We start from the raw sequence: 144,179 nt of genomic DNA, 5'->3' as shown, positions 1-144,179 counted from the left end.
ATTGACCCAGACCATTCCAGCCAGGCAGTGTCACATTTTAAGCATATGGCTTCTGAGGAGCCAATACTTTAATCATATGTATTGAAGGGGAGAATTTGGACAGGCAAATCAATAAATGTTGACCACATTTTCCATTCTCTATGGAAACTAATCTCTGTATTGCTTTACTTTATAGAAGATGAGGTTTCCAGAATTTAAAAATCTCCTGTATATAGGCCAGCTAGAAGTCATCTTAAATACTATCAAATTATGGAACCTTAGATACTTTTTACCATACTATAGGATCCTGGAATCCAGGAAAATATTCTTTTGGAAAGCCAACCTTAAGCCACACTTCCCCATACCTAAACTATTACTCTAGGTCACATCGTTCTCTTTCAACATTTTTTTTTTTTTTTTGAGGAAGATCAGCACTGAACTAACATCTGATGCCAATCCTCCTCTTTTTGCTGAGGAAGATTGGCCCTGAGCTAACATCCATGCCCATCTTCCCCAACTTTATATGGGACGCTGCCACAGCATGGCTCTACAATCAGTGCATCAGTGCGTGCCTGGGATCCAAACTGGCGAACCCTGGGCCACTGCAGCAGAGCGTGCGCACCCAACTGCTTGCGCCACCGGGCCGGCCCCAACATTTTTGTTTTTTAAACTATACTCTGCTGTCCCCTAGCCTCAAGATCCCTGGGTGTATGTTTGAAGAGTACTGTCATGTTTGTCAGTATTTAATGTAACGTTAAATAATCCTTTTATACCATTTTCCTTTTATCTGATGTTGCACAAGGCAACCCTCTGGTTCTTTTGTTGTTTTGCTTTTGGTTTTCAGGGTTACTGACAAAAAAGCATATGACAGGAATGAATTCTCTTCATTAAGAAAGGAATGATTCTACGTAGATTTGATATCTCAGAACAATTTATTTAGCATAATTTATATAAAAATGAAGTATATGCTTAAAACCCAATAACTGCTTAGATGTTGTTAAGATTGAAAGTTTTAATTTACTTCAGGATACAGAAATATCAAAATATGCCTCACTTTTTATGTGTTTCACCTTTTTTTTTCTTTTGCTTTTCCTGTATACCCTTAATGTATGTATTTTAGAAAGTATAACATCTAAAAGAACGCCCCTTCCCTCGAATTTAAGGGAATGGGCAATTTTGTTCCTAGATAATTCCGGAAACCAACAATAGCAACAACATTAACAACACCATCAAATAATTCTTTCAAAAGATTTTCTATTCCTTATTTCTAATACTGGGAAAGTCCTTATGAAGCCATGGTTACTTTTTGCTAAGAGAAATGCTTACATTTTTGAGACCAGGCTTTTGACAAACTTGTGAATTCATCACATTTCAAGAACAATGGCATACAAAGATGTGATGTTATAATTGGAAAAGAGGGTCATCATAGTTCAGCTTTGTCCAAGGGTAGTGATATAGTTAACAACGTCTGGGAGAAGCTGGGTAACTGAACAGCTTGGTGATAATAACCTATTCCCTAAAGAGTCTGTTCTGACTTAAGATTTTCAGTTATAATAATGTGTGCTGGCATGTCCTAATGAACTTGGTGAGGCATGTTCACATGGCTCAGTCTTGTCGGCTTCCCAATAGCTGATCAAAGTTGCTGAGGGGCTGGCCTAGTTTTGCTTTCTAGGCTCCCTGAATACCACTCATCAAGGCAGCATTCATCAAGCATTATGAATGGTGCATTGCTCATCTGAGCTGGTTAGAAAACAAGATGGCTGGAGCCAGTCCCTCCTCTGTGTGCTCCTACTCTGTTAGGGTTCAAGCCCATTGCAACATAGGGTGCACATGGTAGATGTGGCCTCCTTTCAAAGTGCTATTGATGTTGTTGAGACATTACCCAGTCTGCATTGATTCTGTTTCAGTGTAACCATTTAGAAGGATTAGTTCTTTGTTATCTGTTAAACATCATGTAACATGGATCAAGGATCAAAAGGAACACAATTGATGTATTAGTTTCCTAGGGCTGCCGTAATAAATTACTATTAATTTGGTGGCTTAAAATAATAAACAGAAATGTATTCTTTCACAGTTATGGGAGTTAGAAGTTCAAAATCTAGAAGTTAGAAGTTAGCAGGATTTGTTCCTCCTGGAGGCTCTGAGAGAGAATCTGTTCTGTCTCTCTCTCCTAGCTTCCAGTAGTTGCCAGCAATCCTTGTTATCCCTTCACTTGTAACTGTATCACTGCAATCTCTGCCTCCATCATTCATGGCCTTCGTTTGTGTGTGTCTCTATCTCTCTGTGTCTATCCTCTTATTACAACATCAGTGATTTGATTTAGTGCCCACCTGAATCCAGTATGTCCTCGTCTTAACTTACATCTCAATTACATCTTCCAAGACCCTATTTCCAAGTAAGGTCACATTCATAGGTACTGGGGGTTAGGACTTGAACGTATCTTTTGTAGGGGGGCACAATTCAACCCATTAGAGCTGGAATCTACTCTACAATCCTGTTTAACTTACATAACTTCTTTCTTCTCCTATTTCATCACTAAAATCCAAATCTACTTTCTCAGTAGATTTCTTCAGTAGAATTAATTATTGAATGGAACTTTTAAAGATGTTATCACCAATCAACAAAAACTATCCTGGTTAATAAAAATCAATAATACTAATTAGTTCCGACACTCTCACAAGGTAGCTAGATGAAGATATTAGGGAAAAACCATCTAAGACAATCTTTAATGGGTAACATTTGATATTTCCACTGGACGATGTTCTCAGCCATTTAATATATTGAAATTTAATTCAAGAAACAGGTCTTTGATCCCCACTAAGGGCAAACAACGGTATTAAGATCTGGGAATAATTAAACAGATAAGATGTTCATCTTGATTTCAACCTATTGATGGTACATAATAGGTAATTAATTGGTTTAGAATTATTTAAAAATAGGTGTATAATATCATGACCCAGATTAATAGTACCGCATTCCCAAACCTGTTCCTATAAGGGATAATTATCTTGGTGGCCAGTCTCTTCATATCGTTAAGCCTCTGAGATATCTCTGTCTAGGGTTAGTTTGGAAACGTCCAGTGTGGATCAGATTTTTTACTACCCCTCTTTCTTTTGCAGGTATCTTGATCTTTCATCTTTCAGCATCACCTTCCCTTAGTTACTTTCATAATTCCTTTCTTTTTATTTGAGGCACCAGATTCCCAGCCCAGTAAGTCTTGATTTCCCATAGAAAAATGCCAGTCCAATAAAAAAGAGAGATCCTTTCTGCCTTCTTACATGTATACTTGACTTTTAGCTCTTTTGCTCAGCACAGTGACATATTCTTTTTACTAGCGATGTGGCTAGTGTCCTTAAACCTAACCAGTCTGGAACTGTTATTGTGGGAGAAAAATGTGTGTGCATGTGTGTGTGTGTGGGGGGCGCGAGGAGGAATTGAAATTTCTTACTTTAAAATCCACGTTATTGACCACCTAGCATTTCATTCATGAATATGCTATGATTGAAATGATCTTTATCCTATTTTTGGACCTATATACTCTTTCCAGTTTTCTCCACTTGAGGGCATCTTTTTACTCTCATATATTGTATCAGTAAGGATTCCTGGTTGCAAACAAACAGAAAACTGTCATAGATAATATAAGAAGAAAAGTTGTTGGATGTGTAGTAGATCGAAGAGTTGACCTAATGCTTTATGGCCCTGTAGTAGTAGTATATGTCCATACCCTTGCCATGGCCTGTGTCCTTGACTTTGGGCGTGTCCATGTGACTTACTTCAACCAATGGAATGTTAGCAGACATGTTATGAGCAGAAGCTTAAAATGTGCGTGTGTGTTTGCACTTGATCTCTTACTTTTTTGGTGATCTGAGGATATACCCCAGGGAAATGCTCTTTCTTCAGCCTGCATCCTAGAATGAGACATGTGAAGTAGACCGCTTGCTCCAGGGAGCCACTGAATCACTTATTATCTCACAGCTTCTGTGGGCGAGGAATCTGGGCACAGTTTAGCTGGATGCTCTGGTTCAGGGTCTCTTGCAGGGCTGTAGTCAACGTGTTGGCTAGGGCTGCTGATATCTCAAGGTTCAAAGGGGGAAGAATCTACTTCCAAACTCACTCTTGTGGTTATTAGCGAGATTCAGTTCTCTAAGGACTGTTAGATTGAGGGCCTCAGTTCCTCAACTGTCTGTTGGCTGGAGCCTGCCCTCAGTTCCTCAGTAGGGCAGATCACAACATGGCAGCTTGCTTCATCAGAGTAAGGAAGTGAGTGAGAGTGTGAGCAAGGTGGAAGTCACAGACTTGCATAACCTAATCTTGAACGTGATATCTAATTGCTTTTGCCATTTCTGTTCATTAGAAGCAGTCAGTAGGTTTAGCCCGTACATAAGGGGGAGGAATTACACAGGCACATTAACATGAGGAGGCAGAAATCACTGGGAGCCATTGTAGAATCTTTTTACCATATATGTTTTACAGAATTGATTAGAAGACTGGAAATCAGTTTGGACATTGGTTGGAACCACAGGAGTCAAGAGGAAGAGTATTCAGATGCTATAAATGACCACTAGGCATATTTTTACTAGAATCCTGACCACTGCCGGCCATCTTGTTCCTGTTTCTGAGATATATTGATTGAAGGGGTTGTTCAACCTAAGATTCATGCAGTACAGATTTATGAGTAATTTCACTGGGTTGTTTTTCTGAATTGGGGAATGCTTATTGTTTGCCTTGGACTTCATCAGTGTAATTATTGTACATAAATAACAGGCCTAAAAATATGTTTTCAGTAGTGTATTAAATTTCTTTTGAATACCTAATGCTTTTTTTTTAAAGCATCCCCTAAATATTCCACTTACTGAATCAGTAGAGAAATCAGTCAAAGGGATTATTTGATAATGGATAGACTTACCAAATGGTTATCTTTCCAAATTTTAAACATTATATTGCAAACTTTCTTAGTACATGTTGACCCAACCATTGACTTTAATCATAGGACGTAAGAATACTAAAAATACATCCCTGTTTTGTGGTAGCAACTTAATTTCTTCTTGATAGTGAGGATCAATCACTCTAGTTGGTACAGTAGCCCTTTGATACTTTGCCTGTTGTTCCACTGGTATGGGCTCTCAAAGTGGCCAGGTAGCAGTCTTAATTTCCAGCTCAGTGGAATTATTATTTCCCCTGTGGAAGCATTTCTCCCTTGGGAACTAAGATTTCTAGAGCATCAGAGCCTAACATCACAAGAATGGGAAGCAAAATTTTTGCTAATGGATCACTAGGGGTAATATTGAGAGAAGCCTCTCCCATTTCTACCCCTTGATTCCTGTATCTGTGAATTTTGGCTGTAGAAGAAGTAGCAACATCTATTAAACACTGATTTAGAGCATATACTGTACCCTGGTGGATATTACCCCAATCTCTCAAAGTGTCATCACTTACCTGGCACTGTAACTATGTCTTCAAAAGGCTATTCAGTTTTCTATCAAGCCGTCTGCTTTAGAATGATGAAGAACGTGGTAAGACCAGTGAATTCCATGAGTATGGGTCCATTGCTATATTTTATTTGCTGTGAAATGAGTTCCTTGATCAGAAGCTATGATGTGTGGAATACCATGTTGGTGGATAGGATATTCTGTAAATCCATGGATGAAAATTTAGACAGAAGTGTTGTGGATAGGGAAGGCAAATTCATTTCAGAGTTAAATACATATTGCAGTAAGAAGAAAATGCTGCCACATCCATGTAGGAGGCCTTTCAGTGTACTCAATGTGTTGCCAGGTAGCTGGCTGATTCTCCTGGGAAATGGTGCCATAGTGGGGGCTCAGGGTTGGTCTCTATTGTTGGCCAATTGGGCACATAGCATGACTGTAGCCAGATCAGCCTTGGTGAGTGGAAATCCATATTGCTGAGCCCTTTCATAACCTCTGTCACTGCCCCCATGGCCACTTTGTTCATGAGCCCATTGGGCAGTGACAGGAGTGGCTACTGAAGGAAGCTGACTATAATCCACAGAACAGGTCATTTTATCAACCTGAGTATTAGAATTCTTATCTGCTGAGGAATCCTTTGGTAGGCATTAATATGGGACACAAATCTTCTCACTTTTTGCCCATTTTGAGAGGTCTATTCACATACTTTGTGTGTGTTATAGTTTTCTATAGCAGCTGTAACAAATTACCACAAACTTAGTGGCTTAAATGATACAAATTTATTATCTTGTTGTTCTAGAGGGTCTCACTGGGCTAAAATCAAGCTGTTGGCAAGGCTGCATTCCTTTCTGGAGGCTCCAGGGGAGAATATGTTTCCTTGCCTTTTCCAGCTTCTAGGGGCTGCTCATTTTCCTTGGCTTATAGCCCCTTCCTCCATCCTCAAAGCCAGTAATGTTGCATGTTTCTGACCATTCTTCCATAGTAATGCTCCTCTGACCTCAGCCTGGAAAGGTTCTTTGCTTTTAAGAAATTATGTGATTAGATTGAGCCCATGGAAGCCTGGACCTGCTGCAGCAGAGCCTTCTCCTGCTCTAGGCCCATCAAAACTGGCAGCTTTTTATGTCATTCTGTAAATGGGTTAGAGTCTATGCCAGCTTCCACAGTCGCATACTATGGGAGTTCAAATGATGGGTGATTATTTTAGGTTTATTAAAAAGAATCTTGAGGGGTTAAGAAGATGAGTAAATGCCCTGAAACCACATATTAGTGTATATTCATTAATTCTGTTTATGCTACATCAGTTAAGACACTTCAGTGTCTCCTTAATTTTCTTAGAATGAAATTCAAAACCCTTACCAGAGACAATGTATAGTATGGTGGTTGAGTGTAGGCAGAGTGTCTGTGTTTGAATCTCAGCTCTACCACTTACAAGCTAATGTGACCTCGGGTAACTTATTTTACCTTTCTGGCCTTGGTTTGCTCACTTCTACAGTTGGGATAATGATAGCACCTTATAGAAATGTTGTGAGGCTGAACAGAGTTTACATATGTAAAGCAATTAGAGAAACGCCTGAAAATCAGTGTGTGGTCAAAAACTAAGGCATTATTATTTCTGTGATTTATACACGATCTGGCCCACGTCTGTTTTTCTACTATCATCAAACCAACCCAAACTCCTTTCATTCATTCCAGGTATCTTTGACTTCTAGGCAGTTGTCTTTGCTGTTTCCTCTCTCTGGAATTCGCTCTCACCTGCTCTTCGCATGATTGTTATGACAGCCATGAGAACAAGCCTCAGAGATGTTCTTCGACCAGTAGTGTGACTGATTGAGGGCCTCCACTGCTGTGTTTTGAAATCTGCCACCCATTTGGCATCAAGGCCTTGCCTCTCAGGGCTGCTCCCCACCAGCAATTGAGTGTCGTGGGGATATTTGGGCAGCCCCATTCCTAGGAGACAGGGGGCCACTTTTTCTGCCGACTTTGGTTCCAGGAATCCATAGCAGCTTTGCTGAATCTTTCTTAGACTGCATGGCAGCCTAGGACTCTTCAGCCAAGCTTCTCCTCTTCACTCCTTTGCCTGGGGTCAGTCTCCAGTTATAGTTTCATGACATTCACAGCCTTCCTCTGCTTCCTCCTTTCAACACAGGCGTTTTTTCCAATAAAGTCTTTGTACCTTTAGTCTTGTCTTGGTGTCTGCTTCTCGGACTAACACAGCTGGCTTTATCTTCCTTACTGTCTGGTCAGATGTCCACTCCTACATGGCCTTCTCTGACTAACTTCACTACTGTAACCTTCTTTTCTGGTCATTATCTAGCACATCACTCTACTGTTTTATTTCCTTTATAGCAATGATCACATTGCTTAAATACTTGTTTGTTTATTCAATTAATTATTTATTGCTTATTTCCTCTACTGGAATGTAATTCTCCTTTGGGCAGAGACATGATCAGCCCCAGCATTTAGCTTCATTCCTGGTACATCATATGTGCTTAACAGATACTGTTAAATTAATGAATGGATTCTGATAGCTTTTCTAACAAGGAGCTGGGAGTTTTGAGGAAGAAAAGTATGAGTGGTAATTTGGGAAGCTGGTATATTTTGGAGGGGGGCAAGACTAAACTGGATATTATTGGGCAGCTGAAGGCAGTAAGTAGATCGATCCTGGTCTCTTGGGATAATGAGGTAAAAGAGATGATATGTTGACTGCCATACACCCCAAATTCTCTGGGACAGCTCCATTTCTGTCCTGTCAACTGTCTAAGTGCACTCACCCTTGTCAGGATATTTGTTCTAAAAAATGATGGCCAAAGTGACAAGGAAGGGGCATCAGTAGAGTCAAAGGCAAGCTTTGTTTTAGTTTACCATGGTGTTTCAGTCTGGCCCAGCCCTTCTCCCTCCCTCATGACGTGGGAAAAGGCTGGAGCTTCATTTGCTCTATTGACGGGGGCAGATCCAGAATTAGGTGTAGGGAGCAAGCTGTTGTTACGTCCTCTTCAGTGACTGTTTTAGTGGTAGCTGTGTGCACCACATTTAAAAATTTTCTGGCCTAATTTTAACCAGAAAACTACTTCTGTCTTTTTAAATTTTCCTTCTCACCTTAAATGGTGAAGCTCAACACAACAAGAAAATTAGGCATTTTGGCTTCAGAAAATGTGGGATTTAGGGTTGAGGGTGGTGGCTAATTGGTCCTGGAATTTAATTCTCATGTCTGGGCATATTGGAAGTTATATGACAACTGGCTAAAAAATGAAAAACTACTCCAGAGTGTTCAGAAATTGCGCCAGTCTTGAGGAAAGTTGACCTAAACTTAATCACAAGTTTTCTTCATGTTGGGATCTGAGGCTACAAATCACCTCAGTTTGTGGCTCTCAAGATAGATGAATTTGTGTGCTGTGAATAAACAATAATGGATCTCATTTTTGTCTTAGATTCCGCTGGTTTGATATTATTCTTTTCAGGCACATTCTCAAGGCAATAAGCCTATTAGCTACCCATTCTTTTGGCCAAAAATGACCACTTTAGTGTGTGTGTGTGTGTGTATGCACATGTGGGTACAAATGCACACAGGAATTACCACCGTTACTCTTGTTTGATATGTCTACTTAACCCAAGCCTATAAAATTTAATGAAAATACAATGAAGAGCCACATACACAAATCAAGACCAAGATATACAAACCAGAGAAAGAACTGGAACCAGACAGAGAAACGTGCTATTAGCTGAGTAATGCAATCAAAGAGAAACTATCCCTTTGCCAAGGGGTCCAGATTAGAATGGTAAAAGTGTAAGAGAAAGCAGCATTAGCCTGCCTTGACTGTAAGGGTAGAGAAAGAAAGAAAGGAAACTTGCCAAGTATTTGTGAAGTAAAAGTTCGCCTTCTTTTAAAACACAATAGCTTGTGTAATTTTGTCACATGCATCTGTTGCTCTCACCTCTTACTCTGTGCTGAAGTGCTCACCAGAGCATTCACGGGAGCAGTTCTCCCTCCCACCCCTGACACCTGCCACAGAGAATGCTGCATTATTCATCAGCGAGCTAATGGCAGGTGATGAGATCTTTTCACGCTACATCCCTCTCAGTAGGTGTTTATCACTCTGTTCACCAGCAGCCCTGCTATTACTGAGGGGCCTACACACTTGCTTGAAAGGTAATGGGAAACGTGCTCACCTTCCTGGGCTCACAAGTGCAGATGAAGGTTATCACCAGGGCAGCTGTGGAGCCCAGGGCGGGAGGAACGTGGTCACTCTAAGCGAACAGCTTAATTTTGGAAATCCATACAAATCATGTCAGAGCTGTGATAATCCATCTTCTTTAGCTTCCAGCCTTTCAGCAGTCATTGCACTGTAATAATTTCCCCGATTCACCTGTGATCTCTATAAATAACCAGGATGAGGGAGGAAAGGAGAGGAGGAAAGAGATGAGTTTGGCCTAGTGTCTGATGAGCACGCCAGTGAGGAATTTATCTCTGTCTAGTAAGCAAGATGCCGTCTTCTCCAAGGGTGGGCGGGGGTGTGGCCACACACAAGAAGCTAGCACAGGGGACAGTCCTGTGACCCCAGCTCAGTGCTCCGGTGTCATTTGAAACCAGCTTGACAGGAGAGGTAGTGGTTCTAGTGATTTATCTGAAAGCTGTGACAAAAAAATTATGGAGCAATATCACGTCAGCATGTGGGAGGAATAGAAGAAGGGGGACTATTTTATCTTCAAGTACTTAATTCCTTATGGGAGCACATGTTATCAGCGATTTCTCTGCTGTACCATATTTGCCACAATAACCGTCAATTGATTCTAACTTTTTTATTCATTTTTTTCTGGTTAAGTTTTTTTGTTAGGAGTAAGAGGACTTTGAGTTTATACTTCTGGATTACAAGGGCATTAAGTAAAAGAATCTAGGTACAAAAAAGCCATTATGGTCAAGATAACCGGGAAGGGAGGCAAACGAATTTTTGTTCTCCTACTCACTTGTGGCTGATTTCACAGTGCTTCCAGGATGGGTGCTGTTTCTTAACCCAGGGTGTCCCGGGGTCAGTTTCTCCCTTTCACGTCATAGTCAGTGTAGTGTAGTGGAGGCCAGAAGGTATGGATTTAAGGTGGAAAATGCTTGGGTTTTAATCAGAGATCAACTATTTAGTAGCTGTGGGAATTTATTTAAACTTTTTGAGGCTTACTTTTATTATTTGTGTAATGGGTATAATATCAAGTCTAGGATTACTTTGAAAACTAAATAATAACCATTTAATAAGTTCTTAGCAATTGCTAACTCCTTTCATTCTCTCTTACTTAAGGTGAATTTATCTTTCCTTTTACATGGCCAAAGTAAATGTCCTTAGATAAGTTGACAAATCTTTTTCCATGAGGTGGGTAAATTCAAACACTGTAATAAATGTTTCAAATTGGCCCTTGGTCAATGAGTTAATGGTTAAACAAAATAATATACATCCATACCATGGAATACTATTCAGCAATAAGAAGGAGCAAACTATTGAGCCAGCCCTGATGGCCTCGTGGTTAAAGTTCAGTGCTCTCACCACTTTGGTGGCTTGGGTTTGTTTCCTGGTCACAGAACCACGCCACCTATCTGTCAGTTGCCGTGCTGTGGCAGTGGCTCACATAGAAGAACTAGAAGGACTTATAACTAGAATATACAAATCATGCACTGGGACTTTGGGGAGGAAAGAAAAAAGACGAAGATTGGCAACAAATGTTAGCTCAGGGCAAATCCTTCCCTGACAAAAAAAAAAAAAAAAGGAGGAGCAAACTATTGATACACACAACAACTGGATGGATCTCCAAGGGAATTACGCTGAGAGAAAAAAGTCAGTCTCAAAAGATTACGTACTACATGATTCCATTTAGATAACACTTTTGAAATGATAACATTATAGAAATGGGAACAGATTAGTGGTTTCCAGGAGTTAGGGATGGGGGAAGAGAGAAGCCGGTAGGTAAGAATTGTTAGAAAAGGGCAACATGAAGGATCCTTGTGATGGAATGTTCTGTATCTTGACTGTGATAGTGGATCCATGAACCTACACCTGTAATAAAGTTGCATAAAACTAAATACACACACGCACGCGTGCGCACACACACACACGAAAGTAAAATTGAATAAGATCAGTGGATTATGTTAATGTTACTAGTTTGACTGTGATATTGTACTATAGTTTTACAATATGTTACCATTGTGGGGAACTGGGTAAAAGATGTGAGAGATCTCTCTGTATTTTTTCCTACAACTACATTGGCTTAAAATAAAAAGTTTAAAAAAAATGGAAGAAATGGTCTTGGCCTTGTTTTTGCCATCATAGGGATATCCGGATATAGAGATAATGATCACTCAATTGGTAATATGAGCATAATCCCCAAGAGAGTCAAATTCCTTTGGTCTGATAACTTCTGAAAAATCTCCTAAGGAAATAATGAGAGATGATGCATATACTATGTAAAAGGATTTCCATTACAGTGATGTTTAGAGCAGTGACGTGCTAACAGCAACTTAAATTTCTAACTTAGGAATGCTTATTGCATATTTATGAGATGGGATAAAAACCGTCCATTAAAATAATGTTTTAATGCACTAACCATTGACTGCATGCCACAGATGAGAGATTTTTCTTACTTTCACCATCTTCCCTTATTTTCTCTCTCTTTTTCCAATTTTTGATACTTATTTTTTGTTATATTTTTCCAATTTACATATTGTTTTGTTAATTATGTTTTATATTTTATTGGGTACCGTTGTAACTTTAAGTAATTTGCTTTATTTTTTAATCTCCCAGATTTAAGCAGTATGTCTTGAATCCTCCACTTTTTTTCCAGCTTTACTGAGGTATAATTGAAAAATAAAATAATCCCCCACTTTTTAAGATCAAAATATTTCAGCCCCTCTACTCTCCACCCCATATCTCTAAATCTGTCAGCTAAGCCATTACTTTTCCATTGTCAAGGTTTACAATGTGTATGTATAATTAAGTCTTCTATACTTTGTATCTAGGTGAATTCAGAACATTGAAAATCACTAAATAGGATTTCCAATATTATGTAAATATTTTAAGTTAGAACCAATTAGCATAATTTGATTCGTAGAGAAAGAGATGACACCCTATGCCACTAAAATCATGTTGCTTGAAGGAGAAAATTCTTCACAAGGTCAAACGAATTCTCCTCTTTGCTACTATTAGTTGCTCAAAATCCTGCCAAGTATTTTTGATTGCAGCATACATAGACCATAACTTTATTGAGAACTTTCTGTTTTACCTAGAATTTCTAATTGCCTTTGTATTCTCATGCTTTCTTTGCCATGTTACAAAATTTACCCAATTTCTTAATCATGTTGTTTATTGAATGCTGAGTTATAAACAGACTATTTTCTAGGCCTGCTTCACAGCACTTACCATGAGCTTTTTTCTAATTGTTCTCCTGGGTTCTTTTCTTTTCTTTTGTATTCTTTTTTCATTAGGCTCCAGCTTCATTCCACCATATCTCCCCGTCAGCTTTTTAAGTTCTTGTGGGAATAATCAGTTAATTAAAGTCTCAGTTAACTGGGTAAATACATACAATGGATTTATTTTTTGCTTACTAATGCTTTGTCAATGTTCCCTTTTCCACCACTAGATGGAATCTTGGAGAGCTTCCATAACCTTTTGGTGACTTATGGTTAAAAACTGTCTAGTCCAGTGTCAGATCTCATGTCTCCCCTCCTCCCCCTTTCTCCAGCAAGCCTTAGATTTTGTTGTCCTCACCTGCTCCTTATCTGACCCAGCCCTTGGAGCTGGGCTTCGGGCACTCTGGTCTGGTTCTGGGATATACCTTCTTGTCATCTCTTTTTTGGGCCCAAACTTCCGATCTCCCCCAACTTCTGTCTTGTTGTTTCAGAGAAATTATAGATGCTGAATGGCTACAAAAGGGGCTCTTGCTGATGATGCGGAAGGAATAACGGTACACTAGCCACCCCAAAGCCCATCATTTTGCAGCAGAGCGACAACCATTCATTCATTTCCTGGTATATCTGGGTCTTGAGATTCTAAATCAGGCAACAGATGATAAAGAAGAAGTAAAATCTCCTCCAACTACTGTCTACCGTCTTTTGGACTTGCAAGTCTGCTGTACTTCCACCAGTCCAGACTAGGTCAGCCCTGGGGGAAATTTAATTCACTGCTATTAGTAAGTGAAATTTCTTCTAAGATTCTGGCAGTAGTCTGAGGCTCTGTTTTAATTTTTATTTGATTATAAGATCTTTATATTTTTCTCCTTTAAAAAATATTTCAGTGGTAAGTTGAGAGAGAGAACTTTAAGGACTGCTAACCAGATTCCATTATAAAATCAGAATGTGTACACGTTTGTATATGGATATGTATAAACAGAATTTCTCAGGCAACTATACTTTGCACAAGTCTATTAGTTCTAGCTTGCACAGCTAATTTGAAGTATAATATTATTTTAATTTTTCTTCCAATGCCTTCACTCTCGATATAATAGAGCAATCATACCAACATTTTATAAATTGTACTTTGTCAAGCCTTGTTTTAGGAACAGTTAAAGGTTGGCTAAACCATATTTCTTCATTAAATTTCTCAGTGTGATGAGCTGGCATGTTTGGTTGTAGTGAATAAAGCTCTATTTTGCAAATTAAAAAGAAAGATGACAAGACATTTTGAAAAGATTAGGTAAAGGGGGATATGAATATAAGTTTATTTTAAGTATATTTAAAACATACGAAAGTTTTTTAAAGCTTTTAATATGCAGAAGCATCCCATTTTATCAAATGGTCAGATTTTTAACATCTGCTCTCCGGAAGGCAGTCCCAAACCTAGAAGCAGACAGAGAGTGGTCATCAAAACCTTTAGACATTACAACAACAATGGTTAAATTATGTCCAAGAGCTATTGCTTCAAAAGACAGGCAATTGAGAACATTTTAGAAAAAATTTCAAACTTTGTTTAAAAATTTTGGCTTTGAGAAAGATACTGATTAAGTAGCAGAGAAGGCACTAGGGGCCGTGGGGTGACATCAGGCAGATGTGGTTTGGAGTCCTGGATTCTGCCTCTTGCTAGTTGTCTGATCTTGGATAAGCTACTTATCCCTTTTAGGCCTTAGTGTTCTCATGTGCATGTTGGGCATAGTACATCCATCTCGTATGGGCTGCTCTGATTGTTAAATGAGAAAGTATAGGTAAAGATTACTATTAACTGATTGGCTATAGAAGAATAGTGACAAACACTTAATTATGCCAAATGCCCTATTCCTTAATGATATTGAATAAGTGAGGATTACGCAATAACTTCCTGAGTTTGCAAAATGTGTCTGAAAATAATAGTACTCTTCACAGAATTGGCCATGATATCAACATCCATACTTAGAAGAAACTTCAGTCAAATTTCAAAATACCTTATCAATGAGTGTTATGGAAAGAGCTTGTTAATCGCTCTATATTATGTTCAGATGAATATCTGGCCCTAGGGACATGAATAAGTCTTTAGTTTTGTGTGTCACCAATTACACAGTGGGCTGTAACAGTTTTAGGACCACCTCAGTATTTACATGCTTGAGCAAGTGCTTACAAATGAAACAGAAGACCGAATATTATGGACTATATTGTGTCATTCATACACAGTTTTGGATGGTGACATATCCTCCTTCCATTTCCCTTTGGTCTAGGTAGCTATTCTCTTTTCTGCCTTCGGTGCAGGACAGTACTTATGGGAGTCCAAGCTCCAAAACCTAGTTCTATCAAATTTGTATCTTAGCATTATAAAGTATAGCATTTATAGTACGAAAAAAATGCCCCACTATTTTCAAAGCTACTGTGACCACAAAAGAACCTGTACTTTCAGAGATCTGAAGAAAAGAGTCATAAAAGCTATTGATGTAAGGACAAATGTGTGGTCGGATCAACTCTGACAGAGGGTGTCAAGCACATACGAGATGGAGGACCAGCCAGCGAGAGCAGGATGTGCAAAGACTGGTGCAGACCCGATTTTGTTCCCAACACATTCATTAACCATCTGTATATCTTTGGGAAAGTCATAAGATTTTTGTGAGCCTCTAGCTTCTCAGCTGTAAAATGTTGAGGGTGTATGATTCTGGAGTCACAGAAACTGGGTTTAAATCCTGGCTCTTCTACTTAACTAATTGTGTGGACAAGGTATTTAAGATTTGAGCGTAAAATGTAAAATGGAGATGATAGTAGGATTTACCACTTAAGATTTTATGAGGATTAAATGAGGTAATGCATTTAAATATAAGTAAAGTACCACACATGTAATAATGCACAGTAAATGTGAGCTACTATTGTAAGTGTCTAGTTGAATCAGAGAAAAGAAAACCCCTGCGCAGATCAATACTACAGAGAAAGTTGCTTCTATACCTCAAATCCTTTTTTTCCTCTCACCATGTAGGCAGAATAATGACTTCTCCAAAATGTCCATGCCTTAATTCCAGGAATGTGTGGCTATATTGTGTTATAAGAAAAAAGGGACTTTGCAGTTGTAATTAAGGATACAGACCTTAAGAGAAGGGGATTATCCTGGATTATTTTTATGGGCACAATCAAATTACATGAGCCTTTAAAAGCAGAGAACCTTCTCTGGCTGGAAGTTGGAGATTTAGCAGAAGGAGAAGTCAGAGAATTTCCAAGCATGAGAAGGATTGGACATGCCCCTGCTGGCTCTGAGATGCAGGGCCCGTGTGCAAGAACTGTAGAGAGGCCTCTAGGAGATAAGGGCAGCCCCAGATGATAGGACTTCTGTCCTAAAACCACAAGAAGCAGAAATCTGCCAACAACTTGAATGAACTGGGAAGCAGATTCTTCCCAGAGCCTGGTGATAGAACCTGGCTGGATAACACCTTAATTTTAGCCTTTTGAAACCTGGATCAGAGAAACCAGTTGAGTCAGCTCAAACTTCTGACCTACAGAACTGTGAGATAGTGAATTTGCATAGATTTTAGCTAGTGTGTTTGTGGTAATTCATTACAGCAGTGCTAGAAAACTAACACACTACCTGGCCCTCTTAGCGTCTCCTTCCAGAGTCTGCAAAAGTTAGGTGCAATTTCAAGGATGTTTCACATGTATAATATCACCCAGAGTGGAAAGGTCTATGTAGAGACTTAGGTAATATAGATAGAAGTTTATTAGAAGGATCTGGGCAAAATTAGATGAGCAGGATATGATAGGATGAAGAGTTTTGAATAATACATTTATGAGATGAGATTTGGGAAATTTAAAAACTGAAAGTAACATTTATGACTATCAACTTTTATCCTCTGTTTTAAGATGAAGAAATTTGAAGTCGAAAGTGAATAATGAACTTGCTCAAGGTCAAATATCCAACTAACTCTTTGTCCGAGGCTAAGACTGGACTATCAAATTCTTGTGATGTCCTCTTCTCACTCTGTACACTATTCACACCTAGTGGATCCCAGTCACATGGTGGGGCATAAAATGGTAAAGTGCTGAGGGAGATGACCAGCGTGTAGACAGTATTTTCCTATTCAACCAGGAATCTTGAAGACTAGCCTCCTTCAAAACAATATATTAGGTATGAATGAAGCATAAGGCTTCATTCACTCTCCAGATACATCTTATGTATATGGAATCCTAGCATTGTTATGTTTCTCAAGCATTCTGCTTTATGTGTAAGCTAACATGGCCATAGGTAGAAGGAAGTCACTGGAGCATCAGATGAGAGATTAGGTTAGGTAACTGCCAAGATCATTTCCTGTCCTAGAATTGTTCAGAGCACTCAAGGCAGTGATTTATGTCCACTTAGAAGGACGCCATTCAGACCTTGACCGTTGTTTGAAAACAACTTCCCAGACAGCAATGCAATGATGATTCTAAAAGTTCACCATGTTTATGGTATATCATTCATGAAATCACCAAGCAGACATATCCCTGCATCATAGAACCTTCACCTAGGTTCATATAGGCAAAGTGCTATTGCCTTAAGAGGCATTTATGAGATGTATGACTGCAATGGACAACAGAGGAACTATTTTTCTCTTTGCAGTGCTGAAAATCTGGCTTTCTTTTTGTATGCTATTGAAATCCCAGTAAATGCATATATAACATGATAGTGAGTGAGATTTTTTTCTATTGCTCCAGAATTGGTGATAAGGGCTCAGAGTTGAAGAGGGTTTAACTACCCCTCATTAAATGGGAACACCAAAAACTGGGGCTGGACACCTCTCCAGGGCTTAATAGAAGCGGCATAATTTGCCCTTCTCATTCAACCATTTCCCCACCTGAAGTCAATAAGAATAAGACTGGTATATGACAAAGTACCACAGACTGGGTGGCTTCCACAACAAAAGTTTATTTTCTCATGGTTCTAGGGGCTGGAAGTCTGAGATCATGGTGTTGGCACAGTTGATTTCTTCTGAGGCCTTTCCCCTTGACCTGAAAATGGCTTTCTTCTCCTTGTGTCTTCACATTGCCTTTCCTATGTTCTTGTCTGTGTCCAAATTTCTTCTTATAAGGACATCAGTCACATTGGATTAGGGCCCGCCCAAGTGACCTCATTTTAACTTTACCTTGTTCAAGACCTTATATCCAAATACAGTCACGTTCTGAGGTACTGGGGGTTAGGACTTCAACATATGAATTTTAAGGGAACACAATTCAACTCATAACAACTGGGAAAGGAGAGAATCATTGAGGTCTGCAGTCTTGTAAGAAGTGTTGTATTCAAAGTGAAAGTGATTGTTTTCTTGTCCCATTGTGGAGAGCAAAGGAGTGAATTTTTCCTCTAAAGCCAAGAGAGGGGTCATTCATAAAAATTAGGATATATTTTTAAAAAGGGGAGGATATGGCATCTCATTCCCTCCCTGAATTCTTATAGAGCTGCATAATACGTGGAGCAGTGCACAGAAGGGAGTTCTTGGGAGAGCTTGAATGTATACTTGAGTTTTGGGGATGATTGTGAACATAGAGAACGGTTCCTTCTTGTCTAGGATTTCTGTCTGGAATTTCTGAAAGCTGAATTTTTACTGAAATACCTCACAGCAACAGTACACAAGGGATACTGAAGTAACGTCTTTAATAAAAGAGATGGGGCTCATCCCCATTTCAACTTTCTACTCTTCTTGGAGAGCTCAAAAGAGAACCGCAACTGTTAGCATGGCTACACATAACGGACTACAGAGGTTAAAGGATGGGTCAGATATCCTTGGCCTGTCCAGGTGACGTCTAGGCTAAACAAGTGGATACTCTGCTCATGGAAGGATTTGAAGGTAAACATCACTGCTGAGGCTGCTGGAGAGTTATACACAGACTATCTTAGTGGTTCTCAACCACTAACGGTGAATTCGCCCTCCAGGGGACAATTAGCAGTTTTGGCTGTAACAACCGGGAGGAGGGTGCTACTGCGTCTAGCGGGTAGAGGCCAGGGATATTGCTAAACATCCTACAATGCACAGGGAAGCCCACACAATGAAGAATTATCCAGGTTGAAATATCACTATTGGTACTGTTGAGAACCCTGATCTATGTGGAGGCCAGTACATTGGCATGGGCCCCACATTGGCATGTGCTGCCATATTGGCATGGGCCATCACCATTACATAGATCCAGACTGCATCACAGGGAGACCAGTGATACCTCCTCATTACTGATAAGTGGCTAGTTACATAAGAATATCTTTGCCTCCCTTATATCTCCTTCTCGGAGGGGAGGGAAGAGAAAGAGGTGACCAGAAGTAGGCTATATTCTTCTATTCTGCAGTTCAAGGTCATGGTAAGAAGGAAAAGTATAAAAGCAGATCATGCCCTCCTCGCTCCATTAGGCTCCTTGAGCCACTGATCCAGTTTGTGACACCAGAAGTGGTTAGCTTTCAATTGGATATGAGATTGAAATATTAACTAGACTGGGTATTTAGAAAGTGTTAAACTTGGAAATAATGATGAAAAGAAATAAAACCCTTCCTTGATTGTATCCCAATGACTTGGAACTCCCTTAATAGAAATAAACATGTAGTGTAAACAGCCTATACCTCTCCCTAGGCATGTACTCATGCCAGTCAAGACCTTGCCTTGTGATGTCACCAAAAGATGATGCATTCCATAGAGGGAGAACCAAGTATTTGCTTGACTCAATATTCTAAGGTTTAATAGAAGTGTATTATCTTACTTATTGATCTGGCCATGTGGTATACAGGGAAGAGTATTTATTTTGGAGTGAGAACATCTAGGTTCAAACCACAATTTGGCTGCTTACTGAGCTGAGAGTGTGATCTTCGTTCAGTTACATATCTTCTGTTTGAGTCCAGTTTCTGCATCTCATGGTGGATGCATCTGAGTTGTTCATAAGGTTTGTTTAGGGTTTGCTTGGGTGGGAGAGTTCAGCTCCTTATTTCTTTTTGATTTAGCAAAATGTTTTCATAATTGTAATCCGAAGGTAGCTACTATTTACTGAGTACTTTTCTATATGATTTTATTTATATAAATTTCAAAACTGAGCAAAACTAGTCTGTGGTGATAAAATTACAGCCTGCCTGGGAGAGGTCATGAAGAGGTGGTTTCTGGAACGCTTTTAATATTTTCTTTCCTGATCTGGGTGGTGGTCACAATGGTTTTCAGTTTGTGAAAATTCATTGAGCTTTACATTGGTAATTTGTGCATTTTTCTTCAAGTTGGTAATATTTCAATAAAATGTATACTTACAAATGTTTCAACACCTTCAAAATTGTCATTACCTCAAGTGCAGTTCTTGAAACCATAGTAAAAATAAGCTGTTTTTGCTTTTTTATATTTTTAAAACATGCCATATTCTTTTCTGAGTCCTGTTGAATACTGGATAGGAAATGTAATCCTAATTTAACTTATATCAAGGGACCCACAAAATGTTTTTGAGAAAAAAAATGTTTAAGTGATTTTAATAGGAAAGATAGTGACTGCAGTTAGTTTTGGGGTCATTTGACAGATTACTTTAGAAGAAATGGTAAAGTCTGAAATTGTTTTTCTCCCACCTCCTATTCCTTCCTCCCTCCATTGGGCTCTTTTCTTCTCCTCAGTGACGGAGTTATCACCCATGGGAACCTAATACTTTGCCTGTCTGCCCTGGTCCTGTCAGTAGGGCAGCCATTTTTAATCTGTTCTCTCACTGTGGGAATGAGGAACATTATAGAATGAATTTCAAACAGTGGAGATTTGATGACCGAAGAGAAGGGGATCTCTGCTTGGAAAGAGATTCCCCTTCAATCTCAAAGGAAATCTTTTATGGGAATAGCTGCACCCTCTGCTGGAGGCTGGTCAGAACTCCTACAAAAGCCCTCATACTAGTAAGTTGTCTTTTAGGAAAGGTTACTTTTGTCTAGATAAAAGGATCAAGCAAGGAAGAAAAACCTCTTCTAGATGTCCAGAAGATCAGAAGGGAAGATGGAGCGACATGAGGACCTTATGTTGTTAATAGGTGCCTTCTTCTCTTATTGTGTTCATAAACGCAATATTTACGAAAGGGAATGTTTATAACTATGCACACAGGAGGGAAGTACATTGAATTTTTTCTCAGATTGATCAAGATTCACATTGCATGCCTTTTATGTGCAAGGAATTGGGGGTACAGAATTATTAAAACAGTTCTTAGCTTCAGAATCTTAACTTCTGGGGAAAACAGACATGTTGGGCAAATGGACAGGGTGGCTAGTTTGTGCAATGGGTGATATAATGGAGGCATGAACATGTTGTAAATAAATGGCTGGTGAATAGCTTGAAAAAAATTATGGTATGTTCTGTATAATCTCATTTACGTAAAATATTTATATATATATTAATCCCACTTAAAATATTAAAATTATTTTAAAATATAAAAATCTATTTTGCATATTGGTAGCATATTGGTAGCATATTGGTATTTGATAATTAGTTCATTGTAGGATTAAGGACACGTTTTAAAATTTAATTTTCAAGAGTAAAACTTTTTTTGTCTTTTTAAGATATATGCCCATTGTAAAAAATGAATCAAGTATAAGCAAAGATGTAAAGAAGACAATGAAAAATCACCAGTAATCCATTTTCTAAATATAAAAACATGAATGAGTTGGCATATATCCTTTGAGGCTTTTTCCTAGGCGTATGCACTCCCATATAAACATATATTTGAGATCATGTTATGCTTTTTCATTTATCTCCTTTTGTCCATGTTAATATATTTTATTTATATCATTGGTTTAAAGGAAATGCACAAAGCATACTTGTTTATTTATTTTTTCAACTTTTATTGAGGTATAATTGACAAATAAAAATTGTACATATTTAAGGTGTGCAACATGATGATTTGATATACATATTATTTGCTTACTTTTTGTAAGCCGAGAGCGAGTTGAAACGGAAAGTATATTTTTTTCCTGCTTATCTTTCCTCAACCTCACTTTCACTCCCCAAAGGCAACCACTTTTATACACTGCTATTTTCACTTCCTCTTGTGATTAATTTCATAAATCTAAATATTATGCTTATATCTCTGCCCTTCCTTCTATTTTCGCTCTTGCCCTTCTACCTCCCAATTCTGGCAACTCTTTTTTGAATTTTACATGGTCATGGTGAGACATTTACCTTCCTTTCTGAAACCATGATTATTATGAGCTTTGTTTTTAGCTTTTACTGGAGGCTGAAAACCAATGCATATTATTTGTTTTTATGGCCATGTACATATTATTCACCACAAATTCAAATAAAGGTGTGGATTACATTTCCTTCTTTTTACGTCTGGTGTTATAACATTATTGTCATTTGAGAAAGAATGTTCTTACTGTCAAAGTCAAATGGATTTGCTTTTATTACAATTTTGCTGTAATTTAACATGAATCATATTTAAACAATGGCTTTTTTGGGTAGCTCTTCTTTTTCCTGTTTTTGTTTTTTTACTGACTTTTTGTAAATGAATTAATTATATTTTATTTATTGCATTTTTTTGCCCAATAGTTGTCAAATTAATAGCGATTTTTTACCATAATTTCCAAATTATCCAGCCTTGTTTTTTGCACAGATGATGATTTCTGCCCAAAGAAAACCCTGTGGAGCACATCAGCTTCTTGCTCTATCTGGGCTGGTTGCTCTTTTGATCTGCTCACAGCATCAACAGTTGGTGGCCCCAGATTGTGTCTTACGCTCCTAGGGTAGCTTCTTTCTTTTGGAATCCTACGTCTTCCCTTTTTTGGTTTCAACTTTATTTTTTGTCCATAGTACCTACTCATTTTTTTGTTGGACTAACAAATGGTGCTTGGTTCATTGACATTTGGTGTCTGCACATCCAAACATGCCTTTATTTTATCTTCATGCTTGATTGGTATTGTGTTTGACTATAGAATTTTAGGTCCCAAATTTTGTGGAACTTTGGTGCATCTTTATCTTCTAGCATTGAGCGTTGCTGATGAGGAGTATGATGCCAATCTGATCCTGTATCTACTTATCTGTTTTGCAGATGAACTGCATTTTGGTCCACACTTCTGGAAGCTACTTGAAGGCAAGAGCAGTTGTCCTGGCCAGAGATAATGGTGTCTGAATCAGGCCTGTAGGAGTGAAATGAGGAGTTGTGAGAGATGGACAATTTGGAGGTTGGATCTATGTGATTCAGTGGATCTTCTTTTGTAACACGGCTTCAATTCTCAATTCTTGCAAAGCCTAGCTGGAGCTTTTCCTTCTTCATGCACTCATGCTCAGTGAGAATTACTGAGTGCCCCGCATTCACTGAGGCATGGCACAGCTGAACCGGAGGGTGTAAAATATCCAGCTGATGTTTTCAAGGACTCGAGATCCTTCAGAGATAAAATACAATTGACCCAAGCTTTTGTCTTTTAGTTATAGTTTACATTTTGAATTCTATTATGTTTGTTTTCACCACTGAAGAGCCAGAAGATAGCTACAAGTTGCAAGTAAAGTAGGTAATGTTATTATTATTGTTATTATATTGTTATTATTATAAAATGGATGTCCACTTTTGTCTGTGAGTAACTTGAAAAATGTTTTATTGTGAATTGTAAATTGTGGCTTTGGAAACCCAATGGTAAGCCAAACTGGGAGGATGAACTACGTAAAAAGGACTGGTCATATTTTGGAGTTCATCTGTAGCTACCCAGACTAATCTTAAGAGTCTCTAGTCTATGCCAGATCTAGACTCATCCTTGTTCAAATGCAACTTTTCCCCAGGGCCTAGAGAGAGAGCTTTTGAAGATGATGGACAGATATAATTTAAAATAAATGAGGCAAATGGAGGGCAAGAATGTTTTAGGTGTTTGAGAGAAGACATGGAGAAACAATTTCTTAGCTATTAAAATCCTTCAGTGGAGGTTTGTGACATAAATAAATCAGTCTACTGAGAAGGGGGATAAAAGCTTTCTTTTGTGTAACTAGAAAAATAATAGCCCCTATCCAGGAGGACATTTTGAGCATGTCTCCTACTGACACCATGATTCTGCCGTGTTCTGAAATATTTATTGAAAGAGATTAGAATCATCAATAATTGTTACTTGATGGAGGTTTGTGGAAATACGCTCTTGCAGCTCTGAGAACCATCTGGTTCTATTCAGCTAGTTATTATCACAAATAATTAAGGTCAAAAGCACCATTGATACTTACTTTTCCACAGTGCATTAAAAATATTCTTTGTCTGAAAGCTGCTGAATCTGATACACCACTTTGGATCCTTGTAGTGCATTAGTGGGGTAAGACTTACATGACGGTACCTCTATGTGTGGATGACGTTTATGCATAGAATTAGGTGATGGCAATAGGCAGAATAACTTCAGTCTCCACATTTTAGAATTATAGATCCATAGAAGGCTGTAGGAACCAGGAAACAGATAAGTTAGTCATATGCAAGATGAATTTTATCTGAAAGGTATCTTTTTTTTCTGTGTTCTTCATGACAAGGTAGAGTCTATGGTGGGGGAGGGAGATAGGCAAGGGACAGGAAAAAGAACAAGTGGTAATGACTTTCTGCCTCCCTTGACAAAGCACTCAACACACCTGGTTGCTTTTTATCAGCCAAGCAGCTTAAGCTGGACAAACCACCATCTTTTCTGATTTTTATTCACTAATTTTTATGCTAATTATTCTCAATCCAATTTGCTTTTTTTTGTTCTTTCCATTTCTTTCTCCTTCTCTTCTCTTCATTCTCCTTTATCTTTCTCTTAGTTCTTTCATAGTGATTTGCTCATTCATTCATTCATTCAACAAGCACCTATGGAAGATACTCTCTGCATAAAGCATTATGTGATGTGGTGGATACAGAAATGGATAAATATGGCTCTAATCCTAAAGGACTTTACAGTCTAGCTTGTGAGGTTTAGAAGAAAATACTTGGAAGTTACCTTTGTCTTTTCAGTCATTTTGATACTTTGGGAGTAGAGCCCTTATGTTGTACATATGGATGCTCCTCCTTGCCCTGCCCCACGAAAATACACAGATAAAAGTGAAGTAGTAACTCTATGGGCCTGGTGTTTGTAGTGCAGCCTCTGGTCCCATCACCCTTGGTTTCTCCTTATATTCCTCTCCTGTCATTAGTAGTAAGTAAGACACCTCCATGGCATCTCCAGGTTTCCTCTATTTGAAAGCTCCTAGTTCAAAGCTATTGTTAAAAAGCTATCTATTTTTTGTTAGCGTCTTCCCATATTCGTTGGATTTATTACTATCATTATTTAAAGAAGGCAGCTAGGCTCAATGTGCAAACTGAGGGAAAAGAATAATGGCTGGAGAATTTCAATTCTGATTTTTGCAACTTTTCTCAATCATTCTTTGAGAAAGTGCAAGATGGATAATTCCCCTCAGTGCTTTCTGGATCTCTCCTGTTGAAAAAAGACATCCATTTCTGACACTTAAAAAAAAGTATCTTTTGGTGGCAAGAGACTTTAGTTCCTATTTCTGGATCCTTCTAGGCAGTCTTGGTTGCAAAGCTTCCTCAGATTTGCTGAGCGACTCCGCGAGGCCCTGGCTTAGCGGGCTCAATGCGAGCCTCTCCGGTGTTCAGCCAAGTGACTGATGATGGCACTGTTCATCATTCCAGGTCTCTCCAGAGCACAAGCAGAAAGGCACCTCATGTTCAGTTTAGAACCACAGAATCTTCATGCAGATCTATTCTGACGTGACTTCGACAGCAAAATAATTTTCAAAATGTTTTACGACCCCAGGCACCTCTAAAATAGCTTCACTTGTCACTTCTGTAGCCTCAAATCAGAATTAGACTAATATCAAGGGGGATGGCAACAGCACATTAGCCTGTCAAGCAGGAAGATCTGAACTTATGGGGAATGCAGCATGCTCTGGAGATAGAAACTGTAGAAGAAAGTGCATTTAGCTAAGTGGCATTCACGGCGAAGTTAATAGGGACTTAGAATTGGAAGAGAATTGAGAAGGGTTAAGAATTTTATAATCCTGATTTGCATGGCACCTTACAGTTTGTAATATATTCCCATATATGTTTTCTCTTTTTATCCTCATCACAGGCCTATAAATAGGGAGTTATTGTCTCCACATTAAAGAAACAGCCTCAGGCAGGTTCAAGATTTGCCCCAGACCCAGCCAGAATCATTTGCGCTCCAGGAGGTGGTTTTCACTCGCTGTGCATCCTGCACACCTAACGCATTGCCTGGTACATAGTTGGTATTTAAATAGTGGCTAAATAACTTAAACAATAGTCTCTGAGCTGGAACTTAAATCTAAGCCACTTCTATCTTGAGGCGAAGTGTTGATTGCCTTCCTGAGAGGAAAGACATAATTTAGAATCACAGCATTGCTGTGGACGTCACTGTGAAAACTCTGCTCCAGAGCAGTGGGGGACCTAATTGCTAACCTGGGCTGGGTACTGAGAAACAGAGCTGGCTGTGCGAGTGAGGCAGGGCAGGCTGTAAATGAGGTTCAAGGGGAAAGATGGGCTTGAGTTCCAGAGAGACAGGCAGCCAGGGAGAACAATCCATTCCATAGTCCAAGAACTCCAACCAGGGTCAGCCAATCTGTAAGGTTGGTATTTAGGCTACTTCTCCCCATTCTACAGATGAGGAACCTGAGGCACAGAGAAGCATTTTCACTAAAGTCACCTTGAATTGAGGACTGTTTTACTCTAAAGTGCGGGTTCTCATTCACTGCACTATTCTGCCTCTGTAGGAAACTGTATTCACCATAGTTACATGGAGATCAGCTAAAGGAAATCCAATTCATCATTTGGGATTGTTCGATATCTAGTGGGGGAGAGAGATGCCTGAGTAACACCGCACCCTGTGATTGATGCACTGAGAGGTGAGAGAGGAGCCTGCAGTGGGGATGCATGACTGAATTGAGACTAGAAGGGGAGCAGAGACCCCGGCAGGAAGAGAGCGTAGCATGAGCAACGGTAGGGAGAGAAGCCCAATGTCTGGAATGATTGGAGTGTACCATTTCAGGGTGCTGGACAGTGGATAAGAGGCGGGTCTGAAAGGGCTGCCCCAGGCTGGAATTTGGACTTGGTGGTGAAGCATAGGAAGAGCCGCTGGAGAATTCTCTGCAGGGAGTTCCTCTGAATAAATGTGCGTTTTAGAAAGCCCACTCTTCATAATTTCTTAAAAGTATTTGTGATTTTTGAAGGAGGCTTTGAAACTCTTCATTTTGCAGAACAACTATATTTCAAAGAAATATTTCTCAACTAGAATTTGTAATACCTGGAGAGACATTTAAATGCACATTAAATAGCTGTAAATGAAATAGGATAATACGTATAATTAATGTGGATAATGCTACATACATTAGGGGGTTCTCTTTATCCCTGAAAGCAAAGCCTGCAGCCCATTTTTAACCTTTCTGGCTTTAAAAATCCTGCAGGATATTAAATGCTTCAAAAGGCTGTAACAGTGTATTTGTCTACAATAGGGAAGAGGACCGCTTTCTGATCCGTGTAAATATCCCTTATTGATTTAAAAAATTCAGCCTGACAAAGTATAAAGTAGATATTTAAAATGTGCATAGTGCATGAAATTACCTCACATTACTAGTAAATGCATGCCTTGTAGCAATTATGTCACTTATGCTTACACTAATTAAGTGTTGATGTGTGAGCAGTAAGTTGCAATGATGTCGTTAACTAATGTACATAAATATTCCCTTTAAACTGTAATTGCACTTTGCCACAACGTAAAAGAAGGCAAGCTCAATTTAGGAATTATGTAGGACTGTTCTTTGAGAAAATGTTAACGAACTCCGGAAAGCGAGAGTTTGGTTCCAGAGTGCTGTTTCAATTATAAGCGGGGGAGGGGAAGCGGGGAGAGGAGTCTAATTTACAACTCTGTTGAGAACATTGACATATTCTCTTTTTTGAAACGCTGGTGATGTCCAGGCACACAGTATCAATTGCACGAGTTTTCTGAGTTGAAGGAGCCGACAAGACTTCATGCACACACTGTCCCCAGCAGAGAGACACTACACTACGTTTCTGTCACGAGAACTTAGGTGATCTCCAGGAAATTTGTGATGCTGTGTCCATTTGCTGAAGTGAAGATTTATGAGACCCAATGTTGATGTGATTTTATTTTTAACTCTAAAACTCCAAACCCTATTTGTTCCCCAGAAACTAAGGCCCAGGTAACAAGAGAGGGGACGTGTCATCCTGAATTGTTTCTGCAGCCAGAGGTAATACAGAATGGTGAGGCTTCTGTGGTTTGGAGTCAGCGAGTTGGAATTCGCTAACTGGGTATCTGAGCCCTCTGGGACACACATTCTTCTCATTTTGTGGCTGATAATGGCCCCCCTCTGAATATAGTAAGGTTATATTCTAAAAATATTCCTCCCTCTGCCAAGAACAAAAGAAAGACCAGTGCCCCTTGCAGAGCTTAAAACGAAGTTTGTTGACTCATGCTAAGAAGGAAACAGGCTAAGGCGGGGAAGGCCTGGTTGTAATTATCAGCGTCAGCATCTGGGTAACAGCAGTCAGCAGACGAACCTCAATTACTCTGGCAGCCCTGGCCCCTGCTGATGCTGGAGAGTGAACTGCATGGTACAGCGTTGGAGCTATTTTTGCTTTACTTCGGCCTCAAATTTTAGAGTTGACTTTGTCAGCTGAGGTTTTAACATTAGGTAAAATGAGAGGCCACTTTCATGCTATTGGTACGTGAAAAACATTTCCCCCCACCTTTACTGAGATACAGTTAACACATAATGTGTAAGTTTAAGGTGTGCAACATATTGATTTAATACATTTATAAATTGCAAAATGATTACCACCATAGTATTAGCTACCACCTCCATTCAGTCACATAGTTTCTTTTCTGTGGTTAGAACATTTAAGATCTACTCTCTCAGCAGCATCTGAGTATAAGATATGGTATTATTAGCTATAATCACTGTGCTATATATTAGACCCCCAAACTTATTAATCTTATAACTAGAAGTTTATATCCTTTGAGCAATATCTCCCCATATCTTGAAATTTCTTAATTTTAAGGATTTTAAGCAACATATAATCCATGCTTAGTATAATATTATCAGTGTCCAAAAAAATTACTTTTAGGTGAAATCACTCTATCAGGGTGTATTTTTAGTACCCAAGTGGTTTCATTTCCTTGGATGGATTATATTACACTTGAATCAGCCAAGGTAGACTGTTTTACCAGAATAACAAATAACCCCATAATTTTTGTGGCGTAAAACTACAAAAGTTTATTTCTTGTTCATGTTTCATGTTCATCACAGATCATTAGAAGGTTCTGTTCATTGTGATCATCGAGGGATCCAGTCTGGTAGAACAACCAGTCTCCATGTTGGAGGATAAAGAAGGCTCTGGAGGGTCTCACAAGGGTAATTAAATGCTCTAGAAGTGGTGCCTCTTTCTTCTGCTCATCCCAGTCAACTGTAAAAAAGCAAGTAAATATAATCCTACCATTTGCTGGAGAGGGAAAGAATTAAATCTTTTTGGCAAACAGCTACTACAATATTTATTTTTTTTACACTGAATTTCATCTTTGAACAAAATGACAGTCACTGTGCTGGTATTTTCTCATGCTGCCTTAACCATCAGCAAAGAAGATGGAAAGGAAGAGTCCTAGGATCAAACCACTTTATTCCCGGTTAGCTAAAACAGCCTCCAGCCCCTGTTCCTGTCTGCCACACCCACCTTAAGTGAAAAGGATGAAAAGCACAGAGGATGAATTTCATAGTCACTTTTTTGTACAATTCGAAGTTCTGCATTGAATTTTTTTTCAAGGAAATTAAAAGATACTATATCAGACAAGGAGCTTGAGTGAAATTACAAAGAGGAGTGCATTAAAAAATACCAGCAGTAAAATCTCTTCAAGAAGTAAAAATGACAGACTAAAATTTAAAAAAAAAAGTCCCCTTTAGAAAATATTAATTTGTTGCTAGAAATCTATATTGAAGTTTTATTTGAAGTTCTGCATTGAATTTTAAATCTTATGTAGCTCAGACACTTTGGGAATGTCTCTTCCTACTGTTGTTGGGCACCAGGGCAAGTAAACGGTTAGTTTTTGGATTATTTGTATCTTAGATCCATATAGATCTTCTTGTTTATCTATCTAAAGGTCTCTTCAAGTAATTCTTATAATTGTAAACAGTTGACTTTGAGATTTATTGAATGCAAAAAGAAGGAATGGATTTTACTTATTTTTTATTTTATTGAATAGATAAAATAGAAAACAAATACTTGCAGAAAGTTAATGGGGGTTAGAAAATGTGGGACTGGTATAACAACATTAGGTGGGAGATGGTTGTTCCACATGAAAGACAGCACATTCATTGTGGATTGGGTATGTTTTCAGGTCTCTCCAATAAGTAAGACCATAATTTCTTAATAGGAATCACAATTCATAAGACCCTGGCCTCACTTCTGAAAGATCAAAACTGAATTTATTTCTTGCTGGCCAAGAGGGAGGGGCAATTGGCAGTGCACCCTCTTGAGGACCGCCAAAGCAAAAGTCAGGGTTTATGAAGAGTTGGGAATAAGTATGGGGCTTGTTAGGTTAAATTTAGGTGAGACAGCATTGATTGGATAAGTAATTGATTGGATTGATTAATTAGGGCTAGTAATTAATTGGATGGAGTTTGGTAGTAGGTCTCCTGGGGGTTTGCTGACTGTGAGTGATTCCGTGCAAGGGTCAGGTGTTGCAACATGAGTGGAAAGTTCTTTTTTACGTTCTCCTAAGGGTTTAGATCTTCTTCAAAGCTCTTTTTCTTTCTCCCGTTGTATAGACTTCCATTATATAAGAAGTCTAAAGCTAAGCCTTTCCGTATTTTAGCATGTAGATAAGATTCAATATAAAATTTTTTGAGCCTGTACTATATGACAGGGACTTTGCTTTCAACTGACGTTTATCATGTGGGTCTGGTAGGGGAGTCAGGAATTGAGCACAAGTAAATATAGAAAAGAATAGTAAGAACAATGATAGAAGGCTGTATATCATAGTGGGGGCATGATGGAGACAACGCTCAATTGCACTTGTGATTTCATAACCTTGTCCTTTGGCTAAGTCTTAAAAGGTGGGCCAACATCTGTAAGGCTATTAGTCCAGGTGAGGGGATCCCAGGCAAAGGAAAGTGTATACGGAAAGGCAGGGAATTGTTTCACAGCCATTCTTTTCAGGATACCACAAGCAATTCAGTGTGCACTGTAGAGGGGTGAGTTTTTCTACTTCCTCCACCTCTCATGTTCTTTCTGGCTTTCTCAGGTCTTGCTGTGAATTGAAGTCAGGTTAGCAGAGAGGACATTTCAGAGTTCAATTCAACTTGGCAAAAGACTACACATTTTTAATATAATAACTGTGCTAATAAATTAGAAAGGTCTAATTGTCCCTAAGATATTTAACCTTGAGCCAGTGCACAAGAAGTACCTCCCATCTCCTCTGTCCCCAGGGTCAGAAGCCCCAGCTGGCTCAGAAGAAGGAATTAAATGCTGACAGCTTCTCCTGAGACCCGGAGTTAAAATAGGTGGAATGCGGGTGGAGAAAGAAAAGAATTTACAAGGATCAAGGGGCTGTGTTGAGAGGAAAAAGGGAGAGGGTACAGGATAAGTTAGGGTGGTTTAGGCCGTAGGTCTGGGTTTAAACAATAAAGGGAATTTATTGGCTTATGTAATAAACAACCCAAATGTCCAAAATGTCCTCAGGAATGAAGCTTCATTTTTCTGTAGTTCTCTGAGTATTCTGCTTTTCTCCCTACCCACATATGTATTGGGTTTGTCCTTAATCTGACTTTATGGTAGAGGCAGAGTAGCTGCCAGCAGCTCCAGGCTACAAGCTTCCTTCTTCACAACCAGGGGAAGAGACAGAATGTCTTCCCACATTCATCAAAGTCCAGAGCTTTATTATGATTGGAGCATCTAAGATTATGTGCCTGCCTCTGAAGCAATCCTAGGGGCCGGAGGAAACCTCTGTGCTGTTTGGATTAGGACCAGGTTATATACCCGTCCCTGAACTATTCCCCCTGGCAAGAGGGATACCATGGCCTTGCTTGGCTTAGACAAATCAGAGCCTTCTGGAGTCAAGCCAGTTCAAGCTTCGAAGTTGTTTCCCAGCGGGAGAAAGGAGAAATGGAAGCATTGGAGAAATATTCTCTAATAGGAAAAGATTTATTCTAGAGACACAACTACAATGTCCACTTCATGTGACCCTGTGTGATACTCCAAATTCTAGACTGAAGACCTCAGGCCTGTTGAAGGGCCTGACTTTCTTCTCGCTTAAGGCCTGGAACATAAAAGACTTAATCCTAAACCAAACAATTGCTTGTACTTGCTTCTAGACTACATCTGTTGGCTTCATGTGACAAGAGTAAGTTCTTCCAGTTATGGACTGTATCTCCCCAGCCTTTCCCTGGGGCTGGAATTACAGCCAAGTCATAGGTGATGAGAGGGGACCGTAGGAAGGAATTTAACATTTAGCTTGAATAGTTTTAGAATTAGCTTAGGAGCATTTTGAGGGGGGAAGGTTTATAATGAGGCTTACAGTTTGGAAAGACAATGCTAATTACTCAAATGGAGAAGGAATTGAACAGACAGGAATCAGAGAGGTTTGGACTGTTTAAGGCCTGAGCAGCAGCAATGGAGGTGAGAAAATTTAAGGAAGTATCTAAGGACTTAAAAAAATGAATCAGTAGTGGTGGTGACGAGAGGGTTTGGTGAGAGAGGATGAAGAGTCTGTGACGAATGGCTGCCAAGGTAATGACACCCTGTTCTGAGAGGAAAGTAGTAATTACAAAGTACTCATTTCCTGACATATACTAGGAAAGTGATGATGATTGTTTTTTCTCTTTTTCTTTGATTATGGTGGAAGTAAGTAGTGAGGGGTCATGGAATAAAGACAAGTTTGGAATGGCCTGAAACTCCAGTCCTTTTCATCTGCTGGATTCCTGACCACCAATGAATAGTAGAGGTGTATGTCTTGTTCATTCTTTTATCCCTAGATGAGGGGCCTCTGAGTAATACTGTGTCTTCCTATGTTGTTCACGTTAGCAAAGGTTCTAGTGGTTGGTGGATTTTAATATCTGAAAGATAAAGGGATACTGTTGAAAACACAGATCTCGTATTATTGAAAAATTCCAATATTCCTAACTGCTAAACCATTCTGAGTCTTGAGAGTGAACTCTGTCTAGATTAGAAACTTTAAAGGTTAATGATTGTAGAGACTGACTATCTTGCTTTTATTCCTTCATAGTTTTGAATGAGGCATGGTTGATGGAATTGAAACATAAAAATTTAGACTGAATCAGGCAGACTTGGATTTAGATGTCTCTTTGCTCAGGAAAGAATGTGAATTTCATTCCCATTGCCGACAACAGGGAAGATAAGCTGATCACTAAACAAATTTTGTGATACCTCATCACCAGGAGGTCATGTGGGTTTCCCCACCCTTGATGTGTGGTATAGCCATCAAAGTCACTGACTGTTTTTTATATGGACGATTGGAATATTGTCTGGTTGAACAAAGGTCTTTCCTTGCTTTATGGCACAAGACAGAAATACTTTGCTGAGAAGAATCATTTGGAAAAGCTTGGCATATATAATTGACCTTCTATCTCTGTTTAGTGTAATTACTATAGTGTGGGGAATAAACCTAGGTATATGAGCTGGACTGCCTGGAATATATTGTTTTTTCTGTACAGTGAAATCCCAGGGGGGTGAGAAAAAGGACTTATAAAGTAACTGTTCTCTTTACATGTGTATGTGTTGAGTGGGCTTCTACCATCAACACTATATTTTCTGCCTCAGGTTACCTGGGCCTGAGAAGACTCTACAAATCTGTTGAGTCCTAGTGGCTACACCTCTAGACCTCACTTCCTTACTAATGATGGAATAACAATACATTCTCTACCTGCCTCACAAATTTCTTATGAAGATTAACTGTTAATGTGTGATAAGAATGAAATGTCTGCAGTGCCAGACTTTGTAATTGCCTTCCTCTTGCTGTCACAATGAAGCCAAAACTACTCAGCCCGGGGAACAAGGCTTTCCATGTTCTGACTCCTGCTTTTCTCTCCAGCCCGCCTCCTTCCATCCACCCCCACTCCCTGCCCCTTCTACTCCATATACCAGATATAATGTCATTTGTATCTGCTCATGGTTCCCAAAGACACACTACTGTCTCATACTCCTGGGTGTTTTCTCATGTTGCGCTCTCTGCCTAAAATGCTTATTGTCTGGTGGCATTATAGCCACTATCCAGGTTTCTAGACCCTTCTCCCCATCGTCCTGAAACCAAGTTGGGACTCCAGGCAGTTACTGGCAGTAAGGCTGTGAGTGTTGAGGGGAAGGACGAAGACGGTTTCTGAGGCTCCCTGTTCTCCCTTGATGATGGAGATAGAAAACGTAAGGGAGTCGGCACTCTCTCTAATTTTACAGATGGTACACCTGAGTCACAAAGAATTTAAGTAACTTGTCCAAGGGGATAAAACGGGAAATGTATAGACCTGGGATTTGAACCCAGGTCTTGACCTAAGAACTAGGGTTTTTATTTTGTGCTATAGAGAGTGTGGTGGGTGACTACTTGCTTATTCATTTCCTATCCTGCTGTGCCCTTTCCTTTGCTCTAATCTAAGCAGTAAGGTTTAATCAAACTTTACTGAAGGCTTAAGGGTAACAGGAAGGACTCATATGCAGAAAATACAAGTTTAGATTAAAGTAACTATTAGAATACAAAGATGTACATTCTTTGGTGATCTCTCTCTCTCTTGTTCTCGCTCTTGCTCTTTCTCTCAAATCACTGATTCCAGGGATTCCTACCTCCTACCAGGGAAGAGTGTTACACTAGGTCACAGTATCCCGCCTTTCTTTGGGGTTCCGTATTTCCCTCATGCCCTACCTCATATCCACTTCCAAGGCAATACATCTGTTCTGGTTATTTATTGATGAGCAATAAACAACCCCAAACCACAGTTGTTTAAAATAACAACATTTTTTTACGTATTATGACTTTCAGGGTTAAAACTTTGGAGATTCTGCTCAGCTTCTGCTCCACTTTGCATTGATTAGGATCACTGGATGACATCCAGCAGGAGGTAGGACTGGTCTGGAGGGACCAAGAACACTTCCCTTGTTGCCTTGGAGAGGATAGCTGGAAGGCTGGACCTGACTCCTCCCTCCCCTTCTTCATGTAGCCTCATAAGAACCTCAAGGCCTCTCCTGTGGTCTTTTCAACAGGGCAGTCAGATCTCTTAATGACATCTTAGGGCTCGCTACTCTTGAATGTATTCTTTATGACACATGTTTGCTTTTTGACTTTTCAAAATCTAAGTAGTGAGTGTTCCAGGAGAGAGAGAGTGGAAGTTTCTAGTCTTTAAAGACCTGGCAACTGGCACATGTCACTTCTACCATATTCTAGTGGTCAGAGTTGTCAAAGAACCTGCCCAGATTCAAAGGGAAGGTTCACAGACCTCACCTCCTGATGGGGGCAGTGTCAAGTAGTTAGTGCACCTCTTCGATTGACCGTAGTAACCTTCTGCAGAAAAGCCACTCTGCTCCCCATGCAGGCAAGGAGGCAGGATGGAGCAGTATTCAGGCACCTAGGCTCTGGTGATTTTATGAGCTAGAATCCTCACCCCGCTATTACTTGCTGCATACTTTAGGGCAATTCAGCTCTCTGTGCCTCCATTTCTTCATTTTAAAAAACAGAATTAATAATGGTCCCTACCTCGTAGAGTGTGGGAAATTAATACATGTAAAGCATGTAGGACAATGCCCAGCACATAGTTGAGAGCTATAGAGATGAGCTGTTGTTAGACAGAGGCAGAGTAGTGTCATTACTCATTGTCTTAATGCCTTCATTCTTGAAGAGGGTCATGGCTGTCCTTTGCTTTACTAAATGATCCAATAACATGACATAAGCCACTCTGCTTCCCCCCAAAATTCTCACCACCCCCAACCCCCTCCATGTATGTATTCCAAAAGGGCAGCTTACTTTCTTCAAGAAAATTACTGGCAGCTTTAAAGTAGCAGATTATCTTGACCTCGAGCAATGCAGATTTCAATGTTCTTGGGACCAAACTTGGTTACAGAACCAAACCATCATAGCACTTTTTAAATTGTGTTGAAATTAACTGTTTAATCACATGTCTCCCCTATTAAACTGTGAATTACTTAAGAGCTGGAAGTTGAAACCTCACCTTTTTATTCCCAATGCTTAGCAAGATACTTAGCAATGGGTGTTCAATATATTTGTAAAATGAATGACAATATTTTCTTTATTATTCAGCCACGGTGGAGGTGGATCAGAATGACTATAGAACTCGTACTGGTGAATGAAATATTAGACTTACGTTCTTGCAAAAGATTTCTAAAAGCAAAAAAAGCAAATATGTGTCATAAAGAATATATTCAAGAGTAGTAATTAAATAATGTGTTTGTTTTGTTTATTTCTCCTTAATTTATATAGTAGGTCTTAAATCTAATTCGGATGCCAGTTTCAAATTTTCTTTTTGTTGATCCATAATAAGTAATGTCTCACGGTCCCACTGTACTTGAGCACTGCCTGAAATTATAGCTTCTCACATTTTTGTTCTAGTTTATTTTTTTATGTATCTATCATTTCTCATCACTTTCTGAAGTTTTGGGCTTTTTACCTTTCTGTCATATGGGCATTGAGTTCTGGGAATCATATTTTGTTTTCCCTCTTGGCTTTATAACTCTACCTTTTGGTTTTCCAGACGACTTCGGATTTGTACTTTCATCACTCCTTTCACAGGATGTTGACATTGCTTTTGGTTTCCAATGGCTCTCTATTGCTTATCCTCCATTCCTCAAGGATTATGTATCACATTTAGGTCATTGTTCAGTGGCCCCTGTTTCCAACTAAAATCCAGTTTCTTGAGTTAGTTGGGTCCTGGTGGACTTAAATGGAGTGCAGAATGACAATGACAGCAAATGAAGAATCACAGCCAAAGCCTTCCTAATGAAACTCCCTAAACCAACGGAGAAAAAAAAATCAACAAAGCCACTCATTGTGTTTGCTGACTACACAAAGCAAAACATTAAAAAATTAGATACAACACTCCACTATTCTTTTCCTAAGTGAATCCCCCACTTGGGTCACCACTGTAACCCTGAATAAATGCAAAAGTTGTAAAGTCATTATTACATCTTGAATCTTACTTGGTTTACTGCAAAGATTTCTTTTACTTCAAAGCACATGTGTGTTTAAAGTCCATAACTGGGATCAATCATTTTATTTGTTGGTTTAATAAAAAGTATGAAACTTATGGGTTGGCTTTTTTTTTTTTTTTAATGAAACTAGGCCATTTTCAACAAATATCTATTTGTGATTGCAGTGTAAATTGTGTTGAACATTATGGGGGATGTTAATGGTGATAAGGTCCCCCTTTTCTAAGAGCCTTTCCAAGAAAATCATAGGTATTAGATCTGAAAGGAATTTTTTGAGGTTGTTTAGTCCAATCCTCAAACTTTATGGCTAAGAAATCTAAGGTCTGAAAGGCTAAGTGACCTTGGGAAATGCATTTAACCTTTTTGAACTTCAGTTTCCTCTTCTAATAAAATGGAAATCATAAGGTTTAACTCAGAGAGTTGTGATAAGAATTAAATGTGATAATAAATGTAGAGGACAGAGCCAACTGCTGCCCTTAGTAAGTTCTCAATAAATTATACCTTCTTTTAGTATTATCGTTTGCTGTGATTTTACAAATCAGAAGTGGCAAAATGCATACAAATCCAGTTCTTTCAAGCCCATTGTATTATGTAGTTCTTCATACTATAAATGTATTATTTTTCAGTCTGGGCAAGAATTCTCTTTCAGTAAAGTCATATATATATATTTTTAGTGCCGTCCAGTAGATTCTGACTCCTAGCAACACTGTGTAGGGCAGAATGGAACCCTGCCTGGTCTTTTTGCACCATCCTCTCTTCTTTCAGCACTGTATCAGACAGTGCTCCACTGCTATTCATAGGGTTTTCATGGCCAATTTTTTTTTTTGGCGGTGGTTGGCCAGGTCCTTCTTCCTAGTCTGTCTTAGTCTGGAAGCCATGTTGAAACCTGTCCACCATGGGTGACCCTGCTGGTATTGGAAATACCATTGGCATAGCTTTCAGCATCACAGCAACATGCAGCCGCCGTAGTATGAAAACTGACAGATGCGTGGTGTGGTTCCCTGACTGAATGGTGGTAAGAGTGCTGAATCTTAACCACTAGACCACCAGGGCTAGCTTTAGGTACTTAGAGGATCTGAATTGTTATAGCTTCCTGACGAATAGTTCCCTTTATCATCGTCATCATGTAATGATTCTCTACTTAGTAAGTATAATCAATATAGCTTACACCAGTTTTCTGGTGTTTGCACAATGATGAAATTGCCTAATGTTACATTTCTCAGAACGTATCCTTGTTGTTAAGGGACTCATGACTGCATAGTCTTTACATATTTCGATCCTTCAGACTAGACCAAAGAGACAATCTGGGCTGCAAGGCTAAAGTAGAAATGTGGGATGGTGCCATACTGACAACTGGTGGTCCCTGACCTACACCTTCTGAGACTAGAACCCAGTGTGGTCCATGATCATCTTATGGGTTGAACTAAAGAAGCCCTCCTACTGAGCAGAGCATGTGCTCATTATAGGTGTGTCATGGCATTAAGTACCCTGACGACTACAAAAAAAATGGTCACATGATGAATATTTGATAAGGAAATAGTCCAGAGCAGGAGATCTGGACTCACACGGGCTGGGCGAATCCTGGCTAAGTCACCACCGTCTATGTGACCTGAACAAGGGTGTAAGGTTGAAATGTTGTTTTATCAAGTTTCTAAAAAGAAGTGAAGAAAGAACCTGCCTGCCAGGAAGGGATGTCATGCGTGCAGCATCCAGTGAGGTCAGGCTCCCCGTCCCCTCCTCAGAAGCCTTCCTGCCTAGGTGGTGACGCTGGTGGCCCAGATGGGCATGGAGAAACTGTGCCTGGCTCCAGGACTCACAGAGAAGCTGGAGGGTCCCCAGGGGAGGCAGGCCACACCCTGAGATCTGGGTGGTTCCTGGCTCGGCTTTGAGCAGGCTCTGACCTCAGGACCCTGGAGGAAGGGCTGGCGACACACACCCAGGCTCAGAGAGGCCTGCAGAGCCGATGCCCGGGTGGGTGAGCTCTGGGGATGGGCGTCCCAGTCCTGAACTGTCCCTGCATGGTGGCCCATCTGGTGCCAAATGCCTGAAATCTGCAGCAGGAAGTCCCAGGTGTTAGAAAGTCCTGCTGGGCGGTGGTTGGGGCCTCACCCCTTGCCCTTTGGCACCATCTCTTCAGGCACAGGGGTGGCACGTGTCGCTGGTGCCCCTTCTCTGTTACCTGTTCCAGAGAGATGTCACAAGTGGCAGGCTGAACAGTGCAATGTGTGCTTGTACTCCAGGGGAGTCAAAAGCTAAGGAGAAGCTCTCCAGTTTCAGACTCTATTCTGGGAATCATCTAGCGCACAACCTGCTCTATAGGGGCAATTTCCTTTGTAAGTTTCATCCTCCTTGCTGCCTCCCTTCCCCACCTGGCGCTTAACTGTTGCTGCTTGTTTTACCTACCCCGCCTGAACGCAACCACCCTGCTGATCTTGTGCTTGCCCTCCGCCCTGGTCATAGGCTGTTCCACCAGAATCCTGTGCCTTTACCAGCTGGCTTTTACATCATGCTGGGGAGGAGGTGTTGAATCCGGCAGGCCATGTGCTCCCCCCTGGGGATCCCCTTTTGGTGAGCTGGAGGGACTCTCCAAAGAAGCCCGTGCTGTCTTCACATAATTCCGTGATGTTCAGATACATGAAAACCACAAAGATCCCTCCTCCAGGGTGCAAATTTACTCTCCTGCATTCACCAACTGAGCAGGTAGTTAAGGCTATGTAGCTGGTACCATCCAGTCACCTCCTACTTCCTTGCCCAAAGGAGATTGAAGAGCCCAGAGAAGGAATGGCAAAGAAGGAGGAGGATCATGTAGAGACCAAAGGACAGGACGATGGGAATGGGGGCCCCACAGCAGTGGGGATACACCATTGAAATCTAGGGCCTCAGGGACCGAGTCCTTACTTCCCTCGAGTGCAGTACTGGGCCTCTGGACCCCCATCACCCAGAAGACAGCTTGAGTGAGAAGGCCCAGATGTCTCCAATGAGCTCCTCTGGGAAAGCCACATTGTCACCACCTCACACAGCCCTGCTGGAGATGTCCTGCCTCCTGGGAAGCCTGATCCAGATGCAGCAGTGCTCTCTGACCCAACCTCGTGCTGCTCCTGCTGCCAGAGAGGTCAACAAAGGAGGTGCTGGGTGAAGACCGTCTGCCCAGCTCTCCAGCTCACTGATGTCCAGGAAGCAGACGCAGGACGAAAGGCCTTCAGACGTCCCATCAAGGAGCTCTTCTCCACAGTCTCTCCCAGCAGTAGGCCCTGCAAATGGAGAATCGCCATGCCACTTGTGCTGGCCCTGCTGCTACCACTGCCACTGCCACCACCACTGCCACTGCCACTGCTGTGGGGCCGAGGGGAGCTGCCTCTACCTCCTAAGCTTCCTTTTACAGCTGTTGCCAAAAACCCGGGCACCTTGGAGAAGAACACTGAGTGTTAGCGGAACAAGATCTTGGAGGATCAAACGGGGGTCGTGGCAGACTGCAGTGCCACTCAGCCTGCCCCTTCCCTCTCCCCACCTGCCTCGGAGACTGCAGACTCCCTGCCCCTGGGCACTCACACTGTGCAGGTCCCTGCTCCTCTCACCAACTTGGCTGACCTGTCTGCCAGACCCCCGATCCTGTCTGTCCCTCCACCTTCCTCAACCCCAAATATTGATCAGGACACAAGACACACAGTCTCGAACTCTCCTCCTCCTGCTGTTCCTGCTGATTCTCTTCCTCCTTTTAGTTCCAGTCCTGTTTTGGGAATTCCACTGAATGAGAATGGAGGCCCTTTTCACTCATCAGAGCTACAGCATCTCCTATTTCTGGCCTCCCCACACCTCCCAGCACCTCAGCTTTCTCCTTCTAGCTGCCCTCCTGCCAAAAAGAATCCCTGACACCCACGTGTGTGGATTCCCCCCCCCTTTTTTTAATACCCACTCCTCTTCTGGTCCCCTCCATCAGGACCCCTGTTTTCACCAGCCAGCCCACCCCTTCTGTGGCAGTCCCCTCCACCATCACAGCCAGGGCATCTGCAGGTCTGACCTCCCAGCCTACTTTAGAGCCTGGTGTCATTGACATGGACACCACTCTCCCTTCCCAGGCAAGCGTTTTCAGATCTCCCCCAGGCTCCAGTGTGAGATCTCTCCCATTTTCCCAAGTTCACTGCAGTGTGGAGCAGAGGCGCCCTGCAAAGGTACCAGTCTCCACTAGCCCATCTTCATTGATGGTCCCCTTCCCCACCCCAATTTTTAACTATCCTTTTGGCCCCCAAACTGACCTTCAGCCCACATGTGGAATGCTGATGGGCAGCAACAGAGAGCCCCTCTCCCCAGTGCTCCTGTTCTCACCAGCCTACCCCTCGTGGCCCCTGCAGTCACCTACACTCCAGCAGGCAGCACCTCTGCAAACTTCAAGCCTGCCTTTGACACCGATGCTATGGATCCCACACCTCTTTCCCAGCCTGTCATCTTCCAGTCTCCCCCAGTCTCCAGGGAAAACCATTTCCCATTTTACATGGCGCTTCCGGGTTCTGAGACCACACGCCCCAGTGGCAGCACTGCCTCAGCCCACGTCTCCACCTGTTTACCTGCAGTTAGCCAGCAGACAGTCCGCAATTTCCAACCCTCTCTCTGACCCAGGAATCACCTTTCAGCCCACATTTGGGGCCTATGATGGGCGGCAGCCTAACAACTGTTTCCTGGTGGGAAAACTGGTAGCCCCAGTACAGGCTGTGGGTCTCACCTCTCCTGCAGCCCAGCCACCCAGAGGCAGCATAATGCAACCAGGTTTTGCTGGTTTGACATTGCCAGCTTCTGCATCTGACACCACTGTCAACACCCAGCTGACTTTCGGTGACATCCCAGGTGTTCTCCCCGTTGACACATCTACTGCTACTGCCTTTGGAGTAGCCACCAGGATGCCCAGCACTGGGGACAGTAGGTCACTGTTTGCCAGTCCCACTCTAGGGCCGCTTGTGTTTCTGGGACCTGCAGCCCCTATGGAGGGTGGGAACTTTGGCCTCTGTGTGTCTACCCTAGGCCCCACTCAGTCACAGGCATCCAGAGCACTCAACTTTGGGGCAGGACTGAGGCGGCACCCAGCACCACTTCTGGTCCTCCTTTTGGTCAGATAACCTGGGAGCCATGTGGCCACAGCATGGCTTCTGCAGTAGGAGGGACAAGCACCATCCCAGAGTTTGGACACATTTCTGGTTCCACCTGTCCTGGGACCTACCTCTCCAGGGCACAGGTGATGCAGTGATGGGAGGGGATAACATCACTCCTATATTGGAAGCCCTAGTATTCCCACTTTCCATCAGTGCACCTGAGGCCCACCTGGCCATAGGAAACCTCCTAGACTTGGAAGAGCCATGGAGAAGAAATGTCTGTCAAGAGACATGTCTGTTTCCACCTTCCATCACAGCACCTGGGGCTCACCTGGCCACACCACATCCATTGTAGGGGCAAGTGCCAGCACCAGCCCTGTGTTTGGACACACATCTAGTTCCACCTTCATTCCAAGCACAGGGGCCCACCTGTCCAGAATCTAGGTGGTACGATGGGTGAGGACAACATCATTCCCACAACTGAGGACCCAGTATTCCCACTTTCTATCAGCACGGCTGGGGCCCTTGTGGCCAAACCACAGGTGGTGCAGTCGGAGGGAACAACATCTCCCCTGTGATGGGAGGCCCCTGTATCACCACCTGCCATCAGGACACTTGGAGCCCATCTATCCAGAGCACAGGTGGTACGATAGGGACAGCACCATATGTTTTTAGAGAGAAACCTCTACCCTCAGTCAAAACATCTGCTTGCCCCACCCACCCACCCACCCAGTCAGGGTCCCCCTCTGCCTTTGGAGGAGCAGCACTGTGTTTGAAGTCTCCTGGTCAGAGCAACTCAGGGCACAGTAAGCGGTAGCCTTGCCTCTGGGGCACCCTCATCACCAGCCAGGGCTTCATAGGAGCCACCAGCCAACTCCTTTCTTCTATCAAGAATCTCAACAAACAAGGAGCAGATCTTCCTCTGAAAACTGTGTGTAACCAAGGAGGGACTTTGCTTCACTGGAAAGGGGCTCAGTTCCTTTAAGTGAAACCACCTGCTCTCTTCCGACAGCAGCCAGAGGACCACACCTTGGTGGGGGGTATGTGTCTTGTGTGTATTGATGTGTAGTGTGAGGGGATGTTGCTTGTGTATGTGTGTGGGGTGTGTGTGTATGTATGTGTGGAGTGTGTGTGTGTTGGAGGGTGAGAGGCACACGAGCCCAGTTCAGAACTACCCCAGACTTGAGAAGTTCCAGCGTGAAGAACAGAAGAGAGCTGCATGTAGGATCAACCGTGCCATCCCTGGGTGACTGTTAACGTGGCCGACCCGAGCTCTGGGCCAGTTTTCTCTAGTTTGGAAATGGGCACGATGCCCACTGCTGTTTGTAGCAGCTTCGTCTCGCCCTACCCATTTTCCTCAGTGGGCCTTTATCTTTCCCAGATTATGCGTATATTTATATTTCTATATAAACCTTGTCCTATTAATCTGCCTCTGCTCGTGTGTCTTTGCTCTTGGGTTCAGCTGTGGAGGAAGTATTGACATATACGAGTGGTAACATGTTGAGCCAGACTTAATTATGCAAATTTCCTGTGCCTGGTGACTGGGACGTGGAAGCAGCCACACTCGATGACGGCATGTGCTGACCCCTGACATCTGGGTGTTGAGTGTGAGGGGCGACACTCCAGGAGGAAGAAGGTCCAGAGGAGGCAGAGACGGGGGCACTCAGCCGTGCCTCTTCCCTCTATGCTGCTCTCTCCTCTCCCACCGCCCTGACCTCCCTGGAGGCTAGAGAATCCCTGATGTGGGACAGAACACCACACTTTATGACTTTAGTTTTTAAAATGTTTAAATGTCTTTTTTGTGCATCTTTGTATTTAATTTAGACTTAGACTGGTCATCCTCACACATTCCCACTCCACCCAGAGAGGGCGGATTTGGCATCCAGGTTCTTGCATCTGGAGGAACAAAGGAAGAAAGAGCTCATGCCTACTCTGTAATTATTGAAAATTTAAGTTTACTTAGAATTTATGATGCTGCTTAAAAATATCAGAAAAGATCCTCTTTAGTAACCAGCCTGGCTCTAATCTAAACTGCTAAAGTATCAGATCACGAGAGTCACAGCTACACCCAGTTCTGGCTGACGCTCGAGTTTTGCTGGGTCTCCACTAGACGTAATGAAGGCAACATTCCTGACTCGGTGGAGCCTCCATCCTAGTTGGAGGGGAGAAAAGAAACAACAAGCATATGTATGTGATCTGGTAGGTCAGCCAGTAAGCAATGCTATGGAGAATAATGCAGCAGATGGAGGATGGAGATTGTGGGCAGAGAGAGGCAGGGCTTTCGAGTTAAGCAGTGGACAGGACAAGCCTCCCCTGGAAGGTGAGATTTGAACAGTCTAGGGTAGGCGACTGAGTCAGATGTCTGAGGGAAAAGCATTCCAGATCACAGGAATAGTTACTGCAAAGGCTCAGAGGAAGGATGCCTGGTGCCTCAGGGAGCAGTCAGTAAACTCACGTGGATGGAATAGAGTCAGTAAGTGGGAGGACGGGAGGAGAGGAGGACAGAGAAGATGTGGGTTCAATTCCGTTTGTTGGTTTTGTGATCACAAACAGTTGATTCAACCTTCAAGTGTCTCCGTGAACTCCTAAGGCCTGTTTATATCACAAGATTTTTGGAAGGATAAAATAAAATAATGTAGGAAAACGACTTATATGCCATTGTTACTATTCTGTACATAAGGATTGATGTATAGATAGATAGATAGATAGATAGATAGATAGATAGAGTTATGGACTGAATTTTTGTGCCCCCCCAAATTCATATGTTGAAGCCCTAACCACCCCCCACCCCCCGCCATGTACAATGGTATTTGGAGGTGGGGCCTTTGGGAGGTGATTGGGTTTAGAAGAGGTCATGAGGCTGAGCTGCTATGATGGGGTTAGTGCTGTTATAAGAAGAGAAAGAGACACTAGAGCTTTCTCTCTCCACCCTGTGAGCACACAGCAAGAAGGCAGCCATCTACAAGCTAGAGAAAGGACTCTCAGCAGGAACTGAGTCTGCCTTGATCTTGGACTTCCAGCCTCCAGAACTGTGAGACATAAATGTTTGTTGTTTAAGCCCGCCAGTCTATGATATTTTGTTATAGCAGCCTGAGCAGACTAGTACAGACTGGTAGGTAGATAGGTAGATAGATGATAGAGAGATACATAGATACATAGATGATGGATGGAGATAGAGCGTATACATAAATATGTATGTTTGATGAGTTCCTGCAGCAATAGTGCTTTGATTGTCTTCATTAGGCAATTCAAATAGAAGATCCTTATTTGAAAGGGAACATAAAAGTGCTTACTTTTATGAAGTAAACACATGGAGAAATATGATAACTGCGCCTAACCACGCACAGCACTGAGCCTAGTGCCACGCTGATGAGATGAGCCCTGTATGAACACAGATCGCCATCCCAGAGAGGCTGCCGGACTCCTCCAGGCACCTGTCACCTGAGCACTTCCTCTAAGTCTTGTATCACAGTCCAGAGATCAAAGCCTCTGCTCCCTGGCTTAGAGAATCGCCTACCCTCTGCAGTCAGAACTGCCTCTCAGAAGCAGGGCTGGAACCCAGTTTGCTTCTAATAGTCCCGCCTCCTCTCTCCGCCATGCCTGCAATATTACCAGGGACAGATTCTAAAAATTCATATTTCTTTACTTTTTTTTTTAAAAAAAGATCATGCTAAAAATAATGATCCTGACAAGGCAAACATTTAACAAATGTGTGAGAGATGTAAAGATGATTTTAAATTACGTATTTTGATGCACTTACACAGTTGAAACTATTTCTAAATAAATAGAAATATTCTTTGATTTTTTATGAAAATAATACGTGAATCTGATTACTCGAATAATACTGAAATTCAACCCTTCTCACCCCAGTTCTCCTCTCCAGAGACAGTTTTCGCTGCTTTGATGACACTCCCATAATCCTAAACATGGTACTGATCGTGCTGCATCACGACAGGTCCATTCAGACAACATCTTTACCACCTAACATGCGGGGGAGGATAAACTCCCACTCCCACTACTTCTCCTCCCTCTTCCTTCCCAATATGTCATGTTCATTTCATTAATTTGCAGCTTGTCTCTTGTAACGTCATGTAAATTCACTCCCTTTAGTGATGAGGGAAGCGGCAGCACAGCGACTAAAAACACTGGTTCTGGAGACGGACCACCTGGCTTGGAATCCTTGTTCTTCAGTTTCTTAGCTCTACATCCCTGAGTAATTTACATAACCTTCCTGTGCCTCTGTTTCCCCACCTGTAAACCAGGGAAAAGCCAGCCCTGGTGGTCTAGTGGTTAAGATGCACACGGCTCAGCATCATTTCCCTGTCAGGGAACCACACCACCTGTCTATTGGTTGTCATACTGTGGTGGCTGCATGTTGCTGTGATGCTGAGAGCTGTGCCACTGGTATTTCAGATACCAGCAGGGTCACCCATGATGGACAGGCTTCAGCGGAGCTTCCAGACTAAGACAGACTAGGAAGAAGGACCTGGTCACCCACTGATGAAAAAAAAATTGGCCATGAAAACCCTATGAACAGCAGTGGACTACTGTCTGGTACAGCACCAGAAGTTGAGAGGATGGTGCAAAAAGACCGGGCAGGGTTCCGCTCTGCTGTACGCAGGGTTGCCAGGAGTTGGAATCGACTTAGCAGCACTAACAACAACAAAAAGTCATAGTTAGAAATAGGTGTTAATTGTCAGATTGCCATTCATTTTCACCAAATCACAACAGAAACAAAAAACAACATTTCAAACAAAAACGCCCCAAAACTTTTTTGTGTGCACTGCTTAAATGCAGCCTTAAGTTAAAAGTTCAATTTTTTTTTTTTAAATTTAAGACTTTCTCATATAGACACAGATTAAATGTCACCCATTTGTTCTACTAAGCATCCCAAATGCTACAAGATTTGCTCCAGATTGTGATTCCTATTAGATCTTTTGCACTTTCATTTCTTACCAGTTTATCTTGTAGCTGTTGTGGTAGTGGTCAGTGTAGACTGTCTCTTGCTGGAGGTCAGGGGTAAGTCTTGCCATCCTACCTCGTTTGCGGGCTTCCCATCTAGAGCTGGGCAGCAGCCCGTTGCTGGGAGGCTGGTGAATTGGACGTTCCCCAGCCCTCTGTTCTTGGAAAGCCTGTCTTCTTATCACTTTATGTTAAATACGGATGGGAAAAGCTTTCCTCATTTAACCCACTATGTTTATCAAGCTCTGAAATACGAGTATTTCTTTCTTATAAAAGCCTGAGTGGAACAATGTTTAATAGAGTTCTACAGAACTGAAACATACTGCTGGGTCTTAAATATGCATCTCCTCGTCCTCTATGTTGTTATTTTAAAGCAAGATTTTCCGTGAATTTAGTGACATTAGATAGTTTTCACCCTTTGTGGAGAGTTGTTCTTCGAATATAAGTGAAATTATTACATCTACAGGCAGATATAATAATTATCTCTCTATTTGGTGAAAAGTACAAATAAAAATATAAATAAATGTTTCTCTATTTGGAGATGTGGGGTCGGTTCCAGACCACTGCAATAAAGCAAATATCGTAATAAGGCAAGTCACATGAATTTTTTGGTTTCCCAACACATATAAAAAGTTATGTTTACACTATACGGTAGTCTATTAAGTGTGTAATAGCATTATGTCTAAAAAACAATGTACATACCTTAATTAAAAAACACTTTATTGCTAAGAAACACTAACCATCATCTGAGCCTTCAGCAAGTTGTAATCTTTTTGCTAGTGGAGAGTCTTGTAAAAAATACGGTATCTGTGAAGTGCAATAAAGTGAAAGGCAATAAAACAAGGTATACCTGTACTTTTTTGCCTTCAGTTCCTCCTTATTGATTTCAAACATCTAGCTGTATTCACTCACCAGCTTTAACCAAACTTGTATTAGTCAGGGTTCTCTAGAGAAATAAAACCAATAGGAGATATATAAATATATATCAAGAGATTTATTATAAGGAATTGGCTCATGTGGTTATGGAGGCTGACAAGTCCCAACATTCCCCCCACTCCCAGAAGTGTCAGCCTTTTTGTTCCAGTCAGGCCCTCAAATGACGGATGAAGCCCACCCTCATGGAGGGCAATCTGTTTTACTCAGTCTACTGATTTAAATGTTACTGTCACCAAAAAGAACTCACACAGAAACACCAAGAATAATGTTTGACCAAATGTCTGGGCACTCCATGGCCCAGTCAAATTGACATGTAAAATGAACCATCACAGTGCTAAATGGATTTTGTCTTTAATTTCTACTATATAGTGAGAGACTAGGATTCCGTTTTTGTTATTCTTAAGTGTATATAGCTATTTCTCACATAAAATTAACCATGACTCAACTAGTTACATAAAAGTTTTATTTTGCTAACATAATCCTAAAACATGGCAGTTGTAGGGTTAATTTGCTAATGTGTCTACATAGAGTGAGTCAGACACAAATGGGAATCCCCAACACTGAGTGCTTTTAGGTAGGGGAAAAATGTTGTTTACTGTTAAAAAAAAAAAGAAGGAATTCAAAGTCATTAGATCTTAATTTGAATCCAGGCTTTCTCATGCAACATCTGTGTAAATTAGATATACTATTCAACTAAGCCTTAGTGTCCTTCTCTGCATAAATTGGGAAAAATAATACCCACTTCATAGTTTGTTATGTCAATTAAATGGTATAATGTATGCGAGACACTTAGATAGAGTCCTCCCTTTTAAAATTTTAAATCTTCATCAGATGTTTCAAATTAGATGTTTCTTCATTCTATTCTCCTTGTCTCTTAATCTTGTTTTCTATCTTTTTATGTCACTGTGTTGAATTATTAGTTCCAATATTTCCTCCAGTTCACTAATTCCCTTTTCAACTGTGTCTAAACTGTTGCTCAGTGTTGATGTTTTAATTTCAGGAAAATATTTTTTTTTATCTAGAATCTTTATTCAGTTCTTTTTCAAATCTGCCTTGTCTTTCTTCATAGTGTCTTGTTTTTTGTGTGTGTGTGAAGATTTTAATTTATTTTTTCTTTTATGTCTTTTTTATGGCATCTCAGTAATGAAGGATTTATTTAACAAGACACAAAAAGTACAAACCATAAAGTGAAATATTAATAAATATAAGAATAGTAAAATATTTTCGAAGTCTAATTTTTAAAGCCACTATATACAAAGTTAAAAGCAAACCACTGAATGGGAAAAGATATCTGCAATGCATATAACAAAAAAAACTATAAATATCAAGAACATAGCTAGAACTACTATAGAACAAATAGAAAAAAAGAATTATATAAAAGTAGATATTAACAGGCAATTCATTAATAAGGAAACTCAACTAACAAACATGAGATTTGTTATGTTGGGGGAAATTTTTAAAAATTATTAGAGAATCATTTCACAATTTGTCAAATTGGTAATAAAGAGTAAGACAATACTAAGTTTGAATAAATGCATAAAAATGGGAACTTTGAAAGTATACTGGGAGAAGTATAAATTCTTACCATTACTTTAAAAAATAATTTTTCATTATTAATAAATTAGATGTTCATTCAATAAATTTCAGCTTATTATTTACCCCCTAGTGAAACTTTCATTTAGGTCTACAAGTAGTGATGACAAGGATCTTGATTACATTCCTTTTGTGATGAGGAAATATTAAAACGATCTAAATCTCCACAATATGAGAATGGATTTGTGGTATAATTGTGCATTTTAATACTGTATTGCAGTAAAAGGAATGAAGTAAACCTATGTATCAATTTGGCAGAACTTAAAGAAATAAGATTGAGTGAGAAAAATTACGATAAAATAGCATTTATGTAAAATTTAAAGATACACATAAATACTATATATTGTTTATGAATGCATATTATGGAGTCAAGTATAAAGATTGACAAATATGTATGCAAAATCAGAGTAGTGATTTCCTCTTGGCCAGCAGGTGGAGGCAATGGAATAGGGGAGATGTATAAGGGCTGGTTTCAACCAAATCTGTAATTTTTCATAAATTGTAAAAATATAAACAAATGTGTCAATGTTAGTATTTATTAATCCTGGAGGTGTGTATAGATATCTGTTGTATTATTCTCTGAAATATTATATTAAAAATTATTACAAATGAATCAATAAAGCTATAAAAATAATAATTAAACAAAAGTTTGTCCTAAGTAAGTTTTATGGGTAAAGTCAACTGAGGAGATAAATAATTCATTTTCTAGTGTTACTTCTTTCTGATTGTAAGGAAGCTGTATTGGGATTGTTGGCACATAATTGTTCATAGTAGTCTCTTATGATCCTTTGTGTTTCTGTAGTATCTGTTGTAGTGTCTCCTCTTTCATTTCTGATATTATTCATTTGAGTTCTCTCTTTTTTTTCTTGGTTAGTCTAGCTACAGTTTTCTCAATTTTATCTTTTCAAAGAATCAGCTCTTAGTTTTATTAAACTTTTCTATTGTTTTTCTATTCTCTATTGCATTTATTTCTGCTCTAATATTTATTATTTCCTTCCTTCTCCTAACTTTCAGCTTAGTTTGTTCTTCTTTTTTCTACTTCCTTGAGGTGTAATGTTAGGTTGTTTATTTAAAATCTTTCTTTTTGTTAATGTAAGTGTTCATAGTCATAAACTTTCCTCTTAGAATTGCTTTTGCTGCATCCCACAAGTTTTGGTATGTTTTGTTTCCATTTTCATTTATCTCAAGATATTTTTGGATTTTGGATTTCCATTTGATCCATTGGTAGTTCAGGAGTGTTTTGTTTAATCTCCACATATTTGTGCATTTTCCAACTTTTTTCTTTTTATTGATTTCTAGTTTCATACCACTGTGTGAATTATATCAAATGTACTTGATATAATTTCTGTGTTCCTGATTTTGTTAAGACTTGTTTTGTGGCCTAACATGGTGTACCCTAGAAAATGTTCCATGAACACTTGAGAAGAATGTGTATTTTGCTGCTGTTGGATGGAATGTTCTGTATATATCTAGGTCCATTTGGTTTATAGTGTTGTTCTAATCTGCTGTTTCCTTATTGCTTTTCTGTATGGATGATTTATCCATTGCTGAGAGTGGGCTATTAAAGTCCTCAACTCCTATTGTACTTCTGTTCATTTCTCCTTTTAGTTCTGCTAGATTCATTTAATAAATTTAGGTGCTCCAATGTCGGGTGCATAAATATTTATAATTGTTATATATTCTTGATGAATTGACTCCTTTTTCATTATACAATGACCTTCTTTGTCTCTCATGAGCATTTTTAGCTTAAAGTCTTTTTTGTCTGATATAAGTATAGTTACTCCTGCTTTCTTTTGGTTACTATTTGCTTGGAATATCTTTTTCCATCCCTTCACTCTCATGCTATGTGTGTCCTTAAAGCTAAACTAAGTTTCTTGTAGGCAGCATATCATTGGATCATTTTTAAAAAATTCATTCAGCTATTTTATGTCTTTTATTTTTCTTGCAGTAACATTGGTTTATAACATTATATAAATTTCAGGTGTACATCATTATATTTTGATTTCTGTATAGATTACATCATGTTCACCACCCAAAGACTAATTACAATCCATCACAACATACGTGTGCCTAATCATCCCTTTTGCCCTCCTCTCTCCCCCCTTACCTTTGGTAATCACCAATCTAGTCTCTGTCTCTATATGATTGTTTGTTGTTGTTTTTATCTTCTACTTAGGAGTGAGATCATATGGTATTTGACTTTCTCCCTCTGACTTATTTCTCTTAGCGTAATACCCTCAAGGTCCATCCATGTTGTCACAAGTGGCTGGATTTCATCATTTCTGATGGCTGAATAGTATTCCTTTGTGTATATATACCACATATTCTTTGTCCATTCATCACTTGATGGGCACCTAGGTTGCTTCTAAGTCTTGGCTATTGTGAATGATGCTGCAGTGAACATAGAGGTGAATGTATCTTTATGCATTAATGTTTCCATGTTCTTTGGATAAATACCCAGCAGTGGAATAGCTGGATCGTATGGTAGTTCTATCCTTAATTTTATGAGGAATCTCCATACTGTTTTCCATAGTGTCTGTACCAATTTGCACTCCCACCAGCAGCATATGAGAGTTCCCTACTCTCCACATCTTCTCCACCACTTATTGTTTCCTGTCTTGTTAATTATAGCCATTCTGACAGGAGTGAGATGATATGTCACTGTAGTTTTGATTTGCATTTCCCTGATAGTTAGTGATGTCGAACATCTTTTCATGTGCCTGTTGGCCGTCTGTATATCTTCTTTGGAGAAATGTCTGTTCAGATCTTTTGCCCATTTTTTAATTGGGTTGTTAGTTTTTTGGCTGTTGAGATGTATGGGTTCTTTATATATTTTGGAGATTAACCCCTTGTCAGATATATGGTTTGAAAATATCTTCTCCCAATTTTTAGGTTGACTTTTCCTTTTGTTCATGGTTTCCTTGCTGTGCAGAAGGTTTTTAGTTTGATGTAGTCCCATTTGTTTATTTTTTCTGTTGTTTCACTTGCCTGGTCAGACATGGTACTTGAAAATATGTTGCTAAGACTGATGTTGAAGAGTGTACTTCCTATGTTTTCTTCTAGAAGTTTCATGGTTTCAGATCTTACATACAAGTCTTTAATCCATTTTGAGTTAATTTTTGTGTATGGTGTAAGATAATGGTCTACTTTTATTCTTTTGCATGTGGCTGTCCAGTGTTCCCAGCACCATTTATTGAAGAGACTTTCCTTTCTCCATTGTATGTTCTTGGCTCCCTTGTCAAAAATTAGCTGTCCATAGATGTGTGGGTTTATTTCTGGGCTTTCAATTCTATCCCATTGATCTGTGTGTCTGTTTTTGTGCCAGTACCATGCTGTTTTGGTTACTATAGCTTTGTAGTAAATTTTGAAATCAGGGAGTGTGATACCTCCAGCTTTGTTCTTTTTCCTCAGGATTCCTTTGGCTATTTGGGGTCTTTTGTTGTTCCATATAAATTTTAGGATTCTTTGTTCTATTTCTGTGAAAAATGTTGTTGGAACTTTGATAGGGATTGCATTGAATCTATAAATTGTTTTAGGAAATGTAGACATTTTAAGTATGTTAATTCTTCGAATCCAAGAGCATGGAATATCTTTCCATTTCCTCGTGTCTTCAATTTCTTTCAGCAATGTTTTATAGTTTTCAGTGTACAGATCTTTCACCTTTTGGTTAAATTTATCCCTAGGTATTTTATTCTTTTTGTTGCAATTGTAAATGGCATTGTGTTCTTAATTTCTCTTTCTGCTACTTTGTTGTTAGTGTATAGAAATGCAACAGATTTTTGTATGTTGATTTTCTATCCTGCAACTTTACTGTATTCATTTATTATTTGTAAGAGTTTTATGGTGGATTATTTAGGGTTTTCTATACATAAAATCATGTCATCTGCAAAAAGTGACAGTTTCACTGCTTCCTTTCCAATTTGGATCCCTTTTATTTCTTTTTCTTGTCTGATTGCTCTGGCTAGGACTTCCAATACTATGCTAAATAGGAGTGGGAAAGTGGGCATCCTTGTCTGGTTCCTGTTCTTAGAGGGATAGCTTTCAGTTTTTCACCATTGAGAATGATATTAGCTGTGGGTTTGTCATATATGGCCTTTATTATGTTGAGGTACTTTCCTTCTATACACATTTTATTCAGAGTTTTTATCATAAGTGGATACTGTATTTTGTCAAATGTTTTCTCTGCATCTCTTGCGATGGTCATGTGATTTTTATTTTTCATTTTGTTAATGTGGTATATCACATTGGTTGATTTGTGGATGTTCAACCATCCCTGCATCCCTGAAATAAATCCCACTGGATCATGGTGTATGATCTTTTTAATGTATTATTGTATTTGATTTGCTAGTTTTGTGTTGAGGACTTTTGCATCAATGTTCATCAGTGATATTGGCCTGTAATTTTCTTTTTGTATTGTCCTTGTCTGGTTTTGGTATCAGGGTAATGTTGGCTTCATAGAATGACTTAGGAAGCTTCCCCTCCTCTTCAATTTTTTGGGAAGAATTTGAGAAGGATAGGTAATAAGTCTTCTTTGAATGTTTGGCACAATTCACGAGAGAAGCTGTCTTGTCCTGGACTTTTATTTTTTGGGAGATTTTTGGTTACTGTTTTGATCTTCTTACCAGTGATTGGTCTAATCAAATTCTCTATTTCTTCTTGATTCAGTTTTGGAAGATTGTATGATTCTAAGAATTTATCTCTTTCTTCTAGATTATCCAATTTCTTGGCATATAGCTTTTTGTAGTGTTCTCTTATAATCTTCTGTATATCTAAGGTACCAGTTGTAATTTATCCTCTTTCATATCTGATTTTATTTATTTGAGCCATCTCTCTTTTTTTTTCTTGGTGAGTCTCGCTAAAGGTTTTTCAATTTTGTTTATCTTTTCTAAGAACCAGGTCTTAGTTTCATAGATTTTTTTCTATTTTTTTTAAGTCTCTATTTCATTTATTTCTCCTCTGATTTTTATTGTTTCCCTGCTTCTACTGATTTTGGGCTTTGTTTGTTCTTGCTCCAGTTCCTTTAGGTGCACTGTTAGATTGTTTATTTGAGATTTTTCTTGTTTTTTTGAGGTAGGCCTCTATTGCTATAAACTTCCCTCTTAGAATCACTTTTGCTGTATCCCATAAATTCTGGCATGTCATATTTTCATTTTCATTTGTCGCCAGGGATTTTTTGATTTCTCCCTTGATTTCTTCATTGACCCAATCGTTGTTCAGTAGCGTTTTGTTTAATCTCCACGTATTTGTGGCTTTTCTGATTTTCTTCCTGTAGTTGATTTCTAGTTTCATACTGTTGTGGTCAGATAAGATGCTTGGTATTATTTTAATCTTCTTAAATTTATTAAGACTTGTTTTGTGGCCTAATATGTGATCAATCCTGGAGAATGTTCCATGTACATTTGAAAAGAATGTGTATTCTTTGGTTTTTGGGTGGAATGTTCTGTATATATCTACTAAGTCTATCTGGTCTAGTGTGTCATTTAAGGCCAATATTTCCTTATTGATCTTCTGTTTAGATGATCTATCCATTGGTGTAAGTGGAGTGTTCAAGTCCCCTACTGTCCCCTACTGGGTTGCTGTCTATTTCTCCATTTATGTCTGTTAATAACTGCTTTATATAATCAAGTGCTCCTATGTTGGGTGCATAGATGTTTACAAGTGTTGTATCCTCTTGTTGGATTGTTCCCTTTATCATTATGTAGTGCCCTTCTTTGTCTCTTGTTACAGTTTTTGTTTTAAAGTCTACTTTTTCTGATATAAGTATTGCTACCCCAGCTTTCTTTTCATTGCCATTTGCATGGAGTATCTTTTTCCATCCCTTCACTTTCAGTTTGTGAGTGTCTTCAGGTCTGAAGTGTGTCTCTTGTATGCAGCATATATATGGGTCTTGTTTTTTATCCAATCAGCCACCATATGCCTTTTATTGGAGCATTTAGTCAATTGACATTTAAAGTAGCTATTGATAAGTATGTACTTACTGCCATTTTGTTACTTTTTTCTGGGTGTTTTAGTAGTTCTTCTCTGTTCCTTTCTTCTTCTCTTGCCCTCTTGTCTTGTGGTTTGATCGCTTTCTTTAGTATTATGTTTGGGTTCCTTTCTCTTAGTTTTTCAGATATTTATTATAGGTTTCTGGTTTGTGGTTACCGTGAGGTTCATATATAATAACATACGTATATAGCAATCTATATTAAGTTGATGGTCTCTTTAGTTTGCTCTCTTTCTAAAACTCTACTCTTTTACTCCCCTATTCCCACATTTTATGTTTTTCACCTCATATCTAACCTCTTTTTTGTGCATTTGTATCTGTTACCCTCTTATCATGGAAATAGATAATGTTTTCCTATTTGTGGTCTTCTCTTTCCCCCTTAAATAAGTCCCTCTAGCATTTCTTGTTGGATTGGTTTCTTGCTGATAAACTCCTTTAATTTTTGTTTGTCTGGGAAACTCTTTGTCTCTCCTTCCATTCTGAATGATAACCTTGCCAAGTAGAAACCTACCTTGTAGGTTTTTTCCTTTTAGCACTTTAAACATATTGTGCCACATTCTTCTAGCCTGTAAGGTGTCTGCTGAGAAGTCAGTTAATAGCCTTATGGAGTTTCCTTTGTGTGTAACTTGTTGCCTTTCTCTTGTGGCTTTCAGTATTCTCTCTTTATCTTTAATTCTAGACATTTTAATTATGATGTGTCTTGGCATGGGCCCCTTTGGGTTTCTCTTGTTTGGTGCTCTCTGTGCTTCCTGTACCTGGATGTCTGTCTCCTTCCTCAGGTTAGGAAAGTTTTCAGCTATTATTTCTTCAAATAGATTCTCTACCCCTTTGTCTCTCTCTTCTCCTTCAGGGAAACCTATGATGTGGATGTTAGTGTGCTTGATGTTGTCCCAGAGATCCCTTAGACTGTCCTCATTCTTTTTAATTCTTTTTTCTTTTAGCTATTCAGCTTGAGTGATTTCCTCTAGTCTTTCGCCCAGCTGGCTGATTTGTTCTTCTTTATCTTCTACTCTGCTTTTTTAGTTCCTCTAGTCAGTTTTTCATTTCCAGTATTGTAGTCTTCATTTCTGATTGGTTCTTTTTTATATTTTCCAATTCTTTGTTGAGGTTCTCACTGAGTTCATCCATTCTTCTCCCAAGATCAGTGAACATCCTTATGACTTTTTGTTTGAACTCTTTGTCAGGTAGATTGCTCATTTATGTTTCATTCAGTTCTTTTTCTGGGGTTTTGTCCTGTTCCCTTACTTGGAACGTATTCTTTGCATCCTCATTTTGCCTCTTTCTCTGTGCTTATATGTATGTATTAGGTGGGTCTGCTATGTGCCCTGATCTTGGAGAGGTGGCCTTATGTAAGAGATGCCTTATGAGGCCCAGCAGTGTGCTTCTGTCTCGTCACCAGTTCCAAATGTTCCAGGAATGACCCTTGTGTGGGCTACTTGTGTCCTGTTGTTGTGGCAGGGTTGTTCTTGCTATAGGTTCCCAGGGAGGCTGGGCTGTCCCCTTGGCCAGCTGGTTGTATTGCTCAACTGTGTGTGTCTGCTGTGGACCCTTCAGTCACTTTATTGGGTATGGGGGGCCCCAGCACAGTTGGCTGAAAGGTCTAATAGCACATTCCTGTTGCAGTTTTTCTTTTAAGTGAGTAGGCCTCCAGCATGGTTGGTTGTTAGGCTCAAGGGCCTACAAGGCTCTTGTCAGCTCTCTCTGGGTTGCAGATGAGTGTGGCTGACCCCAGGCTTGAGAGCACCCAGTTGCTTCAGTTGCTTCCAATTGCACCCAATTGGATGGTGGGGGCTGATCTCCTATGTGGCTGTTTGAGAAATACAAGTCTTCTGCAGCTGACAAGCCTCACAGCCCACAGGGTACACACTCCATCAACACCAACCTGCCCCATGCATGTGCCCCAAAGCTCTGAAGCACACCCAGTCACCCCACTGCAGGTGCCCCACACACTCCACCTGCTCCTTGTGCAAGCCCTGCCCCACAGAGGTGGACCCATTCCCCTGGCTTCAGAGGATCAAGGCATCCAGCCTCTGAAGGCCCACCAGTTTCCCAAGGGCTTGCTGTTGGGTCAGACCAGTGCCTTGGCCAGACTGCCTGCCCTGGCTGATCCGGATTAATTGATGCTCTAGTGGGTGGGGCAGATCCTGGGCTAACAGGCCAGGGGAAGAACTCCAATGTCTCTGCCAGTGTCTATGTCAGCATGCCTGTACTAGGTCATAATAATGGCTGCCACAAATGTCTCAGTCCCTGGAGAGGTCTCACCTTTCACCCAGATGCACCCAGAGCCTCTTTTCACCAAAGGACTGTGCACCTTTCTTTCTGGTGATTTTAGGTTGCTTTCAGAAATGGATGAATTTGTGTCTGGGCCTTTTAAGAGCCAGCTTTTTTTTCCCCTTATGTCTGATAGCTTTTCTGGGGGTATTACCCATTGCTTTTAGTAGCCAGCAAAGCCAGATATTATGATACTCATCTCGGTTGTGCTGGGACACAAAGATTCTTATATCAGTAATGCTCCCCCACTCAGGGCCCACACTCCTCCAGGGAAGGCTGCATACCTTTGGATTGCTCCTGGGTGGCTGTGAAGTGCTGTGGTTTGCGAAGGTGGCTTTTTTCTCTCCAGAAAGGAATTTATGCCTCTTCCACCTCAGTCATAAAGACTGTCTCTTGTTGCAGGGGTTCTTTTTATCCAGTTTTCAGCTCTCTCTCAGGGGTAATTATTCCAAGAGTAACTGTACATTTGTTGTGTCTGTGGGAGAAGGTGAGTTCAGCATCCACGTAAGCCGCCATCTTGACACTAACTCTCCATGTCTTTTGGTTAGAGAATTTAATCTATTTACATTTAAAGTAATTATTGATAGGTAAGGAGTTGCTATTGCCATTTTGTTAATTGTTTTCTGAGTGTTTTGTAGATCCATTGTTCCTTGCTTCCTCTCTTGATGTCTTTCTTTGTATTTTGATAACTTTTTGTGGTATGCTGTGACTTCTTTATCAAAACCTTTTGTTTATTTACTAATGTTTTTTTTTTTCATGGTTAACATGAGGCTAACATAAAATATCTTATAGTTATAACAAGTTTTAAGCTGGTAACCACTTGGATAGCATATAGAAACTATACTTTTACTTCTACATTTTAGGTTATTTATGTTGCAATTTACATGTTTTTAATATTGTGTATCCAATAACAAATTATTGTAGTTATAGTTATTTTAATACTTTTTTTTTTACTTTTAAACTAGAGGTGTAAGTGATTTACGTGTGATGATTACGATATTAGAGAATCTGACTTTGACTACATATTTACCTTTATTGGTGAGTTTTATACATTCATACTTTTTTTTTAAATGTTACTTTATTTTTATTTTTTCTGTTTGAGGAAGATTGACCCTGAGCTAACATCTGTTGCCAATCTTCATCCTTTTTTACCCTTTTTATCCCCAGAGTCCCAATAGATAGTTGTATGTCATAGTTGTGCGTCCTTCTAGTTCTTCTATATGGGATGCCACCTCAGCATGGCTTGATGAGCGGTGAGTAGGTCCGTACCCAGGATCCAAATCTGCAAACACCGGGCCACTGAAGTGGAACACACAAACTTAACTGCTACGCCACCACGCTGGCCTCTACGTTCATACATTTTTACAATGTTTATTGGCATCCTTTCATTTCAGCTTTTAGAATGCCCTTTAGCATTTCTTGTAAGGCAGATCTAGTGTTGATGGGCCTTCTCATATTTTCTTGGGAAAGCCTTTATCTCTCCTTTATTTCTGAAGGATATCTTTGCCAGGTATAGTATTCTTCGTTCAGTTTTTTTCTTTCAATATTTTGAATATATCATCCCACTGTCTCCAGCCTAGAAAGTTTCTGCTGAAAAAGCTGCTCAGAGTCTTATGAAGGAGGGTGGAAGTCTCTCTTGTATGTGATGAGTTGCTTTTCTCTTGCTGCTTTCAAAATTTTCTCTTTGTTGCCTTTTGTCAATTATAATGTGTCTTGGTGTAGTCCTTTTTGGGTTCAATGTATTTGGGATCCTGCTTGGTCAAATCTGCTGTTGAAGTTCTCTATTGAATCAGTTCAGTAATTGCATTCTTCAGCTCTAGGATTCCTTTTGTTTTTGTTGTTGAACTTCTCTTCATTCATGCATTGTTTTCCTAATTTCATGTAGTTGACTCTCTGTATGTTCTTGTAGTTCACTGAACTTCTTTAAGAGAATTATTCTGAATTCTTTGTCAGAGAATTTGTAGATTTCCATTTCTTGAGGGTCGGTTATTGGAGCTTTATTACTTTCCTTTAGTAGTGTCATGTTGCCCTTATTTTTTCATGATCCTTATATTCTTGCATTGGTATCTGTGCATTTGATTAAGTTGTCTCCTCTTCGAGACTTTACATGTTTGCTTCAGCAGTGAAAGACCTTTACCAGTCATGTCAGCTTAGGGTAGTGGATGGGTCAGTTGGTAGGGTAAGATTGGAGGCTATGCTCAGCAGTTAGACAGGGCTGCCCAACTAGAGGCCCCAATAACAAGCCCTGCCTGCCTGCCTCTAGATGCTACCAAACTGCGTTTATCCATTTGCCTCTTCATGGACATTGGGATTGTTACCAGTTTTTGACTATTATGAATAAGGCTTATATGAACATTTGCGTACAAATGTTTGTGTAGCCATATATTTTTATTTATTTTGGGAAAATGCATGGGGGGGAATTGTTGAGCTATATGGTAAGTATATGTTTAACTTAAAAGAAACTTTCAGTTTTCTACAGTGGTTGTACCATTTAAATTCCTACCATTAAAGTTGAGGATTAATTTTAGCCATTCTAATTGATACATGCTGTGGTCTTAATTTTCATCTCTTATGAAATGACTAATGATGTTAAATACCTTTTTGTGTGTTTACTGATGTGCATATTCTTGCCTTTTGTCTATTTAAAAATTTTTTGGTTGTTTTTTCCTATTTTTAATTTTGAAGAATCTTTTGTATATTCTAGTTGTACGTCCCCTCCCCTCCCTTTTCTCTGTCCATATATATATATTTTCCCTCTCTCAATTTGTGGATTTTCAGCTTATTTTAAATGGTGTTTTTATGAACAGAAATGTTAATTTTTATGAAGTCCACTATATTTTTTCTTTTCTTTTAAAGTTTTGCTTTTTGTATTCTAAGAAACTTTTCCCTATCTTTAGGTTATGAAGATATTCTCCTTTATTTCATCTAAAATGCTTATAATTTTAGCTTTTGTGTATAGGTCTTTAATCTTTCTCAAATTTATTTTTGTGTATCTGAGATTATCTTTAATTCACTTTCATTTTCAAAGGATATTTTCACTGGAGATAGTTAACATTTATTTTTTCAGATTTTAAATATATTGTTTCACTTATTTTCTGTCTTGCATTATTTCTGATGTACAGTCAGCTGTCCTTCTTATAATTGTGCCCCTGTATGTAAAATGTCTTTTTTATTTTTTAGTGCTTTTAATATTTTCTTTTTAGTATTGATTCCCTGTAATTTGGCTATGATGTGCCTCAATGGTTTTTTTTTTTTTATTGTATTTATTCTTCTTGGGATTAATTTACATTCTTGGATCTGTGGGTTATTGTTTTTCATCAACTTTTGAAAAATTTGCATCATTATTTCTTCAAACAATTTTTCTGCTCTATTCTTTTTCTCCTGTTACTGTAGAACTCCAATTAAATGCATACTAGATGCCTTGGTATTATCTCTAGGTTCACTGATGCTCTGTTCATTTGGTTAATCTTTTTCTCTCTATGATTCAGTTTAAAAAATTTATAATAACCTGTCTCCAAGTTCACTGATCCTTTTTCCTGCAGTGTCCTATCTTCTGCTAAGCCCATCTTAAACTGAAAGTTTGTACTCTGTAAAATATTACATTGTAAAATTTTATTTTAGTTTATTTTATTCAGATATTGTGTTTTCATTCTAGAGTTTCATTTGGTTTCTATTGTGATTTTTGTTTTTCTTCAAAAACTACATCTTTTTATTCATGATATTTTTCTGTAAATTCTGTAACACTTATAGTATTTGTTTTAAAGCTCTTGACTTTTAACTTCAATAATGGAGTCTTCTGTGGGCTTGCATCTATTGACTATGTGTATTTAATTTTTTTGATTTTGGATCACATTTTCTAAATTCTTTATAAATTTCATAATTTTGTATTGTATTCTAGACTTTGTATGTAAAATAACAATGGAGGAGGAAGTACGATGTTTGGTTATTTTTGCTTGTTTTCCAGAGAATGCAAGTCCTTTATTTTAGTTTGAAGGTAGACTAAGGGCTGATCTTACAGAGTCCTCCTAGATTTGAGTTTAGCTATGCCTCATGTGTGGTTTGGATTATATTGAGTTCACCTATGACTAGCCCAACTTTCCTTCTTGACACCATCTTCATTTTGTAAATATTTTGATCGGAAGATTTGAGCTGAAGTCTCAGATATTTTTGTTTTAACTTTGAATTAAACTCCAGCAGGGTCCTGGAATGCAAGTCCTATGGAAGGAGTGGTTCTCTGAAATATCTCTTAGCTTTTCAGCCCTTCTTTAACTGCTACTTTCTCAGCAAAGTGCAAGGTGGAACATTAGCAATGTGTATGGATGGATTGTCAGGCTTTGATTTCCATTTGGGACTCTTCTAGATTCTAATCCACCTGCCAGCTCACACTATCATTTAAGGCTCTGCTAATTTACCCCAACCCTTCAATGTCTCTCTTTCTTTGGCAGGTAGGCTCTTCCACCTAATAATACTCAGGCACCTACCAGATATAGAACTTTCCATGCTTTCTACTAACCTATGAAGAGCTCATTTCTCTCTTGAATTTAGTTCATGAAGTCTCCTTTGTATCCAGTTTTCTTTATTCTTCCAACAGAAAAATATGATTTTTATTTTGTCCAGATTTTATTTAGTGTCCTAAATCTTAATTAGACTTAGAACAACTTTTAATGGGAAGTATAAATTCACAAGGAACATAAATTCATACCTAAAACTCACATAAATGATTATGAATTCTCAGGGAAGACTTGTTTTTCCACTCAGAGTTTAGTTTGAGACAAATTTTATTGTCATCTCTTTGGGTTTGTTGATAGACTTTGCTTCCTATAAGTCCTGAGCTTCTGGCTTTAGATGGAATTCTCAACTACAGCCATCTACTTTATTTTTTTTTTGGTGAGGAAGATTTGCTCTGAGCTAACATCTGTTGTTAATATTCCTCTTGTTTTGCTTGAGGAAGATTTGCCCTGACCTGACAGCTGTGCCAATCTTCCTCTATTTTGTATGTGGGTTGCTGCCACAGCATGGCTTGATGAGTGGTGTAGGTCCACACCTGGGATCTGAACCTGTGAACTCAGGCTGCTGAAGGCTGACTTAACCACTTAAGCCAGTTGAGCCAGACTTAACCACTATGCCATGGGGCTGGCCCTACAACCATCTACTTTTTGATGACCCAAGATCTTTATCCTATTTTTATGTTATCTTATGGCTTTTAAAATTCAAGCTCTCTGGTTATTGAAACTGGCATCTGATATCATCTCCCATCACCAAACATCCACAAATTTGGGCTCTGGTGATCAGTGCACTCTCTGAGTTTCTTCTGGAGATTTTTCTTACATTTTTTTGTGAATTTAGGTTTGTATTTAAGAAAATATTTGTTATGTATAATATATATATATATATTTTTGTGTATGTGTGTGTGTGAGAAAGATTAGCCCCGAGCTAACATCTGTTGCAAATCATCCTCTTTTTGCTGAGGAAGATTGGCCGTGGGCTAACATCCGTGCCCATCTTCCTCTACTTTATATGTAGGACGCCTGCCACAGCATGGCTTGATAAGCAGTGCGTAGGTCTGCGCCCGGGATCTGAAACTGCAAACCCCGTGCCGCCAAAGCAGAGTGTGTAAACTCAACCACTACGCCACCGGGCCAGCCCCAATATTTGTTATATTTTATCTATAGTGCACAGGTTTTCCCACAGCTGTGAATTTTTTGGTTATTTCAATCATCATATCATTAGAAACAGATGTTACCTTTTTGCTTTGGTACTACATCGTCTGTTCATATCCCCCAACTTTCCCTTTCTCCTTTGTGGTACCTAAATTTAGACGTTGGCTTTGAATAGTGTTGGAGCCAGGGGAAGTTAATTTTACCTGGCCACCTGAGCACCCGTGATGATTGTGTCAAGAGAATGTGCTCACTTTGGGCTATCCTAGTTTGGAGCTTGATGGGAAATAACCCAGTTACACCACCTTAGCAGTGTGTACTTATTTTGTCCATCTTTAGTCTCTGGACATGGGGATGATGCCCCATTGATGACAAGGTCAAATAAATAAGTATGTGAAAGGAGGCAAAGTAGTTCATTTTCCTTTTGCTCTCAAGAGAATCCAGAGCTGACACTTTCTTAGACCCAAAGCAGTGTTCATAGTCTCCTCTGTCTCTCGTGATACCACTTATGGGAGAAATTGTGAGGCATTTTAACAGCACAATGTTCGGAGTCAGACTGGCTTGACTATTTGCTTAAACTGTTCAAGTCCTAGTTTTTTTTTTCAGCTTTATTGAGGTATAATTGACAAATAAAATTGTATATATTTAAAGTATACAATGTGATTTGATATACATATACATTGTGAAATATTTACCACAATTAAATTAATTAACACATCCATCACCTCACATATTTACCTTTTTTTTTTGTTTTGGTGAGAGTGTTTAAGATCTACTCTCTTAGCAACTTTCCAGTATACAATACAGTGTTATTAACTATAGTTACCCTGCTGTCCATTAGATCCTTAGAACTTTTTCATGTTGCAACTGAAAGTTTGTGCTCTTTGATGAGCATCTTCCCATTTTCCCCACCCCCAACTCCTGGCAACCACCATTCTAATCTCTGTTTCTATGAGTTCACCGGTCCTAGTTTCTTTTTCAGCAAAAAAGAGCACAATAATAATATTTATAGCATAGTTTTCCCCTTTTTAGTTTGAAGATTAAATGAAGTGTGAGGTAATGTTTGCAAAGTACTAAGTAGATAGCTCAGCATATAGTAACCTCTAGATCAATGTTAGCTGCTATAATTTGTTCATTGTATTGGTATCCCAAGTAAATAGTATGTCACAGAACATTTTGAAATACATGTTAGGTCACAATATCAGCACCAACATCCCTGATATACAGTGATTATGAAATGGAAAATCTTATGCACTTAGAACCCCAGCATGCCCCCTTTATAGTCAGCCAGACTATTATCACAAGTCAGACTTTCATGTATGGTAGGCCATACGATTGTTTCTCACTTGGATATTATTAATGCTGTATCTGGAGTGTGGGTAGTTTATCTTTAAAAGATTGCAGCCTACTATTCATACATAAGTCACTATGAAAAAGATCGCATTGTGTTGTAATAAAAGAACCTTCTCAACCAGAACTGAAGTGTTGTTTCCACAACACTGAAAGAGAGACTAAACAAAGAAAACTGGAAAAGCTGCTTGGTGTTGTGTGAGCTGTTCACATTGTTTTTCTTTTTTGTTATTGCAGTTTTACCACTGGCAATCAGTGTGGGGCCTTCACTTATGAAAATATAGCTGTTGGTGGTTTAGGCTCAATTTCATTCTCAAGCTGTCATAAATGGTCACATGGGAAGATGATACTTGATGGGAATTTTGTTTTCTTTCTCTTTTTTTCTTTTGTTTTTCTTTGAGGCAACTTGTTAGAGAGGAGAACAGATAAGATTGAAATCTATGGCATGCTGCAATGCTTGGAAAGTGCACATACATTCTCAGAAATTCTATTCACACAGCAAAATGATAGAGGCAGTGCCCTAACTGAATTAAAGCATTTGCAAGCATTCCCACTTGTTCTCTACTATTATCTCCTTAGACTCTTGAAGAAGAAGTAACATACCAAAATTCTGTTCAATACATTACCTTGCAGTGGAAGATCTGTGGTGGTGTTGGCCCATTTTATAATAAGGCCTGTCTTCATGCATTTTTGCCAGAGATGTGTAACCTGAATTGAATGACTTTAGACCTAAATTCTTGTTTACAGGACACACAGTTTAAAAGAGGAAGCAATCAGATGTATATAGAAGATGTGACATTCTCAAGGACAATTGGCCTGATCTCTTCAATAAGTCACTGTCATGAGACAAATGAGGCAGAGAGAAGGAGAGGAATTTTCTAGATTAAAAGAGAGTTAAGGGCCGGCCCCGTGGCTTAGCGGTTAAGTGCGTGCGCTCCGATGCAGGCTGCCCGGGTTCGGATCCCGGGCGCGCACAGACGCACTGCTTCTCCGGCCATGCTGAGGCCGCGTCCCACATACAGCAACTAGAAGAATGTGCAACTATGACATACAACTATCGCCTGGGGCTTTAGGGGAAAAAAAAAAAAAGAAAAGAGAGTTAAAAGACAAAACAACCAAATTAAAAGCAAAATGTAGTACTTCTTTTGACCTTGGCTTCACCAAACCAGGATTTTTGGGAAACTGGAAATTCAGTATGAACTGGAAATTAGTTTTTATTAAGGAATCCTTGTGAATTTTGGTAGATGTGGTAATGGTATTATGATTATAAAGGAGAATGTCTTTGCTGTTTTTTTTTTTTTTTAAGGACTAAATACTGAAATACATAGGGAAGAAATGTCATGACGTCCAAGATTTACTTTATACTACTTCAACAAAACAATACACGAAGCAAATACTGCAAAATGTTAAAAATGGTTCAATGTGGGCATTGAGCATATAGGATTCATTATACTGTGCTCTATTTTTCTGTAAGTTTGGAAATTTTCTCAGTGAAAAGTAGAAAAAAACCTTCATGGTACTACTCCTCTTAAAAACAGTGGTATGTATAACATTTTCTGAGAAGAGAATTCATAATGCATAAAATATAAGAAGTCATAGAAGTAGACTAAAGAAAGTTTAATAGGTTGAAAACTGTCCTCAAAGCAGAACCCCCAGATATACCATTAAATATTTAGAGGTATTTCCCTTTTTTTTAAGGGATCATTTGGTTTATGATGGTGATGCCTTTTCTAGGCATGAAGACTAGGAAGGTCAATATGACCTGCTCCTTGGAAGAAAAGGAATTGTAGAGAATTTCAGACCATAAACTTGGTGCTTTAGTGGGAATCGGCTTGATGCAATAGAAAGAACACAAGTTTTGCCTCCACACGGCACTGAATTTGACTGCTGACTATTATTTACTAGCAGTGTAAACTTGAGCAAGTTCCTTAGAGTCTCAGATGTTTCCACTGTAAAATGGGAATGATAATATGTATCTTCCAGGAAATGTTGTTAATATTAAATGAGGTAACGTACATAAAGAGCTCAGCACAGAGATGTGTGAAATTTAACTCATCTGTCTGTGTAACTGTTATTAGAGATTCATTAAAAGCAAGTAGAAGAGGAGTTATCAGGGACTCAGAAGAGGTCAGATTTGAGTTGAACTCTGAAGAATGGAGAGGATTTCAAGACATGAGGATGGCGGCAGAGGGAGCATTCCAGCTGCTTTGAAAGGATGGAGCTGGTAACAGCAGGTGGTTCAGTTTAATTTCAGTATAGGCTTCCTGGAGTAGAGTAATGGAAAAATAGTTTAGGGCCTGATTATTAGAGCTTTTAATTGGTAGTCCAAGAAACTTGGACTTTATTTTGGGTGCTATGTGAAGAAGCACTGAATGGTTTTGACAAGCTTTGGCGTGGTGAGAGTTGTGCTTTCAGAAGATCAATCTGGCCATCGGGTTCATGTTGTCCATGGGAAGTCTAAAGGCAAGGATACTGTTGCAGAGTCTCCAGATCCCCTACCTGATAGCCATCCTTCTTCCTCCTTACAGGCCTCTGGTTTCCTTGGGGATGGTGACACAACAGCTTGAAAAGAAAACAAACAAACAATAAAAAAGATGTAGCCACATTTGCCATGCTTCTTCGAAGCAAGGGACAACATTGTCTAGTTTTGGCCAACGTAATATAAGCTGAAGTCAGAGTGGGTCATCCCAGAATGCTCTTTAAAAGAGGGTGGAAGCCTTAGGCAATAAAACTAAGACCCTAAGAATATACGTATGGAAAGCAGTATCTGGGGTTCCTTATGATACTATGGAACTGTTGCATTAGCCCCCACTGCCTACTGCCAGCCTTATTGTTATGTGAGAGAAAGATGACTCCCTATTTTTTTCCAAGATATGGCATGTGTGGGTAAAGTTTTGAGTTATGTGCAGCTGAATTCAATCTACAACTGATACAGCACCAATAGGACAATTTACATGGGTGAGAAGCAAAAGAGAAGCCAAAGGGAGCTGGACTATGGTAGGCACAGCATCAATAGAAATGGAAAAGAAAGGTAATCAAGAGACACACTGGGAGTAAGCATCATAAGACAACTACTGATTGGATGTGTGGCTGGAGGGAAATGAAGGAATCCAGTATGACTTTAAAGTTTAAGCTTGGTGATCAGGAAAATGGTAACATTATTGACAGACCGGAGATAGCTATAAGAAGAGATAGGTTGAATGACATGTAAATAAAAATAAATTACATTTTAGATGAGTGAGTTTGATTCAAGAAAGAAAAGTCTGGACACTCCAAGAGCTGAATCAGTTGCATGGACTCACAAGCTCTTAGAAAGACTGACGGAAAGGAAAGATTAGGGCAACCCTAGTATGCCCTAGTAAAAGTATATTGTAGTAAAAGATCTCCTGTCAGATTGCAGGGTTTCTGTTTATTCTTCCCAATATGAAGATGGGCCATACTTGTTGGTCAGGATTTTTAAACGTGGGTTTAAACTACATTTGAAAAATATATAATCATTTCCTCTGGGGCACAGTGACTAGAAAAATGCCTTGCTTAGCCAAGGCATAGGTCTGCTTTGAGAATAGAATGTGGGCTGCGTGACCTTAGGATGTGCTTTATAGTTCTGTGATTCTATAATTATCCCAGGCTTCAAATCACTTTCTAGGAACAGCAAATAATTCTTACTAATAAAACACAATTTGAAACTTGGAACTGAAATTACACATTTTCAATAAAGTGTTGTAATAAAGTTAGTGACTGGAGACGCCTCCTAGGAATAAGGAGCTAAATGTATTGGTTGGCCGCTCGTGCAAGGCAAAGCTGAAGTCTACATTGATTCAGCATGTGGAAGATGTGGATGCTCTATGTAAGTTTTAAATATCAACCTGACAGCAAATGAGAGAACTAAAAGGACATTGTTATTTAACCATGGAATCTGCAGTTACTGTCAACAGGGGCTCTAAAATCTAAATTCTGCATCAACTCCACTGAGAAACTGCTGCCTGATTCTAGTTTCCGCGTTTAGTTCCTTTCTGAAACCTCTATATTGGTACTGTGGATGGAAATTCATCTCTGGGTTCTTTATAATTTTGCTAACAATAAGAGACCAATGTTATTAGAAAAAAGGAGCAAGATATGAGGAGCATCATACCAACAAAAGTTCCTCCTAAGTTCCCCCAGATTCAGAAGAGCAGTTATTTGGGCAATTTTGTTTTTCAGAGACCTCAGCATATGACAGAGAACAATTATTAACATAAATTATTTATGTTATTATTTTCCTAAAAATTGTATTTCCCATAGAAGCATGGTGCTTGTGCTCTGAAATGTAGGCTTATACAAATAGTAAAGTGCAGTGGTTCCCAAAGTGTCTTCAGGTATTAGATATTCCTCCAAAAATTATTCCGTGGTCAGATAAATTTGGGACATTCTTTTTAAACAAAATCACTTAGTTTTTTCTTGCAGGTCTTGTCAGAGTGTTTATAAAGCCCTGTGACTCACCAAGAAAGGAATAGAAGAAGTAGCATTTCCAACAAGATTACATCTTGGAATTACTTTTATGAGATTTTTAGGGAAAGAATCTGGTTAACATTATGACTTTAAGCAAACACCAGTTTCTTTCACCACCATTTTGGGAATTGCTTCTCCCTAACCTCCCTCCCATTTCACATGGTTACATTGGTGGCCCAGGCATTTGTACAGTGATCCCAAACTTCTTGTCACAGTGTATGGGGCCAACTATGTGCTCCTGATCCAGTCGGTCTAATTGAATTTCTTTCCTTGGGAATTTGCCTTTGAGATCAAGAAATTTACTCTCTCTCTCCCACTCTTCCCTCTCCCTCTCTCCTCTCTGTCTGTCTCTCTGAGGCTAGACGTGTAACATGTAAGCTACAAGGGACCATGTTTTTAGTCCGTGTAGATCAAGGAGCAAAGGAAGCCTGTCTGGAGACAGAAGAGAACAGAATAAACACAGAGGGGAGTGTACAGGCGCACACGTGTGTGGGGCAGAGAGACAGAGAGAGAGAGAGAAAGAAAACTCTAAAAGTACTTTAAGTCCTTCTTTACACTTTTTTCAGCTACATCCCTCCTTTTGTGGTAGATTCCTTTTCTTTTAAGGTTGAATTATTTCCTGTTTCCTCCAATCAAGAGAGGTATAATGACTATAGTATTGCTAGTTAATGGCAGAATAAGACCTAGAAACAGGTCACTTCACAATCAGCTCAATGCCTTTGCAACTACAAGGAGTGTCCAGTGCTTGAACAATACTTCACAAATATAGGTTTGTAGTTAAAATTTCTTTAATGTTAGGAAATGAAAAGATATGGCTACTTTTTCCATTGCAGTATAATACATAAAAGTATCCATGTTTGCTTATCTTCATGCATTGTATTTAGTTTACTTAATGTTTAATAGAGAAAATGACAAAATAAAAATAACACAGACATATATCTACTACTTAAAATGAGAATGTTAGTGCTCATAATATTTGCTTAAAATTGGTTCATTTTTAAAGAAATAAACAGTAGATTAATTTTCTATATCCCCTACCTCTGATCCAGTTCCTTCAAACTCTCCACAAAGACAACTCCTAATACAAATTTGGTGTGTATCCAAACCACATTATTATGCTTTTATGGTATAGGAATCTCTATTCAATATATATGTGTATTTTAACAAAATGTGTTTAAATGGTATTATACAATTCATAACACTGTACAATTGTCTTTTTACACTTGACATTATGCTTGCATATGCATTTATAATGTTTTTCCTATTTTATTTTTATTGAGAAAGGTTTAACATTATTTTATAAACATTATCCTTTGCTTGAGAGACATTTGCCGTGTTGTTGCATGTTTTAGTATTTATTCTTTATAATGCCTGGGTGATCTCCCACTGAGTTGACATATGATAGTTTGCTTTACTATTCTCCTATGGTTTAGGTAATTACCATATAGTTTTGGCCATTATAAATAAGTAAAGAAGTAAGTATATGATAAAATTTAGGATATTTGTATCTGAAATTAAGAGAGAGCCTTATTAATTGTGGCTTAAGCCGTAATGATATTTGCTGTTTATGTAATAGACCAATAGGCTGCTTGAGAGCTGAGTCAGCTTTTCAAGATGATCATCAAGACAAGACGACTGCAGCTGCTTCGCACATCACATCATCACAGGGCAACCTCCAAACCAGATGGAATAAGGTGGGAGAAAAAAGGGCCTTTTCTTCATGGCTCTCTTTTTTTCAGAGAGAGAAGTCCTTCTGAGGAACTCCTAGCAGACTTCCTTTGAGGTTTTAACGTCCAGAATCTGGTGATATGTCTAAACAAGACTCCGCTCTGCAAAGAACAACAGGATAGTCATGATTGACATAGACAAGCATTGTTCTGTTCCAAGGCTGGGCACATCACCCCCCAAACCACAGTGAATTTCAGCTGGCAAAGAGGAAGTGGAGATGGTGGTATATTAGTCAGGGTTCTCCAGAGAAAAAGAATGAATAGAAAATTATCTATCTATCTATCTATCTATCTATCTATCTATCTATCTATCTATCATCGATCTATGTATCATCTATCTATCTATCTATCTATCTATCATCTATCATCATCATCTATCTATCTTGCTAAGTATGTATGTATGTATCTAAGATATATTATAAGGAATTGGCTCGTATGGTGGTCCCATATGATTAGTACTATATAGCCCTAGGTGTGTAGTAGGTTAGGCCATCTAGGTTTGTGTAAGTACACTCTATGATGTTCACACAATGACAAAATCACCTAAAGATGCATTTCTCTCACTAAGCGATGCATGACTATATATTGTATTTTAAGGGTAGTCTGCTTTCCTTTTACATAATATTTTATGAAGGCTATTAAATTATACTTTAAAATATGGTATATCAGCTCTTCTTAGTTCTCTGTGGTATCTAGCACAAAGCCTCATGGAGGAGAGTTTATAAACCAGCGTTTCCTGGTTCATCTAAAATGTAAGGGGCCTACGTGGCTCAGCATGTCTTCCTTGTGCTAGGAGCTAGAAAATGTGAGCAAAGGCAGATGAGGAGGGGAGGTGGAATTCCCTAGGGTCACTCTGCAGAAAATATGACTAAGCTAAGATAGAAGAGTGGGCATTTTCAGTTGTCATCATTCTAAGTAAAGCCGAAAACTGAATACAACTTAGCATTTTGGTTCTACAAAACATTTAAATATTTTCTTACCATAATTTCCACCTATGAATGCACTATTTGGGTTAAATATTTTAAACATCTTTTTAAAAAATATAAATGACTTTTAGTAATTTGTTTAGCATTTACCTGAGTTCCTATTAATGCAAGATTCTCTGGGAGATAAAAAGTGAATTAGATGTTGTCCTCCATGAGGCTGTAAGAATAGTATCTGATGAATGAGAACATCATGTCATGAAGATTGTGTCTCAGCTGTCTACAGGATCAACTCTTTTGTCTGAATTGACTGGACAAGTCAGCTCAACTGCAGACTGATTTTATTTTTTCTTCAATAGCTTTGATTTAATAATCAATTGATTTGTTGACATTACATAGATACGGCCAAAAATAAACAATTTCTTGCTCAGGAGAAGTTGAGCTTAGGCTGTTCATTACCATTTAGGAAGAAAGTGTTTCCAAGACACAATAGAAATGATTTAATATTTATGACTTTTATTTTGCTTTAAATCAGCAACTCACAATGAAAAAAATAAGCTTAGGAGAAATTGGGAGATTTGCATAACTCTAGAACACTTCTTAGAGCCCCTTCAGCACTGTGGAGGGTCCAGAAGGCTCAGTTGCTGGTTGTGAGCCTTGGTCATGCATGGTCCATGTTCTGTTGAGAACATTTCTGGAAAGAGGTCATTGTTTCAGCATTAGTACCAAGCTTACCACTCTTTGATCTTCCTCTTTCACCACACAAAGGACTTTTGGGTGCTGGTCTTTGTCCAGACAAGGTTCAGCCAATCCCATTTTCAAATCTGGTATCCAGGTCATCTATACACCTCCAGGTCCATAAGCCCCCTTGACTAGGGCTGAGTAAGCACGGCTTAATTTTTTCTGGACTCCAGGGTGGCTTATGACTTGAGAGACAGCAAATCCAAGCACAGGAAATTAATAGGACAGAATAGAATTATTTTTTGCTGGTCAGAACTTAACTAAATTTAGTACTGATCCCTTGAGGAAGAAAGAAAAGAAAACCCTAATTCAACACCCAATTATTTTAAAAAAAGGATCTAAAGACATAGCAGGAAATTAGACCAGCCAGTTTGACATCAGTTAAGTCTCCGAAGCATTTTGAAAAGATCAAATGCTGGAACATTTAAAAAGCACAGCTTGATAACAGTCAATTAAGGTAGCCTCAGGATGTAGCCAGGAGATTTTAGTAATTTGTGTGTGTACAGCGTGGATGGAAATTCTAAAAGGCATTGCCATAAGAGTCAAGAAAAACATAGTAAAAATCATAAAGCAGGATATGGCTATTTGACAAAGCCCTCTTTTTTTTCTTTTTGACTTAATAATTGAAGCATGGAATCCTGGGGACCAAAAAAGCCTGGCAAATTGAATTAATAGTTGAGTAAACTTGGGTATAAGTCAAATTCAATTTCAAATCCTTACCAACTTAGTTTTGTATTCAAACTGCTATTATCCAGTGATACTAAGATTTTGGGGTAAAGGGATCTGGTTATGGTGGAATCATCTAGGACAGCGCTTTTCAAAGTGTGGGCCATGAGATAATGCGGTTCTATAAACTGTTGTCTTCAGCAAGATTAGCACAGAAATTGAGAGTAAGTGTTTAGAAACTTTTATGGCAATGTGATTAAGTACTTTCCTAAAAACATGAGCTTGAATTTTGTATGTCTTTGTTTTTTGAAAAAAGTGAGTCTTAGCAATTAATTTTATTGTATTTTACAAAATTATAGGTCTATAGCTTATTGAAATAAAACAATAGCCCTTCCCTACAAATAGTTTGAGAAGCACTGATCAAGACATTCTTTAAAGAAATGGCATTTAAAGTATGATGTGTACCATGTTATTAGAAAATACCAACCTATTTTTCCTGTTAGTGAAAAAAATCCAAGCATAATTACCTCAAATACATTTTTAAAATGGCTTTCAAAAATAGACATTTGAAGAAACTCATTGGGTTGAAAGATTACAGGATCTGAAAAAAGTCTTTTGTCGTGAGCTGTAGCTGCAGCTAGGACTACAGTGTGAGTTGAAAGGTAAATAAGAATGTTGTTCCATTTCTTCAGGCCCTCCTTGTATTAGAAGTGTACATGTCTGGCTCTCCTTGTATTAGAAATATACACATCCTCTGCCATGTGATTTTGCATTTCCCGTGACTATATGTCAAGTATGTTACCCTTCTGCATTGATATTGGGCTTCACCATGTGACTCACACTGGCCTGTAGAACATGGGCAAAAGTGAGTGACAATGTGTACCAAGTTCTGAGGCAAAGCCTTAAGAGGCATTGTGTATTTCCTTTGGCTCTCTCTAGTTTGTGTGATCATCTCGATAAGGGCATGCCCCAGCTGCCCCTTCAGCTTGAGTCCCGGAATGAGACACACAGAGCAGAGCTAAACCTGACCCAAAGCATAGGGCCCAGCCAGCCACACTGCAGCCTGAGGTGGAGTCATCCCTGCCAGCCTACAGACCTATGAGCCAGAAAAATAACTGCTTATTGTTGTAAGCCACCTGGTTTTGAGGTGTTTTGTTACACAGCATTGTTGCAGAAATAGCTGGCCAGCACAGTTGGGTTATGAAACATTCCGTAGTCAACTAATGGTGTTCAATTTACTTTTCCAGCCTGGAAACCTCTTCTGCATGTCATTCTCACATATTCAACTGCCTATTTGACATTTCAACTTAGATCTCTAATAGGCAACTCAAATCTTACATATTCAAACTTGAACTCTGGATTCTCCTCCCCCACCCACACCCTTCTCCACTCCTTGGTAAACTGTGCTCTATCAGTACTCAGACCAAGGTCCTTGGAGTCGTACTTGATTCCTCATTTTTTTTTCATATCTCACTTATAGTGGGATGTGAAATACATTGAAATACATCTTCAGTCTGACCATTTTCTCATCCCCTCCATTGCAACTTGCCTAAGAAGTGCTCCTTAGCTGCTCTTTTTTATTCTACTCTTAGTTCTGAGATCTATTCTCCACATGCCAGATGGGTTATCCTTTAAAATTTATAAGTCATAGGACATCACTTTTCTTCCCCAAGCCTCCAATGCCTTCCCAACTCGCTCAGAATTACTTTCCAAGTCATCATCTTGGCCTACCTAGCCCTACATGTTCGGGCCTGACTGTTTCTCAGGTCCCTCTTCCTATCACTTGTCCCCTGTCACTCTCCTTCAGCCACCTGGCCTCCCTGCTCTCCATGGGTGCACTAAGGATGTTTCTGCTGCAGAATCTGTCCTTGGAATGCTCTCTTCCCAGATATCTACAAGTTTTGCTTCCTTATTCCCTTTAGGAATCTGCTTACATATGAACCCTTTCCTGACCCTATCTGGAACAGTAACTACCACTCCACCCTTTCTGTCCTCTTCCTCAGACTTATTCTTGATCTCAGCACTCACCGTCTGGCATGTTTTATGTGTTAATTGTCTACTTCTGCTCACTAGAATGGAAGCTCTCTGAGAAGCAGGGACTGTCATTTCCATGGCTGGATCCCCAGCATTAAGAACAGCACCTAGCACACAGAAGGCGTTTATTAAATATCTGTTGGTGAAAGCATGAATTCAATGTCTTTGGAAAGAAGATGGCCCTGTTAAGCCTTGAGTTTATCAAGTGTGAATCAGGTATTCAAATGCTGACTGATGATAGTAAAAAGTAAAAAAGACTCAACTTGCTGTTCTTAACAAGAACTTGATGTTGGCCAAGTAGGCGGGATAATCCTTTAGTCACGGATTTTAAAGAATAAAAGCATGTGGTTAACATTAGTATGCGAGGTGTTTTAATTTTAACACTGAAGATGTGAAAGTAAGTTACATTCAGGGTTTTAAATTTGTGTGGGACATTCTATAGGGATTTTCAGTTTATTTTTGATCAAGGTCATTTATAGAGCTTGCTCAGAGATAGAGGGTAAGAAAGAATCAGGGAATTCTAGAACCGTTTTTATGTTAGGGGGAAAAAATAACACTCTCTCCAAGAAAACTTAGGGAACTATGGGAAGATGAGGTTGGCCAGGTAGGAGGTGGTGACTGTCACTTGCAGATTTTGCCCACACTAGCAGTTTTCTGGCATTTCAGCAGTGCACGGTTTTGGTGAGGACTCTGTATGTTATTTCAGCAGCAAAGTCTCTGCCAAGATCATGAAGGGAGTGCAAACTCCAGGAAATCTTGTAAAAGAAGCAAAAATGTTGTCATATGCTTGGATGTCAGACCAGCTGAGGCAAAACTGCAGCATACCTAGCTGTAGTCCTACCAAATAAGGTAATGCTGGGGCTTGCATCGAAGTTCCTGCTCAGAGGTGACTGAATTTCTAACACATTTCAGAATCTCCTCCTCTGTATTAGGCTGCCAATCTCCAGATGTATGTATACATATCAATCCTTTAACTATTTCTATAACGTTGAGTGTTACATAGGGCTATATATACAATTATATGTTAAAAAAAGGCAAAAATGAAGGAAAGAATGATACCATATCTTTAGAAAAATTAAAAACCTCTTAATTTTATTCTAACTTATTTTGTCTTAAGTGAACACAAAAAATGTTTAATTAATTTGTATCTTGTTTATAACCTCTTTTAAGGATTAAAGTATTTTAAAGTACTTTGGAATGAGATATTCCCACTGTTTCTTAGGGTGAAGCTGGGACCAAAGCCAGTTCCCCCAGACAGGCTACCTGAGACACAGAAATGTTAAGTACTTTGCTTAAGACCACACAGCAAGTCTGGGGTAGGGCAAGGAAACATATTTTACTCTCATTCGGGGTGAAAGCTTCCATGGAAGTGTCAACTGTTTTTGTAAGTTTCATGGACAATATATACTCTGACATTTAAGCAATATTACAATGTAGGCTGTTCTGTGTGATCAATATTCAGTAAAACAGTTCTCTCCTCTCCAGATAAGAAACTGTAAATTATCCAATAGCTTCACCTTAATTCTTTTCTTTTGGCTTTTCTCCTTGCATTCAGAAGGACCTTTCGAAGCAAAGCCTAGTGCATTTTCTGGCCTTTGTGAAATCAGAATAGTGAGATGTGGATGCAAACGTTGTTAGAAGTGTGTTGCCCTTGTCCCAAATTTCCCCACGGTCCCCCCGCCTGACAGCAGAGCAGTGGATCTTTGGCCTTGCTGCTTACTGCTTCCACGTGGGAAGAGCCTGTCAGTGATGCCAGGGGCGGCTCTTGGCTGCCTCCAGCCCCATCAGCAGCAGTAACACAAGGGCAAAAGGGGCTGCCAGCCTACTGCCGGGTTGGGCTGGGGGTTGGAGGGATGTTTCATGTTTGTTTGCAGGAAGGGTGAAAGAAAAGATTCTTTTTGTGGGATTTTTGAAAAATGGACCATATCTTTTTCTCTAGTGGAAATGCCACCTCTCTCATTTTTCCCCTTCCCTCTTCTTCACCTATATATGCTCTTCATGCAGTCTTTCCTTAAGTACTGTGCAGTATTTGAAAATGAATTGAATTCTGAAAGTTTTCCTCGTTGTTTTTTTCCCTGGTAACTGCACAAATCCATTAAGCATTTCATTACTCCCTAGGGGCTGAGTGATTTATTATCCCGACCCTGCTGGTCAGATAAGCAAAAGCCTAACTCAAAATGAACAACTGTCTCTGTTTCTTTGAGTGATGGGCAGAGAATTTTAAATAGCAGTTGGTGTTTTGAAAAATGGAGGAAAAACCAGAAAAGAAAAATTCTTGATTTTCACTCAACATTAGCTGTGGGGTACTAAGAAAATTTTGTTTTTCCTCCCCTCTCTGAAAATATGTTCTTCATTTATTGGAAATTAAGCACGTTCATTAAAGAAATGAATTAAGTTAGTAAATAATATAGTCCTCTAAAATGTTTGCACCCAGAGTTTTTGATCTCTCTTTCTTTCATTTGTTTGTATTTAATTTGTTTTGTCTCAGTTTTTCTTGACTTGGGGTGAGAGAGACTAGTATGTAGTTTCTAGTTTCATTTATGGATTTGTTCATCAATGGTTCTGATTACTTACCTTATGCAGGTTCAGTGTTGGTGCTCGAGAAAACAGAGATGGGAAAATAAGCTCTGCCCCTAAGAAGAGGGCAGGTGACCCCACAATGACATGGTCATACACAGTCATACACTGTGACTGGGCAGCAATGGAGTCATGGGCAGCACAGAGTCAGGGCAAAGAAGAGCCTTAGTGCCCCAAGGCACTCTGGCAAGGCTTCCCAGAAGAAGTGGTATTTGAGCTGAGTCTTGAAAAGCATTTACATAGTGTTAAAATATAGAGAAGGTTGTACCTAAGGGAAATAATAAGGCATAGGCAAGGAGGACTGCCCAGATCTAGGCTAGAGAGAGATGTAGGTAGTGCAATGACCTGGGAGGGGGTGCAGTATAGAGTGAGAATGTGAGAGCTGAATGAATATCTCTGGGATAGAATCGCATGCAACCAGGTAGAGGAGAGAGAGGCCCACAAAGAAAATTCAGAAGGTATGTACAGAGAGGTAGGAAGAGAACCGAGAGTGATATCCTAGCTTAATAATCAAACTTTTCATTTTCAGAGAAGCTAGGCTGAATCACATCCTGTAGTTTTATCTGCTAGGTTACCAGTTCTGAATAGAGTGGATTATTTAATGTGAAAATAGACAAGGATATGAATAACTGAACACTGTTATATTTTTAATTAATATCAATGACACCAAAGGAAAAAAAGACTTCTACAAACACATTTAGCACATGATTTAAAGGCATCTGACAACAATAAGATACAATTATCGAATTGGCAAAGATTATAGAGATAGATACTTTTCACATTTTCTGGAAGACCATCTTGCAAAGTAAGTAAAAATTTAGATGTGCCTACCCTTTGACCTTTGACTCCTTTCAGGAGTTAATTTTAAAGAGAGAATATATATGTATTCCTTGTTCAAGAAGAGGAGATTACTTAAATGAATTTTGTTTCACCATACAATAGAATATTTCATGAAAATTACAATGACGAGCCAGAAACACATTTATTGACATAGAAGGATATCCTCATATTACTGCTAAGATGTCAAAAGCAGATTGTAAACAACATATGTAGGTTACTTTATTTATTTATTTTTTTTGTGAGGAAGATCAGCCCTGTGCTAACATCTGCCAATCCTCCTGTTTTTTTTTTTTTTTTGTTGCTGAGGAAGACTGGCCCTGGGCTAACATCCATGCCCATCTTCCTCCACTTTATATGGGACGCCGCCACAGCATGGCTTGCCAAGCAGTTCCTCTGTGCGAGCCCGGGATCCAAACCGGCAAACCCCGGGCCTCTGCAGTGGAGCGCGCGCACTTAACCGCTTGCACCAGCGGGCCGGCACCTGGTTACTTTATTTTTAATATACGATACATACAGAAAGAGTCTGGAGAGATCAAAACGTTAACTATGTTTATCTCTGATGACCATTCTCTTGTAATTTTCACTTTTTAATTTTACGTTTTGTAGTGTCTTTGTGTTTTTGTTGTTTTTACAATGAGCCTTGGCATTATCTTCATAATCTGATAAAAACACTTCCAATTAAAATATCATGTCATTGACTTGGACGTTACATTGGCTGTTACTGTTGGAAAAAGACCAGTGGGTTGTCACCCTTAATGTGCATAGGAATCACCTCTTCACACGTGCATATGGTTCAGAGGGTCTAAGGTGGGGCCTGGGACTCTGCATTTCTCAGAAGCTCCCAGGCGTTGCCTATGTTGCTGATTGTGGACCACACTTTGAATAGCAAATTCTTAGTAAACTATAAAAAGCCTGTTTTGCAAGATTTCATTGCTTTTGTTGTGCCTATTTTTATAACAGGCAGAAACATGCCTGGACTAATAGAAGACTTATGGAAAACAAAACTGGAACAACTGTTATCATTTGATGGTTCTCTTACCTACTAGAATAAGTGGATTCCATCTCTATCTTGTCCAGAGACACCTGAGGTCCCCCTGAATTCATAGGGCTCTTCTGGGCCTCTAATCTCATAGAAGGGCCTTCCTCTCAAAAGAGTCTTTCTACAGAGCTTCTTGGATAACCATGCCCATTTGAAGCTTGCCACTCATAAGTTTCTTTTCCTTAGAAGACTATATTGGTGACTTTTCTCTGATAAAATAATCAATGCTGAAATATAAATACTTTCTTGACTTTTTTAGACTTTTCCAACTTGCTTTAACATTTTAACAGGTCTACACATTACTAATTCCAAAAAAATGAATAAAGTAGCAAATTTAGTCCACACAGGGTCAAGAAAGTAAGCTTTTCCCAAAACGTATCTGACTCTACTACCAACACAGCTGTCTACTCAGGCTGTAGTCGGATCTCTCCCCTGTTATGACTTAGATTATTAAACCAACTCAAATTGGCTTAACAGTTTTGGCAATTCAGTTAAAGGGCTAATCCAATTAAAAAAAAACAACAACAACAGAAATTACCAAACTAATCCTGTCAACCTGCTTGACTAATCAATCAAAAGTTCTATTTTATATTTATTGTTCTTGATAATAAGCTGACTAGTAAAGCAGTTGGTGTGAACAATGTTTATTTTTGAATCTATAGTTTCAGTATTAGCAGAAGGCACAACTGTGACAATATGCCCTGTATTTGTTTATTGTTAATTCCTTTATTTGATATGGTCTGTTCTGCTACAACTTGGGTTTCTTTAATGCAAATTAGTTCTTATTCGATTAGTAAATAGAGAAATGATGTTGGCAGAGGCAGATTTACACTAAAGCTAAAACAGCATTGTGTTCACATGATGCTGTGTTTTTGTAAAATTTACTAAAATAAGGTACTTTAACCTCCATAAATTAAGTGCTCCCCTACGCCCCCATCAGACTTCTCTGCAAAGTATTCAATAGCTGAAGTTTGGGAGTTGGTGCCTTTGTGATGAGCAACCAGTGAAGTTTGGGAGCTAGTGGATCATATCCAGAAAATACCGATAGCAGCAATTCATTGAAAGCTAGAGATACATTTTTAAAAGAATTAATGACTAGGCTCTTGGGTTGTTTGAAAATCCAGCTAATGAAAGGAGGGAAAAATATGAACACATTGGAGACGTTTTTAAATTTCCTGCTGATTTGACACAAAAAATGGTCATTGACAAAGATAACATAAAACTCATAATATGCCACTAGAGCAAAGACAAATAATTTGCTAGTGGGTGTTGAAAATTCCAAGAATATTTAAGATTAGTCACTGCACAGGGAAACTTGAAGAGCCCTGCAATCCTACAGATCATATATGAAAGACATTTGATAGATATTTTCCCAGAGTTGGCAACAATTCTAAACACGTATGAAACATTACAATAATAAATGATGGAGCTGAAAGAAACCTTTCTAAACTATCAACAAAAACCCAAACTTTGGTCAACTTTGCTTGAGGAGAGACTGAATTTTATGTTCTCTATGAAAAATATTACAATTTTATTGTCATACAAAGAGACAATCAAAGCAGATACAAATAAAAATACAGTTAGCAAAGTATTGTACAGGTGGGCCAGGTAGTTAATTAATAAAAAATATATTGTTTTTCTGGATCTTGTGAAGTTCTTGGCAATTATCAGCACTTAAAAACTTCTAAATTGTTAGGGTTTATTTGCCCACTATTCTAAATGAATATTTAGAACCAAATTTTACATTTATAATTTTACATTCTTTTTCTTAAAGAAGGACCTCAGAAGTATAGAAGCTTCAAGTCTCACAAAACATAGATGTGTCTCTAATATCAGAATAACTTGAAAGTCTAGGTGGCTCACATAGGATGTTTCCAAGCATGTTAATGTTTTGAAGCCAGGAGCAAGCTTTTTCTCAATAAAAGGGAAAGCTTTAGGAATGAGTGAAGAAGTTAAGAAAAACCTCAAAATATAGGCACCCCTTCCTTTAGTGCAAAAGTGGCTGGTTTTGTGTCATCCAGAACAACTACACTTTCCCCAGGTTAAGCTACAGGGGAGGCTGCAAGTGCAGGTGCAAAAGTTGTGAAAACAATTCCACCTGTGTCACCACCCTCCCACTGTCTCCGGCCCTCTCCAAAAATAAAAGAAAAAAGATTGATGAAAATGGTTACCCTTGGATCATATTTTGGATTTCGGTGAAATTGGTCTCTATTAGAATAGAGTGTTACCAAGGGTTGGCATCTTGAAGAAGGAAACAGAAGCCCAGAATATAAACACGCAAAGGAAGGGTGAGATTCTAGGTGCACGTGCCTGGGGAGAGCCACTGAGCTAGAACTGTGTTCATATCCCTACTGTTGGGGATAAAGAGCTTGGTACAAGGCTTCATAGCTTTTGCATCATCTGCCCCACTCCTATTTTCCCCATAAACCCCTGTAATTTTTAGTGCACGATTACGTTGAACATGAGATTTTCCCAGAACACATTTATGACAAAAAAGCAGAAACACTTGTATTCATACCTTGCCTATTTGTAAAAGATTTGGGGTCACTTCTAAGATAAACATGCTGTAAAGCTTAAAAGAAGAGTGATCATCTGAGGGGGAGCAGAGTGTAGAAATGTTGCAAACAACAAATACAAAACAGTGACCAAAAAAAGGGTCCTAAACTGGCAGCTTTTTTCAATAAAACTGGGCACTGCTTTGACTCCTCCTCTTGGCACCTAAGATAGATAGAAAGGAAAAACGAGTCTTGATGGGGTTTTCATTTGGGGATGAAATGAATCACAGAAATTCAAAAGTTGAGACCATTTAGAGAAAATATCTCAGCCCCGGCGCGGTTTGTAGTAGTTGCTCAGAAAATTCAGGTGGAAGCAATACAGGCTTTGCAGTCAGATGACCTAGTTTTCGTCCCAGCTACTTGTTAGCTTTCTGACCTTGGGCATGTTCGTTACCTCTTTAAACTTTGCTTCATTGGTGACGGGGATAACGTTAGCAACAATCTCAGAAGCACGCGGTAGGTACCTAATAATGTTATCTTTTGAAATTGTTATTATTCTTTTACAAAAGTTATGGAAATATGTTTCAATTGGATAGGTGATTATATACCACTTTAGATAAATAAAGGCTTTAACACTTGATTATTACCCAAAAAAGGCATTTCTGTGGACACTTGGCTTTCTGACTAAAGGTCCAGCACTTGACAATCCCAGATGAAAAAATGTCTCTCCTTGGGCAGATGCTGTGACAGATCTATTTTCTGAATGCTTTGAAATCAGGTCCACAGACAGCTTTTCCTCACTAATGAAAAGAGACATTGCTTGCTAGATCCTGGCCCTGAGGTTTACCGCACGTAGTCTGTGGTTGGGAAGCAGCCAGTGTGTCCCAGGGCAGCAAACCCTACCAGCTGGGTTGTCTGGCCCTGTGATGGGAGGCGCTCAAGTCAGTTAGCAAAGGTCCCTGCAGGAACTCACCGTGCTGGCTTGCTGGAACAGGAGCACCTGGCCTGCCCACCTCTCCTTCCCCCTGTGACTGAGGTCACTGCACTTGGGTTCAGGGGACTCTTCAGATTTGAGCAACCTAATTAAATCTGCCCGCTTCTCCACGCAGATAATAATCAGCCTTTCGAAGTCTTGGGTTACGGCCTGGCAGGGGACAGCAGGTGCCAGACAGCGGAGAGCTGCCCTATGAGACACTGTACCCCCAGCACTTTGAGCTTCAGGTTTCACCTTGCCCCTGCCCATTATAGCGATGGCAGGGCAAGTGCTTGTCTGCTCCCACATGCTGTGGAGCCAGGGAGGCGAGAGCGTGTCGCTGCCATCGAGGAGCCATTTAAGGGCTGTGACTGTTGTTGCTATCTCTATAAAAATGGACTGGATATCGCCTTTTAGCTTGAAGGAGGGGAATGAAACCCACAGGATTTTATGTCTGTTTTATATCAGCTTTCAACTTTAAACAACTATATTAAGTGCTCTTTGGGTTAGACTGAGATGCTTGAAGAACCTCATTACCGAGTTTAATTATGATGGCATTTTATAAAGGGGAAAGATGAGTCCGGCTGTGAGAATCCTGTTCTCGGAGTGCTGATGATGCTGGCTTGGTTTCCAGTAACCACTAGAAGGTGCATTTTGCATTTCTTGCCTCTGCACTTTGCAAGAGAAGAAACTGGAAGGGGCAGGGAGGAAAAAAAAAAAACCCGCCACCGATCTGTTTTCTTTTTTGAAATTGTAAATTATGTAAAAAAAAAAAAGAAATTGAAACATGAATATACAAAGACTTTGTTTATTTATTGCCAGACCCATTAGGATGCTGCGCTGTGTTTCCATGGCATTGTGGAGACATAAACAGAAAACACGGGCTAATGCATTCAGTTAGGCACAGATTTTAAAGTCTAATGTGCAACCTAAATATATATCACATGTGTTCTTGCTATTTATTTATCTATTATATATCCAGCAGCGAAGGGAGAGACTGCCTAACTAATGGGAGGCTGTGATCCATTTGTAAATGCGCATACACGTTCAAGCCGCGACTTGTTATGGGTGTCTATGGCTTCTCTGTGCTCTTTGTTACCTTGCAATCCCTTCCTGCCTACCTTTGCTTCTTCTTGACCAGAGGCAGCAAACTCAAATGCCTTAATTTGCCTTCCAAGCAGGTAACCTAAAGGAGGGAAGTGAGTTGGGATAAGTGTATGTGAATCATTGTGAGCGATGAGGATGCGGCAAATTGGAAAGCCCAGGCTCTCTTGACAAGCAACTATTCTCGACGAGCACAAATGGAGGTTTATTTCAGAAGATCTGACAAATTTTCAAGAGAATCTGTAAATCTGCATTTTTACTGATCTGGCAAAATTTCAAGAGAATCTGTAAATCTGCATTGTTACTTGAAGTCTCCTGATTAAAAAATTAGTATATTTCTTGGCCAAATGCAGTAGAGCAGAAAGAGTCCAGGGCTGCTAGTTTATGACATCTGATTTATGATAGTAACTTTGATTTTTTTTTTTAAGGCAAAAAGCCTTCACCTCTTCAGTGATGCTAATTGCACGCTGCCTGTGGTGCACTGGAGTCAATGCCAGAGCAGAACGCGGAATCCAGGGCTTTTGACTACTGGTTTAGTCCTCTTTTCTCACTGCCATGGTTCCGCCTGCCTGTTGATTTTTTAGAACTTTCAGCTACCTCTTCCTCTGAGAAAAGCATCAAGCAGAAGGAAATAGAAAAGTGGAAACCTAAAGTAGGGAATAATGAGGCACTGTGTTCTAAAGAGCTCATCAGTGGGAGAACGACTGATCAGAACGGAACAAGAGAGAGTAATTTCATTCTGTTGGAGACCCTGCTTACAAATAGGGTGAATGCCACTCAAAGAAGAATTCATTAGCAAGCCAGTTAATCATAGAACCAGAAAATGCGGCTCTCCAGGCTCAGGGGAGGCTGCTTATAATTGTTACTGTCTGCATGAAATCAACTGCTATCATTTGGGTCCCATCCTTATTTTTGGGATTCTCCACCATTCCTATAGGTGGTGTCTAACTTTAGGGGGTAGTAAGCAGAGTGAAAGAGAGACCTATGTTCTATGCTCTATTATAAGCAAATGTGGCAAACCTTCACCTTTTTTCCCAAGCTCAGGTGTGAAGTAGATTTTTTTTTAGGGCAGTGTAGTTTGACTTGGGCTAGCTATGAAATATAGTATAAGCCTTCAGAGACAGAAGTATGAATCCTTATTGCCTGGAATCAAACAAGAAATCACAAATAAATATTATTTTGGAGATAATACATTTACTCCATCTCTAAAACCAAAAATGAATTGTTTGACAATATCTAAACGAATGAAGTCATTAGCTTGAAAATTATCAAAAGCTCCTTCCTACTGAATTGTGTTTTCATTCTCTTGCACTTGGTTTGCCTGAAATTTTGCAACTGTAATGGGGTCACTGTTTGGGGCCAACTCTCTTTGCCCCATTGCCTTTTGCTTTTCATGGGCTCATGCTCCCACCCTGGTTGGGAGCCACCTTTTCTTCTTAGGTCTTTTCTTGCTCTTTTTGTTCTCAAAGGTCCATTAGATAAGAAACATCCTATTATAGTTGCAGAGTGAGTGTGCTTCTTTCTCACCCCCTGGCCTGTCACAAAGAGGGTCTGGTTCTCTGTGAAGACGATCCCTTTGCTACCAGTATCACAGTGTGCACGGATTGCCTGCCAAGTGCTGGCTGTATAAATTATAGCCGCCTGGTGGGAGCTTTAATTCACGCGCTTGATGTTTTAAAAAAAAATATTTTCAAGGTTGAACTCCATAAATCCAAGTTTTTTGACTGGGTTATGTCTGCTCTCATTTTTCCTTTTCTTCCTCTTGTGTTTAGAATTAAATCTTCTGTAGCAGGAGAGGGAAGAAGATGCAGAAACTCCACAAGAAAGAATACTGTGTTTTAATGAATCTCCATTAATAAACGCTGAGTTAGCATAGATTAGAGAATAATGTATTGTAGGCTAATACTTATTTATTTATTCAGATGAGCCAGGCCTTCTAAACCATGAGGACAACTTTGGCTTTCAAGATTACCTTTTCTGCTTTGCACACTTAAGTGCGTGTGTATACTGGCGTACATGAGTGTTGGCGTATGCAAATTTAGTTGCAGACTACCATGTTACTTATCATCATTGAGAAACTGAGGGAATGATAATCATTTACTTAGTGTCTGGTTTCAAGTGGCAGAGTCTTCATTTCTTCACCAAATTTTCTTGCCTTGTCTTTTCTTTTCTCACAGCAACTAAACACAGATTGAATTTCCAGATTAAATAATTGACATCCTGGACTAAAGGGAAGTTGAGCTACAGGACTGATGGTTGGCGACAGACACAGACAGCATGAGAATGCCGTAACAGGGCTAGAGCAGTGCTTGGAATGGCCTTGGAGAGCAAAGTTTTGCTCCTAAGTAGCTCTGAGAAGAGGACAAGAGAGAATGAAAGAATCACTGTGAGGTTGAGTGATTAGTGGAGTGAGATTAGACCTAAATGTGATGATGATGATGATGTAACTCAACATACTATTTTAAGTTACTTTCTTTGAAGACAGTCTCCTGTAGCTGAAGACCCTTTCGTTACTGCTGGATAGGTTGTATAAATTAGAGTCAGAAGCTTGGGCAGATGCAGGCTTGCTTTGCATAATAAAGGGATGAAGCAGTTGAGGTTCCTAAGAGAATGGAAGGGCAAGGAAATACCAAGGGGATCTGGGGCATAGGAAGACAATCAGTGAGGCTGGACTGGCTCAGGGAAAGGCAGAGGACGAGATAGCTGAATGGCCAGGAGAAACAGACAGGGAAACTGATGTGTCTGAATGGAATTTTGTAGACTTCACTCTCAGTAATGTGATCTTTCATTTGCCATGTTTTTAGTAATTCTCCACTGTTCTTGAATGCTTTTGGTGCATATGGGTTACTTTTGCAGCCTGTGAGAAGGTGCTGAGGTTGATATTAAGGTCAAAGGCAAAAACAGAGTCTGTAAGCAGAGAGAAGCCTCTCTGAATTGAGAGGACAGCAGTAGTACCAGTTACGACAATGACAATGATGATGGCAATAATCACATGAGCTATCATTTATTGAAGGCCCACTATGTTCCAGGTACCTTATATGCATTATCTTATTGAATTGAATTTTCACGACAACTCTGCAGAATAGAAACTGTTGGCTTCCTGTTCTATCCCTCTCTTCACCCAGCCCTCTGGATTGTTCTGAATCCTTCACAACACCTCAGGAGAGAGAGAATCTTCTTTCCTGAGCTCTGGGTTGCTTATTTTTGGCATTTCCTTCTAAGTAATGACAGTGGCACAGACTTGACAGTGTAACATAAATTTATTACCCAGCACTGACTAAACACTGTTAGTAGAAGTAGTTATAGGTAAATGGCATATAAAGCTCTCTCCGAGACACATAGGCTCAAGTTAACCCTTTAATAGATAAGCCATTTTCTTCTGCTTTATAGCATTCACAAACTTCTCCCCAGATTCTTTTCCAGGTGGAGCTAAGTAGACTGTGGTGCCACCCCTAATTATGGCTTATTTTCTTTTCATGTGGCACCTCATTACAATGCAGTTATCATACATCACAGGCATCTTGCCAGGGCACCTGCATATCGGAGCATGCTCCGTACAGATTAAACTAAGAACTTGAACTTGACTGGGTTTCCTCTGGTTTTGCTCTTGGCTACCCTCCCTCTGGAGGTAAAAGAATGCAAACTATCCCTCTGCTATCCTGCTTTCTTTCTTTATTTTGTCTTCCTCCCCCCACCTCCCCCCATCCCCTACCTCCAAGGACAGGCTGCCCTGCAAAGATTCTCCTGAATAATCTCCTCTCCTGCCAAACCACAGATTCTCCTCTGATCAATACTTTACCATGATTCAATGATGTGAAGAGGTAATATCATTCCCTGTTTTACAGATGAGATTTAGGGAGGTAAAGTAAGCCATTCAAGGTCACACAGCTAGGAAGAGGGAGAGCTAGAATTCTACCCTGAGTCTATTTCTCCCAAGACCAGCCGCTTTCTTTCCCGTTCTGACTCTCTTCACTGGGTACAAAGGAGTTACGAAGGGCAGCCTACAAATTTATGGCAACTCTCTCCTTCCACCACGGGCATATGCTGGAGGATTTGGGGCATGGGGTGAGCAAGCATTTAGTATCATGAAGTTAATTTGCAACATCTATTTATCTCGTTTCCCTGAAGTTTTTTTTTTCAGTTGAAATATATTTTTTTAATTAAAAATATAAAATCACTATCTAGGTTTAAGTTAGTTTTAGTGAAAGTTACAGTTGATATTAAATTTCTGTAACAATGCTTACATTATTAATTATTTTAAGTGAGAATTCAGGGGCAGCACACTTGCCATGCATCTTTCCAAAGTTCAAGTCCAAACTCCCCCTGCTCCCAAACTTATTGCAGAAGAGAAGAAGGAAAATCTTGCTTAATAAGAGGAACGTGTAAAGTATCTTCAGCACAGGAAACACCTTTTCTTTTACTCTAAGAATAACTCCAAGATATCAAGCGTTAAAAAACATGATTTCTCCTCACACTGACAATTGTTGAGAACATGCTTTGCTGCATTACACTGTGGTATCATGGAGAGTGTAAACAATGTTAAAATAGACCCGTGTGCTTCCGTCCCAGGGACCCACAGGAGGCTGCATTTACCATGTAGTATCTGCTTGTTTCCCTACCTAGTAAGTTGCACTGGGATTTTTTTTTTCCTTTATAATATTCTAGATGAGAATCTCATTTTTAGAAAACTTTTTGTTATGAAAATGTTCAAACATACACAAATGTAGAGAGAATTTTATAATTAACCCCATGTATCCACTTTGCTTCAACAATTATCAACTAATGGCCAATTCCATTTCTTCTATCTCTGTCACTCCCTAGGGTTTTCTTTTGGGGGTGGGGGGATTTAAGGGAGATTGTAGTATTTTAAAGCAATCTCCAAAGATATTGTATGTAAATCTAAGTCTCATTTTACGTATCTCAGTCAATTCCAATTTTTTCAAATAGTTCCTATATATAGTAGACAAATTGTTTTTGTTCCCATTAATTCTAAGAAATGATTGAGAGACCTGCAGGAAGATACAATGAGCATACTATGGGTGCTTTTGTGTTGTCTTCTCCTCCTCAGATGTCAGGGGAGATCTCATTTGTGAAGTAAGTGGACTCAGAAGGGGTAATGACTGACCATGTGCTGGCTGTTCTTCCTAATACTGACTTCTTCTCCACCATCTTCCCCAATACCCAGTAGGGATCTATTTCCCAGACAAGGGAGTAGGTGATGATAATGGGTTGAAGTTACTTCTATGAAACTCATGAATTTTTCATGTAATTTAAATACAGATTGGGTTACCAGCGGACGTGGTTCACTGAAGACCACTCCCATGCTGAGTTTAGGCATTGTATCCTCAAAGGCTTGCCTCCCCCGTAGAGATCTGAGGAAGGAAAATATGAAAAGAAAAATCTAACTTTGCCCTGCAGTCCTGGCTTCCATGGCTCCACTTGCGCTCACAGCTCTGGAGTCAGGGCAGAGGAGAGAGGCATTTTACACTCAGAGTCTCAGAAACCTTGACTGGTGGCCCCTTCAAATGGCTCTGCACTCATAATGGGGGTTGATGGCTGGAGCTGAGGCTTTATTTAGCTAGATCTGTTCATGTGTTTATTCCTCGCAGAGACTCACTACGGAAAGAAGGTGCTTGGGAGATTAGGGCCTGAACAGAAGTTCAGATGCATAGCAGACACTCAAAACACACTTCTTGATGATTCATTCATTCCTTTATTCAATTAGTGCTTATAAGCTTTGTTGAGCATTTTGGGGATATGACAAGAAAAAGACCAAGTCTCAATTTGCATAGAATTTATATCATAATGAGGAAGATAGATAATATGTAAGCAAACAAATAAATAATAATAGTTGTGTTAAGTGATAGGGAGCAAATGAAAATGGTAACCTCCTGATTGCAGAACAGAGAGGTAGCTACTTTAGATTAGAGGATGTCTCGGTCAGGATTGGCAGGGTCAGTGCTATTCAAAGTGTGGTCTGGGAGCATCAGTATCATCTAAAGGCTTTTTAGAAATCCATGTTTCCAGGGGTCTACTAGAAGTTTGATCTAAAGATGCAAGATCTACTGAACCATTATTTTTGGTGATTCTTATGCACCTAAATTTTGAGAAGCACTGGGCTAGGTTATGCAATGACCTCCAAAACCCAGAGCTAAAAACAAAGTTTTATGTAGCATGCCTATCAAGAGACAGCAGGGGCTTCTGCTCCTCCTAGTCTCTTGGTGGCCCAGGCTGAAGCATCTACCACCATCTCAAACATCATTGGTTGTTATAAGGAACGCGTGAAAGCTCTGGGGTGTCTTGCAACTAGATGCTCCAATCAGGAAGTGATACATCTCACTTCTGTGCACAACCAATTGGCAAGCACTAGTCCCATGGCTGCACTCAATCCCAAGAGGCCCAAGAAGAGCAATCCTACCACGTGCCCAGAAGAAGCACCGCCACAAGTGAGCAGGAAAAGCTGGCCTGAAGTGACCTCGTGAGAGTTGAGACTCTATGGATGAGCAGGAGCCAGTTCTGTGAAAAATATTTTAGAAACAGGGAACAGCAAGTACAAAGACCATGAATCAAAAATAAGTAACTGTTCTTTGCTAATATCCAGAGATGACAAATAAGTGCAAGTAAAAGGTAGTTGACACTATGAGCCCAAAAAAGAAGTGCTTTATTTCTATATTATTATGAATGACCACAGACGCTAATACCAAAAATACCATTTCATACCTTTGAGTTGTCAGTCCTCCAGGTCCGCCTGTATCACCGTGGTCTCCTTTGAGGCTGATGTGATCTGGACAGTGCTACTACTTAGTAAGAAAGCCATGGACACTGGTTCCAATCCTTGATATGCCACTTGGGCAATTTATTTAAGCTCTTTGACACTCTGTTTCTTTTTCATCTATAAATTGGGGGTTATAATACCTTCCTTTCAGGGTTCTTACACAGATGAAATGAGATAGGGAATCTAAGAAGTCTTTTTAGTACAATTTGTGCATTTGTGTCTAATAGTGGACACAAAAGATGCTACTCTTTGTGTCTCACGGTAGACACAAAAGGTACTAAATAATGTTACTGATTTAGAGTGGAATAGATTCATTGAATCTTGGGAATTGAAAGAGATCTTAGAAGACTCTTTGTCCATTATCCCATCCAATGCAGAAATCCCAGGAAATTTCCTGGCAATTGGTCATATAATCAATCATACTTGAAACTCTAGTGACAAAAACTCTTTTTTTGAGAAAGTCTTTTTCAATCCAGAATTGTATTTTCAGAGGACCAGTTCATTGATATGGTTAATTCATGATCGAGGAAAAATGTGTTCTATGGTCAAAGAAGTTTGCAAAGTTCTGGGTTCAACAAATTAATATAGATTTCTTTATTATATACAAAGTTTTAGAGCCCTTCATATTTTCATGAATATGTGTGATTTTCTAAAAGAGTGCTATGTTTTGTAGTGTTTTCCAAGTAAGAGTTCCTTTCAGGATATCTTAGGGGACTAGTGTTTTGAGAAACATACTATGGTAAATATTGATATAAATATTAGACATCTCTTCTTTACATTGAAGCAAATTCTGCTGTCTAATAACTTGAAACTCTTCCTCTTATCTCTGCTCTCTGGAACAACAGAAATGTCTACATTGATTTTCATACACCAGATCCCATAAAATCTAAGTATGAATCAGAGACGTGGACTGACTTAAAATGGAGTACATCTGAATGGTTGTTGCAATATACAAGACCTTGCAATACCAGAGTCTTTCTTTGACCCCTATCATGCATATAAATTGATTCCCTAAAAAGCAAAAGATGGGACAAATATCTGTTTCTGATATTTCTAATTTAAACACTGAAAAAAGTTGTTATCTAAACGACAAAAGGGAAATTGTGTGTAATCCTCCTTAGTGCTTTCGATGTCTCTCATCACTCAGCCATCCTTCTGCAGCCAATATTATCTTGGAGTCCAGGATGAACAAGGCAGCAAAGCGAAGGGACGGGCCATAGCCACCGAGGGAGTCTGTGTATCAGATCCCATAACAGAAGGCAAAGGTGTCTGGCTCCTGTGGTCTCAGCCTGTGAGCACACCACATCTCCTAAGAGGTCATTTGATGCTGGGAGGGGAAAATGAACTGGCGACACAATGAAAAGGTTTCAATGATATCCTTTCCTTCCTCTGCCATCTTTGTGATGAGATCTTCTGATGTCTCCAAATCCACATTAGTTATGTAATGCAAAGAGAAATTGCTTCTCTCATCAAAAGCATAGGACAGACAATTATAGATCTACTTTGAGCATTTTATTTGAGTGGTTAGCAATTCTTTTGCAAAAAACACATTGCTCTTATAACTTATCTTTGCAAAAGATGAGGCATTATGGATGTAATGCAAAGAACTCTGGAATGGGACTCGGGACACCTGAGCTCTAGCCCTAGCTGTGCCATTAACGAACTGTGTGATCGTGGGCAAGACATCACCCTCTCCTGAATCAGAATCCTTATCCTTAAAGCAAGTGGGTTGAACCAAATTATCTCTTGGTTTTACCCCACCTTCACAGTACTATCATCATGTTACAAAATTTTCTTTTCAATGAAAGGAATTCCTTTTAGGTCGCACAATCAGGTATATAAGACATAATTTTATTATTTTATTTAAATCAACTTAAATGTGACTCTGAGCCCTCATTTAGCCAAGATGAAGTTCAATCTCAGACATTATTGGCATTAACACTTCCCACAGAGAGATGCGATTATATTTCAGTGTGTTATTCAGTGCCAGAGCATCAGCAAATCCTCAGGTCATCAGCTATAGGACCATACTGGTCAGCATTGAGATGCCACTGTGCCCACTGGTCTGATGGCATGATCATGATGCCCTGTGGTTTCAGGGTGCACTGCTTCTGTGTCGTGCTTAAGACATAGGTCCTTATGCTGAGATTAGGAGCCTGTGTCTAGAGTCTTTCCTCTCTGGTGGGTCATGAAGCCATTTTCTTCTTGGCCACCTCCCAAGAAAACAGCAGTGTGTCTCTGCTATCATGAGACCTCTAGACTTTCGTCTTTTTCAACAATCTTAGAGAATCAAATTCTTTTCTCTTTTCTGGTATTCCTCAAAGACATTCTTTTTTCTCTCTACCCTCTCCAGAAGATAAACAATCCCTAAAATGAATTTTATATTTTACAAAAGATAAAAAGAGCTTTTGTCTTCCAGTAGCTTCTGCTTTATACCAAAAAATATCACGGAAGCAAAGAAGTAGTAAGTGCTTGGCTACGTGCTTAAAACATAGGAAAGGAAAAACATGGGGAGACAAACATAAATGAACATTTTGATAAATTATACTGACCAATTGGTAACACACACAACTTTATGATTTACGAGAGAGAGATAAAATTTTAAAAACACTTTTTGTTCCATACATACGTGCTTTCAGTGCAGAATGCTTAAAATCAAGATAAGAGAAATGAAATTATATATTTAAACCATCTATGATCCAGCTGCTTAGAGAGAATTATTTTTAATATTTTGGTGTATATATTTTCACACTTTCTTTATGCATATGTACTATTATTATTATTAAAATTAGCTAACATTTATTGTTTGCTTGCTAAGACATAAGAGGCATGAGGGAAATCTAATTTATGATTGATATAGAGGCCAAGTCTTTGAATAATGAGATACTTTAAGTAGCTAATATTTATTGAGAATTTATCATATCCTTATACTAAGCCTTTTGCAAGACTCTTGAGGTGCATCTTTTCATTTAATCTTTGTACCAAACCCATGAGGTTAGTACTTGTGGTAGATACTGCTGATCATCTACAGTCTCCATCTCCCTTCCCAGCTTCCTAACAGAACTGCAATTTTTTTTCAAGAATCCACTTCTCTCCTTTGCAACCTATGTCTCAGGGGAAGCTGTCCACTTCTAACTTTAGGGCTGGGCCTAATTGATGTAAGAATAATTCTGTTCCAACAGGTAATGGTTAGTTTAACCATGGGGGTGTTACTCAATTCAGGACAATGAGACATGAAGGAGAGTTGGCTAGGAGTTTCTGGAACTGATTCATGACCTTAAGGAAAGAAAGCCAAGAAGAGGCTGTTTCTTTCTTTTCTTTTAGAAATAGCTGAGTATGATGTCATGTTTCTTATTATTTAATCTATTTTGAGTTAGTGTTTGTCGTTCTTGAGGCTATAAGCATCCCAACTAATATAGTATTATTGTCTCATTTCTACAGATGATGAAATTGAAGCTCAGAGGTCTAGCAATTGCCTAAGTTAGTAAGACAGACTTCATCTTGGTTCCATCTGAGTCCAGAATCTCTTGATTCTTGAAATTTCTTTTTACTTATAAGTCACTGATATTTCTTTTTTGGTGAACTTGCTGTTCATGTCCTTTGGAAAGGCACAGTTTAAGCCCAATATAATTTTTTTCTGTAATTTTAGATAAAACACTTATGAAAAGTTTCTCACATAGTTCTTGTACTTATTCTTAAAGCTGCTACTTCTATTCGTTCACAGTTGTGTTTTGTTATTTTTGTTGTTGTAACTCTGGAAGGTAGCGTTTCCATATTAACCCAACACCTTATAAAAAGTGATGAACCAGTTATAATTTATTATTTAAAATAAACCACCTGGGGGTCTGCCTGGTGGCATAATGGTTAGTTCATGTGCTGACTTTGGTGGCCCAAGATTCGCGGGTTTGGATCCTGGATGTGGACCTATGCACCGCTCATCAAGCCATGCTGTGGTGGCATCCCACATACAAAAATGGAGGAATATTGGCACAGATGTTAGCTCAAGGCCAATATTCCTCAGCAAAAAGGGGAGGATTAGCAATAGATGTTATCTCAGAGCCGGTCTTCCTCACACACACACACACAAAAGCCACCTGGCAGTGCTATCCTTTTATGTAGATGTCTCAGGGCATCATCCTCCCTGAACTTTGAATTGCGATGACTTCTTTTCTCACCATCTATCAATTTCTAAGTTTCTTGAATGCAGAAGCATTCAAGATATATCCTTATATTTTTATTCTTTTTAGCTAGGTAAATAGAAACTCTGGCCCATCTGTGGGAGGTATGGGCAGCAGACTTGCATTTATTGAGTGCTAGGTAATGTTACATACTAGGCATGTTCTAGGGGTGTATATATGATACTTTACTTAATAATCAAATTACCTTATAGGTTAGATTTTATTTTCTCCATTTCACAGTTGAGAAAAAGTTCAGAGATAGTATCATTAATTCCTTCAGTTAGTCAGCAAATATTTCTTAGGCACAGCCTACCTGCCAGACACTGTGATAGTTGTTACAGATACAATGGTGAACAAGTTATAGTTCCTGTCTACAATAACTAGATAGTTAAACGACAAAGACAAAGAAGTAAAGAGGCAATTTATTATAGAGTGAGATTGAGAGGAAAGCTCAGGGAATTATGGGAGCAAGGAAGAGGGACATCTGACTAAAATGTGGCAATTAGGGAGGGTCACTTCCTTGAGGAAGTGACATCTGATTTGAATCCTAAAGAGAAAGTAAGAGGCAGCTGGGTCAGGGGGAGGGAGGTGAGGCTAGACTTCAAGGGAGAAGGACCCCATGTACAAGTCTCTGAGGCATATTGTGAGCACCACATATTCAATGAGGTTAGAGAGTGGGATGTGATAGAGGATGGTGAGACACAAGTCTGGAAAGGTAAGTCAGATTTTTGAATTATCTTAGTTGATGTGCCAAAAAAGTTGAATTTTGCCCTGTAGGATTTGGGCAGAGGAGTGATTTATCTTATTTCTATTTTGGAAAGGGCAGAGGATGACTTAGAGCAGGGGATGGCAAAGTTTTTCTGTAAAGGACCAGACAGTAAATATTTTCAGCTTTGTGGGTTATATGGTCTCCCACTTGCTTGTTATCATAGCACAAAAGCAGCACTAAACAGTATATTCATATGTAAGTGAATGGACATGGCTGTATTTGAATAAAACTTTATTTACAAAAACAGGCAGACTGTCAGATTTGGCCAGTGGGCTGTAGTTTGCTGGAGTCTGGTTTAGTTTAGAAGACAGTGAAAATCAGGAGACAGGATAGCATTCCAATCAAACAGTGATGGTGGAGTGAAAGAATGTAGCTATAATGCAAGTGGAAAGAAGTAGGTGGATTTAAGAGATATAGGGAAACGTTATCACCAGGACTTAGAGATTGTTTTGATCTGTGCGTAGCCAAAGAAGGAGTAAAAATGGCTCTTAGGTGGCCGGTGTAGATCTTGTTGTAGATGACTATGCTCCAACTGAAGACAGGGCTCATTGGAAGAGCAGGCTGGCTGGGAGAATGAGGTGGGGAAGAAACGTTCCATTTTAGATAAATTGAGGATAAAATATATGTCAACATCTGAGTGGAGATGTTCAGTGGGTCGTTGGACACATTAAGTTCAGGTACTCAGGAGAGAAATCCAGGCTAGCCACAAAGATTTGTTAATCATTGACATATTTGAAGTATAATTGAAGGTGGGGGAATGGGAGAGATCTTTCAGAAAGAGTAAGAAGGAGAAGAGCAGAGGACTGGGAATGGAGCCCAGGGAACCCTGATACCTAAGCATAGGCAGAGGAAGTGCTTTCCATGAACAGAGCTGAAGAGGAGAACCAGAGAAGTGTGTAGAGACCAGAAGAAGTGATGTCATGGAAGACGAAGGAATACAGCAAAGAAAAGACAAAATCAATAATATCCAATCTGTGTCCATTAATTTTTGGTCAATGACTTTGGATAAAACACTGTCAGAGAGTGATGGAGAGTAAAACCTGTCTGTAGTGAATTGAGGAGTATAGTAGAAGGTGATGTTGACATCTCTTTTGAGAAATATGATTGTGAAATGGAGAAAAGAAATAGTTAGATGCGATGAGTGTGATGGTTTAATAAAGAAGGGAGAGACTGGATGATATTTACATTTCTGGTGGGAAAATACTTGTTGAGAGAGAACATTAAAGGTGCATAAAAGGGGGGTAGAAAGTATTAAAGACGAATACAAGGGAGGAAGGCCTCAGAAGAAGTGGATAGAAATGAGTTCCAGGGCCAAGGTTATGTACTTACTCACAGGCAGGAGAAAGATCACAGCTTCTTCCACTGGGATAGGGAAGCAGGAGACAGGAAATGTACATATTTTAGTGAGGCAGTAGGTAGCAGACAGGGCAGAAAGTTGAGAGAGGTCTATTTTCTCTAAGAAGACTGAGACAGGGTCTCTGCTGAGAGGGGAGGGTTTTTTGGTGTTTGGGAGTTTGAAAGATGTGGAGAAGGTTGAAAACATCTCTGGAAAACTCATAAGCAAAATAAAATGTTTTTGGCAGGTCTTCTGCTCACACATGGCAAACCTGGTATTGGAATTCACATCCCTCTAAGTCTAGAACCACTATTTTATCCATTACACCATGCTGCAGGAGAATTTATGCAATTTTATGATTACATAGAATTACACTAGTGACAAGGGACCAAAGACATACTGATATCTATTTCTGAGGACTTGATTCTTTGTTCTAATTTTTCTTACATAGCATTTATGAAGCGCTAATGGAGGCCTGTGTAAAAGGTGCTGTGTACCCAGAGACTTCTATAAGTTCCCATGTGCTGTAAAGACAACAGACTGGATGGGGAAACATTTTAAGATGTGTTTTCTCAACCCTAAGCAAACAGTCTAGTAAGGCATGCTCCAAGTATATGTGAAGGGTAGCAGAAAAAAACAAAGATGAATGCTAAAGAATCAAATGATGGATAAATGAGAAAATTTTCTCCCTACAAGAAGAGCAACATCCCAAGTAAAAATCTCAGAAATTGTAAAGTTACTCCCACAATATTGTGCTTTCTTAGCAGATTTTAGGATTGTGAAAATGACCCTTCCATGCTCAACAGTCTGCAGACCAGAGAGTAAGAAGTGGGTTGAAAAATTTACTTGCTCGACCTAAGTTTCTCGCTACCACCCTATTATTTATAGTCAATCTCTTTCTTCTGGTTCCATAAAGTAGTTATTTATTAGCAAATTTGAAAAAGTCCAGTGTAAACTCACAGGTCAGTGATAAATCCACACAGATCAGGTAATGAGAGTAGGCGCCCTTAGCTAGCTGACCTATGGATGAAAAAACTACAGGGAAAGCGTATTGCTATTTCCCAAGAGGGTGCATTAATTTGTCTAATCCTATATTATAAAATCTACTCTCTTTTTGTTCTGAGGAAGAGGGCTTGTTCTTGTAAACTGGTTGGGTCCTTCTGATATGCATCCTAAGGAGAGAAATATCAGAGCAAGTTGGAATTAGAATAGGTATTATAATTTACTTTTTTGGGGAGTCTATAAATGACAGATCATTTCGCCCAGTCAGTATCTACCAGTGTGCATAAACTTGGTTATTTTGGACTGCCCAATTATGTGCTACATTAATATTTTATGTGCAGCACGCTGCATTTCATAGTGTCACTAAAATTAAATCTGACTACTACCAACACTGGCAGCAGACCAAGTCGTGTAAAACGTAGTTTTAGCCTCACTTGCTAATGTCTACCCCTTTCTAATCAGCTCCAGTTCAAAGCCACATTTCTTCCAATAATAATTTGATAACTTAGTAATGTTCCCACCTTTCCTCCAACTGGAGGTTAATGTTCCTCTTCCGAGGATTCTGTCACTGAGGTAATGCTCCCTTCTGAGACTATAGAGACATTAGCTGTGGGGGAACTGGCAGTGTCCAGCCTTCTCTCATGGGTCTGCCACGCATCCTAGAAGAGCCACTCCAGTTCAGGGTGAGAATCACAGCTCTAGAAACTGGTGAGATTGTGATATATTTGTAAGGCATTTTCTGTATTAGTGAAGGATTTCTATGTTATATATGTGTATCTACGAATTTATCTATGACTGCTAAGGAGAAAAAACAAATAGCCAAGTCATAAACCATTCTTTTTTTCATATTTTAATTCTGATTACCCAAATGCTTTAGGAGATTTAGCCTTCTTTGCATTTTTAGTGTCCATGAATAAAATGAAGATTTGTTTTCAATCTCACAAGTCATGTTTTTCATATTTTGAAACTAGCTGAGTCCACATGTTCAAATGTGGACAACTCTGTTCTAGACTTTCATGTCTTAAGCCATAGGTCAAAGGGACAATTCACAAAATATGAAATTACTTTTTCCTGGGAATGTTTTCTTAGGCATTGTTTTAATCTATGGTATGTTTTATTTTAATTGATCTTTATTGCTATTACTAAATATCATTTAAAGAGTTAATGATTGAAAATTATTTCTCTCCCTTAGTTGCATTTGGATATGTTAAAGATATGACTCTGGAGGTTATCTTTACTTTAGTAAGATGCAAGCATTTTTCTTAAACTTCTTTTAAGTTAAAAAATATTAAATTTTAAGTTACAAATTATTCCAAACAAAAAATACAGAAAATCATATAATGGACTCTTGTGTACCCACTACTAAGATTAAACAGAAGATGACGATTTTTAATATTTGCTTCAGAAAGGATATCTAGGATCTGAAACATATAATTAATGAGCTTGATCAGTGAATGATGACAGCTTTGTTTCTTTTCAATTGGTATTCCTTTATTTCTTTTTGTTATCTCATTCAGCTGGCTAGTGTCTTCCATATGATGTTGAATAGAAATTTGCTTTTAAAAGAAATGATTCAGATGTTTTACCATTAAATTTGCAGTAGGGTTTAGGGAGATTCATTTTACCAGATTAAGCATGTTTCCACCTATTCCTAATGCTCTAAGTGTTCTCCTCCTCCCACCGCCCCCCTGGAGTAGGTGTTGAATTTTAGCACATGTTTTGTATTCCTCCACAGATGGAGATTTTAATATGATGTTTTTATTAAAACTTTATCTTTTTAGAGCAGTGTTAGGCACAGAAAATTTGAGGAGAAGGTATAGAGATTTCCTATATATCCCCTGCCCCTACACATGCATAGCCTCCTTATTATCAACTTCCCCCACCAGAGTCGGACGTTTGTTATAATTGATGAACCTACACTGACACACAGTAATCCCTCCAAGTCTGTAGTTTACATTACGGTTCACCCTTGGTTTTGGAGAAATGTATGATGACATATATCCACCATTATGGCATCATGCAGAGTATTTTCACGGCTCTGAATGTCCTCTGTGCTCTGCCTAGTCATCGCTTCTCTGCTCCTCCAACTCCTGGCAACCACTGATCTTTTTACTGTCTCCACAGTTTCGCTTTTTCCAGAATGTCATTTGGTTGGAATCACATGGTATGTAGCCTTTTCAAATTGGCTTCTTTTACTTAATAACATGCATTTAAGTTTCCTCCATGTCTTTTCCTGGCTTGATAGGGCTTTTTTTTTTTTTTTTTTTTTAATCTCTGAATAACATTCCATTGTCTGGATGTACCACAATTTATTAATCTGTTCACCTACCGAAGGACATCCTGGTTGCTTCCATGTTTTGGCAGTTATGAATAAAGGTGCTATAAGCTATAAGCACCTTTATTGTGCAGATTTTTGTGGGAGCGTAAGTTTTCAACTCCTTCGGGTAAATACCAGAGATCATGATTGCTGGATCATATGGTAAGAGCATGTTTAATTTTGTAAGAAACCACCAAACCGTCTTCCAAAGTGGCTGCACCCGTTTGCATTCCCACCGGCAATGAATGAGAGTTCCTGTTGCTCCACATCCTTGCCAGTATTTGGTGTCATCAGTGTTCTGGATTTTGGCCGTTCTTATAGATGTGTAGCAGTATCCAGAAGGTTTTAAAGATGTCATTGCTAGTCTAGTTGGTGTTTGGATCTGAATCATATCTCTTATTTTTGAGGAAGATTGGCCCTGAGCTAACATCTGTTACCAATCTTCCTCTTTTTCTCTTTTCTCCCTAAAGCCCCAGTACATAGTTATATATCCTAGTTGTAGGTCCTTCTAGTTCTTCCACGTGGGACGCTGCCTCAGCATGGCTTGATGAGGGGTGAGTAGGTCTGCGCCCAGGATCTGAACCGGTGAACTCCAGGCTACCGAAGTGGAATGTGCGAACATAACAGCTATGCCACCGGGCCAGCCCTGAATCATACCTCTTAATGTCTAAACGGTTTTGCTACACCTTTACCATGTAGCCTGAATGCCTTTTACTGAACTTCCTAATCTTCACTGGGATGCTACACTGAGTTCTGTCACTCTTCAGTGTAGGAACAGACATTTTGCATTGGAATCTTCACATATTTAATCAGTTGAAACCCAGAACATTCTCATCACTTTTAAATCAGCTTTAGCCCCAGGAAAGTAACTTAGCAAAATAAAATAAAAGAAATAAGTAAAATATATGAATACATGATACAGCTTCCAGGACTTGTCACCAGCCCTTCTGGTCAGATGGGGCCAAAAGACTCTCCACAGTGGGTGGGGCTGTGATTCAGCTCCCTGCCTAGGTGGGAAGGGGAGGGGCTGCTCCAGGCTACTCTCAATTTCTCAAACAGCCTTTCTGGTTGGGAGGGGCCAGGAGCTACTCTCAGCCTTGGCGATGAATTAATCCCCCTGCCTATTCATAGCATGGGAACACTCCGTGCCTGGTACTGGCTTTGCTCTGGGGCTGATCAGCTCTGCCTGCCTGCCTCTCGGCTTGAGTGCTGCTGGACCGCACAGCTTCTAGGAGTTGTCACCAGCCCTTCTGGTCAGGTGGGGTTGAAAGATACTCTCCACAGCCAGTGGGGCCGGGATTCAGCTCCTTGCCTGGGCATAGGCAAACTGGCCTCTAGGGCCAGCAAACCATCGAAATCAGGCAGGTCTGCACCCTGCCAAGTTCCCTGGTCAGAGCGTGCCCCCAACTTGGTTCTGCAGATGAGCAAAGCTGTTGGTTGGGATTCCTACTTGGGCACTGCAGGTGTGAACTCCGTCTGCCAAGATCCCTGTGCTGGTTGTTGTAAGCCCCTCCCTCCTTCTCCGTCACGGATTCCCAGTGGTTGAGCCCTGCAGATTCCCCTGCAATCCGGGTAGTGTGAGATCAGAGTAGGCGTTCCCACAAAGTGACCCACAACACTGGGGGGGCTGGTTGTCCCCTGGGTTCTCTTTTCCCACTGAAGGAACTGGAAGCTCAGGGGACACCTCTCTGTGTGGTGCTGTGCTGGCCTGCGCAGTTAATGTGTAGTAGGTTTTTTTGCCCTTCTAATGCAGTCTGTCTTGGTCTCTGTGGTATGGTGGGGGTGTGTGTCAGCCTCACCTCCGTGTTCTAGGATTCTCTCAGTGGTGTCTTGTTCTTGGATAGTTGTTAGTTGTTCTTCTTGTGAGGGGGAGTGAAGTCAGGAATAACCTATGTCACTGTCTTGGAGACATCACTCCTCTGGAACTCAAAATTTTTATTCCAATCATAGTAACATTGCTCAAAATATATTTAGATTACTCATTAAGTCCATTTGTGAACCACTATAGAAAACTGATATCAATAGATTAAAGTAATAACTTGTTTTGAATGCAAGTGGAATTATCTTCATGGGATGGATCTTTTGACTATTTCCGAAAATCAAAGCCAACATCAAAAGGATGAAGTTTTACCACCATTACAGCTATTCAAAGCAAAAGGAATTGCAAATGCCAAATGCAGTTCCAAAGGAAAAGTTCCTAATATGACATGACTATGAACAATTGCAGCATCATTAGAATAAATGTGTAATCTCCTTTGTGGTAATTCCCTTAAAGAATTCTAGGTTCCTGTGGCTGTCTGAGTTGTGATATGCTTGTTCAAGAAGAGTCACGCCTGGTAGATTCAGAACAGGCTGTAGTGTATAGAAGATGGAGAGCGAGCAAGAATGAAAGGATTTCCTAGTTGGGTGAGGCTGGTGAATCATATTACAACTTAAAGGGCAAAGAAGGTCAAGAGTGGCCACTGGGACTGAGTGGCTAAGATTGAAAAATGAAATCAGTGTATGGTCATAAGTGGAGAAAGGAATCTGAGGCACAGTGGCAAAAGAGAGCAAATTAACAATTTTATAAATCATGATTTTTAAATCATTGAAAGGAAATTTGATGAAGGGCTAGGAGTGTGGTTGATAAAAGAAAGTAGCTTTGGTATAGTAGAAAACATTCCAGGTTTGAGTCAAAAGCCGTGGAATCAGTTCCTTCCTTCACCACATATCAATGTCACCACCTTGGGAAAGTCACTTGACCCCATCTGTGTTCGTGTACCATTTTGCACACATCTCTATCACAGTCTTTATTACATAATATCGTTGTGAGCCATTTATGCATTTGTCTCCCTTCTTAGACTGGGTATTTCAAGACAGCTTTCTTAGCTTATTCATCTTTGCATTTCCTGGTGCCTGGAAGAGAGACTGGTACAAAACAGGTGATCAGTCATGGTTTGTTGAAATAAAATGCAGAGTTGTGAAAATTAAAATGATGAAAGCTCTTTGTGAAATGTAGAAGACTATAAAGTTGTAGACTATTTTTTTTTTTTTTTTGTGAGGAAGATCAGGCCTGAGCTAACATCTATGCCAATCCTCTTCTTTTTGCTGAGGGAGACTGGCCCTGGGCTAACATCCGTGCCCATCTTCCTCTACTTTATATGGGACGCCGCTGCAGCATGGCTTGACAAGCGGTGCGTCGGTGCACGCCTGGGATCCCAACCAGCGAACCCCGGGCCACTGCAGCGGAGTGCGTGCACTTAACCACTTGCGCCACGGGACCAGCCCCCGAGACTATTTTTATTAAAAATAAAAATCTGAGAACTGAGTTGTAATAAGAGAAATGAAGAATTCAATAAAAGATTTTGCTTGATTTTATATTTTAATCCTTTCAAGTTCAAAAGGGTTGAGAATTAAAGTGTTTTCTGTTGTGTGAATATAGGCCAAAGTTGGCATTAATCCTAAACAATAGAAATGGCTGCAGTTTGATTGGACTATTTAGGCATCACATTTGCATGTTCATGACTATCACAGGTCATTCAACATGCTACTTGCCTGGTAGTAGAATTTTGCTATGAAAGGACTAGATTTAATACCTGAACCCTTCACTTGGCATTGAAGAGAGGTCTCGTCACATACTTTGTGTAGCACCAGGTTTCTGTCTGGGGGCTTGTGTTTCATGTTTCATCAGGTATCCCACAGTGCAGTTATCTCTACCCAGGTGGAAATAAGATCCACCTCTGCCTGAACTGGCCTGGAGACGTGCAGATGATGCCAGCCTCCTCTAGAAGACCTAGAGAATGCTTCGTGATGTTGTGAATCTTGAGGGTAATAGCTTTGACCTATAGTAGGCCTCCTAAACTCAGACTTTGAACTTCTACTGGGACGACTCTGGTGCAGATGAGATGAATGGAAAACAAAACATTCAGCAACCATTTTGATAACCCTAAAAGTCTTGACTCTAATCACCAGCCAACTTTCCAGTAAGGATGCTGAGCTATTGTAGTGCAGTATTTTATCAGGTTATGCTGTCCCATTTCATAAGCTCCTCCCCATTTATTATTCTCCCATTCTATCCTTGAAAAGCAATTGTTCCCAAGGATGACTCCAGTGGATTATCCAGAGGTGTCAGGCATGATTAATACCTTACCTTACATCATACATCATCTTTTTTCCCTTTGGGGCCCTGAGAGCAATGTCCTTTTTTGCTCCTTGCTGCCACAACAAATAAGTTCTTCTGTATTGTATTTACAGAAAGACATATTTCCTGATGTCTGTGCCCTGCACAGGTTAGCAGATTGGATGGCAATAGTTAGGATTGTCATAAATCCAACGCCGGCATGATATGTCTGGGGTGCTGCCAGCGGTCAGACTCTTGGAACTGCCATAAATGGCTGTCTGAGAAACGACAACCAGAAATAGTACGAATCTTCTTCTTGCCCCTCTACCCCCAACTGCAGCGGGTAACAAAAGAGAATCCAGAGAGTGTGAGCATCAGTGTGTGAGCTGAGAGCTGTCATCATTGCCACGTGTGCTGAGTTCAAAGCCTGGTGGTGGAACAGAAAAGCATGTGTTTGGGTTGAGCACCAGGAGCCCTGGGCTCAAGAACCACCCCTGTCTCTTTCAGGTTTATGCTGAGTCAGGTGAGGAAACTCTCTGAGCGTCAGTTTCTTCGTCTGTAAATTGGGATAATAACACATAACTTGCCATTCGTGAGGATTAAATCTCATATTATATATGAAAGTGCTTTGCAACCTGCCAAGTGCTGTAGAAATATGAAGAGTTAGTGTCTTCTGCTATGTGCTGGAAATTTAGGTACTGCTTCCTTCTTGGTATCGATGTCAAAGTGTGAAGGTTCACATGGCCGCGTCTGCTGTCCTGCTTGCTTGTCTAGCCTTGCTCTGCTGCATTTCTCTGACCTCCGTTTTTGGCATGACCCCTGGCTCTGGACAGACATCTCTCCGTTGCTGCATTTGGCTTCCGTGTACACCCTGAGCCCCAACCCTCTGCCTGCTTTGCTCTCTGCTGGTTCTTGGCCTCCATTCTGTGTTCCCTCAGATAGCTTACTGCCCTGGGTCTTCCCCTTTTCTCAGGTGTCTATAGTTTCACCTGACAAAGTGTTTCAAGAACTTTGTCAGGTAGGTATAAACGGGATTCATGATACACTTAATCTTTAACCCAAGTGGTATTTGATTTCATATGTGGTAGAGGTTAGGAGACTAGATTTTTATCTTCCAGATGGGGTTCTATAAGTTTTAAATAAAGATTCTTGGATTGGAAGGGACATGCAGTAATTAAAATCTCAATAGTGGCCTAAAACTAAACTAGCTTGGCAAAACCCTGAATTTGGAAAGTGGCCCAGAGAGGAAAGAGAGTGAAGAAGCCAAAGCCTTTTAAAGTCTTCATTTTAGTGTGTGTGCTTATGGATAATCTGTAATTTTGATGTAACAATAGAGCAACATAAATTTTATTATGACTTTGTGAATAGAAAAATAACCATTAGAAAAATTACAAAGAATATTAGAACTTCCAAATAAACCAGAGGGACTATGGTAGGATAAATAGAAATTTGAGTAAGCCAAGGAAAGAAAGAGAAAAAGGAACTAGAAACAAAATAAATAGTAAAAGCAAAATATGATGGCAGGTAGGCTTTTGGGCAATTACTGAAGTAGGGATTACATATATAACTTCAACTGAGGAAAAAAACGGTGAAATAAAATTAGACTTATATAGGTATGCTCATGAGAACACTGGGCACAGCTCAGCTCATCCTTGATGTGGCTCTGCAACAGGCCCATCCCGAACCTTCAAAGAACCTAGAGCAACAGTTCACATGGAGGCCTAGATACTATAGATTTAATAAATATTCAAAAGTCATTTGTCAAACATGAATTAATAAATAAAATATTTTTCTATCTGTCCATCTTTCTTCTACTCTGGCACAAATATTTTCATAACACCCTGCAAGACCAGCTTCAAATTTAGAATTCTTGGACTTGTGTGCCAGAACACAGCAACGTGAGGAGAAGCAGCCCTTCTACACACCAGCCTCTCTTCTCTCCCACCCTGCCTTGTCTTGCTCTGCAAGGGCTTTGCACACACACCTTTGGACACTCCAGCCTGCGTGTCCAAGCTCTATCCACATCCCCAGCAAAACAGCCACCCCTTTTCCACATCTTGGGCCTAAGGATGTGCCTATTGGCCTTGTCTGCACCCAGCAAGACAGACAAGGGAAGGTTCATGGAGTTGGAGGTTGTTTGGGCAGGAAACTTGGGGCTCCAGATGCTTGGTTCATGGTCTTGAAGGGGGCAGGGCAGAGACTCTGGTGGGCACGTGCCCTTGGCCTTGCAGACTTCTCCCTGTGGTAGGCGCCCAACTGTAGGAGACACAGAGTGGGCTCTCGAATGTGTGAGTCCCAGAGCAGGAGCCTTTTCCATGCTCTAACTGAGGTACTCCAAGTGAAAGGACTTAAAATTTCTTCTTTTCATTTTATTAGAATTCATAAAAGATTTAAAGCGTATTTTTGTCTCCCTCCCCATCCACCAAGCCAGGAGGGCTAAAGGCCCAATTGGGGACATATGAGATGAAATTCCACCATTGGCTCAGGTAACACTTCAGCTGGATTTTCTATTTGTGCTTTCCTCATTGGTGAAATGGGAGTAGTTCCCTCTCCCAGGGACATTTAAAAAAGATAAATGTTGAGTTTCAAGAATCTGAAGGAATATACCCTGAGTTGATGAATGTGAAGGAATGACACTAATGTCTTTCCTCCACTGCCAGCAAGCTGAGCTCCAGCACTCCCTTCCTCGGGGCCTAGAAATTCCACAGGTGTCCCCACGGGAAACCCAGTTGCTCTTCAGAGCCAGGATGCTAGCGCCACCTGGCCTGTCACATTTCTCCTCCCAAAGCTCAGATACCGAGGGCTTATTTTTCCCCAGTGCACTTTCGATCTCTGTGTGTTTTTCCGCTCAGGCGGGCCTCAGCCAGCCAGGTGGCCTTGCACTGGGGATGCAGAGGGCACTGCCAGCTGTCTGGCTTCTCATACTGCAAAGGCGAGGGCAGTGGGGTTCCAGAAACAGGCAGCAACATCTGACTCAGGTAACACTTCAGGCCCTAGTAATCATCTCTCCATAATGGCACAGAAAAGCATGTCCCCTTCTTGCAAGGAGGAAGGAGGAAATTCACAGATGCGAAAGTGATGAGAGGAGAAAATGATTGGGTTCATTTCAGAGGCTGAGCCAAGTTTTCCTCCCTTCATTATTGGAGTCTCCTGAGTTTATCCCTGCCTTGCAAATAAGCACCTTGGGGCAATTAAAAATGCCGAGCTCTCTGGTGCTATCACACTGATTCAGTCTTTACAGGAGGAAATGAGTTCTGAGACAACAGTCAACAGCCTGTCCTTGGAGGGGAATACAAACCTCACAAACATTTAGAGCCTTTCTGCTGACTAACTGCCTTTGAATGGAAGGCTCTGCCCATTGTCTTTGTTTCTTGAAAATGCCAAAAGCAATCCGGACCACGAGAGGATTAACCATGGAGTCAAAGTTACCATGTTCACTGGAGGTGGAAATACAAATGAGCGTCTTAAAGTGCTCACATTTTCTCCTGCTGCAGGTTACATTTAAGGAGCTTCTTTCAAATAACCGAGTATTTCCCTCAAATCACTAAAACAAAAGGCAAAGCAAAACAAACGAACAGCTACCAAGTGGGGACAATTTACCCCTCAGCTGAGGAACTATTTGCCCAACTGCAGCCCAGGAGTGATTTTTATAGCCGAGTTATAAATGGCTGGAAATCAGGAGGTTTTGATGGAAATTCGGACTGACTTTTAGCTGTATTGATGCTTGTGAGTTCTGCTGTGATAAAGACGCCCTCCTTCCACCACTCCACTCCCCAAGCTCTTTAGTTCTTGTAAATAATGTGCTCGCATCTTGCACTGACGCTGGCCAGTGAAGCAGCCAGGGGGGTCTGAGTAAGGAATAAAATTCCCATTCTGGGTCAGGAAACACGGTTGTGAGTTTGATTTCTGACCACTGAACTGGGACAAAAAAACGCCTGTTAATGGCCAAATTATCTCTTCCCAGTAGTGAATTGGTTAATTGCCTCCTCTTCCTCCCCACCCCCCAACTGGGGATAACTAAGCACAGGAACAAGGCTCTCACTGACTTCTAAGCCTGTGCATCCTCTTGGCAAAATGTCTTCATGTGGAAAATAGCAGCACCCTTCAGCCCCCGAGTGATTATTTTTCGTTTCGAAGTATCAGTGATGAGAGACACTCAATGTTGATAAATATTCTGGCACCAGGTTGTGGTACAGACTCAGAAATGTTGTCTCAGTCAACTATTTGATGGCTACAAATTAAGCAGAGATATTCACTGTTACCTCCGAGGGACATAATTCTAACCTTCCTCACGTGAAACCAAGGTCTCTTCCTTTGGAGAGCTCATAAACATTTGCGGCTTTTGTCATTGCTTTCGATCGCAGATTGCTCTCAAATCTTAGCCCACACACATTTATCACTCTTCACCCCTCCCCCAAATAAAGCATATGTTCCAATCTATTAAGTTCTTTGCACATCAGAACCACCAAAAAGAGGTCAAATAATATAGTTTGGCACATTTTCCATTTTGTCACCATCGAGATTTTATAGATAGAAAAAAAGTTGACAACTGCCCTTGAAAACATGAGAATATGAGATTTTTTTGCCTTAAAAGGTTTCCTTTTTTCCACCCTTAGTCTCACAAATCAGGCAGTCTCTGTGTTCTATGAAATGTAAAGTTTAGTTGGATGACTTTTCATAAACTTCATTTTTAACACATTTTTCTCCTCTTTGTGTTTCTATAATATATGCAAAATGCCAGACTCCTCAAAAGAACTTTACAGGTCATTTTCCTGCCATAATAGTCAAATCAGCAGCAAATGCACTTCGTGGTTTAAATGCAGTGACAGAAGTAGTCTGACGGCAGAAATATGTACTGGATAGTAACTTCCACAAAAGCCTGGAGATTTTCACATGAGTAGAGATTATGGCTTTGGAAATCACTTTTTTTTTCTTTTTTTGCTATTGGCTCTCTGTAAATATGGACGAAGAGCATTTATTGACTCTGTACTATCAAGTGCCCTTGACCTAGTGACATTATTGATTTTCCACCATTGTCTTTATATGTATTGGTCCAAGAGGACAGAACCATAATAGCTGCCTCTCTCAACAATTAATTTCGCTCTGCTCTATGTGATGAGCCTTACAGAAGCCCTTGAAAGAATGACCTCCAGGTCAGTGCGTGGCTGTGGGCGTGCGCGCGTATACACGTCATATTTTTTCAAACTAAAAATTAGGTCACCTGGTCTGATGAAAGATTTTTCTTCTCATTTATGAATCTCCTGATATGAAAACAGTTGCATGAGTAAAAAATAAAACTATTTTTAGTTATTAATATAATGAGATATCTTTATTCAAAAGAATAAAATTAAATGAAATCGCAATGGTAATACAAAATTTGAAATGCTTATTCTCTCATTGGTAGCGAAATGATCAATTAAAACTCTTTCAATATTGAAAACTTGAATATTGTTTTTTAAAAATAAATCACCAAACTATAAATACTGTACAAATTTCATCACATAGTTATATCTATATATTTTAAAGATTAGTACATAAAGATATTACTGGCTGAGTATCTTAGTCAGTTTGGGCTGCTATAACAGAATACCATAGACTAGGTGGCTTAAACAACAGAAATTTTCTTCTCACAGTTCTGGAGGCTGAAAAGTCTGAAATCAGGGTGCCAGCACAGTCGAGTTCTGATGAGGGAATCTCTTCTTGGTTTGCAGATGGCAGTCTTCTTGCTGTATCCTCACATGGCAAAGAGAGAGAGAGGGCTCTAGCCTCTTCCTCCTCTTATAAGGGAACTAATCCCATTCATGTGGGTTCCACACTCATGACCTAACTGTCTCCCAAAGGCTCTCCTCCAAACACCATCGCACTGGGGATTAGGGCTTAAACATATTAATTTGTGACTTGGGGGTTGGGGGGACTCACAGACATTCAATCCATAACAATAAGGAAAATATTCCCATTATTGAATCTCCTCGGAGGAGCCTAGAAGATTTGGGCTAAGAAAATTTAATTTGCTAAGCCCCTACTTCATTGATCTTGGCATTGTTATTTGTTGTTTTTAATTGCAGTTATTTAATATGCAAAATAGAAATAGTAATTGTCTACTTCATGCCCATTTCATCCCAGGGGATAAATGAAGATTAATTACTGTATTTTGTGTTCCTTGGATCAACGCAACGTATCAACAAGTATGCATTTTCCAGTGTGCAATTTTCTTATTGTAATTAATGTGTTTTGGTTGTTTTGTTACATTTAATAGTAGTATTTGAATCATAACGGAAGCCCTCGTAGCAAGTACCTGTGGAATTTTATTATTCATGACAGTCAAAATAAGGGACCAATTGCCATTTTAGGTTTTGAACATTCCATCAATGAGGCTTTAATTTTTCTTTCTGTTCCAATTTCCCTTGCTCTCTTCCTTTCCTTCTCATCTTGAATAATTTTAAAAATACAGAGAAGTTTAGAGAATGATATAAGAAGCATTCTGTATCAATTTATATTGCTTGTAACATACCAGCTCAAAATTTAGTTGCTTGAAACATTAATCATTATTTCTTAAGAGTGTAGGAGCTGCATGGGAAGTCCTGCTGATCTGGGTTGGGCTTGCTCATGCATGGTGTTGTTAAAAGATAAACTGGGCATATTAACAATTTTAAGAGTTTATTTGAGCAAAAATCAATTTGAATTGGGCAGCATCCAATCTGGCAGATAGAAAGGAACTCCAAGGAGCTATAGTAAGTGAAAGACTTTTATAGGCAGAAGGGAGCAGGAAAAAGGAAATTATACTGGACAAAAAAGTGGGTTGGTTATTGCAAGGTCGCTTTCCTTTAGGGAATAGCAGGGGTGTATCAGGCAGATTATCTATCTAGTGCTGATCAGGCGATTCCTAATTGACTGATTTAAGATTCTGTTTTCGGGAGAGCCAAAACCATAATTAAATCTTGGTTTGGTGGCATGGGGCTTAGCATAAGCAACTCCATTTTGGGCCCTTTGTTTTGTTTTTAATAGTAGTCAGCTGGTAGATCAGCTTGGCAGGGGGCAGGGGCTGGCTGGTCTGTGATGGCCACAGCTGGGCTGACTCAGCTGTGCTACGCATGGCCTCTCATCCTCTGGTTAGCTAGTTCAGGGTTGCTCTCATGGTGAAGGCAGGGGTTTAAAAGAGAGAATGTAGAAGTGTGCAAGATCTCTTAAAAGCTAGTCTCAGAACTGGCGCACGGTTGGACCTGCTGCTTTCTATTGACCAAAGCAAGTTACAAGCCGTCCAGTTTAAGGAGTGGAGAAACAGATTCCACCTCTTGATACTATGAAGTGGTATTTTAAAAGTTGTAGATATAGGGAGGCCTTTAATTGGGGCTATCAATACCATTGATAGCTACCATACACGTTATTCCAGATCTCCTAGGATTGATACTTATTAATATTTTGTCATATTAAAATTCTCAATTCTCAATTAAAATATTAATAAAGTATTAAAGATAAGTGTGAAAAAATTTGGGGACCCCTAGGGCAGTCACTATCATGAATTTGGTGTGTGCCCAAAGTCCATTTTAAAAAATACTTCTGTGTGCACGTGCACAGCCCCCCCCCCACGCGTGTATATTGGTGGTTTAAAAATGTATGAAAATTTTTGATATTCCTCCCATCAAGATGTAGTGTTTAATAGCCCTTACACTTAAATACAGGCTGACCTTAGTAACTTGCTAACAATTAGAATATGGTGGAAAGGACACTGCATGACTTCCAAGTCAAGGTCATCAAAGGGGATATAGTTTCTACCTGGCTTTCGTCCTCCTGGGACACACACCTTGGGAGCTATGAGCTGATGTGTAAGAAGTTCACCTGAAGAACGATGGCTCCCCAAATATGTTCATGTCCTAATCCCCAGAACCTGGGAATATTATCACACATGGCAAAAGAGATTTTACAGATGTGATTAAGTTAAGGATCGTGAGATAGAGGAGATTATCCTCGGTAAGCTTATAAGGACCAGTGTAATCACAATGGTCCTTAGAAGTGAGAGGCAGCAGGAGTCAGAGGAGGAAGGAGAAGATGTGATGATGAAAACAAGCGTTTGGAGTGATTCGAGGAAGAAGTCAGGAGCCCAGGAATGGGTAGGTGGCCTTCAGAAGCTAGAAAAGGCAAGGAGACGGATTCTCCCCTAGAGCCTCCAGAAGGAATCAGCCCTGCTTTCACCTTAAGTAAAGCCCAGTGTGACTTGTGACAGACTGCTGAACTACAGAACCATAAGATAATAAATTTGTGTTGTTTAAGCCAAAAAAAAGAAAAAAAGTTCAGCTGAAGCCATCAGGCTGAGCTGGAGAGCCCACCTGAAGAGACCACATAGAGATAGATGTCCAAGGAGCCTCTGCTCCTCCAGCCCCCAGGTGGCAGACGTAAGTGAAAGAGCCTTCAGGTGATTTCAGCCTCCAGCCTTTGAGCCACCCCAGCTGATGCTGAGTGCAGCAGAAATAAGACGTCCTCACTAAGCCCCGCCCAACTTACACTTGGTGAGCTCTATCAGTCAGCTCGGGTTGTCATAACAAATACCATAGACTAGGTATTTTCTCACAGTTCTAGGGGCTGGAAGTCCAAGATCAGGGTGCCAGCATGGTCGAGTTCTCGTGCAAGCTCTCTTTCTGACTTGCAGAGAGCCTTGTTTTTGCTGTCTGCCCACACGACGGAGAGAGCGAGCAACCTCTCTGAGTTTCTCCTATCAGATTAAGCCCCTACTCTAATGGCCTCATTTAGCCTTAATTACTTTCTTACTCCAAATACAGTCACATTAAGAGTTAGGGTTTCAACATAGGACTTTTAGGGGAACACAATTCAGTCCATAGCTTGAGCAAAATAAATGTTGTTATTGTTTTAAACCATCTAAGTTGTGGAGTGTTTTTATTTCTGCAGCAATAAATAATGGGAACAGTTATATGATCAAATACTGTACTATTTTTGTGTTTTAAGTATTTATATAAATGCTATTGTACTTAATATTCTGTAATTTCCTTTTTGACTGAACATGCTTTTGAGATATATTCACGTTGCTATACGTAGATATAAATTATTCGTTTTAATTGATACATATTATTCTAGCATGTTAACAATACTATATTTTATGTATAAATTCCCCTAATCATGAGCTTTTGGGTTGTTTTTAGTTTTGTTGCAATTACAAATAGTGCCACAATAAACATGTTTTTATGTCTTTTCTTGTGGGCAAGGTCAGACTTTTTAAACTGTATTCACTGGGTCACAGGATATGCGTATTTTTTTTTAAGGATGCATACTTTTAATTTTACTGATGTGCCCCAATTGTTCATGCAGTCCTCCCACCCTCTTTTCACTACTCCCAGTGGCATTGTCAGAGACCCCTGCATCTCTGCATTCTCACCAACACTTGATAATTGTAGATATTTGAATTGTTGCCAAAATGATAGCATTAGTATAGGTTACTTTAATTTCTATTTCTCTTATAGTTTGTGAGGGTGAGTGTCTTTTGAAACATTTTCTTGGCTATTTTGGCATCCTTCTCTCTGTATTGATTATTTTCTTTATTATTTCGGTGGGTTTTGGTCATACTTATTCTTAGGAGCTCTTTATGTATTCTGAGCATTAACATTTTCCTGTTATATGATGTGAAACCATCTCCAGATATTTGCTTTGTCTTTTTCTTTGGTTTAGATGTCATTAGAAGAATTTCCAAAATTTGATTTAATCATATATGTATAAGCATATACATGTATGTATATATTTTACATATATATACATATGTATGTATATACATATAATTTTCTTTTATGAATTGTGGGTTTTATGGCCTCTTTAAGACATCTTTCCCTGATAAAATATTCTTGGCCTTCATCATAAGTGGAGGAGTAGTGTAGTATTTTTGGTATTTTTAGAGCTGCGTTTTCAATGAATTCATAGTTTCCACTTATTAACAAAACATCAAATTGTCAATTTCTCATATTTTCTTGAGACTGACAGTTAGGGGCGGTGTAGAGATTTATGAAATGCTAAACTATACCTAAAAAAAGAAACTGAAGCTTCCAAAACTCTCAACTGGTTTTCCAGGGAATAGTGTCACTCGGGCAGGTTGGTTCAACCAGTGACAGAGTTTTATCTTCCTGGTGGTCCTTGAGGTGGTATGAAGTTGAAAGTTCTCCTGGTCTGAAATGTCCCTTGGGTCTGTGTATTTTATAGGATTTACCAGGCCGTTGGTTTTAATTTTACCATCATTACTGATTATACAGTTGATTAGCTGGTAGCTGCAAGAAACTTGAAGGTAGTATATTAAAAATCTTGGAGGAAATAATAAGATTTTTTTTTTAAATGGGGATAAGAGGAAAGAATGAGAAACTTGTAAAGATATATCTCTTTTATCTTGGTCCATGAGGTTTATTTCACCTTTCGTCTAAGGTCTTGATGGTATACATGTTTCGTTCAAGTTATGTTCTATGTTAATGCAAATATGTGTTGTGGAGAGCATGCACACAGACTGTCCTTATCTAATTTGGTGACACAAATGCAATATAACTACCATGCTACCTGTCTTTTCTCGGCATTTTAGTAGAAACTAATAAATGAGTCCTTCATAGCCGGGGAGAGGAATGATAGCAAAAAAGTAATATTGCCCCACTTTTTTTTTTCTTTTCATCTGTTGTGGTTGCCATGCTTCGTGTCAGAGCCCATTGCTTAAGGCCATGGCTACGATAACTCTGGGGTGAGATGGGTGAGAAGGGGATACTGTCTCCAGGCGGTGGCTTCGTCTTGTCTTAGGAGAGTCTGATGCAGTTGATGGCAGGCATGCTGTTCTCCTGTCAGCGCTTTTCAACATTTATAGATGCCTCAGGGCCTTGAGCTGTGTGCATGCTTGTTATCACAAAACACGAACCTTCGTCTGGGGTTGCCTTTGTGGAAGGCAGTGTGGAATGTAAATGCAAAGACCCAGTCTTTATTCCCACTTTGCCATTACCTGGCTTTGCACCTTTGATATAGTGATCACAGTTTGCAGGTATCTCTATCTCAAGGAAATGGTTACTGAGGCACGTCATAATTACTTACTATCTCCTTCCTTAGAATGTGACTTTCTCGAAGAGAGAGACTTTGTGTTACTGCCTTTTTGCCCCACTGCTTGGCACAGGATGGGCACCTAAAGAAAGATCTGCTGAGGAAGGTAACATATCTTCTCTGGGTCTTGATGCCCTGAAGAATTGGGGAATTGGAATCCATTAGCTGTGAGTCCGTCTATGATTCCATAACACATGGGCAGCTGAAATTAGGCTTCGAGTGGCTTAGCTGCCACACTTCTGCCCACTGCCAAATGCCAAAGGGATACCCATCTCATATGACAAGAGAAGCTATAGCAAGAACATGATATCTGCACAATGAGGGAAACTGAGAGGTGCTGATGGAGCCATTGTAGAAGGTGCCTCCTGTTGTGCCCAGAGTTGGAAAAAGCTGCCCAGGGTAATGAGACAAGTGTAGCAAGTGTTTTATAGAGCATGTATTGAAGAAAAGGCAGTCCATTTAACTTCCATATTACATACAACTGTGTGTTAGCAAATTAGAAACATTAGTGACTCAACCATAGTACCAAAGTAGATTAAGAATCTGCACTTAAATTCTAAACTTTTGATAATTAAAAGCAAATACTGACTATTTTCCTGGCAATGAGTATAATCCCTAATACAAGGCAGCCATTATTCCACTGCTGAGTACTGGGCACAGAAGGGAATCAATAGATGATACAGAACCTGGATGATGTTTCTAGAGGATGATCTAGACCTCAACAGGACTGACTAAGGAGGTTTCTAATTTCCTGGTAAGAAGGGGTTGACATTAATACCAGACCCATGCTTATTTATTTATGCTGTAAAAACACACACAAGCACAAACTTCAGTAAGTATCTGTGCTTTAGCTAACCATTTTAGTCTGCTGCATGTTATTCATCCCCTAGTGTGAGCACAGTTCAGATGGTCTCAACTGAAAATTGAGCTCAAGATTCTGGGGTTCCAAACATTCCTGTGTGGATGTGCCACACGTTTCGCTTGTTACTCAATTTTCTTTAGAGGAAGTATGTATGCAGAGTGGGGTTTCAGATATTCCAATAAACTCAATAAAGCAAGAGTTTTAATAGGAGGCTGAAATGGAAAACACTCAGCAATGGGAAAAAAGTGAGACTACCATCGAAGGAAAGTGCCATATATGACCAGTTGCCATTGACATGAAAACTGTGCAGAGGTACAACCTAACTTGAAAATCAGGTACAAAGAGAATGGATATATTTCATGAATCACAGGTGGGAAATGAGTTTACAATAGCTCTAGTGAGGATATTCTTAGAGCTAGTTCCAAGTCTTAAATTTACATTCTTATGGTGAATTTAACCCAAATTCTGATCCTCAGAAAGAATGACATCATTGTTGAACAACTTTTTGTTAGTCCTGAGCAATAGAATATATTGTAAAATGTCTACTTTCTTTTTCCTTTTATTTGAATGGTAGAGAAATTGAAATTGTTACGTTGCACTTTCATTTTTGGAGAAACACACAAGACTTGACTTTAACTTACGTAAACTAGGAATCAATCCAAACTCTGTCTCCATGAAAAACTCACCATTGCCTTTTGACCTAGAGCAAACCAGAGTCATTCACACAGAGATTTTTGTGCGGCCCCAGCAGTTGCGATTTCTAGAAACTACCAGTAGGTGCCTCCTATAAGTAGTTTTGGCTGTGGAAGGGGTGCCAATCATTTTTAGTTCGTTTAGTAATGGGCATCATGAGAGATTTGACCACTGTATAATGGAGACAATCAAAGCTGATTTAATATGTTTCTAGAATGAATCAGCTGGTCTTAATTTAAGTCCCAACTTTTCAGGTAATAAGTTTCTAGTAGTAATTATTGTGTGCATGTCTGTGTAATACATAATCAGAATATTAAATTCAACAGTAGAGCTGATTTCTTTTTTTTTTTATAATTTTATTTATTTATTTATTTTTCCCCCAAAGCCCCAGTAGATAGTTGTATGTCATAGCTGCACGTCCCTCTAGTCGCTGTATGTGGGACGCGGCCTCAGCATGGCTGGAGAAGCGGTGCATCGGTGCACGCCCGGGATCCGAACCCGGGCCGCCAGCAGCGGAGCATGCGCACTTAACCGCTAAGCCATGGGGCCGGCCCCTGATTTCTTTTGAAGTATACCAAAATTATGATTAAAAACAAAAATTTATTAAAGCAGAAGTTGACAATCCAGCCACTAAAATGAACATTTCCTTCACAAGACTGGCAAATGTAAATGTAAGAAATTTCCTAGAGATCCAATCTTGAGGTTTCATTATGCATAAGGTTAATGTTTAATATCTGAATTCCGCCGGGTCTTCCTAATAGAAAAATATAAAGAATATATACTTCTGTGTGGAAGATTTTAAAAAAGGAGATTTCTTTTGATAAAATAAAATAGAGTAGCTGAGTGACAAGTTAGCCTTGCAATGTTTAGTTTGTGCCCAGGCCACTTCCTATAGGTGACACTTTACCACTGCAGAATTTCCAGGACAGTTGTCTTCTCATTCCGGCCCCCCTTTTAATACTGTTACACTTGGTGACGAAATGTTCATCTGGTGCTGGGCATACACTGCTTTCAGAGTATCTTCTCTCCCCAACCGGATGGTAGTCATCTGAGGGCACATTATGTCTTACACTCTCTGATCTCTCACACAGTATATAGCCTGGAGCAGCCTCATCCTATGCTGACACAGAATGTTTCTCCACTGTTTCAATATGACATTCTGGGCAAAAGTGCTCTGGCTTGTGACAGATTTTTGGTACTTCCTAGTCCCTGACAAGCACAGTGCCTTGCACATAGTAGGTGTCATATTATTGTTGAATGAACAAATGAAGCACAAAGCTGATAGAACAAGAAACATATCCTAATTGTGTATGTGTATGTGTTTGTGTGTGGTGTGTTAAAAAAGGATATTTATTGATTGCGTTGTGCAAACCAGTACATTTCACAATAGACTTAACTTATTTAAGGGCCACCCATTAGTTCAGCTGACCTCAGATGACCATGGAAGAATTGGAGTTTAATTCTGAACTATGCAAATCTAACACTTTCTAGGGATTGATGTAAAGAGGGGCATGGAATGAAGTTCTTAATCAATGGGCTATTAAGCAAAAAATTTTGAAAACTGTCTTTTGGAATATCCTAAATGAATATGTATACAACTAGGAATGCATTAATTGTTCAACTACCCTGCCTTAGATTGGGTTCCATAGAAAACAGACTCTAAGATGGATATTTGCTTGCAGAGGTTTACTGGGGACACCTTTAGGATCAGCACTTGGGGGTGAGTGAAAGAAACAGGATTGGGCAGAGGGAGGAGTCAAACTGAGATGCACTCTCAACAAAGGCTTCAGCCAGTCACACAAGGAGCCTTGGAGCTGGGGTGTCTCTTCAGATTTATGCCACCTTACGGCAAGGGGCCTGGCCTTGGTACCCCGACATCCACTTGTAATTGAATGTTGCTGCCCCAGGGAGAGGAGTAACCTTGAATGTGGTGACTCTTTTCAGTTGAGGACAATTCTCAGAAGATGACTCGGCTGAGAGCCATCAGGAGGCAGCATTCCCAAGAGCTCTGGGAATAGTGCCTAGTCTTGAATAGTCCTGAAGAGGTGAGCTGGGTGTACAGCAAAGTATTCACTATATACCCCTTTCCTTGTTTTTTCCCACCAAAGAAAATACAGTCCCAAGCCTGATCCATACAGAAGTGAAACAAAGTTTGATAATCAGATTAACTCTTACATCGAGGTTAGAAAAGGGGACTGTTTTCCAAACTTGAACGTTTTGGCTGCAGACCATGCCTGGGCCTCAGCGCCCCAGGCTCAGGAAGGGAGAAAATAAAAGGACATGGATTTTTATAGTTTGGGTTTAGAATAACTAACAAAATTGTAGGATTAGGCTTCAGGTTTGAGAGGCCAGCAGTCCAAGTTGCAGAGTCTAAGAGGGCCTAGAAAACCCCGACTTGATTTGGAACCAAAACAGATGGTTGTGGAGGTGATGGGATGGGAATGATATGAATGGGACAATTTGGAGGGGAGATCGTGTCTGCATATGTTTCGAATAGTAACAGTACAACAAGAAAGGCATAAGGAAATGTATGGTTCTAAGTTTACAGTAACCACACCTGGGGGCACAGAATACAATGGTTAGGCTTCGGGGCGACCTACAAAGAGTTAGACAGGCAGAGAGAGGTTCTTTCAAGAGTTCTTTCAAGGCAGATGTCTTAGCCTGCTCGGGCTGCCCAAACAACATACCATAGAGTGGGTGGCTTAAATAACAGCAATTAATTTTCTTACAGTTCTAGAGGCTGGAAAGTTCAAGATCAAGGTTCTGGCTGATTCGTTTCCTGCTGAGAGCTCTCATTCTGGCTGGCAGATAGCCTCATTCTAGCTGTGACCTCACATGATGGAGAGAGAGAGCAAGTTGTCTGGTGTCTCTTCTTGTAAGAACATTAATCCTATTAGATCAGGGCCCCACCCTTATAACCTCATTTCACCCTAATTACTTCCTTAGAGGCTCCATTTCCAAATATAGCAGTACTTGGTGGGGTGGGGTGGGGTTAGGGCTTTAACAAATAAATTTTGGTAGAACATAAACATTCAGTCAATTACAGGAGAATGAACATTCCTGTGGAGATATAATATCAGACATGATCTCAGACACCATAGTAGAAACAGTTATCCCCACTGGACAACTGGGCAGACGCTGGGAATAGGGTTGGAGCTCTGTGGTCACGCCCGGGTGCCAGGATACCCCAGTCCCCAGGCAAAGAGGACATGAATTTTTTAAAGCAGTAAGACTAATTCCAGAGCCTAATAAACTATACATCTCAAATCTCTTTAGGGGTTGGCTCAGAAGAGTGGATGAGGCTGAGGGTCTGCAGCAGTAACACTCATAGATAATAGTGAGTGAATAACCCCTCATTTAGTTAGGGCTTGTTGCCTCCAAAGGGTTTGGATATAGAAACAGTATTGTTCTTGGAAACTAATTTCCTGTAATGATTTGGATTTTCTATCAGTAACTATTTCCTCTGGAGATTCAGGCCTGCTGTTCTGCCAGGGTAATCCCCACTTCTAAGAGAGTTGTGTAGGGCAGTGCCTTCTTTTTTGTAAATGACATTTTTTTCTCCTTGTAACAAAAGTAATGTATGTTTATTGTAGAAAATTATCTGTAATCTCACCATCCAGAGGTATTAACCTTTCTCTTGGTCTCTTTCCTTCTGTGTATATAATTTTTTAAGAACAAGATGAGATCGTGCTGTATGTACAAAATGAATATCCGAAATATTTTCCTATTTTAAAAATATAATACTTTGGCACCATGTTAAAAGACCGCACAATATTGTTTTAAACAGATTTATAGATTTGCTATGATTTACTTAATCAGTCCCCTATTTTTGGACATTTGTTTCCAATTTTACATTGTTAGGAAAAGTGCTTTGGTGAACATTCTTGGGATATATCTTTGTGCACATTCTTGGTTATTTTTTTTTATGATAAACTCATAGAAATAAAATTTCTAGGTCAAATGGCATGCAGAAATGTTTGTTCATTATTTCCAAATATCCCTGCAGAAAGATTGTAACCATTTACACTTCCAATAACAATACAGTACTCTTCGCATAATTTCTTTAATACCAATGTGACAGGTAAAAATAGCATATCACTGTTTTAATAATCATTTCTCTGATTATTAATGAGATTTAATATTTTAAAATACATTTATTTCCTTGTCCTTTTGTTATAATGGAGCATTTCTATTTTCTTATTGATTTGTAAAAGCCCTGTGTGTATTCCCCTTATTTTGTCACCTCTGTTGTAAATATTGCCATCAGTTCTTTGTCTTCAGTCTTGTTCATAATTTAATTTGCTTTTGTTTTATGTCCGGAGATTTTGGATTTTTATGCACAGAAGTCACATCTACTAATATATGTATAATATATAATATGTAGCATATAATATATAATATGTAATATATAATATATAATAAATATATAACACATTTTTGCTGTTGATGCTACGCTTAGGAAGCCTTCCTCCAGTTCAGATTTCTGACATATGGGATTCAAAACAGAAGCAGATTATCTTCTATTATTTATATCTCTTTGGTCATCTCAGCGGTAGTTTGTTAGGGGGTAGGCTTGCATTTTAGCAAGGCTGTTCAGTTGGCCATCTTGAAATGGAAGTCGGTTCACGGTTTCAACAGGATATTTTAAATGTTTGGATATTTCTCTTTCAGATCAAGAGTTACACAGATTTAATTAGACTGTTTAGGAAGAGGCATTTAGGTTATCTTCACGTGGCCCAGGATGGTCCCTTGCTCACATCAATGTCTGTTGGCCTTTGGTGCAGGCAGGAGCTGGGCTTGGTGAGAGGGCAGAAGCGGGAGGCAGGGGCAGCCAGAAGGACAGGTAGGTACACTGGCCCAGAAGCCAGCCCAGCCCAGGCCACAACAGCTCTAAGCAGCTCTTGGTGGCTCTACCTCTTTTATTTGTTCTTCAAGGCTGATTCCTTGATCCTCCAGATAGCTGAGGATGTATTTTCATTACCATCCATCCAATTTAGTCCTTTTCATATGGTCTCCAATACATAGTTTTTACTATCTAGTTTTTATACTATCTCATATAGAGCTTAAAATATGTATTTAGCTTTCCCTACAAGATTTTAAGCTTCCTGATATTGTTGAGTCATAACTCATACCATATCAGTCTTTAGAAATACTTACTAATTTGTTGGTTGAACATGGAGACTCACCTCGGTATGAAATAAAACACATGACAACTAATAATATGTACCTCATGAAATAGACTTGGACCTCAAAAGGTCGTTTGGCTGAAAAAACAAACATCAAATTCTTCAAGTGCATATCTCTTTTACAAAAGAGATATATTTAGTATATATCAAGATATATACTTTTTGAAGTAACACTTAAAATGAATAAGATCCTGGGCTCGAGTCAGAGGAACTCAGTTTGAATCTTGACTCTGCCACTTACCAGCTGTGTAAGCGTGAGCCTCAGTTTCTGCATCTGGAAAATGGGGATAATATATTACCTTCCTCATAAAGTTGAGTTAAGGCATGATCCAATTCAATCTGAGTTTCCCCAAAGTACATCAGAAGGCGGTGACTTACTTCTTTAGATAGAACTTCAAGATTTAATTTAAATTCTAACTCAAGTCATAGTGGTTAAGGTGGTAGGAAACCAAAACCCAGATCATAATGCAACAACTGGAAACCCCAATTCAGTCATTACTAGAGCTGTTTTGCTTTTAGGAATTATTTCACAGTTGAGTTGTTGGTTTTTATCCCAACTCAATCTGTACACATTATTAAATCTGGAATGAGTGAGCTTGTGGCACATCTGGCAAGAGGAAAGAGGCCAAATTCCAATTCTTTATGCCTACCCTCCCCATGAAGTTTTCTGGCGGGTGCAGCAATGTTGTTTTGACTCTTGATATTGGGCCATGTGTGCCATGCTTGTGGGTGGCTGTTAAGAAGCTGTCATTTCCAGGCCCCAAGGTGGGCAGAGACACAGTTATTCTATGTATTTGGGGCAAAATTCCCCTCTTCCTGGCCCCATGGCAGGTTTGACTCCGATATCCCATTCTCCTGTGGGTGATCTCTCAATGACATCTGGAGGCGTTGTGCCCGGAAGGCAGAACATCAGCGATAAGATTCTCCATGTGGATCTGAAAGGAGACGTTTTGCCTGTAATTTGTGAAGTTTTTGTGAAGCTCTTTGGGATCCTTCTGGATAAAGAGCCTTCTATAAACCTCACTTATTATGATGATGACTGCTGGCAGAATCGAAGTTACACATGTGCGTCGGGAGGACAATATATTCTCTTTGTGCCCACATAAACTTCCATTTATCTATACAAATATCTTTGAAAAGAGCAAAGCTGAAATGTCTTCTCTCCAGCTGGGGTGCTGTTCTGTTGTTGCAGCACAATGAATTGGGTCACCCTCCAGCTTCGCATCCGGCACCTGCTCAGCCACATAACGGGGAAATGAGTGCTTCTATAGTAATCGTGGCAGCGTGCGGCCAACCTGTGCCTGGGATCGCCGTGGACGGCTAATAAGGAGTCCAGGAGAGCCGACCATTCAGATTGCCGCCTTTGTTGCTCTTGTCTGGGAGGAAAGACATTACTAAAAGGAAAATTGCTCTTTTAACTCCTACTTTTGAACTCTTTCTGTGCTCTCCAAGGAGAGCAATTTTAAAAGGTTAGATTTTGTTAGTACGTGCCAATTTGGAGAAGGAAATATCTCTAAAGCACAGGAATACTGGGAACCACAGATTTTTCTGGAGGCTAAGTGTGGTGGTCTGAGACTGATTAAGAAGCATTTGGTGGTTGAATAAACAGAGTTGTGGGTGGGTGTAATGGAATGAGAGCTAAACACGGAGTCAGAGCTCCAATCCAAATCCGCCATCCACTTGCTGTGTAACTTGCCTCCGTTTCCTCATCTATGCAGGAGAGGGTTGGTGTGAAGATGAGCAGGGTGCCTGGCATATAATGGGTAGTCATTAAATATTCATTAACTCCAACAAGTATCTGTGTGAGGGAGGCCTTGTGTCAGCCAGGTAGGTGGGGTTTCTCTGTGGTAACATACAAACTCCAAACCTCAGTGGCTTAAACTGCAAAGGTTTATATCTCTGTCATACTGCATGTCCATTGAGTTCAGCTGTCCTGCTGACATGTCATGGTCTATGTGATCTTCAATCTGGGGTCTAGGTCCACTGGGCAACCACCATCTGGTAACCATGGCAGTGGAAAGGAAAGCTCTGGAGGGATTTGTAGCTGCAATTAAATGATCTGGCCTGGAAATGATGCATGTCCTTTCTGCTTAGAACTCACAGTCCAAAACTAGTCATGTGGCTCCTCCTAGCCTCATGATCCGAAGGGTAAATCCTATTTTTGCTCCAAGCAAGGGAACCCAGAATATTTGGCAAGCAGCACTAATGACTTCTGCCAGGTCCACCAGCAGGCTGTCTTAGCATATGTTTATTCTACACATCAAAGTGCTGCTCTATGTTTTCTTGCCTCTTTATTATAATATATAATCATTTTCTCTCCTTTGTTGAACTTTCAATATTGCTGACTTGTTTTCTCTTCATTTTTCTTTCAAATGGAACATAAGGAGAACACTTTATATTTTTGTAGGATCAACCAATAAGGCTTTATTGTTATCATTCTGAGCAATGATAAGAAGTCACTGCTGCTAGTTTCACTTTTCGTTCTGGCCTTGGGAAGTTGTAGAGGGGGATGGAGCATGAGGAGATGCTGGGAGCAACCATCTGAGAATTTTATGGAGGGACATTTGTGTTATCTGGCAAGGGAAAATCCGATTGGAGGTAATTATTCTGGAATAATTATAGATCTTAGGCTGGTTATAAAGCTATGCTAAAAGGGGGAAGAGACGCTTTAAAATATCTATTGTATACTTGAGAAAAGCTAGAAAGTTTTTGAATTTTTGTGTTGATATTTTTTTCCCTTTTGGGAATCCTAATTTCCTTGGGCTGTTGACTGTGTACCTAACATATCTGTATGCCTTGAGCAATTTAAAGAAAGGACTGAAGGAATCTGAGTCTTTATTGTTGTAGCAGACACTGTTAATTTTCTTCCAATATCCATGTTCCCTTCTAACTTTTAATAATCAAATTCTCACCAACCTATCCTGGCTTAGCTAAGGACTGAAGCCTTGCCTAGCCTGATGGATGCAGATCCCCTCCCCCAAAATTACTCTTGGGATATAATTAGCGTTTAATGACCAACAATTATTGCAAGTCTCTCTTGCAGCTAGGTATGGTGGCCATGTATTAAGCTTTAGCTGATGAGGTGTGAGCAGAAGTGATGAGGGCAACTTCTAGGTCATGTTGTTAATAAGGAAGCTGTTTAACATCTACTTCCTTTCCTATCTTGCTGGCTTGGAAAATGTGACAACTTTCTGGAGCTGTCACTTTAGACCCAAGGATAGAAGCCACATATTGAAGATGACTCTCACTGCCTTGGACTGACTTTCTGTCTCTGAACTGCTCTATGAGAAAGAAACAATCTTCTATTGGGATTAAGCCATTGTATTCTGGGCTGTGCTCTTTACCATAGCAGTATAGCCTGCACCATACCTAACTTTCCTCTTTCCAGGCTTCATTTTATGTTCAGCATCATATTTTCATCAATTTCATCTCTTCTTTACCATTTCATCTTCTCTTATATTGAAAGGTATGGGGGATGCTGGTCTTTTGCTGATTGTGAAATTAAGGACTATACTTACATTTTTTCTTTTCTTTCTTTCTTTTTTATTGTATTTTTACCCTCCTAAATTAATCAGGCAACAGTGAATACAAGGGTTTTTGAATTCCACGAGATACCTAGGACTTGTTCCTCCAAACCAATATTCTCCCTTATATCATCAAGTCTATTTTATCCATACAGGCAAGTTATTTTACCTAATACAAAACCAAATTCTATGTGATCAACATTCTAAAATGCAGTAAAAAGACTCCCAGGGCTTAATGGCCTTGTGTGTTATGAGAAGAAATCTGGAGGCATATTTAGCTATGAAAATAAGCCCAATCAGCCTTTGCACAGCCCTATTTTCTTCATTTGGTCCACTTCATAGTTGAATATAAGCCCAGAGTGAAGGTCTGCATTTTTAGCAAATATGTCTCTGGCATATTCTCAAGGCAGATGGACCTTTTCTAAGGAGCCGACGCCCTGTGGGGTGGGCAGGTTTGCACAGTAAAGAGATAAAATCCATTGTAGCCAGGACAAAGTGGGGAGACAGCAGGTACTCTTTGGGGGAGACTGGGGATTTTACCTTTCCACTTGGTCATTTTATGGTTTATTTAGTGCCTTGAGATGGAGTAAAAATTAGTGGGCTGTTTTTCTGCCTTCCCTTGACAAACTCACTTCCTAATGGGTAAGACAGACCTAATCCGTACCTCACTCCTCCCTACCCCACCACACAGAACATCCATTTTCTTGGTAAAATGATGGAAAATTCAGGCAGTCACATTGCTTTTTCCACAGAAGATCAGGCTGGGTGCTGTTGACAGCTGCTTAGATGAAACCAACCGAATCAGAGAACTGAATGCATTTGTTGTTTTGGCATCTTGAAGACTAAAAGCATATTATTGGTAACATGTTTTGTTCAGCATTTCAGCAAGCTTTAAGCAGAATTAGTGCTAGTAATAAGTAGTCTGTCTAAATAATTTAGTGAAAACTAGGACACTTTTTTTTTTGGTGAGGAAGATTATCTTCGAGCTAACCTCTAATGCCAATCCTCCACTTTTTGCTGAAGAAGATTGGCCCTGAGCTAACATCTGTGCCCAGCTTCCTCTACTTTATATGGGGGACACGTGCCACAGCATTGCTTGATATGCAGTGCGTAGATCTGTGCCCAGGATCTGAACCTGCGAACCCTGGGCCGCCGAAGTGGAGCACATGAACTTAACCACTATGCTACCGGGCTGGCCCCCAGAATGCTGGGTTTTTGTTTCTTGACCAAAAAGAAGGCTGTTTAGAGGATAAAAATATTAAAATGCTTTCTTGTAGAATTTTGTCTCACTCTTTTCTATTCTTTTTATTTTTATACCCAAGCAAGTTGTTGTACCTTGTATCTCAAAATATAGTACCATGTATTATACGAGTATTTATAAAAGGGGTCCATTTCCCAGACTAAAATTCCCATCAGAGAATTTTCATCCAAGACATTGTTCTATTAAGTGACTTAAATATAATTTTAGAGCTAAGCTAGAAGTCAGTGATTCTAAGAATACACATTATTAATTGATTTATGAATATGAATAATGATCATAGAATAAAATATCACATTTTAATCTTTTCCTCTATATTACTGTTATAAAGTCACAACTCCCATTTGTTCAGATTTTGTAGTCACTTAAATAATTTACAATGCAAATAAACCTCAGACATGACACGCTATCTTCATGACAGATTTGCTTGAGTTTTGTTCACTTGTGTAAAATCTGTTTCAAATGCTGATATAATGATGAAAGTAACCGATTTGAATTACTAGGATCATGTAAAGGAAGAATGTGTTCACTCTAGCAGCTCTGGGAAACTCTGAAGAGCATCACACATCATCTTAACTTACTGAATTGGAAAAATAGAGTTATGGGCTGGGGAACTCCACAGGACTGAGTTGTATCAAAACAATCAGTGTAAATAATAAATCTTGTCAGATTAATATAACTTCTTGCTATGATCTAGTAGAAAATGCTGTGACTTAAAAAGGATAAAGGGCAGTGAGGTTGCTATAACTGAATCTAACTTTAACTCAAATAATTTGATCATCAATAAATCTTGGCTCACTTCTACATCTACAGGTGATGAAGAGTTTCTTGAAATATCAAACTTTAATTTTCTGTATTACACCAATCCATCAGAATTAGGAGTTTCATACTCAAATGCCTGTTGGGTCCAGGTAGATAATTAAATAACTGAACCAGAAGGTATAAGACTATAGAGAATGGTGGTGACTGTGGGGAAACTGGAGAATTCAGGTCTGCTCCATCCCAGCCAATGGTTGCCATGTGCAAATCTGGATTGGGTGAATAGATTTTCCAGTTTTTGAGAGAAATTTGAAATCTGAGTTTTTATGTGAAATCTGCTGAGTTTTAAATGTTGGCAAGAAGTTTGAAACACTATGGGCTAGCTAGCTAGCTATACTGATTTTAACTCAGGGGCTGCAAATTTGAAATCTCTGACCTAGATATTTATAGTGAAAAATTCATTTAATCATGCTGATGTTTTCTTTTCACTTGTCTTTCATTGGAGTGAAAATTTCTTCATGGTTGCCTCAATGCAGGCCTAGTTTGGGAGTATGTACATGAGATAGTGTCTTGGAATCAGTGATTTGATCCAGTTACTTGTAGTTCTCATAGGTCTTATATTTGGGAATGGCAGGGTGCTGTTTAAATTCCTTGATAACCTTGACTTAGGTGGGTGTAGTAAGCAACTCAAAATTTGCCATAATAAATGTGAAAAGTTAGCTAAAATGAACAAGTTAAAGTTCCAGTGATAGAAGCAGAATTGCTCACTTAGGAATCAAAAAAGAAACATACACCTATAATGTAAACATAAAATAACTGATGTATGTAAAAACAATGGCCAGAAATGTCCTTGAAGTCATAATGACTTGGAAGTTAAATGTCATCTTTTATAAATTGTACGACCTGGAGAAGGTTAGGGTATAGGAAGAGGTCAGAAAAATGTCTTTATCTTCAACCACATATGCTGTAATACTTGAAAGTTTATGAAGCACTTGTACCATATAACTAATCCATTTGATGTAGCCAGCATGTTTTTCTAATAGGCTTGGCTAAGGTACAATACCACTTCAAGGAGGTATAAAAAATAAAAAGAGGGTCCTGTCCAAGTAAGAGAGAGAAAAGAGACAGGATGAAAGACTCACCAAAGAACATGGACTCTGGAGCCAGGTGTCTAGCCTTGGATTCTGGCTCTACTGTGTACCAGCTTTGTGTACTTGGGGCAAGTTACTTAGTCTCTCTGTGCCTAAATTCCCCACTCTTTTAAACTGGGATGATAAGAAGATCCTCAAGGGCACACACTGATTGGTGTATAATTATTATTTGATATTACTATTAATATTATAACTAGGAAAATTTAGTGAAGGAACAAAAAGGAGGAAAAAAGTGTGATTGTTACTGTGTTTTATGTGTGTGGCCTTCATTTTAAGCACTATATAGATTGACCTACTTCTTACTCACAATGAACCTGTGTGTCAGACATGATTATCTTAATTTTATAGATCCAGGACTGAGGCTTAGTGTGGTTAAATACAGTAGAAACTTTTTTAAACAAGTTACACTTAACTGCCTTTCTGGATTAATCTCTACTATTATTCTGTCTGTAGAGCACGCACAGGTGCCCGTGGCTTCTGAATGTCTGTGGCTACAAGGATGCTCTGGTACATGCTCTGGTAACCACTGCACCCACCAGCTGGGTTGTGGACCTGCCAAGAGTCAGCTGTGTGTGTCCCCAAACTATTTATATGTCTTCTTGTAATCGGGCCTGACCCTAACATTAATGGGGCCATGGACAAGAGTACAAATGGAGGTCCAGATCCCTTGGGTTTAAATATTTAAAGGTATAGTTTAAGTTAATACACTCTTAAAGAAAGTATGTAGTATCCTCCTTACTCAGTAAATAAATCTTCATAATGACCTGGAAGGCTAAATTAAAATTTCCAGTTCTCAAAATCTTTGGTGTTTCAAAACATGGCCGTGCAAAGAGGTCCAATCCTCGCCAGCTTGCCTTGCAGCCTTCTGCCATCTCTTCCAACCTTGAATCTGTCTCGCACCACAAAGGGTCTCACATAGTGTATGAACACTTAACTCATGCTTCCTAACTTTGTTCACACCCACACTTTGTTCATGCTCATTGGCCAGGGAATTTCCAGGCTTTGCACCTGGAATATAGTTTAGGAAGGGAAATGAGGTCTCTGGATGGGCGTGCCACCTTGGCTTCATTGCGGGGAGCATGATGAGAACAGGATCAAAATGTGGATTTCCAAAGCATGGGCTGAGAACAGGGGTCCCTCTTCCTGTGTCTGAAGGAGGTACTGATAGTGATTGTCATTCAATTAAATGTTATGCAGAATGATGAATTGTTAGCATGCAAAGACATGGTTGTTATTTCTATGAAAACTTATGCTGGAAACTTTGGAGACTCTACATAGGAGTAGCGACAACATTGTAATATTAGATGTAGGGAAAATATATTAACATTTTGGAAGAGAAATAAAAATGTAGAAATTTCCTGCATTCAGCTTAATTACCAAATGTTAAGTTTTTTATCAAATTCAGGAATTAAAAATTGTAGCTGATGTATTAGGGATATGATTTATGCAAGAAGACCAATGAGGAACTCCAATCTGTGGACTCTTATCCAAGAAACGGCCGTGTTCTACGATAAAGAATGAAAACTGAATTTATATTTATTTAAAATAAGACATGAGAAAACATGTAAGACATAATTTCAAAATATACTTCCTACTTTGATCGAAGTTTTCCTTTACTTAATTGTCCAACTCCCAGTCCAAATCTTATTAGCAAAACAAGCTTCTCCTGTAACTGGGCCTGAGTCAGGGAGGTGGTAGGTTGAAGGGTTAGGGTGAAAGGGTAGGTTTATATTACTGCGAAGATTGTACCCTTAACCATTATGTTTTATTATTAAGAATGAAATAAATATTAAACCATTCATATGTGTAGCACTCAGTAAAAATTTTTTGAATAAACTGAATACTGACTATACTAGGATTATATCTTAACCATGGATTAGTTTTCAAGAGGAGTTATGGAAATCCTGAATAATAAGTATGTTTATCTAATATATTTTCTGGCTTAGAGTTTTCAAGACAAACTTTTATCCTGTAGCATTCTGTGACTCAATAGATTGACCCTAATATCAACCTCAAAGAAAGTGCTCATCATCCTTTCTTCAGTTTTGACTATATGAAAGCCTTATGACTTTCTTTAATAATAGCGTATTTTTTTTTTCTGCACGATATCTTATGGAGGGCTTGCTTAAAAGATTGGAATAGCTAAGTGAGAAACCTAGAAGAGGTGTACTAAGTCAAAATGACTTTAAGAAAGATGGTCAAATGACAATAAAAATGAAGACCCAGGAGAAATAGAAAATATTACCAAGAGAAATATAAGCAGTTATGCATGTGACCCTTTCAAAAGGGAGAGCGAGGAGCATGTTCATGGAGTTTTCTCTTGGTGAAATGGCAGGTATTCTGGAAACTCTTAAAAACCTCAAGAGCAGCTGGGTGTATGGTTGGAGTGCATGGTCCTTCTCCTTACTAGAATTGAGGTAGGCTTTAGAGACACTCATGTAATACCCTCTTGCAGTGATGCAAGAGAGAAAACCAAGGGGTTGTCTGCTCATTCAAATTATTATTTCCACTGATTTTTTTTCACTAGTTTTTAAAAATAACTTTATGAAGTATACGTTGGTATCCTTAGAAGAGATTATAAAGAATATAATACTCCCTTTCTTTCCTTTTACTTCTTCTCTGGAAGACCTCCTGAAATTTCAGTGATAACACTTCTGAAAGTGGTCTGCTCTTTCTGTGCTGCCTGAGACATTGGGAAACCTGAATATTTGCAGGTCAACAGGCAGTTTTACAACAGGACTGCTGTTGTTGCTTGTCTAAAGCACTGGCTTTGTCAGTCTCTTATTGGGGACTTAAAACTTCCTATTACCTCCACATGTGCTTCTCAAACTCTATTGGGCATATAAATCACTGGGAGATGTTGTTAAAATGCATATTCTGATTTAAAAGGTATAAGATGAAGCCCTAGATTGTAAATTTCTAACAAACTCACAATCGATGCCAATGCTGCTGGTCTGAGGGCATTTTGAGTAGCAAGGACCTAGGCAATACTTCTTATCTAAGAATACAGTGTTCATATCATGATTCTGAAATTAAGGAGAAGTGGTAGGAAAACTGGGTCTTGGAAACATAGCATTTGTTTATGAATAAGTAAAGACAGAACTGATGAGAAAAAAGAAAACGATAATAGACACAAAACTCCTGCTAACATCCGGCTTGGTCACAGTGGTTAAAGCCAACAGAAAAATTCTGCGGTGGGTGGGAAGTGTTGTCTACAGAAGTCTGAACTGGAGCTAGAGAGGGAGGATGTCACAAAGCACAGCAAACACTTTGCACCTAAGACAGTTACAAGTAAATCCCAGGCCAACCTTCCTAGCAACTGCTAAGTGGACTCCACTTGCTCCCCTGATCCCTTCCTTCCAGAGCTGATAATGAAATCATAGCATTTAACACAAACCAGAATGAACCCCCATAAAATGAGTAGATTATCTCAGCCATGAAGGGTAAGGATAAATTTATTCTATGCCTTGGAGAGAAGCACATTGAGGCCTATGTCCATTCTAGTATAGCTAAGAAGAGAAAACTGTAGCCAGAGTGGATACTGGCTGATCTGTCTTTCCTGGAACACAGTGACTTGAGTCAAGATGTCAGAATAGGTAAGAGGATGTAGCTACAAACCAGGATTGGGATGTGGAACTTGTCCAACTCCCTCTTTTTCCTCAGGCAAATCATTCAGTGTGTGACCGGGCCAGTGTCTGTTTAATGATGACAAAAACCTCCTGCTACTAGGTCCTGGATCATGGCGCCAAGTGAGCAATTGTGGGAGGAAGAAGGTCAGTTAGGAGAGATGGTGGGGAAACCAAGACAGGCAAGAATCCTCTTTTTCATCAAAGAGTATTTTGGAGAAAGGAAGTATAGAGAGAAATTCAGATGACAATTCTGCAACCAGAGAAAGTGGAATTAGAAGAATCAAAATTCAGTAGGATAGCACTTGCTCTGGTAGGCTGAGTGTTAAACTCTGTTCCATGTTCTAGTGACATTTAATAAAGTTGACCAAATTTCCTGGCCCTTGCTAGAATAAATTGCTCAGAAACCTTACAAGCTATGCATGCTTGTTTTCCACATTTTTGTTCTTTGGAGTCTGGTGGTTAGAAGCACTGACTTGAGAGCCAGGCCCTCTGGGTCCAAACCCTGTTTCTGCCACTTACAAACTGGAAAAACTTGCACACGTTTCCTAACTTCTTGTGTTCTAGTATCCCCACCTGTAAAATGGGAATAATAATGGCCTTTCCCCAATAAGATTGATATGAAGGGCCAATGAGAGAGATTATATAAAGTGCTTGGAACAATGCCAGGCACTGGGTAGGCACTATTCGGGTTAGCTATTATTATTTTTGTTGTTTTTATGATTATTTTCATCCTCTTGATGATAAAGTATGCAGATCATCATTCTTCCATAAACAATCTGACAAGCGAGGCCAGATAAATTGAAGAGCAACTTGAAAATGATTTCTGGTAGTACTGTTAATTATCACATGGAGGAAGCTGTTCTCCAGAGAAGCAATTGCTATTTTGATTGGTTCATAAGTTAATATACTGGTTGTTTTTTCAGTTCAACAATGGAATAACTATAGTGAGCTAGAATAAGTTAGTCAGCAGTACTGAAAATATGATTTTTGCTCCTGAAAAATACAGGGTGCTTAGTATTCTCTCTCAAGTTCTCTGTAGCATTCATAGTGTCACGGCTTCAGCAATCGCTCTTCTTTTTGCTGATTTCTGTTAGCTGGACTTTTCCATTGGTTAGTTTTAGTGCTTCATTTAAAAGAGGTGTCTAGACCAAGAACCTGCATAGAATGGCCATCAGTAAATTTGGGGGTGTAGCCCAAACACATTTTAGAGACAGGACAACCATTCTCTCTTGCTATTCTCTTTTTATCCTGGGACTGCTGAATTCTGATTGCCACCATGTACAAGCCCAGAGCCTGAGAAATGCTGTCCTTGTGTGCTGGGCCAGAAAGAAAAAAATCTGAGTGAGAGAAATGACTGCTCTGGTGTTTATTTATTGGGGGCTATATACTTTTAATTCTGGCTTTAAATTCCACGGCTAGAAATGCAGTTTGTGGGCAAGGGACAGGTGAATTTCCAAAAGTGATCTCAGAAGGTTGACTTTTAGAATCCCTGAAGATGGGGATGAAAGGGGGACCTTTTAAATAAAGCAAGTGCCCACAATGGCTTTATTACCACACTGCTACTTCACACTGTAGATTACACGAAGGCCTGGAGACTAATTTCAGCAACAGCCACAATTTACTAGCTATCGTGGGCCTCAGATGAATAGTTTCTTGTAAAATCAGTGGCAGCTTTATCCTAGCAGAGCACAAATAAATCAGCTCTTATTATTCCACATTCATTTAATCCTGGGACATTAGTCAGTGAGACCTTTCTGCAGCCTAATAAACAGCAGCAGCAGCAGTTTTTCTTTATGAGAGTAGTTGTTCATCCTAAATTAGAGCCAGCATTAGGCGCAGGCAGAAACTTTTGCTGGATGATTTAAAGATATATAATATGAGACCATAATAGTGTATGAAAACTGTACCCATGTGTATAAATATAGCAGGGCCATAATTTTGCCGTACATGGATGACTTTAGAGCATGTGGCTTATTTTATCTCTCTTTCTTGAGAGTTTCCTTTGTTGCAGGTGATGTTGTTATCCTGTCTCTCTCGACATGACTTGAGTGTCCTTTTATCTCACTTGGGAGTTGAGGAGGCAGTGAAGTTGCATCCTCATGTTTCTGTTTACCCAGAAGGAAGTCAACCAATTTCTAACCTGGTAAAGGAGGACGCAAGTGAGGTGTGTCTCAAATGTGTACCTGGCTATTTTAGTTTTCTCAAATGAAAACCATAACCCAAACCCAAATAAAACTGTTTTTTTATACTGGTTAAACTCAGTTCACAAGTTTTCTGTTGTAACATCACTCGGTATGTGAAGAACACTATTTGACCCATGTTGTTTCTGATGATGTGGCTTACTGAGATACTCTCAAATAAGCCTTCAACATGTACAAATTGGCCTTACTTTGTGGGCATGCAAGGTTTCTAAGTAGAGAAGACTGTTTTTGTTCATCCACAGCATAAATATGACCTCTGTAAACTGTGGGCTAATTCCATGCAGGATGTTCTTTCAGACCTCCATCAGGAAAAAATACAACAAGAAGCAATCAGCTTGATAAAAAATACACGTGGGGTTGTTTGCTCATCACAAGCAAATGGATAATCGCAAATGAGTATATTCACTCCTACGTGTAGTGTGCAAATCACTTTTACTATATTGATTTTGTACACTAATACAGTGCCCGTCACAGTTCAGCATGCGTTAATTGAATACCCACTGTGTGTGCTCCCAGTGGAATTTTATGTAGAACTGCATGTTGGAAATGCATTTCTTGTGGTGAAGAGAAGAAAATTAGTCAGCCTAGGTCACTGGATCCCAGGAATATAAGCAGTAGAACCAATATAAAATTAATGAGATACATTTTCCATTATATGGATACAAAACACAGTTATAGCTAGATGTCATTGCGTTTACAAGTGAATTCTAGCCCCACTCACTTAATGAAAAGGGAAGTATTCTGATACCAGTTCTGTTATCTGGAGACAATAAAGATAGAAGCCACAAACTGGAAAATACTACATACTGGCATTTAAGAGTTACAGATAGCACTCAAACTTACATGTGTTTTATAGCTAAAATCTTTTAATAATAGATATATATATATATATATATATAGTCAAAACAGATTCTACTTGCCCACAAGAGTTTATCAATACACATGATCCTTCCACTCAGGAAGAATTACATTGGTTTGAGGAATAACACACCAGAGAATTTAAGCAAAATCCACATAGAAATCAGAGTAGACTTCCATGGATGCTAATTTTTCTATGGCACGTTGCCCCTGTGTGGGTGAAGAGTTCCTTTCCTATTCAAACCGCTGGCTACGGGGGTTGGCCTACTCCAGCTCATCTTTGTGCAATGCAGCCTGCTGATTCCTAGGGTGGAGCAGATGACCCACAGAGGATGTCTAAGCACAAAGCCATCACAGCAACTGGAGAAATGACACCAAGTGGTCCGATCCTTATCCTCATGTGGCAAGAGCAGCATATTATTAAACAATGATTTTATAAATAGATGATCAGCTCTTTAAGCACAACAAATATCCTGGGCTGCTTTTACAGCGTCTTCAAAGCCTAACGTAACACTTGGCATGTAGTAGATGTACACTGCACTGTCAATGGCTTTATTGACATATGTTGATGAAAATTATTAAATAGGAAGTTACCAATCCTTAAAGATAAGACATTGTCTAAGACCAGTTTCTTCTACTTTTTTGCACTATTCTTGTATACCAACTTATTTATAATATTTACAATAAAAAATTTCCTAGAACTAAAAAATGAAATAGCAAAGTCTTTAGTTTACATTTGTCTCAGTAAAATGAGGAGGAAGTGATAATTATTTAGATAATTCTGGCAAAAAGGCTTAGAACATGCAGATAATTAATAGCACTGGTAGTATGATCAAATTGGATTCTTGGGGTATAATCATGAGATGACTTGATTTTGACTCTCACTGCCCTTTTAAAATGTATTCAGTGTGGAAAGTTTCTTTTCTGCCCCGGATGAAAACTCAGCAGTCTCATGACTTTTCTCATTACTCTTAGGTTATTGAAAATCCAGTCTATATAATAATTAAAATTCCAAACTTGCTTTAAAAGGCCTTTCTCCCCAGCTCCAGCAAGGGCTTCTTCTTTGTTTCCCTCTCTCCTTTCCCCAGCTCGCTTCCTCTGGTTGCTCATCCTTTTGGGGTTTGAGTGGCAAAATCTGGGGGGACTTACGGGATGCCAGAAAGTTCATACTTGCTGATACTGTCAAACAGTCAAATATGCTTTGCACTCTCAGGCAATTATGAAAAACTTTTTCTCATGGGTGCTTTCGTGAGTACAGTGGGGAACATGCTTCTCCCAGTTGTCGGGTCTTGTTATTGTTATTTTATTGATCTATCCCTCTTCTGTTTGGTTGCTTGCTCCTTCCATAGCCCTTAGAAGTTCTTTGGCTTCCATCTTCTGAGATTCTTTTTAAGCAGGCTTCTCTGTTTTTCTTCTCGTTGACTCTAAAACAACCCAACACTTTATTTCATGCATGGACCCACATCTGGTCCATGAGAAAGTGTCATGTTTTGTTTTTTTGTCCCCAATAAACTCTGAAAATCAGGCTGCTCCCTAATTCAGTATTTACTTACTGAATTCACCTGTCGTAGCACCAATCACGCTCTCTACGTATTCTGACAATTTTGCTACCCTCATTATGGGTGAGGGGATAAAGAGTCATCCAATAGGCCCTCAGTCTGCTTTCTGTGCAAGCCCCCCACAGCCTCACGACTCCTGTTGGCTTTGGCTATTATTTTCACACCATGGATGAAACTGAGACAGGAAGACCCTTCACCGTTCTGTTATGTTGAATTGCACATTTTCAAAGAATGTAATTTATTCAAATGGTTGTGCTCTTTCTTCAGTATTCTTAGTCCCCACCTGACCTGAGTCTACACTGGACATTTTATAGTTAATTTTGAATCAGCATATCTGCTGTGCTTCGGATGCAAAGAATGAGACATAGAAATGAGTGTTTTTCTTGCTTGTAACAAATTTGTTTCAATCAGATATTACCCAGCATCGCCACATTTTCATTTTTCTGACATATAACTTGAAACTAGAAACAAATATTGTATGAGCTCTATTTTGTGGGTTGTCTGTTTGCGCTTTAATTTTGGTATCTGTATAACTTCAGCTATGAATCTGCATGAGTCTTTTAATGAAAATTATAGCTTTCATACATATCTGTAGTTGTGGGGTAGGGGAGAGAGAATATAGAGGAGTAAGAGAGAGAGTAATTGGTAGAAGGGAAAAAAAGCCATTTTTTTTTTTAAGTACCTAACTGTAATTCTCAATGCACTATGTCTACGGACTAGAACCTATATTCTCTGCAATGACAAATGTTTTTCTACTGAATTTTAAAATCTGGAGAGGTTTAGAGATGATCTTGTGCAACCCCTTTATTTTACGGTTTGCATTGTACAATGGGTTGGAAAAGTGCATCACTTTTAGTTGTAAAATTCTCAATTCTAAAGCTGAATCTTACATTCTAAGTGATTTTTTCCAGGTCACATAGCTGAGTAGTGGCAGAGGTGGAGCTAGAACTCAGTTTTAATATGTCAAGCTTTCTCCTTTGTTGCAGCTAAAACAGGAAAGAGATTTCTCCAATATTTATTTCAAGATCTTATGTTTCCATAGGATCTAAACAAAAATGCATTCACCGTTGAGGATTATCCACACCACTTCCGTCATCCGTGCTTATTACAGCTTTCTGTGGTGAGAGAGAGTGTGAAGTCAGGTAATGACAGATATGGAGGTAGTCCAGGTAATGACACTGGCAATTTCTCTAAAATATTACACTGATTTCTCCCAAGAAGCTTCTCAAGGAGCAACCCTCAAAACCCAAATCAAAACTAAAGTAGTAAATGCAATTTATGAAGAGTCGATGAGAAATATTTGCAAAGGCAACTTAATTTTACATACTTTCCCCATATTTTTAAAGATTATCTAAAGAGTACAAGATGCATCCTTAACTTATCAGACTCTAATATAAATTGGTTCTTTACCAATTTTCAGACAGAACTGGGACATTAGGTGATTTGAACTCTATGTTCTCATTAACTTTGCAGTGTAACAAACTACATTAAATTAGTAGCATTAAATAATAACTATTTTGTTATGTTCCTGGATTCTCTGAGTCAGGAATTTTGAAAGGGCACAGTGGAGATGGCTTGTTTCTGCTCCATGATGTCTGGAGCCTCAGCTGGGATGACTTGAATGGCTGGGGTGACTTGAACAGACGGCTTCTTCACTCACATATATGGTGTCTGGGCTGAGACGGCTGAAGCCTCGGCTCAGCTGTAATTATTGACCAGAGACCCTATATGTGGTCCCTCCAGCATGGTGGCCTAAGAGTAGTCAAACTTTTTGTATGATGACTCAGAACTCAAAGAACAAGAGAGTAAGTTGGAAGTTGCATGGCCTTTTATGACCTAGCCTTGAAAGTCACGTATTGTCACTTCTATCACACTCTATCGGTTTAAGCAATCACAAGTCCACCCAGACTGAAGAGAAGGGGATATAGTCCATAGCTCTTGAGATTTGTAGCCATGTTTTAAAAACAACACACCCCAGTTAACCCTCTTCCTGACTTTGTTATTGTTGTCATACTTTTAAATTTTACTTACATTTTAGACCTTGCAAGAGATTATTATTGATTTTAAAAATAAATATTTAGATTCATCCACATATATACCCTGTTGTGCTTTATTTCTTCCTGAATCTCTTTATTTCTATCTGATATAATTTCCCTTCTACTAGAACAACTCCCTTTATATTGCCTTTATTGTGAATCTCCTGGTTTCTGTTTGTCTAGAAATGTCTTTATTTCTCTTTCACCTTTGAAAAATATTTTTTACTGAGTTTAGAATTCTAAGTTGGCATTTTAGAGACACTCTATTGTTTTTTGGCATCCATTAAAAAAATAAATCAACTTTCAAGCTTCTTGCTCTTTGATTGATATCTTCTTTCTCCAGTTGCTTTTTTTTTTAAATTTTTATTTATTTATTTTTTCCCCCAAAGCCCCAGTAGATAGCTGTATGTCATAGCTGCACATCCTTCTAGTTGCTGTATGTGGGACGCGGCTTCAGCATGGCCGGAGAAGTGGTGCGTCGATGCGCGCCCAGGATCCAAACCCGGGCTGCCAGCAGTGGAGCTCGCGCACTTAATCACTAAGCCACGGGGCCTGCCCTCCAGTTGCTTTTAATTGTTTTTGTTTGTCTTTAGTTTTTAGCTGTTTCATTATGATAAGCCTAGATATGGTGTTCTTCGTATTTATCCTGCCCTTTTTTCCTAAACACGTGGTTTGATATCTTTCGTCAGTTTTGGAAAATCCTCAATTTTTATGTCTTCAAATTTTGTGCTGTCCTCTCCTCTCTTTTCTCTGCTTTTGGGACTCTAGTTATACGTATGTTAGACTTTTAACACAGTGTCACATGTGCTCCTTTCTGTACTTTCCATTCTTTTGACTCTGAATGTATTAGTCTGGATATTTTTGACTCAAACATTTCAGTTAATTAATTCTCTCTTCTGCTTGGTCCAATCTGTTTTTCGAGCTATCTTTTGTGATCTCCTTAATTTCAATTATTGTATTTTTAAATTGTAGAAATCCATTTAATTCTTCCCATGGATTCTGGTTTTCTGATGACATTTTCCATTTTGCCATTTTTTTTCTTTGACAGTCATAATTATTTTAACATCTGTATCTGATAACTCCAATATATGGGTTACTTGTAGGCCCATTTCTGTTTTTCCCTCTATTTGTTCCGTTTCTTGCTATGCCAGTAAGTTTTTTTAAATTGAATTCCTGGCATTGATTATGAAAAATATGGAAGGTCTGGATAATGTATCGTTCTCTGAGCAGGATTTATTCTATCTTCTTGTAGGAAGTAGAAGGACAGATCATCTCAGTCTAAACAGAGACTGAGCTGACTTGGGGCTTGTTTTCAGTCTTTGTAAAGCTCAGTCTATTTCTCATTTGCAATCACGTCTGTGGTATAGCTCTCCAGGCTTCCCAACTGAAGCTATGTCCTCGTCTCTTAAGTAGGTCTTGGACTTCTGTTTTTGTACCCCTAATACTCTAAGACTGCTCCAAACTCTACAGTATTTTTCAGCTGATTTCTACTTGGGTTCTTAGCCTCTTGCTCTGTACAGTTTGTTAGGCAAATGTCTCAAGGGAAAAACTGAGTGTCCAGCTCACATTTCTGCATCTGCCTTTTCAAGATCTTGGCCGCTCAAGTCTTTCTTACTTTGGCTGTTCTGGACTCCATTTTTTGCCTCTTTGCTGTATGAGAGGGCATACAGCTCAGCTGGCTTCTCAGTTTCTTGACGGCCCCAAGAATGAACAGATACTCCAAAGAAAAAGTGGCATGCAGAAAATTTGGCTTTCCTTAGTAAGTTTCCTCTTTCTTCAGGATCTGATATCATAAGGTCTGGCTCTATGCAGCTCTATGATGCCTTCAAATTGACATTTAAAAAAATCTAGGTTGTATATATCTCAGCAGAATCAGTGGTTTGCTATGTGCTATTCCGTTACAGCTAGGATTAGAGGTCTGGCTCATTCAATTTAAGAAACTTGATATAGACACAACTTTTAAAGTAAATTTAATGTTGTAACTATTTTTTATAATTGACTTAAAACGATTTTTTAAAAAGCAGATTGTGGATTAAATCATACTCTTTCTGTTTATTCTCCTGCCTGGCAAACAAATTTTTTAATTTATTTTTTTAAAAAATTTTAAGATAATTGTAGATTCACATGCAGTTGACAGAAATAATGCTCAGTTTCTCTCAATGATAACACCTTGCAAAACTATAGTATAATATCACAACCAAAATATTGATATTGATATGGTCAAGATACAGAACATTTTCATCACCACAAGGATCACTTGTGTTGCCTTTTTATAGCTACACCCATTTCCCTCTTGTCCCTACCCCCTCTTTAAACTCTGGCAACTACTAATTTGTCCTCCAATTCTATTATTTTGTCATTTCACGAAAACATGTAAACGTTTGGGATTTTTTCCACAAAGCATAATTCTCTGGAGATTCATTAAGGGTGTTGCTCATATCAACAGCCTATTCCTTTTGATTACCGAGTAGGAGTACATGGTATGGATATACTGCATTTTGTTTAACCACTCACCCATTGAAAGACATAATAATTTTTACAGTTATGACTAAAGTTGGTATGAGCATTTGTGTAAAAATTTTTGAGTCCATCTTAGTTTTCATTTCTCTGGGATAAATGCTTAAGAGTGCAACTGGTGGTTTGTATGGTAGGTACAGAGTTTTATAAGAAACTGTAAACTGTTTTGCAGAGTGGCTGTTCAATTTTACATTTCTTCTAGCAATTTATGTGCGATCCAGTTTCTTCTCATCCGTTGCTAGCATGTGGTGTTGTCACAATTTTTTAGGTTAGTCATTCTGATAGATGTGTAGTGGTATCTCGTTGGAGTTTTAATTTGCACTTTCCTAATGGCTAACCATGTTGAACATCTTTTCATGGGCTTATTTTCCTTCTGTTTATCATCTTTGTTCATGTTCTTTTGTCCATTTTCCAACTGGAATTTCTTTACTATTGAGTTTTCAGAGTTTTTATTCTAGATACTAGTCCTTTGTCAGAACTGTGGTTGGCAAAATATTTCCTAGGATACCGTAATTTGTTTTTTCATCCTCTTACCAGGGTCTTTCAGAAAGCAACAGATTTTAATTTTGCTGAAGTCTGTTTATCAAATTTTCCTTCTATGCTTTTGGTATGAAATATAAGAACTCTTTGCCTAACCCTGTATCCTGAAAGTTTTCTCCTATTTTTTTTTAAATTTTACAGTTAAATCTGTGATTTATTTTGAATTAATTTTTTATAAGGTGTGAGACTTATGTCGAGGTTCATTTTTTTGCCTATGGATTTCCAATTGCTCCAGCAACATTTGCTGGAAAGGCTATTTTTCCTCTATTGTATTGTTTTGCACCTTTGTCAAAATCAGTTGAGCATACTTGTGTGGGTCTATTTCTTGGTTCTCTGTTCTTTTCCATTATCTTTGTGCTTTATTTCCTTTTTGCCTTATTGCGCTGGCTAAAACTTCCAGCAGGATGTTAAATAAGGCTTGTTCTTGGCTTTAGGGAGAAATCATTCAGTCCTTGACTATTAAGTATAATATTAGGTGTAGGTTTTTGTAGATACTCTTTTATCAAGTTGAGGAAATCCTCTTCTATTCCTATTTTTCTGAGAATTTTTATCAAGACTGTTGAATTTTTGTCAAATGCTTTTTCTGCATTGATGGTTATGATCATGTGATTTTTTTTCTTTAACCTGTTAATCTGATGGATTACATTGATTAATTTTTGAATATCTAACCAGCCTTGCATTCCTGGAATGAGCCCCACTTGGTCATGGTATATGATTCATTTTATGTACTGTTGAATTCTATTTGCTAATACTTTGTTAAGGATTCTTGCATCTGTATTAATGAGGGATATTGGCCTATAGTTTTCTTTTTTTGTCCTGTGTTTGTGTGATTTTGATATCATGGTACTTTTACCTTCATAAAATGAATTGGGAGGTGTTCCCTCCTCTTCTAATTTCAGGAAGATATATTGTATGATTGGTGTTAATTCTTCTTTAAATATCTGGTAGAAATCTCTAGTGGAACCAACTGAACTTGGACATTTATTTTTTGGGAGTTTTAAAATCTGAATTATTAAATTCTTTGTTTTTCTTTTTTTTGAAGAAGGTTGGCTCTGAGCTAACATCTGTTGCCAATCTTCCTCTTTTTTCCCCATTTCTTATCCCCAAAGTCCCAGTACATAGTTGTATATCCTAGTTGTACGTCTGTCCTTCTAATTCTTCTATGTGGGGTGCCACCTCAGCATGGCTTGATGAGCGGTGCATAGGTCCACCCCCAGGATCCGAACCAGTGAACCCTGCGCTGCCAAAGCACAGTGTGTGAACTTTAACTGCTATGCCACTGGGCTGGCCCCTGAATTATTAAATTCTTAATAGCTATAGTGCTATTCAAGTTATTTATTTCATATTGGGTGAGTTATAGTAGATTATGTTTTGTGAAGGATTGGCCCATTTCATCTAACTATCAAATTTACGTGTGTAGAGTTGTTCATAGCATTCTCTCATTATCTTTTTGACGCCTGCAGGGT

Source organism: Diceros bicornis, chromosome 22 (genome assembly GCF_020826845.1).
Source record: "Diceros bicornis minor isolate mBicDic1 chromosome 22, mDicBic1.mat.cur, whole genome shotgun sequence".
NCBI lineage: Eukaryota > Metazoa > Chordata > Mammalia > Perissodactyla > Rhinocerotidae > Diceros > Diceros bicornis.
The sequence above is the reverse complement of the archived record's forward strand: the minus strand, read 5'-3'. Positions refer to the sequence as shown.